At 43.4% G+C, this 121,863-nt stretch overlaps 7 protein-coding genes across 11 annotated transcripts; 3 read left to right on the top strand and 4 right to left on the bottom strand.

Moving 5' to 3' along the window:
* Positions 1 to 12,464: 12,464 nt before the first annotated feature.
* Positions 12,465 to 13,322, bottom strand: olig3 (oligodendrocyte transcription factor 3). The gene has a single exon (XM_053436798.1). It carries the CDS (start codon positions 13,320 to 13,322, stop codon positions 12,465 to 12,467), a length of 858 nt encoding a protein of 285 aa, XP_053292773.1.
* Positions 13,323 to 28,760: 15,438 nt separating this feature from the next.
* On the bottom strand, positions 28,761 to 36,137 carry si:ch73-52p7.1 (uncharacterized protein LOC100321084 homolog). Its single transcript, XM_053435782.1, has 3 exons — positions 34,813 to 36,137; positions 34,472 to 34,540; positions 28,761 to 31,237 (listed from the first exon to the last, which is right to left on the bottom strand). Exon 3 carries the CDS (start codon positions 31,166 to 31,168, stop codon positions 30,383 to 30,385), a length of 786 nt encoding a protein of 261 aa, XP_053291757.1. The 5' UTR covers positions 31,169 to 31,237; positions 34,472 to 34,540; positions 34,813 to 36,137; the 3' UTR covers positions 28,761 to 30,382.
* ifngr1l (interferon gamma receptor 1-like) lies at positions 35,749 to 47,076 on the top strand. 2 transcript variants are annotated; one of them, XM_053435781.1, is made up of 7 exons: positions 35,749 to 35,984; positions 41,742 to 41,859; positions 42,552 to 42,727; positions 43,110 to 43,294; positions 43,431 to 43,596; positions 44,040 to 44,152; positions 44,238 to 47,076. In XM_053435781.1, the coding sequence occupies exons 1-7, from the start codon at positions 35,915 to 35,917 to the stop codon at positions 44,589 to 44,591; spliced, it is 1,182 nt and encodes a 393-aa protein (XP_053291756.1). In that variant the 5' UTR covers positions 35,749 to 35,914; the 3' UTR covers positions 44,592 to 47,076. The 2 variants fall into 2 exon arrangements, with proteins under 2 accessions (XP_053291756.1, XP_053291755.1); XM_053435780.1 differs by having other exon boundaries at positions 43,431 to 43,605.
* A 1,962-nt stretch (positions 47,077 to 49,038) lies between these two features.
* Positions 49,039 to 54,247, top strand: il22ra2 (interleukin 22 receptor, alpha 2). The gene is made up of 6 exons (XM_053436530.1): positions 49,039 to 49,257; positions 49,941 to 50,055; positions 51,043 to 51,224; positions 51,882 to 52,024; positions 52,185 to 52,344; positions 53,410 to 54,247. Exons 1-5 carry the CDS (start codon positions 49,194 to 49,196, stop codon positions 52,332 to 52,334), a joined length of 654 nt encoding a protein of 217 aa, XP_053292505.1. The 5' UTR covers positions 49,039 to 49,193; the 3' UTR covers positions 52,335 to 52,344; positions 53,410 to 54,247.
* A 53-nt stretch (positions 54,248 to 54,300) lies between these two features.
* Positions 54,301 to 76,428, bottom strand: map3k21 (mitogen-activated protein kinase kinase kinase 21). Of its 3 annotated transcripts, none has more exons than XM_053436661.1 (11): positions 74,668 to 76,428; positions 64,427 to 64,607; positions 64,165 to 64,313; positions 63,644 to 63,819; positions 61,931 to 62,171; positions 61,685 to 61,807; positions 60,914 to 61,009; positions 59,517 to 59,667; positions 58,874 to 58,968; positions 57,785 to 58,609; positions 54,301 to 57,683 (listed from the first exon to the last, which is right to left on the bottom strand). In XM_053436661.1, exons 1-11 carry the CDS (start codon positions 75,461 to 75,463, stop codon positions 57,313 to 57,315), a joined length of 3,204 nt encoding a protein of 1,067 aa, XP_053292636.1. In that variant the 5' UTR covers positions 75,464 to 76,428; the 3' UTR covers positions 54,301 to 57,312. The 3 variants fall into 3 exon arrangements, with proteins under 3 accessions (XP_053292636.1, XP_053292637.1, XP_053292638.1); XM_053436662.1 differs by having other exon boundaries at positions 57,785 to 58,606; XM_053436663.1 differs by lacking the exon at positions 60,914 to 61,009.
* A 1,759-nt stretch (positions 76,429 to 78,187) lies between these two features.
* On the top strand, positions 78,188 to 101,345 carry pcnx2 (pecanex 2). Its single transcript, XM_053436532.1, has 40 exons — positions 78,188 to 78,353; positions 79,780 to 79,982; positions 80,687 to 80,804; positions 80,915 to 80,951; positions 82,232 to 82,767; positions 82,928 to 83,116; positions 83,634 to 84,116; positions 84,216 to 84,399; positions 84,880 to 85,009; positions 85,120 to 85,262; positions 85,689 to 85,767; positions 85,858 to 85,993; positions 86,960 to 87,102; positions 87,481 to 87,634; positions 87,811 to 87,843; positions 88,198 to 88,369; positions 88,505 to 88,615; positions 89,152 to 89,243; positions 89,558 to 89,667; positions 90,045 to 90,153; positions 90,568 to 90,660; positions 90,734 to 90,884; positions 91,055 to 91,196; positions 91,307 to 91,484; positions 92,093 to 92,201; positions 92,330 to 92,459; positions 93,471 to 93,529; positions 93,722 to 93,937; positions 94,044 to 94,297; positions 95,050 to 95,283; positions 95,463 to 95,566; positions 96,364 to 96,508; positions 96,616 to 96,846; positions 97,496 to 97,653; positions 97,742 to 97,858; positions 99,531 to 99,709; positions 99,932 to 100,098; positions 100,215 to 100,289; positions 100,482 to 100,658; positions 101,128 to 101,345. Exons 1-40 carry the CDS (start codon positions 78,201 to 78,203, stop codon positions 101,290 to 101,292), a joined length of 6,399 nt encoding a protein of 2,132 aa, XP_053292507.1. The 5' UTR covers positions 78,188 to 78,200; the 3' UTR covers positions 101,293 to 101,345.
* A 992-nt stretch (positions 101,346 to 102,337) lies between these two features.
* Positions 102,338 to 119,770, bottom strand: rgs17 (regulator of G protein signaling 17). Of its 2 annotated transcripts, XM_053436122.1 has the most exons (7): positions 119,622 to 119,770; positions 114,783 to 117,425; positions 114,585 to 114,704; positions 113,585 to 113,715; positions 110,514 to 110,588; positions 110,192 to 110,423; positions 102,338 to 110,074 (listed from the first exon to the last, which is right to left on the bottom strand). In XM_053436122.1, the coding sequence occupies exons 2-7, from the start codon at positions 114,792 to 114,794 to the stop codon at positions 109,886 to 109,888; spliced, it is 759 nt and encodes a 252-aa protein (XP_053292097.1). In that variant the 5' UTR covers positions 114,795 to 117,425; positions 119,622 to 119,770; the 3' UTR covers positions 102,338 to 109,885. The 2 variants fall into 2 exon arrangements, with proteins under 2 accessions (XP_053292097.1, XP_053292098.1); XM_053436123.1 differs by lacking the exon at positions 114,585 to 114,704 and having other exon boundaries at positions 117,024 to 117,425.
* Positions 119,771 to 121,863: the final 2,093 nt, after the last annotated feature.

Raw genomic sequence — 121,863 nt, 5'->3', positions numbered from 1 at the left:
TCTAAATCCACCAGATCCATGTGTTTAAGTGGATCCACACCAAATTCAAACTCATAAATCCCTAAACAGGCCTGTTTCTTCTTCAACACCAATGTATTACAAACTGGAAATGGGTAAAGAAAAATGTCAAAAACAATCTTGCAATGTCAAAGAAAGTGATCGGCTCAAAAAGGTTCTTTCTTGGCAGATGTCCCATCCTTCTCCAATTTTCCTGGAAATCTGAGATGTGGTTTCTCTTTAATCCTGTCCACAAACAAACAAACAAACAACAAACAAACTAACAGATGCACAAACAAACAAATAATGCCAGAAATGATAAGTTAAGTTAAAGGCATTTCAGTATTTTTTGTCATCTGTAGTATCAGTCATCTGTCATTTGTTGTTGCATGTGCCAGCTATAGCGGGAAACAACAAAGTGTAACGTTTATAACACGGTAAACAAAAGCAAAAGTAAATGGGTACAGATAGAGAGACAGAAGGTGGTTACAGTCTCAGTAACCCTGACATTAGCCCATTGAAAATTGTTTGTTTCCACATATGTCCCTTTCTCCTCTCCTCTGCAGCCCCCTCTCTCTCAGCTTGCTGTAAACTCTGCAGGCCAGATGTGATCCGAAGACACAGCTGATGGCATGAAGGACAGCAACAGGACGAGGAAGTGTGCCTTTTCAAGCCTTGCATTGTCTGCTCAGGTCCATCCGTGCAACAGGAGGACTGACAGGAGGTCCACACTCAAGTGCCACACTCGCACTGAAAGCCCATCCTCGCTGTGTCTCGACGGGAGGCCCATGCAGAGCTGACTGTGCCAGGCAGGCGGCCTGGCTGTGTCGAGCGGCGGGAGGCATGACAGTCAGGTATTGATATGGATTTCTCTCCAGTGGGCCCCAGCAGAGAGCCAGGGGACCGGTAATGGGCCTCTAACGGGATGACCAGCCCGCGGACGGCCCCCTCTCCGACCCCCCAGCACTCGTGGAGAAGGGGAGATGATAACAGATGGAGGGGAGAAAATGCGCTCTTCCTGTTTGACGGACAGACAGAGAGAGGTGGGGATGCTCCACAGAGGGTGGGTAGGGGTGAGTGACAGCTCTTGCTGGGGCATCAGAAAGTGACATTGCTCTTGGTCTATTTGCTCCATCTCTCTCTCTCTCTCTTATTCCTCTTTCACACAAACAAACTGGATTAAACCCACGGAAAAAGACAAACGACTCCTTTCCCATCGCCAGTAAAGAAGTTTGCCTCTGTTCTTGTTTGTTTCCATGTTGGACGTCATGAATACACTGAGATCTGAGGTGCGCTGACACCTCGCTGTCTCTATGAATTAGAGAGCGTTCACTCCGCAGTCTCTTTCCATCACTGACGATCGGAGACGGAGCCTAAAACCCACGTCAGCTACAGAGTCATTTTATCTGAGAATGAACGGCGATTGGATCCATTCCCAATGCAGACAGAGGCCAGATGTTAGCGAGTGGTTTGAAAAGTGGAGAATGGGTTTCAGCGGAACTCTAGATACTCTTTTGTGCACCTCCTGTTTAATAGACATTTTTCACAGGTTAGAGTTAATATTTCTCATACTGTATGTGTTTTTAGAATCTATTCGTTCACATATCAGAATCCAGATATCCAAAATGAAGCAAGCCTTCCAGACCTCTTCTCTGGAGGCTGGAAGCTGGAGGCTTCATTGGCTTAACACAACTGAATCTCAGTTTTGACAAGAACAAGAATGTGTTGACTAAGAAAATCATGAACTCTTTTAAACATTTAGAATCTGCCTATCCCCCCCTTGCAGACTCTCAGTAGAAATCGTGTCTCCAAGTCACTGGAGCTCTCGGACAAACTGTGATGGAGTGGGGTGTGCTATGTGCTCGACTGCAACAGGGTGGAGGATATTGGCATTTCTCCCCGGTGGAAGTTAGTGTCACGGTTTACCAGCTGCCGGGTTGCGGTGCAGCATCCAGTGGCTATTAGCACAACATCTGCTGCTGCTGACATTTTGAATACAGACAATCAGAGCGCTGCTGCTTTTATGACATCATGTAGCGCAGAGAAAGATGGCTGCACGTTGACACCTTCACTTTTTCTCTAACAGCGAGGAAATGTGTGTGTGTGTGTCTAAATGTGAAGGGGGTGTCAAGAGAGTTTGTGGTGATGAGAGCTGACGCCGGTGTTTGTGCGTTCATCTCCTCAGTGGAGTTATCACGTCACTTCCTGCCTCTGTCGGCTGTGTGGCCGATTCTCTGGGTTTTACCCACAGGTCATGTCTGAAAACGGCTATAGAGACAAACCTTCAATGGGATTCTTCATTACTCCTTTCTTTATTGTATTTTCTCTACCTTTTATTTTCTTAATTGGTTATTGCTTTATTGTTAATTCGTAGTTGCATTGCTGTCACTCTTCATCGGTCAACTCCATCTGAATGTGCTGCAACAACTGATTCTGAGTACACACATCGATATATTGAAGTTAGATCACTCTAGGGTACACTGGCCTATTTTGTCCTCTCACCAATAATGTAAAATATACAGATTTCTAGACGCCCTTTAAAAAGATTCAGACTGATACTTGATGTTGAAAGACTAGATTTGTAAATGTCTTCGTTTCCAGTCTTGTTTGAGTTGATGGTTTCATTGTGTGGAACTTTGCTGTGATAAAAATCGAGTCATCCTGTAGTCAAGCATGAAATGACTGTGGCAGAAGGGTTCCTCTCTCTCTCTCTCTCTCTCTCTCTCTCTCTCTCTCTCTCTCTCTCTCTCTCTCACACATTATTGACACAATTTTTAATAGCTTTAATTTGCATCGCTGAAAATTTAACTAATCTGAAACACAAATAAAGGTTTAGGAACATATATTATTTTCAGGACTGTTTCTACCTTATGCACACACACACACACACACACACACACACACACACACACACACACACACAGATACGCACACACATCCCCCCGGCATATCACTACGTCCTCTCTGATTGGGTGAGGTCTCGAGGGAGTCATTTAATACAAAGCGTTAACATCTGCCAGACATTACTGAGCCAGAGCAGTTGTGATTTGTCCATATGATGACTCTGGCCCATACAGACATTGTTTTTTGTGATGGTGTGTGTGTGTGCGCGTGTGTGTGTGTGTGTGTGTGTTTGTGTGTGTGAATGTGTGTGTGCCGGGCTGCCCACTGCTGCTGTCACTTCTGGTTTCACACCCATGATAATGCCTGTATATAATTAGAACTGTGTTTTCCTTGTGTAATTCCATCTCACGCCACCGAGACGTGCCAGGCGCTGGTGCGGGTGAGCACTGACCATCATGGGGAGATCAGATATTTGTTCGGATATAATTTCGTTAAACCTAAAGTCTTGTTTTGTGATTTTGGACACAAAATACGTTGAGCATCAATAAAAATTGAATAAACATAAGACCAGCGCTCTGTAGCAGCGGCGGCCGGGACTCATCAACATAATGGACGTTGTCAATCATGAGAAAAGCGCGTTTCACGACAACAGCAGCGAAAACGGATTCTCCAGTTCGGGTTCTGCGTACAGAGTCGAGCGTCTCTACATGTGAACAGCTCTTTGTGCAGCAGTGGGGATGCAGCTTCAGGGCTATGCAGCCGATCTTTACTTTCCCCTGTGGCTCAAATACTGCAGCTCAATTTTACAGTTTCAATAAGAAGACTAGTTCCTTTAAATCCACTTCATTAAACAGAATTTCTTGATTTACTTAAGTCAACGTATAGTTTAACTGATGAGCCTTGGGAAAATGTCTAAGTTGAATACTTTGTTTTTGACGGTATATCTTTTAACTTATTTATAAAAATCAACATGCTGGAGAGACGCTAAATGGTGAAATTTCAGAAACTGAGAACGAAAATGTGAAGATAAATGTTTATCATTAGGTTTTTCGTGTCGGGTCTGTGTTGTTTGTTGTTTGTGTGTGTTAGCTTATTTGTATTTTATGCATTCATGTATAATATTAAACGTCTCCCGGTGTGTTTTTAATGGACACTAAAATGTGAAGCTTCCCTCAGAGAGACAATAACATGAAGTGACATAAAGTAAAGTGAGACGGTTTTTATTAAGAGTATGGAGATACATGTAACACACACACACACACACACACACACACACACGCACACACTGTTCTCTGAGGTGATATAAATGCTTGTCTCTGTCTTTGCTCTCTCCACCATTAACCACCCCGTCCAGAGCGTCGGAACATGTTGACGCATTATTTCATGTTTGTTTGTTCTCCAACAAGCTGTCTGGGTGTTGTTAACGTTGATATTGATCAAAATCACCAACTGTGACGGAGTCCGCCTGGCAGCGCCATCAATGAGGTCCGGTCGTGCCAGCTGAATCCAGGCCAGAGGGAGGAGGCTAATGTCTGCTTTAACATCACCGCCAGCTCACGGAAGGGTTGGGTAGCGGACTAACGCCTGGTTTTCAGAGCGCTGCCAGATCACATGCTCAGAGACAAACCTGAGGAAATGCGATGAAAAGGTTTGAATCCCCCGAGGAAGCTTAAAGGTGGCCGAGTTTCTTTGTTTCAGAGATGTTTCCCTCAGATCAATGTGGCCGGTGGAAGTGAAGTGACATCTGGACAGAGCTAGGGAGAGCGGAGAGGTGTAATATATATACGTCACTTCTGCTGCCAACCGAGGGATGATAAAGGTTAGAGTAGCTGCAGGGTGTAGCCGTGGGCTCATGCCAAGCCACGTACCTCAAGTTGGAGGGGTGTAATGTCTGTTTTGTCACTGCTGCTAACAGATCTGTTCATGATTCTCCCCCAAGGCCCCGATTTTAAAAGCTCAGTGAAAATAATCACTTCAGAATTCTCCCTTTTGCTTAATATGTGAGACGATTTGGAATTCAAAGGAAAGATGAAGTTATAACTGTCACTGTCAACTGTTTCCAGTCACCAGTGGTGCAGCACAAACACCTGCATATTCAAACAAATATATACTTTAAATCCATCCATCTAATCCTTAATAACACAAATAAACACACGCATCTATCTTTCATGAGTTGTCAGTTGTAAAGTGTTTATAACATATTCAAATAGAAATACCACACAATTGTAAACCACCATTTAAAGTGCAGCTTCAGTCTTTATACATTTTTATTTATTTAAATGAGGCACTGTGACCTTCACCTTTGACCTCTGACCAACCAATTCTTACAAATGAATCCGTCAAATCCACCAAAATTTGATCAGTTTATCTTTGAGTGCAATTGAGTGTTAATACCGAGTTTCATGAAATTCCCTCAAAGCGTTCTAGAGATATCGTGTTCACAAGAATGTGACGTAGAGACGGACCAACATGAAAACATGATACATCCGGCCACTAGGTGGTGCCAGTGGGGAGTCACAACACAGTCATGACATTTATCAGCCTGTTTTCTCATTAAACAGAATTTAACTGTATGATACTACTACACTGCAGGATGACCTTATATAAGTAAATACACCTCTTTCCTTCTCTGTTATTTGAGGACACATCATCAGTTTATCATCAGTTTGAATGTAACCACAGTGAAAGTGAATTCACCGCAAACAACAGCAAAGTGAAGTCAGTCTGCTGTCATGGCAAACAACAACTTAAATCATTTAAAGGACGTCATGTTGCCTTCAAAGCAAAAAAAAAAAAACTTGGTTCTCATTCAAAACTTTTTTTTAATTTTGTTTCCACACAAGAAATAGAATCAAACGTGTTTCACTTTTGGATCGGGTGGTCTGATCTCTCTATTCAGTGTTGTCTGTTCTTGGCTTCAGTCGCGGCTCGCTCTCCTCGCGACCATGTTTCACTTTGTCGCCCGACTCCTCCTGCTGAGAGGGGACTGTGACCCAGCACTGTGCCAGGCCCGGGGCTGGCACGCTCACACACTCCGCTCGCCATCTCCAATATTTAAGAAACTTTATCGCCTCCCTGCTCTGTTTAGCCTGCGTCACCGAGCTGAGGGATCCGTTCCTCGTGGCAGATTTAAAGCATGTGGCGGCCAGAGAGTTAGGGAGATATATTTCTCCCTTTAACATCTGCTCCCCTGGCCTGCTCGACTCTCTCCAGAAGGCCACCGCACACAGCCAGCCACACACATATATACGTATATATAAATATATATATCAACAGGCACACACACACACACACACACACACACACACACACACACACACACACTCTGGTTCATCCACGGTTGACAATGAAGGACAGTTGGTTTTGAGCAGTGTCAGGACAGTTAGACTCTCACAGGGAGTCTCCAAACTGCAGGCGACTGGCACACAGACAAACACTCAGAGAGCACATTTACGGCCAAATACTGAACGCCATCTGTCAGTCACTGTAGGAGGATATAACTGCCGACACACACACAACGGACAAATACAGACACACACACACACACACACACACACACACTGGGGCACACTGTCTGGCAGAATCTGTCTTTATTGCACAAAATTCACACCAAAATTGGCTTGTGTACGGACAATTCAAAGCAAGAGTGTGTGTGTGTGTTTGTTCACATGTATGTTTTTTGTCGTGCATGTTTTGAACGTGTGTAAACACAGCATGTCCGTTTTGTCTTGTCCTTATCTTACAGGCTCATAATTAATAACACTGAAGAAAGATATTATTAAATATATTTTGACGGTATTATTACCATCAAAGTATCAAACGTGAGAGTACTACTCATGAATAATAATAATAATCATTTTAAAATGCACATAATTCATCTTAAATACTTTAAATCACCAGAGCCCACAGTGTGAGGTTTTCAAATGTCTTGTTTTGTTTGACCACAATAATATTAAAGTTATAACAATGAAAGATTTACAAACATTTTAAATTTTTGTAAAAATACTAATTTACTGATCATTTTACTGGATTAATAATTGATATGCTGCAATAACAAGTCTGTCTAATATTTACCTCTAGAATGCAGTGGAGTAGAAGTGAGTAATTCACAATAAATCTTCAAAGATAAGAAACTACAGTGGTTAGGAAAATATTGGGGGGGGCATAGTTATCTCCAAATTGTATAGTAGAGTCGAGGCAGAGAATTAAAAAACTCAAGTAAGGCAACTCGGACTTGAACTTACTTGAGGTAAGTGTACTTCATTATTCTCCACCACTTTTCTTATTTTTTACAAACTAGGATGTGTGACTTTATTTTGTTCTTGCAGATCTGAGCTTTATTTGAATCTTGCGTTGTGGGATAACTGTAGATTAAATTAACTTCATCCATTGCCACTGCCTCATAATAACAGATGATACAAGCAGCCTGAAACAATAACGCACATGGACGTCGATCTGCGGCCCCATCCTCTCACTTCCCGCGACCCGGCGTGGACAAAGGGAAGTGTCAACACCACCTCTCTAACTGCACAATTAACATGCAAATGAGCCCAGTGGCTAATGGCGATGGCAGAGCGCTCTTATGATGGAAATATGCTTTCTGTTTTGGCAGCATGGGTTAAACATTAGTCTGTGGAATCAGCTGAGGACGGGAGGGCAGAGGGCCCCGAGGCTTCCCTGAGGGCACACACAGAGAAAGAGAGAGAGCGATAAAGAGAGGTAGACTCCGAGAGGGAATGGCCCTTGCACCTGCTTCACTGACTATGACTACTACACACACACACACACACACACACACACACAGAGCATGACCAGGCGGTTATAATCAGCCTCGTTCAGGCTGTCAGCCCGCTCAATAACTTATCCCCTCAACTGCTTTTGTTCTAGCAGCAGCTCGACTGATGCGGCCGCTGCCCCTTATTCAACCAGCATTTATTTTCAATTGCTGCCCTCAGGCACCGGCCCTGCAGCAGATCACTGACCGAGCGAGTAAACAAACCAGCAGACCACTTCACACACACACAGACACACACACACACACACACAAGCACACGACATCTGCGATTGCCAAATGACATGTTTACGCAAACTCTGCAGTTATAAAAGGCTTCAATGCTGCGACTGTTTGTGCACATCAGACTAAAGAGCCTTGTATTTGCAGCTTTGTGAAGCTTCATGTCAGTGACGGAGCTGGCAGCCGTCTGTTACTGTGTTTTAATTAAAACAACTTTTTACAAATTGCAGATTACTGTGGTTGTACTTTTTGGAAAAAGGCCGCTCAGTCACAGGGGGCCACAGAATGAGGCTGACAGCTTGTTGAGAGTTAGAGTTAGAGTCAATGAGTGTGTGAGTGTGTGTGTGTGAGTGTGTGTGTGTGTGTGTGTGTGTGTGTGTGTGTGTGTGTGTGTGTGTGTGTGTGTGTGTGTGTGTGTGTGTGTGTGTGTGTGTGTGTGTGTGTGTGTGTGTGTGTGTGTCTGTCTGTGTGTGTGTGTTGAGGGGGTTGACAAAGTGGTGTCAAACTTCCACTGGCTCCCAGTAACAGGTGTTTGCTCTGTAAAGGAGCAGTCGTTCGTCAAGCTTCATGAAAAGAGGAGCCGATGGCCACGAGTCCATTCAGCCATCACCAAGAAGCCTGCAACACAAAATACACAGGACTTAAGGATTTACATATTTCTGTTGTTACTGTTTAGGTCTAGTTTGTTCTTTTAGTTTTGTTCTCTTTCACCTAGTTTGCACCGTCTAATTTTTCGGGCCCTAGATGATGATGTAATGTCAGAAGGAGATTAACTAGATCCACCACATGTCTGTGTTTTATACTGAGCCTCCTTTTCTCCATTGCAGTATTCACAGGATTCCAGGTTGAGTTAGGAAGATGCGTGACATCAACTCTGCGAGAGGGCGTTTGGACTTTCTTGGACACAGATAGAGAAGACACAATATTGTAGCTCCTCATTAAGACTAATGGTGTGTGGCCATTGTAACTAATTCTCCTTTCCATAAGGACAGCTAAGCTCTAGTGATGCTAATACAACAGCAAACCCGGTAGATTTGATAGAAGTGCTCACCTGCCTGGTCTCGATGATGCATTCGGTATTGAGGATAAATCCTTAAGACATCATCCGTCTTCAGAAAAAAAATTATTCCCTCAGAAGTTGAGAGATCATCTCATTTTCGAGGAGGTGCCACTCACTTAACTGTACAAGGGACGATAATATGAAAAACTTTAGTTCTAAAACAAACAAGAGAAGTAAGCATAAACAAACAGACAATAGTATAATATAAACAAGAGAAAAATAATATAATAAAATAAATAATTCAATAAATACATAAACAATGAAGGAAATACAAGAAGTTATGAAAATGTAGTTGTTTTAAAGATATTTAAAGGAAATCTTTTCCAATCAGAGTTTCTCACAATGACTGTTGTATGTAGCTCATTTATTCATCAGTCAATTCATGATTTATTTTACTTTGATTTTTGCTGATTGTTGCTGACGTTTAAGGAGCAAAATATGTCTGAGGATATGCTTGAAATAATGCAAAATCAAATATTTTTGCATTTTTAGGTGTTACTTCTTTCCCTGCCTTGATAAAAAGGAAGAATTTGTACCTCAGTCAGTGGGATTATCACGTATAGAGGCACTAATGAGGATAATTTTAAGCCATACTATTATGAAAATAAACTCAAAAACTCTTTAATGTTTGCATGTATAACTTTCTCATGTTTACTCTCCAGCTCCTGTGACCATAAGATCATCTCCAACACGTGAGAGCCAAATGCAAGATGCACACATCCAGCACTGGCCAGTGATTTACATTCATCTCTTTATCGTGCAACTTGCCATGATTTGCATTTGTCTTGTTTGTGCTATTTACATGTGCATGACTGTTTTTTTTTCCTTCTTTTTCTGTGTCCTACTCACAAATGATCTCCCTCCATGAATGTAGCAGAGCCCGATGCCAGCAGCAGCAGCAGCAGCAGTTGTCTCTGCTTCGCTCGGCTCCTAATTAGCCAGAATTAAGAAGTATTTCTCGGCCCATTGAAGAGTCCATTTCCTTTGAAACCAGAGCATAATAAACCTTAAGTAATTACCCCGACTCATGACTATTAACTCGCAAACCGCCAGCTTCCCTTGACAACATCCTCCTCAGTGTTGTGTGGTTAAAAGGCCATTGCGGCTACCCAGCTATTTACATCCCATCTGGCAGCCTGCGAGGGGACAGACAGGCTCGCGCTCATTCCTAAAGACAAAAAGAAGAAATGCGAAATGAACTCTTTTCACTCGTTTCTAAACTTTTACCACAGAACTTGTGTTTTTCCTCCCTCGGAATAAGTTACAAAAGAGGCTTCTCCTGCTTTTTTCTCTTTCTGTCTTTTCTCTATTTGATTTTAATCCGTGCACTCATTTGCATGTGGCGAGGGCCTGGGAGGGGTGCTGTTGGTGTGGGGGGGGGTCTGAATGTATAATCTTCTGCATTTAGGAGCCTGTAATCCCGACGCCTCTCTGTGATGTGATTTTCTCCTCTCGGTCCCCCATGAACAATTAACTTGTAATCTGCACAAACATACATTCTGTCGCTGCAGAGATGAGACGGGGAAACACCCGAGGGACGCGGCGGACAAACTGTTCTGCGCGCCCCCAAAGCGGATCACTTTCTCTTTCCGGGGAACAATTCAACCGGGCTCCATTAAATCTGCAGCAGCCCCTCATTTCATCCTCGTCTATGCCTGGTTTCTTAACATGACGCTCGGCCTGCTCGGAAATGTTGAATAAATGCTTTTCTGACCACGTCTGTAACTCGTCATCTGCTCGTGCAGCATCGAACCTGTTGGTGCAAATAAGGAGAAGAATGTAGAATCCAGCTCATATAATAACAAATATGTATAATATAATGTCCGTTTGAAATTGTCTTAAAGTGGTAAATAGGTTTGCAGCTGCAGAAAATCAACTTATGTGTGTATATATATATAGGACTGTAGCCTATCCTCAATTATTTTAATTTGTTATTTACATTATATTAATTTCAATCACTGAAGTGCTGCTATACACTTATATATCCCCATACAGTCTATAAACACACACATAATAATAATTTATCATATAGTATATATGTTATATATTATAGGAACTTGACCTATAGCTTCATGCTTTTCTCAATTATTTTTCTTTACGAAAATGATGCTTTATTCATATAAACCCATATAGTCTATAAACAAACATGATAAATAATATCTGTATGAGACTATATGAGTATATAAGTACATCAGCATGCTAGTTGCAGAAAATTGACCAATAGCTTCAGGCTTTTCTCAGTTATTTAAGATTTGGGTTTAAATTATATTAATTTCTTTAGAGTGCTGCTGTACTCTTATATTCTCATAATAGCCTATAACACAGAAGTAATAATAATGCCTTCAAGGAATTAGATAATTCAATTTACGGTAGAAAATGTTCTTCCCATCACATGTTTTTTTCTATGATCAATATATTCAACCTATTTCATATTTCATAATAAATTGCACTGTTGGTCTTTTTATGTTATTGTTTTCGTTTATTTCTAATAAGAAATAGGGCAAATAAGTGACAAGAGGAATTATGTGAAGTCTGCTAACACATCAAGGCCGTGCTTGAGTTTGAAGTATTACTCCAAAACGTATTTTAAAATATAGATTTAAATATATAGAATATATTTACGAGAGAGAAATATGTACGTACTAATAAAAGGAACCGATCTAGAGGGATGAATTTACTTTAATCTGAAAATATATTTAGTTTATATTGTGGGAATACAAACTATCAATGTACACCCATGTAAAAATTAGTAAATAAATGGTAGCCTGTAATAATTAATAGTCTAAGTGAGATTCCAAACTAGACTTGAAGAAGTGTAGAGCAGATTGAATACAGTTTTTAATGATCCAAGAGCAAAGAAGGGACAGTGGATATGATCGATAATTTCAGTTTTATTGAAACTTCATCCAGGGACGCTGGGCGATAATAAATATTTCATCAGTTCATCATCAACAATGTACAAAAATAAAGACACTGGGTCTCTGGGCATAACAAATTCAGTTCAGCAAAAAACAACCATGCTGGGACGAGCATGCAAAATGAAAAACAGATCGAATGGAAAAAACTGTAAATCACATGATGACAAAAAACAATAACAGATGAATCTAAAACTTAGATTTTTTTAAACAAATTGTGGCAGAATCACATAAGTGTCATTATTTTTTCATGGAGAACTCAAGTTTAAAATCCTTGGTACAAGGCACAGAGAGTTTTCTTCGTTTTCACAAAATGACGCCTGATACAAAGAAATATAAAACAAATCCACATGTTCATGCAGCCTCCGTCACTTTCACATTGTTCTGTGAGACACACACAGGAGGGTCGTGGCAGCTCGGTGCATGACACACAACTTTTTCTTTTTACCTCAAGCTGGCAAAACCATCAGTCTTTACATGGGTCCTTGTTACAAGGTAGAAAATAACATTCTTTCTCATACGCCAAACAAGAAAACAGACTTTACACAACAGCATGCAGCAGTGGGGCCAGACCCCATCATGCCCTGATTCTCTATTTACAAACACCGGCAGCCTGTGCGTCACACACCCCGCCTCATTTCATCCCGTCCTTTCCCTCCCCCGTGAGTCTCGTGAGGGCAGTGGAGGTGATGGGGATGTGTGTGGGAGGGGGCACCTGGCAGATGGTGCAGGGACACGGCAGCCCGGCCCAGTGCTGGAAGCCGGGGCCCAGCTGCAGGGCCGGGGGCGCAGCCGGGCCGCCCTTCATCAGGGCGTGTGGCGCACGGATGGACGTGAGCCCCGGGAGCCCGCCCGACAGAGAGGAGGACCCGGAGGAAGACAGCGCGCCCCCGAGGAGAGGGTGCACATGGTGCGCGGCGGCGGCGGCGGCAGCGGCGGCGGCTGCAGCGGCCGGGCCCCCGGAGTGTCCACCGGGCCCAGTGCCGCAGTGGAAGGCCGAGTGCTGCCCGCCGTAAATCTCCCCCACCAGCCGCTTCATCTCGTCCAGGGAGCTGTTGAGCATCAGGATGTAGTTCCTGGCGAGAAGCAGCGTGGCGATCTTGGACAACTTCCGCACCGAGGGCCCGTGCGCGTAGGGCATCACCTCCCGCAGGCCGTCCATGGCCAGGTTGAGGTCGTGCATGCGCTTGCGCTCCCGGCCGTTGATCTTGAGCCGCAGCTCGAACATCTCCTCCTCGCTGGCTGGCTTCTTCAACTTGTACTTGTTGCTGCTGCTGCTGCTGCTGCTGCTGCTGCTACTGCTGCTGCTCTCCACGGACACTGAGTTGGGGTCTACGGAGCGCAGGTGCTCGGAGATCTTCTGCGTGGAGGAGGACACTGAGGAGCCGACGTGGTGGTGGTGCAGGTGGTGGAGTGGGTGTAGTTCTCGCAGGAACATGCGGTCCATGTCCGGGGAAGAGGCTCTGCTGCTGGGACTGGAGTCCGAATGCATTTTATGGGTTATCTTCCTAGGTTGCTGGGTAGGAGGTCGCTGCAGGCTTCCTCCCTCTCTCTCCCTCGCTCTCCTTCTCTCGTCCTCTTTCACTCTCTCCTTAACTCTCTCTCTTTCTGGGGTCTTCTGGTCACCTGGTGTTGTCCGTATCCCGTCGGTGCCACGCTTCTGTCCGTGCTATCACAGGAGAGACAACTTCTCTGCGTCTCTCTCCCTCTGTGCGTCTGTATCTCTGCGGTGAGGAGGACACTGATAGAGGCTATTTATACGTGCGGCCACACAAAAGCGCCTTTCCTATTCATAACGCCTGGTTAGGAGGATGACGTGCCCGCTTGAAAGGGGGCGGTTTGCTTTGACTGTCCCGGTGACTGCGGTGCGCAACCATTCACTGCCATTGTCAGGACTCTGTCGGGGGGCACAGCTTCTCATCTTCTCATCTTCTCCTCTCTTCTCTCCTCCTCTCTTCTCTCCTCTCCTCTTCTCTCATCCTCTTTTCTCTCCTCGTCTTCCTCTTCTTTGGACAAACTTGTATTTTTCCCCCCAGATCCCTTCGTTCATCTCAATTTTCAAAAATTCCCACAGTTTGTACAAATATTTTCTAGTCTCCTACAGTTTTCTATTTAATTTCAAAATCAAGCGAAAAACTGTCTTGTCTGCTGAGAGGTTTTGTGACCTGCGTGCGCATTGCAACTTTTAGGCACAGAATCTATTATAATAACGTTTTATTTTTAATACCATGTTTTGATTTCACATGGATAAAGATTATCGAATGCACCACTATGCAACTTCAACAGCCTCTCTTCCCTTCTCTTCTCTTCTCTTCTCGTCTCTTCTATCCTCTCCTCTCCTCTCCTCTTCTCTTCCACTTGGTAGAAGAAGTTGTCTCGCACAATTTGCCGCCGTTTTTCATTTTGCAGAAGCAATCCCCAACACTCCACGTTGTGCGTTTCAGTGACCTGCATGCGCACTGCGAATTTTACGCACACAATCAATTATATAAACCATGATTTTAAATGTTGAACTTGTTCTGCTCGCACACGTAGAGAACATATTGATCTGCAGCTCTTTGTCTCGGACGGTCCAGCCTGTCACCAGCGGCGGTTCGGCCGGTGGTTGCCTGAGGGGATGAGGAGGAATGAAGGGAAATTACTTTCCCATTCAGCGGCTCCTGCTGCAGCGGGGGCTCGGGGCCTCCGCTGGGACAGAGGTACCATGCCCGCGCCGGCTCTCGGCACTCTGCTGGCCATATGGCAGCGTGTGGGAGTCGGAGTTTACCCAGATACCTCATGTCTCGACCCTTGTAAAACTTCACATCACTTGATAATGAGGGGATTATTATTGTTATCATGATTATTAAAAAAAATCGTACGTTTTAACACTATTTATATATTAGTATAAAATAAAATAGGAATACATTATTATTTTTATTGTTATAATTATTATAATTTGTATTATTATTATACCTTAATAATAAGATTCATAACATCAAAATTCTAATGACGATTTTATAAAAAATTGACAAACACACATGTATATACAATTCAAAATACCCTACTGTCAATAGGTCATTTCAAGATAATTGTAAAGTATAAAAATTAAAGTAGACCTATATTCTGTATTTTCAAAATGATAGAGTGGATAGATTTATAAATATTGAATTCGGAAACATTTATTCATAATTAAAACATATTTTATTGATGATTTGGTCAAACAGTCCGGCCTCTATAAGTTGAGACACTAAATTGAGTCAGTATTGTGTATATTGAGCTGCTGAGAGCGCTCTCTCCACTCTGAAGAGTCTCCTCCAGATCTGTTTTGTGGAGGTGGAGTGGAGGAACGGGCCTCCAACAATAACATGTGGAAGTAGCTGAAGCACTCTTCCTTTGACCGCCACCTCGGCATCCCTCCATCCATCCATCTGTCTGTCCGACGCTCCACCCGTCCGTCGGTACACCCACCCACCTACCCAGCTCTCCATCCAGCCCTCCGGCCAGCCAGCACTTCAAACCTGGATAATAAAGTCTGTCTCCGACTCTGCTCGGTGCTCCATCCTCCTCCAATGAGATCCCCCTGGTAGAACAGTAAAAATGTGTATTCACGGCCTCATTGTTGGCTCAGCAAAAGAGCCCTTCTCATAAAGGTGCTGCCAATGCAAAGGAAAGCGCTGGTCGGCTTTGCTCTCTCTTGGTGGCATTTGAAAGTGTAAAGCTTTGAATACCAATTGCTTGAACTGGACATATGTGAATCCGCTGTAAGCCTACTAATCCTGTCCCCAAGTGTTTCTTTGTGTGCGGGGCAGCCTCGCACACCCAAGAGAAAGTGTTCCTAATCCGGCCAATGTGGAGAAATGTGTGAATGAGAGGGACAGAGGAGAGCTCAGAGGAGGTGTGTGTGTGAGAGCATGAGTAAGTGTGTGTGTGTGTGTGTGTGTGTGTGTGAGAGAGCATGAGTGTGTGTCAGGCATCAAATTGTGCGTTTGTGTGTGTGTTCTTTTGCTTTATTTATGTATTTTGGTGTTTTTCAGCGTGTGTGTGTGTGTGTGTGTGTGTGTGTGTCCATCGGAGGCCCCTGGCTTCACACCACCAGGACACTGGTCTAAATGGAGGCAGTTATTCACCGTTCCTCACACTACTGTCGCAGCAGGTCGCCCCTAATGTGCTCTTTTCACTGCGTAAGCTCTCCGCTCTCCTTTCATTCCTCTGTTCGTATCTTTTTTTTATCTCTCACCCTCTCTCCTGCTCTCTCGCTCTCTCGCTCTCTCTAACCCTTCTTCTCTCCAGTTCCTGGCTCCGCTTGCTTCTTCTCTTGCCACCACCTCTTCTTTATCTTAAGTAGCCCTCTCGGATGCTTTTCTTTTTTCCTGGGCAGCAAAAGAACAGTTACACACTAAAAATGGGAAGGGAATTGATCCAGTGATTGATGTTCACATTTGTTTTGTACAACAAGGAATTTTAGACAGTGTTAAGTTGAAACTTGAGCTTGTTGTTTTGAACAAAGGGTCAAAATAAACATATTTTTGGTTTGCGTAAATGATCCAGCAGTCATATAAAGTATTGTAACATCAGGTCAGAACAACCCCCATGTGCGGAAATTATTGTTAGTAGATGATTTGGTCCTTAGTATTTTAAATAACTCTAAAACACCTACTTTTAGTCTTTAGAGACTCATATTTGAGCAAGATTTATTCTGACAAGGATGTTAATATTAATTGTTTAATGTTTCATTTGTTTGCAGGGTTACGCAAAAACTTGCTGGAAGAATGGTGTCTGCATTTTGATTTAATATTTTTCAGGAATCTTTTTTTTCTACTTCTTTAAAATGAATCATTTATCCGACCACTTCCTTCTTTCTTTTATTTTTCTGCCATAAGATCCACAGGTGATCTAGTGTAGGATTGGTGGAGGTATACGCTCTGAGGGCCGATTGGTCCAGGTAAACACTGTGAATTTGCTTTATGCTTGGTTATACAGGGAAATGGAGATTTTCTTGAGCGGTTGTTTGGGAAACAAGGTCTCTAAACCAAAACTACATTAGTTTATTATCACATCACAAAGTGAACTAGCCTACAACTTTGGAAACTTGTTGAGTAACAGATATTAAGACTTAATATTGATGCACGATTGGCCAATAAAATTCACTGTCCCAGACAGTAGCATCATAAAAAGTTCACCCAGGGGCCAATGAGGAACCGGACTAACGCCGAAAAGTCACACTCAACTTACACACACCCTGAATGTTAAGAGTCCAAACCAAACACTTTGTAATTCCAAACTGTTGTAAAGAATTTAAGTTACCTATACAATTCAAAGTGGTTGACCACAGTGGACAACAGGTAATCATGTACCTGTAGAAGTTACTCTGCTGTTTTACGATGCTGCTGAGCTCCTGAAACTTCAGCACTGAGGTTAACAACATGTTCTCTGACTTGTTTTCTTCTTTCATTTAACTATGTATTACTTCAAAATATGAATTCACTTGTGCTCTGGTATTCTAGGCTTTTGTTAATTGTTAATATTTTACTCTGGAAAGTTTCTAAGCAATCATATTTAAATTTTTTCCCTCAGTCAGGATTACCGAATAACAGGATCTAAAAGCGTCCATACTGAGATTTAAATCAGAGTCCCCTCTCTGGGTCTCTCTCCTGGGTGGGCCGGGTCACCAGATCCCCTCTAATGATCTCGGGGCAGTAAACGGTGAATGGAGGCGTCCCTGGAGCAGCATGTGATGACAGTAGTCGTCTGCAGGGTCTGTCTCACTATCACTGACACAGACAGTGTCGGCCGAACGACTCTGAGCTGAAAGGATCAGGATGCTTGACAGGAGACAATAAATAGACACTCAGAGGGAGACAGAAGGTCAAGGTCACAGCCGAAGCCATTAAAGTGTAAAAAACATTATCTGTTGCCTTCAGGCATACTGGTTGAAATGATTGGCGTGTGGAATCTGCAGAATATAAGGTTTGAGTCAGTCCATGTGTGAAGCAGACAGAGAAATGGTATGTTAAGGCCAAAACAGAATTTATATTATGAACTTTTCACATGACGGTCAGACTCAATCACAACCGGTTATTAGTGTGAACTCCTCTGAGGAAAAATGTGATGTTTAAGCAGCAGCACCTCAGCACCAGTGTCCGCCCATATCACCAAAACCTCTCAAAATCTCTTTATTTTTCCAAGTTGACATCTTCTTCAGAGTCTTCTTCATGTATGGTTCCTCTTTTACATCCTGTTGACTTTTTAGTTTTCCCACTTTTGCATTTGTCGCATAATAGAAGTGTCATCAATCCGCCAACTTGCTCATAGTGAATTCTGCGGACAACATCTTTTCTTCTTCTCACACAGGTTCATCTCCACATGAGTTTTTTTCTAGGGGCACTGGCAGGTAGAAGGTCAGATCATGTCCAAATCAACCAAAAATGAAAACTTTTCAATTTTAAATGATTTGGAAATGATTGAAAATGGGTTTTTAATGTGTCTACTTGATGTTAAAGTTGTATTACACTGAAAGAATAAATTCCAGAAAGTTTTGCCGGAGCACAAGGTGCTGTAAATTAAACCAAATGACAGCGTTACTGTTGATCTGTTTCCTTTTATCCAGCTTCAAATAAATCATCAAGCTGCAGATTGAAGTTTCACAAAAAAGAGGTTTTGAAAAGAGAAAGGCAGATGGAAGTCGAGTAAAAACCCTCCGGCTTCCATCAAAAGTATTTCCGAGATTAGTCTTTTTAATATAAGTGAAACATTTAAAAGAGTAAACGATTCGCTGCACCTCTTAGTAATTTTTTGTAACTTTTAAAAAGCCTGATTCTTTCCTTCTTATTTGACTTTTTGTGGATTCTATATCAATAAGGTTTCTGTCTCTCTCATTCTTGTTTGGAGAAAAGTAAACAAACCTTCAAATTACAGCAAGCCTTTAATTAAGGAGACGATCAAACGATTAAGAGCTCGTTAATTACAGACCCCACAGCCATCTCTGCCAACATGAATATTGAGGTCCTAATTAATATTTGTGGGGCTGTTTTATTCTTGTAAGACATTGGCGTTAATTAGCCCAAAACAAGTCAAATTAACATTTCAGTAATGAAGAAACATACCTTCATGTTCTCATTTCTCTCTGTCTGAACACAATCACATTAGATTTGGCAGCTCAAAGCTTTCTGGAGCATGTTGATGATGAGTTCCATCAAACAGAAGCAATGAAGTTTTTCTGTCGTGCATTTTTCATCCCGATGAACAAGGTGCAATTCTCCTGATTGTTTTTCTAAGAAGAGGGATATTTACTGATGTGGGAAAAAATCACAATTTATTTTGAATTCTTGTTTTATGATTGCAAGTGATCTCAAATCAAGTTTTAGGGTCAGATCTCACACCAAAACATCACTTTATCTCAAATCATTTGTCACTCTCCCTATTTCACACTCTGTCCCATCAATACATTACTTTGGTATAAAACAGTTTTAACAAACTATATGAGACTTGTTTTTTGAAGTTGAAAGATTTTGTTACTTTCAGACAAAGACATGTCAGTAATTTCCTTATTTCCTGTTTTTATGCTAAGCTAAGCTAAATGACTGCTGGGTGCCCTTTTACATTTAACAGACAGATCTTAGAGCCACATCAAACTTCTCATAACCATACTTTTGCTTTAACCTTTACTATCATCACATCCAGTATCATCTTCACCTCGGTCATCAGTCATCCTCCTCCTCCTCATTAGACTCACACAGACACAGGCACACAAAGACACACACACACACAGACACACACACACACAGTTACACATACCACCAGCACTTAACCAGCCTCCAGCCCGGCCCACCAGCTTTTGCAACAAGGTTCTCCTTTTAACTGTCCCTTTCAGCGCAGGACAATCGGACACCTCCCATCGCCTCCTTTCAGGCCGCAGCTCCAGACTCGCCTCCCCATTCTGCTCCCTGTGTCACTTTGTGTCCGCTTCTCCCCCTCGCAATGGGTGCACATGCCCAGAAAATGAAGCTGGGGTCTCTGCAAGCAGCGAATGAAAGCAAGTATGTTTGTGTGTTTGAGAGAAAGAGGGAGCGAGGGAGAGAGATTAACATGTCGGATTTAGGCTGCTGTAGAGTGGTGGGGTGAGGGTGTGTGAGGGGTAAGGTGTACGTTTGGATCAGGTCAGGCACATGCACGCTTGTGTGTGTGTGTCTGTGTGTGTATGGGTGGGTGTGTGACACTGACAAGTGACTATCCATCTAAATCTCAATGTAACACGATAATCACACACTCTGGGTTGTAACCATGCACATCCACAGCACCGTCATACAAACCAGTATCACTGTAAGATGGTGGAACTGCAGACACACACAGAAAAGTACACACACACTTCATTAGTGCATTTGAGGCTGCAGAGAATGAGGCCTGTTAGAGAGATTACCACATCATTAAGTGCTAATGAAAAACCAATTCAGACTGCTCTCCTCCTGAGAAGAGAAGTGAAGAGAAGTGAAGAGAAGAGAAGAGAAGAGAAGTGAAGAGAAGAGAAGAGAAGAGAAGATAAGAGAAGAGAAGAGAAGGGAGGGAAAAAAAGAACCAGGCATAGTAAAGTACATTACTATTCAAATATAGTGCAATTTTTTACAAACTTTAAGATCAACATAAGAAAACAATTCAATCTACTTAATCACACTAACATAAGGAAGATGATTCATTTAGATAAACATCTGGTGAAACCATCAATAACTCTGTCTTCATACAAATTATGGATTTCATAAAGCGGCTTTCAGACATGCACGGAAAAACAGACATTTTCCTGAAATTTGGTTTGTCCTTTTTCCTGAGCTTTTCCTGCCGGTCCCCTGGTAGCATATTCAGAAAATGTGTGAGAAAAAATGAGCCCACGTGTGAATACAACAGGAAAGGTTTGCATGTGGGTGAGTATTGACGGATCTAACATCCGGCGGACCAGAAACTGGAAGAATACAAATATCTCAGGATGAAGAAGAAGTGCCATACACGTAGAAGACAAAAAATGTGACAAGACGACAACATTTTAAACATTTTCCGATAAACTGCGATGCTGAGATTGAATGTTCGGGAAATGTTCCTGTTGTTGTGTACACGTCTGACCTGGACCACGTCCTGCTGTGTTCGTCATATGTGGAACACACAAGCTCCAGGGTTCATGTCTGAACACGTCTCATGGAACTCACTGATACCTGCCATACTTACCATTATTGTGTTGCTTGTACTGTTCATGTTTGTGTCTCTGTCATTGTTGCATCGATTCATTTCTTTGCTGCGCTCACGTACTCGCCTTTCAACAATGTGGTGGTCCAGGCCCTGTGGCCCAGAGACAGCAGCGCAGTCACTGTTAACTCACATTCTTCTTCTCAAAGCTGAGACCAGAGCTTTGTCTCTGCGGCTGGAAGGATTGATCGTCGCTGAAATGAATCATCTGCATATTCCACTGCTCTGAGAGAAAGTTTATGGGCGTGCGAGAGAGAGAGAGAGAGAGAGAGAGAGAGAGAGAGAGAGAAAGAGACGGAGTGAGTGAAGAAACAACTTCATCAAACACATCATCTGTCCTGTGACTCTGGGCCTTGTGACATCAGTTTGCCTCCGTGTGCAGAAGCCTCATATTTATGTGTCTGCTCGTGCACACCCTCTCCTGAACGTGTGTGAATGCACGTGTGGCGCGTGTATGTGTGTGTTTGTGCTCTGCATGCAGCAATATAAAACACCACACCAGCACAGGCCACATTTTTCAAGTTTGTTTGACGCATTTAAAATGCTAATAACCGCTTTATTATGTGCTACATCAAATGCAAATGCTTTGTTTTACTGCCGTGAAGTTGGGCCGACGTTAGCATTTGCATATCTTATGTCTGTCTCCTTAGCATGCATGGAGGAACTGGGTAGCGGGCAAACTCACAATAAATAACATTAACAGGCGCATTAGATAAACAAGCGCCAATGATGCAGCTATTAGGGAATGCAGAGCCGGAGCCTGCTTAAACGTAGGTGTTTGACACAGCAGCATATGGCGTGCAAATTCCCCCAAATCAGCCGAACGCCAACATTATCTGGAAGTGTCAGGGAGAGCAGACGGATTGAAAAAACATTGCTTTAACGGCAGACGCTTTACGATGTTCGAGAAAACGCTGCAGAGGAATTCGCCTCTTTAAGACCAACTGGCGGCCGGTGCTTCTTGTTTGTGTGTGTGTGTGTGTGTGTGTGTGCAAGAGAGAGACAGAGAGAGAAAATGAGAGCGGGGCCGAGAGAGAGAGGCAGCAGTTAAGACCATAGTTCAAACTCTAATTGTAAATGAGAAAGTTTGTCTCGTTTAATGTTTGGTTCACTTAAAGTCCTAATCACCTTCAGGCTCCATTCACAAAGCCACTGAACGCTGAAGTAAACGGTTCATAAAGAAAGTCGTATATTCTCGTTACACCGTCTCCGACCGCTGGAGCAGTAATACGTTATGAATACGAGAGGAAACACAATGACACTTTGAGACGCTTGCTTTTGTCACCTGTTTGTTTACAGTGTGTGATGTGGCAGGTTGACAGGTGTTTAACTTTACAGGAAGACACAACTTAAATGTCATCTATATAATGAACACAATGTACTCGTGCAACTACAACAACAAGTTACAAAGACAACGTACTCCACAATGAAGAAAACGATGTGACTATGAGTTAATTCACTGAAACTTCCACCCAGCTAAGGCAGTTCAGTGTGATACTGAGACATCATCAATTCTACAATTGCACAAAACAAAAGCCGACAATCAAACAATCAACCAACCAACCTACCAACCAATCAAACAATCAAACAACCAACCTACCAACCAATCAAACAATCAAACAACCAACCTACCAACCAATCAAACAATCAAACAATCAAACAACCAACCAATCAAACAATCGACCAATCAACAAACCAACCAACCTACCAACATACCAACAAAACAACTAATCAAACAGTCAGCCAACTAACAACCAACCAATCAACCAATCAAAGAATCAGCCATCTAACCATCCGACCAACCATAGAAATAACCAACCTACTAACCAGCAAACTAAACAACCAACCCACCAACCAATTAACCAATCAGCAAACAAACAAAATTTCAGCAATATGGATAATTAAGTTATCATCTCAGCAAATAATTCACCTGCAGCTTAATTTTGGTTGTTGAATTAAAAAGTCACCGATAATGTCAGAAAAAAGTTAAAAAAGGTGAAATTGGTATTATGATAAAAGTATGATAAAACGTATTGTTTTCCTTTAGTTTTGGACCTTGAGTCAAACTAAACATGGTCGATAGATGTTTTAAAAGAACATTATTCACAGGTTTCGGTCGAAATTGTGCGGAATTAACTAGAAGTTTAGAAAAGATTAGAAAACATTCGTATTCTCTATTGTGTTTCTTGTGTAATTATAGTTGTGTTGATGTTGTCTCCCTTTGACCCAACATCGTCCTCCCTGTCCCTTTAGACCTCTTCTCCTCAGGCCTCTGTTAACAGGCCACTCGTGAGATGCCCTCCTTCACTTGTTCCTTCACTTGTAGTCACTGTACACCCGCGCACTCCGGATGAGTGTCAGCTACACACCACCAACAAATGCTGGAGTGTAGATGCTAATTCTCTCTTTTTGTCATTCTCTCGCTCCCTCCTTCCTCCCTGCCCGGTAATCTCTCCTCCTCTCTCTCCTGCTCTCGCTCCGACTGTCTCCCTGCTAATCCGCTCCACAGCCGTGAAAACTCTCCATGAGGGAGAGATGACCCGTTGTAATGGGTGGAGGCAACCACCCACGCACACAGCGGCGGAGGGTCCAGGCACACACACACACACACACACACACACACACACACACACACACATACACATTAGATTGCCCGAATAGATTGTAAGTAGCTGGGAACATGAGCGTTACCCGCCTTATTACAATGAGACTCTACTCTGACGTCAACAATTAGCTGATTCATTTATTGGTAGAAAATGTATTGTTGATTAAATAGTCAAGTTGCTGGTACATGTTGATTTGTCGGCTCTTTTACATCGAGAGGAATTGAATGTGTTTGGATTTTACACATTCGGTCAAAGGAAACATTAATCACAGATAAATCAGTGATTAACATAATAACAACCATAATAACAACCATAATAACAACCAACACAAAGGAGGCCCCTGTCTGTTTGTTTGTTGGTTTGTTTGTTAGCAAGATTACACAAAAGCGTATATTTACACAAAACTTGGATGGATGGTTGAGACGTAGAAGTAGGAAGAATCCATTCACTCTCGGTTATGAATTCAGACAAATGGGCAGGTCCATGATCTTCTTTTATCACGTTCACTGACATTGCGAGACAGAACCTTTTCATTATGTTATCAGGGAATCATTTGTGGTGTTCTTGATCAATTTATCTTATTTCTAAATAAAGCAATTAACAATTCAAAGGTCTGGGAATTAACCGAATCTGATTAATGGCAAGATTAGCATGTTCCTGTATACTGTGGATAACTGAGGTCTCACTGAGCCGGTCTCTAAAATGCAGAACAGACATCCCAGTGAATCACAGCAGCTGTTCTGGTGAGCTGAGTGTGTGCAGGTGTCGAGCTCTCGCTGGGATCATTCTGCCATTTTTCCTCGAGGCCCTTGGACTCTGTTTTTATTAGACGACTAAAAGGACCTAACGATGTTCGCCAGACGATGAGTTCATATTCCACACGTTTTACATGACGTCATTGTCCACAGCAGTTCACCTCTTAATTCTGAATCCTATGAATTTAAATTTGATATCAGAGTGGACTATTGGACGTTGGGGGAGGTGTCTGCTCTCTGAGTCCCCCTCTAGTTGCTTGTACATTCAGCAATAAGTAGATAAAGGAAATAAGGAGCTGTTTTCATGGCAAAGACTTGTTTTTTAACAGCATCACGACCAAACTGAAATGTTGAAAATCCCCCGAAATACAAAGTTCAGCTTTGTTTAGAGGGATCTTCTGCCCAGGGACACACTCCGTGCAACCAACACAGCTCTGTCTCCCTCGCACACACACACACACACACAGACACACACACACACGCATACACGAACACACACCAGGCCAGCCACATAGCCATGCTGCAGTAGCATTGCCTCTACACCAGCTCCTCTGGTCCTGCTGCAACAGATGGCCCGACAGGTCCCTGGAAAGGCCTGCAAGGTGGAGGGAGGGAGGTTTTCGGGGGGGTTGGCATCCTCTTAGGAAGACTGACGTGGGGGGGGTATCGGGTGGTTGAGGGAGGGAGGAGACATATGTCCACAGCCCTGGCCCCTGCCGACGGACCGTCTCTGCCGGCTGCCTGGCTCTGTGTCACACATACACACACACACATGCTGATACTTCTAGCTTTGTGAGGACACCCTGTATCCTAAGTTCAACCATTAGAACAAAAAGCCAACTCTTCACTGAACCCGTCACCTGCTTCCAACCCGAAAAACATGACTTCAGAGGACATTACAGTGACTTGTATTGATTTCCTGGAGACCTACTCTAACCTTAACCAACTTGTCTGACCCTAACCCGTCCCTGTGTGCCCCGTGGCACTGGGTCCACCCTAACCCTGACCTGGATACATGCCTCCACTTAAAAATGTAATGATTTACGTTATGGGGACTTGGTTTTTGTCTCCACAAGGAAAACAAGTCACCATAATATGAGCTGGTAACAGATTTAGGTCCCCACACACACAGATTTTATCTGAGTGAGGACACTCATTGCCATAATGCAATTGCCAGCCCCTTCCTTACCCTAACCTTAACCATCACTACTAAATGCCTAACCCTAACCCTAACTCTAACCCTAACCTCAAACTAAATCTTCTGGAAAGTGAGGACCGGACAAAATGTCCTCACTTTCCAGAAACGTCCTCACTCCGTAAATTCTATGCTCAAAATGGTCCTCACACATTTATAAGTACAACTACACACACACATGCACAAACACACGATCACCGTATGAATCTAACTGATGACAGGACTGTTACCAAAAAACTAACGTTTGTCCCCAAATGGAAGCTGAGTCCTGATAATGTGAGTGTGTGACAAACATTTTGTCCCCACAATCTGAGGAAGATGAGTACACACACAGACACACACACACCACACACACATACACCCTAAACCTGGCAGATCACTGCAGCAGGCGACTGCTCCTCTCCCTCTCCATCTACACCTAAAAGACCCGTAGGCCCCGACAATGAGGTGACCATGTCACCGCCTGAGCCGAAGCAGAGGGATGGAGAGAGAGAGAGAGAGAGAGAGAGAGAGAGAGAAAAGATGCAAGGAGAGAGGGGGTGGGGGGAATGGAGGGAGGGGAGAGGGAGGACACATTAACAAGCTATAATCTCAACTGCCTTATCCATAATGCATTGTGTGGGCCAATTTACATGGTGCTGGTCCCTCTGGGAGAAAGGAGATCATCCATCACATTAGTTTATTAGCTCCCTCACACTCTCTCTCTCTCTCTCTCACAGATGCGCACACACACACACACACACACACACCATTATTTGTCTCTGCCTCCCCTTCTTTCTCTCCCTCTGTTTTGTGGGCCTGTTCTGTCATGGTTGTTGTTTCAAACTGCTGCTGCCTCTATAAAACATCTCCAACACCCGAGTCGTGTTGTGCAGCCTGAGAAGAGCGGGGGGGGGGGGGGGGGGGGGGGGTTTGGGGGGATTTGGGGGGAAAAAAGAAAAGGAAAGAACAATAGTTTACTTTGAAAAATGAGACTCTGGTTTCAGTGTGAGTCATGAAGGAGTTTAGAGCCGGAGGATTTAGGTAAATGTCAGGAATCTGATGCAGGGCTTGGATTTCTGAAGCTAAACGTTCTTATAAATAAATCCTGATCTGTAAATCCACACAATTATAATGAATCCCTGGAGAGTTTCTTTACATGAAACTCAGGAATGTCTTCATCCTTAAAGATAAATATTTAAATATGACTAATTCAGATCAGCAATATCGGAATGAAATACCTAATTCATATAGGGGGAAAAAACTCTGGATTTCATTTTTTTTATCCATATGTTCTCTACCTAATCACTACTTAAAACTTTTAGGATAAGGTACAAATTGAACTTTAAATACAAAAAGATCCAAACTAATTTCTTTACACATTTAAAACGTTTGTCACTTTAATTCACGAGAGTTGTTTTTACTGCAGGTTCCAGTTAAAATTAATTGAGCTGCACTTTGAAAAGACTTCATCTGAACATAAGTGTGTGAATAATTTAAATACAGACAGTGATTAGAAGTCATTAATGGACAGTTGTGCATAGAGTCGAGACGAACTTTAATTGGCTTCTTTAGTTTTACACACAATTATATATGAAAATATATAAAATGACTTTTAATTTTGTTTATCCAGCAGGATGGTTAGTGTTTCTTGTGGCAAAAGCTCAACAGCATTTCTATAATAAAGTCAATCTTTAGAATTAATAGTAGGAATAATAATCCTATTTTACAACGGACACCTTACAAATATATATCATAAAAACACATGCATAAGCAAAAGTTTTCAAATCAGATTAGGAGACACAAACACTTATAAGCAACAATACATCAAAAGTAAAACATCAATTAAAACCAGTATGCAGTATCTAAAAGTACAACATAGTAATAAAAGACTTAACTGTATTAAACCTGTGGAATTATAACACAGACACACACACATACACACACACACACACACACACACACACACAGATTATTCCCAGTAAATAGACAAAGTAAAACACACTAAATTGTTTATGTAAGCCTGGACTCAACACACACACACACAAACAGACACACACACACACTGCAGATCGATCACGCAGCCACCCTGTGAATAAAAAGTGCTGTAATTGCAATCATATATGTGGCGCTGCAGCAATGTGTGCCATACCGTACCATTAGTACCACAAATAAGTAATAATTTGCTAATGACAACATTATGTTGAGTCAGTTTAGGGGCAATTAAAGTGAGTGATATTTACATATGCCTAATGAATCACGAGCGTGGCAGTTCGGGCGGACTCTAATGAATATTCATCCAGGCAGTTCTCCCCCGCGCGCCGCAGTTTATAAACTGAATTATGGCTGATTTGCCCTTTTAAAAAATGAACACGGGCGCATCTCCCACAAGGAGGCGGCGAACAATAACGTCTGATTATAAAAATGCTTTAGTGCGTAACTGCCGGTGAGGAGACGGCGGCAGCGTGGTGACCGAGCAACATGGAGGAGAGAGACCACCTGAAATCAATCCACTTCAACCCTCCACCTCTTTACACCCAACAGATCTGCACTGGACAAGTCACTGATTTATTCTCACTGGGGGGGAGTTTGTCTTTAAATGAGCAGGTCACGGTTTTTCTCACCAAACCTTTACATGGGTCCAAACCCGCCCAGCCCGGCTGCACAACCCGGGGGATGTCTCCAGGTGTCGTCCCCGGTGAGTGGGCCCTGACCCTCTCAGGTGCGGGATCAACAGGCGGCATCAGTTTGTATTCACAGTGCGTGAAAACGACACGTTTATCATGCAAATAAGCGGCTCTTTGCAGCAGGTGTCTCGCACTCATCGTGCGTAAAACGTGCGTAAACGGGGCTGCTCGCATCCAGCGTCTTCATACTGGAGCCTAGGCATTGATGGATTACCATCTTAGATACATGTGGTTTTAACATGATTATTATCCTCCATCCTGATGATATATCCGTTGAAAAGACAATAAAGTAAAAATATAATTATTAAAATGACCAAATTAGCCTCCTCCATCCAGCTGACCTGGATTATGTATTAAAAAGTAATAAAAAATACTGTTTTAAGAAAATATGAAGGGTCTTTTTACCACAATTTGTTTTATTCTTTTTTCATTCATGTTGTTTGTGTCTGATCCATTTGACAAATCAAGTTCTGACAATAATTTTAAATCCAGGAGACATACAGGTCACTAAATCATTTATTTCTGTTTAAAACAAGTGCAGCCAATGACACTAATATATTTTCTTTTACACAAATAAATATCAGGTCACACTTAACAATGTACCTCTGTCATTAAAAAACATTCCTCACACGCTTTTAAAGTGCTGAGTGTCATGTATGTAGAAGTTTGTAGAATGTGGATCGCTTTAAAAACATGACAGAAAAATAGCTCAGTCTCCTTCGCCTCAGTTTGAGTCACTCGCTCTGATTTGCATGTATCTTCTGCCACCGTGTGGTTGAATGCTGAAACACAACTCCAGTGACAGGCTTCTTTAGAATAACATTTGGATAAAGAGGAAACCTTAATGACAGAGACCCAGAGGGCAAAGGTCAGAGGTCAGAGGTCAGGATCAGATGACCTCTATCCATCTTTGATCACACTGAGGATTATTATCAAGTTATTCCCTCTGTTTATCGCTGGTGATCAGTGTTCGAGTGAAAACTGAGCATCACTTTTCAAATGAATCTTTTACCCTCATGTTTGAAACTAATCATATTCTTGAGTTATTACTGTATGTCACAGTATATCATTCTGTCCATGGTAATAAATCCATCCATTATATATACCTCTTATCGTGTGAGGGTCATACCTACACATAACTGAGCCCAATACAAGATCAAGTTGAGATTCAGACTATTTTCTCATATTTCTTAAATTTAGCTCAAGAGAAATAGCCATCCTCTTAAATCATATCTAAAATCTTAAAATGCTCCTATTCCTGTGTCCGTCCACTAAACTTTATTCGTCTCAAGTAATGAGATTCTTGAGTAAGAATTAATATCCAAAGAAAACTTGAGGCACAATAACATGAACAATATATAACATTTGTTTCCGTGACCAAATTCCAACTGTAGAATAATTTCTCTTGGATTAATTCTCATTATTTCTCCTTCGGGAGGGTTGAGGATAAACAGTTCAGATTGTATTAATCTTCAAATGAGAAGATTTAATTCTTGCAGGCAGAAAAAAAAACCTCTGGCCTTATATTCAGTGTGAATTCTGCAACTGGATCAGATTCTGGTTTCGGGGACACGACGCTCAATTTAGAGACTGAAAAACAAGGGAATAAAAAGGACAAATGCTCGACTGTTGAACACTTGTTTTGGGGATTGTTCCATCAATTCAGTATAAACATCATTTGGAAACAAAGGACCCTCCAGCTGGAGGAGGCTGGCAGACTGTTCCCGTCCCTCAGAGGCTCTCTCATTAGTCGACATGGTTTGTTCTTACATGCTGATAAACAGCTGTGCACATTTCTCACTCTGGGAAAAAACTATGATTAAAGCTTTCGGAAGAAGAAAAACAAATCTCAATTTCTGTCCTGGGAATTTGACAAGGAAAGAACTTTTAAACTAAATAAAAGGATGATTTGAAAAACTTTCTGCTGGTTTCACTGTGTCACTCACTTTGTTTCCTCTTTCACAAAGTTTTATGGGGCAGATTTCTATATTTTCACAGCTGACGTGTGGACAGACTTTTAACATTTGATGTAAACGAGGACAGCTCCTGATTCCTGGTCTGTAACAGTCTCTTCTTCCTGCTGTGGTTCCCAGCAGCACCTCTCAGACAGAGGCCTGGGGTCAGTACACAAAGCTGACGTATATGACGGATGCCACTGGTAATTTGGGCAGGTGGAGGTCAGGGAATGGCAGCTCTCCGTCACTGTCTATGTGCGTCTGGACCGTGTAGGCTTTGACCACTGCCCCCCACCCCAGCACGGAGCTGTGGAGGATCCCCAGTCTGGCCTGTTCATGGTACGCTGCTCCCAGCTCCCTTCCCAGGAAGATGTCCTGGATCTGGGGTGTGGACGGATCCAGGGAATCTCTCCTCATGTCTGCTATCAGGTCCAGGAACGTGTCTCGGTCCAGGTTGTATCGATTTGAGTCCAGATGAGCACTGTTGTCTCCGTCTGTGTCACTGTTTGCTTCTGGAAGGTGGTGAAGCTTCTGCAGGTTCACCACCGTCAGCCTCTCCAGATGCTGCACAGCGAAATGTCCCTCCAGGGGAGCAGGGGACATCCCACCGGAACCCCCGGCACCACAGTGGATCAGAGTCAGGTGCCTCACCTCCGAGTTGTTGAGCAGACGCGCCGTGTTCGAGGGCGACGTGAACCAGACCGTCAGACTCTTCATCCGGAAAACAGGAGAGGAGTGGGACTGCGGGTGGTGCAGCGTGGACAGCTGGATGTCCTTGCATCTGCAGTCAGTCAGCGAGGAGACGCTGCAGGGCTGCGGGTCCTGGCTGCAGGAGTAGTAGAAGAAGCTGTTGTGGGTCACGTAAGCCAGACGCAGGTCCGAGCGCTGCAGGGCCAGAGACACACACAGCAGCACACAGAGGAGAGGAGCAGGAGGGCTGAGGGCGGCCATCACTGCTGCAGGAGGAGAGGCTCAGGCCGCATGTTGACTGGTCATGAAGGGTGCTGTGTAAACCTGAGCCTGTGGGAAATACATATTGGGCACAAAAGAAAGTAAAGAATCAAACACAGAGCTATCAAACCCCTAAACTTTCACCACACTGCATTTTGATGATTGGGTTTTGGAAACCTTGAAAGGTTGAATCTTTTATTTTGCACGTACACCTGCACTCTCACTGTCTGTTATTTCAAACTGAGTTTACACCCACATTTGAGATGTTGTCCCACTTTCACGAGCATGCCAATCCCATGATCTGGAAAACACTGATGGGATTTTGGAGGCAGGAGCATTTTCTCCAAACTTATTGTTTAATCTCTGCAGAAGTGAAATCTAATCACAAGTCGAGCTCGAATACTAAATGTTGTTTACAGGGAACAAGAGTCCGATGCAGGTCTGGTGTAGTTTTTACAGCTTCCTGCAGAGCCATGAATGGATTCATTGTTTTTTTGTTACATATAAATATACAGTGATTCTGCCCACAGCCTGTAAAAGACTTTAAGTGCACAATAAGTGATGTTTCCCCTTTTAAATAATGGATGTGAGTTTCTCCTCCGCCTCAGCTCACTGGATTCCTGGAGTGACTGTTGTAATTCTCTCTTTTGGACACACACCCTTCATCACCCCGTCTCGGCTTCATGTTATTCACCACATGATTTACAGCAGCAACCTTTCCCCGGGCCCCCGAGGGAGCGGGAGTGAATCTGTTCCATCTTTCCTGCGTGTCGTCGCCCAATCGCTCGCTTGAAATCAAATAATATCCTTGACATTTTTTGTGGTAGAAGTCCAGCCGCCGTTTTAAATCCAGCATGACGGGGGTGAAATAACTTTATGAAAACAAAACGGTCGGGGTCGTGCGAGTGAACAAGCAGCGCTCTCTGGGTCCAGGTCAGCTTTCACTCAGGAGACTGTTGCTGTTGGATGTTGGGGTGAAATGTGAGTGAGGGCGCTCTCACATATGAATTGCTTTCTAACCACGACGTGAAGGGATGTGATGGGTGTGTTCCCCATTGAATTATCCCCCCCCCCCCCCCTCCTACACACACACACACACACACACACACACACACACAGGCAGACACACACACACGCAGATACACACACATATTTCGAAATTTATAAGTGAGGAGATTCATTTGAGATTCCAAAGAAAAACATTGTTCTCCAGTCTTGGCTCTTAACAAAGGTCAAGGGTCAATTTTCTGGTTTGGCCGAAATATCACAGAGGAAACTCGACTCTGTGTCTGTTTCCTGAAGCCACCACATTCTCCCTTTGTTCCTAACTGACATGTAACAGACGTGAACAATCATCTACAGAATGGGTAGCGTCACTTTTTCCCTCTTGTTTTGGTTAAAAGTCCGAATTTCACACTCTGTTAACACCGGGTTAAATATTTGAATGAATGAAGTGGATTTCATTGCCCTTCATGAAATGGAAACGTTCGTCTTGTGCATGTTTACGCTCTGATTTATTTTTGTATCTTCGGAATCTGTGCTACAATCTTGTGGCTTTAAAACAATGTTTGGCCGAACATATGATTTGAAATTGTACTTTCTGACCTCTCAGTGACCCCAAGAGGTTCAAGGACCCTTCAGGGTTCTTCTCACTTCTGTGTGTCGCTTTCTTTCTTATCAAACAAGTTAGTGTTTGAAGAAATGCTAGATGAACTATTCATTAATTAAACTATTTATTAAAGAAGTGAATAAATTCTGAGAAAAAACGAAAAAATCAATGAATCACTGCCATCGATCCTCCAACACAAAACTGAACCACAGCAATATTCATTATTATCAATATTATCTTATATTATCTGTAAATAAGGGTCCAGAACAAATACAAAGTTTATTGCAGTTTGATTATTAAATCAACAGCTCATGTCGCAGCTTCGTCTTTACTGTTTGAGCATTTTAAAGAAATAAACTGTATCTTTGTGACCTGTTTCTAAAGATGTGTGTTTACAGTCAGAACGCTCAGTTACTGGGGAAGCCATATTGTAACACTCTGCTGGTTTGTTTTTTCTAATGGGCTACATGGACGACTTCCAGAGCTATTATTTGAATAGTTGAAATGTGTGTTCCAATATCTGCAGATAAGTGGATTGTGCTGCATGCAAAACAGTATGTTTCACTTCAGAAACACTCCTGCTCCCTGGAGCTTTATAATAGCAGAGCGATATGTGGTATAGTGGTGGTTTCCTCCCAGTCTCAGTTAAAAAAGTTTTTCCCACATTTTGAGCTATTTCCTTTTTACATGAAAATATAGTTTTCTCTCCATATTTAGTCACGCTACCCAGAGCTAATGGAGTTTCCTTTAAGGGTGAAGACATGAAGGAGATGTATTCGAGCAGCATACAGAGAAAAGGAGAAATAACAATTAATATTTTGGTTTTGTTTATAATACAAAGTACAATTTTGAGATATTTGTAAGCTTCGTCATTACTTGAGTCGACAGTTTACATTCTCTGAAGCAAACTTTACATTTAATATCCAGTTTTTTCTTTAATAACTTTAGTTATGAGTTTCAGATTATGATTAATAATACAAAATATCATCAAAAAACAAGACTTAATGGATCCAAGGGGATGATTATTGAAAAAATTGAATATAACATTACAAGTAAGAATACGCTAAACCTCCCACCAGCATTTAAAGTAGATAAAATTGAATATACCTTCATTTTATATCGTCCTTTCTGAATAATAAAGGTTCTAGTAATTTAATGCAGGACTTTTACTTGTACAGTATTTTTTACACTCTGGATTTGTTACTGTTATTTAAAGGATCTTGTTGTTATTGCATCTCTGTGCTGAACAGGTTCTTTTGACAGATCAAACTCTAGTATTACTGTCACGCATTCTTTCCACAGTCCAGCTTCAGGGAAATGTGTGGAGATGGACAGAGAGAGTGAGCGTCCGGATTCAGTGTTCCTCGGTTTCCTCGGTTTGTTTTTCCTCTCTGGCCTCGGACCGGCTCGCCCCACCTCAGCTTATGTCCAGAAATGTGAGTCGCAGTCCTTCGGCTCAGAAGCATCTCTCTCTCTCTCTCTCTCTCTGTGAAAACGTTCAGACTTTCCACTCCGCAACATAAAAATGAAGGAGTGTCTGACCACATAGCTGGACTTGCTGTGAATCACACACTTGGCCTTCAAGTGACTCAACCCTCAGCTATGGTTACAGAATGGTTTTTGTGGGTCATGGCTGTATTTTGCCTCGTTAAAACTCCAGAGTCTGAAATTCCAGTGACTTTAAAAGTACTCACCACTTCTCGTCTCATGTAGTTTCAGGACAAAACTCATCCAAGGCCAACGACAGCACAACACAGGACATCCTACAGTGAGACAAAGAATCCGTCAGGAGCACTTCAAGTTGTTGACTGTGACACATCGACCGGTTTTTCATCTGAACAGATTTGTGAGAACGTTTCTATTGCATAACACAGACTGAGGAACGCACCGGCTATGAAATGTAATATGAGCTCAAGCACCAGACCCGGCTTCCCGTCAATAAGAGTTAACATACAGGAAACAAACATCTTAGCTGTTACGGTAAAGCTAAGTGGTGCTATGGGTGTTAGTAAATTTCCCGGTTTGTGGAACTCACCTCAGGCCGCTGCTGAAGAGCTGATCTTCTGAATGCGTCCGGCTGAGACTGGGATGGGGAGGAAAAACAATCCCACATCCAGCTGACGTCAGGATGGAGGCAGTATCCCACAGAGGAAGCTGTAGAGTCACAGTCTGTCATACGGTCTGATTTAAAAACCTTGGATTATTTATACAAACAGGAAACATAGTTCTAAACAGAAAAGACCAGAACCAGTCAGGATGCCACAGATAATCTGTTTGATTTAAACTCTATTTGAAAATTATGACACCTATCGAAGACCACTTCCTATTATTGTGTAACGCAATGTGTGTTTCCTGTTCATGGCCACAACACAGCTATCAGATTATTTTGAGTTTGATAAAAAATATATGTAAACACATTCTGTAAATTGGAAGATAAATTTACCAGAATAACAGGATTAAAAAATGTGTTTATACTTGATCTACAAGTAAAGTTATCAATCAGTCTAATTCTAAACAATTTATGTCTTACCCAGATTTTGTTTTGTAATGTTAATGAAACGTTGTTTTCTCATTTTATGTTTAACAACAACAACAACAACAATAATAAGAATAATAATAACAATAATAATAATACGTATTGTTATTAGCAATATTACTATTATAATCCCACAAAAGTTATTATCTGAGTGGATAAGCTAGCACGACTACCCTGAATAATAACAATAATGATAATAATGATAATTTCTTCTTCTTTTTCTTCTTCTTCTTCTTCTTCTTCTTCTTCTTCTTCTTCTTCTTCTTCTTCTTCTTCTTCTTCTTCTTATTATTATTATTATTATAAAACTGCTACAGTAAATTCAAGCTTTGACACGAACGCACACCAATCTGACCATGTGACACCCAGGACAGTGCAGGCGTAAGGACCCTCCAGCAGGAGGCAGTAACGCAGCCCCTTGGATGCAAGCTGCCGTTGGGAGGAACCTCCAAAGAAGACTGACGGTCAGTGAAGCCAGCAGTCGTGTCCCTTCAGCTCCCGTCGTTTCTCCGTCTCCATGAACCCTTCGCCTCATTAGTCGTTTGCCAACGTTTCACGTGAACGCGACTGTAAAGCGCGAGCGGCGGGTTTCGAACTGAGAATGATTTTGGTCAAACTTCATCCCGTTTTCCTCCTTTTCCTCTGGATCGCTGCTGCGGCGCGGGGTCTCGGTAAGTTCTCGGTTTTTATATACGCACACGCACGTGTGAGTACTGATCTGGGAAATGACGGTTGTCTGAGGAGGAGAGATGAAGAGGAGCTGCGCCTCCTCCTCATCCTCATCTTCATCATGACAGGGAAACGCCACTGGATCCCTGTTAGCTAGCAGCTAGCGGCCTGCGGCTAACCGCTGGAAGGTGTTTTCCTTTTCTCTACATATGTAAGAACAACACTGTGACGCTGACTTCAGAGTACATTCATGTATTATTTATTATTTATTATTATTATTCATATTCTAAGTGTCTGATGTTAATAAGCTGCAGTCGCCAGGATTTGATGTTCCTGCTGTTAAAGGCTTCAGCTCCCAGTGTTAAAGGGATTGTTCACCCTAAAATGAAAATGTGATCATTATCTCCTCACCACTACGTCGATGGGGGGGGGGGGGGGGGGGGTCCACTAAACACTCAGGGGAGAACATCGTTGAAGCCAAATCCGATGTTATTGAAGTAAATGTCTTCTTTCACGTCTTCAAAAGTTAAAAAAACAACGGGATAAAACAACACACGCCTCCTGTGGTGTCGTCAGCCCCGACATTCAAATTGGACTCAATACAGCCTCATTTACACAAAGTCTTTTAGCCCAAATCTACGTCGAGACCCCCCCCCCCAACCTGGAGCCATGATTGCGCTCGGATACCGTGCAAGTGTTTTGTGGAATCGAACACTTGACCCACTCCTCCATCACAGTGGGGAGTAGATCCTGAGTGGAGTTCTTACTTTTTGGGTGAACTATCCCTTTAATAACTTTTCGTAAAGGAGACAGTCACTGAACTCCGGATAATCCTCCTGATATTCTCCGGAGACCCTGCATGTGAAAATTCAAATGTTGAGTTAGGAAATGAGCGTGGCCAGGCCCTTAGTTAAAACTCCTGAGAATGTCCGAATGAGCCCGTGTGAGGAAACGTCAGGAGATCCTCCAGAGCGAGCAGCCGTTTTCAGATTGTGCACAGAATTCAGATCGGAACTTTCTCCAGAGTTTGCCCTTTACACATGATCGCAGTCGGACGCGTTCACAACAACGCACAACGCAGAACGGTGAATACTACGGAATCTCCTGCTACTTATATCAGGGGCCCAGGTGGAGAAACTCAGCTGAAAGTCCAGAGCAACGCAACCCCTCTGGAGAATGTCCAGAGATCGTGGAGTTCAGTGAATGTCTGAAAGCGGCTGTGATGTCTTCCTATTGGGAAATCATTTAAATGACCATAAATTGACCCAGAACAGCCACAAGGATTATTATTTACATTATTCCTGGTTCTGTGCCAGCTTTCTTTTAGTTTGTCATTTAATTGTTGGTATTTGTGTTTGTTATTTGATTGTTATTTGCCCAGAGATGAACTACTGAGCCCACATGTGACTGATGGTTGGAAGACTTCAGCTTTTTCCTTTATTTCCTCTTTATAGTTTTCGTTATTACTCAAGACCTTTCAGTTGTGCAATCCACAGCACGTACTCTGTAGGTCAAACTTTGTAAACCACCCGGAATTACACAAAACCTTTCACAGCAGTAATTTGGAAATATACATTCTAGGATAGAAATACCACGTTTAGAAGAAACTGCTGAAACTTAGGAGCTTTTAGTCAAAGCCCTTTTACTTGAATTGACATACACAACCAGTAATAGTGACTCACAAACAGGATTTGCAGCTGGAGGGTGTTGCAGTGGGAGAGGTTGTGCAGCAGCCAACAGGATATCAAGACGACACTTTATCTCTGACCAAACTTTATAACCCCGTTCTCACATGTATTGTCTGGCACTTGATTTAAAATAATAAAAAAATATCATCATATCCGGAGAAATCGCACAATTTACCAGACTTAATGTTAATTATTAATCCTGGGGTTCTATTCATGAACTAGAAGTGACCTCAGTCCTCAGCTAAGACTGATTGGTCACTTTATCACTGTAACACATGTGTTGATACATGTATCAGATTTTTTTTAAGTAACGTGGTAAGAATACTTAATTTGATTCGCAAAATCCAGATCACTATACAAATCCACACACAATTTTACCTGTTTACAGATATTGGTTCTCAAATAAATAAACTAACTCCTTGATCTCCCCCCCTGATCCGGATCGGGTCTAAAATTGAATGAGTTCCTTCCAATATGTCACAGAGTTTTATGGTAATACATCCTGGTAACTTGCTGCGGTGAATATTGTCTGTTTACAGCTCATTGTGTTCTGTGTCTTCTTCTTCTTGATCCGACAGACGGAGCAAATAGTTTTGAAGGAGGGAGGATTGTAACTGGACCTCTGCCGTGTCTGAAAAGGTTTTCATGGGTGACGGGTGTGAGGGTAGCAGAATTGTGCTCATGGTCCCTTGGGGTGGGGAGGGGGTCGGAACCGGCTGTTTATGGGGAAGTGCAAAAACACAGAGGAAAAAAATGATCAGCACCGAGGAAAGCAGCATGAGACAATGAGTGTGAGACACTGGGTTTCCTGCAGGAAGTGTCTCAGCCTCTGCAGAGTGAGATTGCCGAGCGATTCCACCAAGGAATGTGGCATTTCCCTGTTCTCCCAGTCTCCACCTCCACCTCCCACTTTGTCTTAAATTTCAAAGACCAACTTGCATTGATTTGCAGGAACTCTGTACGTGTGTATCCCGTTGTTCAAATCTCCCAATTCTGCTGTTTATTTTATGTTGGTGCGGCCCTTACTAAATAAGTTGGGTGTGATTGAATGGTTCAGGAAATATGTTATTCAGTTTAAAACCACTGTTGTGACAAATTCAGTCCCCAGTCCGTGTATCTTCAGCCCAGCAGAGGTCATGTGCCGTTTCCTCAGCACATGAAGTGAAATTTGTGAGCAGAATTGAAAAAGGGCATTCGGAAGGCGCCCTTCCTTTCCTGCTGGGAGCTGCTGCTGATTTGGTCTGAGGTCGACAGAGTCTTGATCCCGAAGCTGATGCTGAAGGCCCGTGTGGATCTGTGCACATGTGAAATGTCAAAATCGGCTAATTAGAAATCCCCTTCTACCCTTTACTGAACCCTTCTGTCTTTTATCCTTCTCAGACGGCTTGTGTTGCAGTGTCTGACTTCCTCCAGTCAGACACGTTCAGCTGCTCCGTCTCACGTTTCCTGGCCAGATAAGAGATAAGAGATGTTGGTAATGGCCTCTATGAATCCACACAGACGGCAGCTCACAGAGCACGCGAGGAAATGATTGTGTGCATTGTTCTCAAGTTGTGTTACTTCTTATGCAGAAGTCTTGTGGGCACATTTGTGTTCCCCTTCTGCACTGAAAATCACGTGTGTGGGTTTGATATTTTCCTCTGTGGCTTTTCTCAAACTTTAGTGGTGTATTACTATTTTTACAGTTTCTTGTAATCTTGTGCACATTTTTTTTGTTGTGTTGTGGAGATTAGAGTACCGAGTTATTTTGAACCTTACTGTTGTGACAGTAATCCCCTGACACACTCTACATAATTGTGATGAGTCACTGTGTATTATATTCTAGCACAACTCGTGGGACTAGTGGGGCTTTCCTAAAACTATAAGACACTTTCATTTTCGTGTGAGTAGATTTGCTATCTAAGTGTTAATAACTAAACAACAAAAAAGATACTGAACATTTTTAAAAGAAATTAAGTGTGTAATAAAATAAATATAATCAGCGGTTGAATACATAAGATACAACAGTTGAATCCTGCTTTTACATTAATGCACGAGTATTACTAATCTAATGATGTAATATATGAAAATGTACAAAACTACATTTTTAAGTACTTTTTCTTGATCAAATGTCCTTTTACTTTGCTTATACACTTTTACTAGTAATTACTTATTATTGCTTCAGAGAGGAAGTCAATACTTACTTAAGTGTAACATAAGTAACATTTTCAATAAAATGATAATCATGATAATATCATTACTAATTCTTAAAATAATTTTGTGAGAACTGATTTTCTGGCAGATATTGCACTGGGAATCTATACAGCACATTGTGGGGATTCATTTTTAATGTTTGTGTTTAATGAGTGGGTTAAAACGAAAGTGTTTTGCAGCAGCACAAGTTTGAAAGTTTTACAGACATCACCAACGACCTTGTTTTGATGTCAGATAGCATCTGTCTCTCTTCCTGCTTCTGAACCACGACTCGTTTTAGAGGCACAAATCTCTCAACCGCGTTTTCTGTCCTCATTCGGTGTCGTTCACAACCTGAGTCTCTCCAACTCTTCAGGTCGCTCACTGTTTGCTTAATGTTCCGCAGCCGGGGGGGGGGGGCTTGACCTGAGACCGACTCGCTGACCTTTTCATATCCAGTTGATTGTGGTTATTTCCTCCTCCAATTGAGATAAAAACTCTAAACTGACCTTGAAATCTGTTATTGTTGAGGTGCTGGTGAAGTCGTGCATTATTTTGTCCAGACAACTATGACATCTGGACCATATACTTGTAAAATCTTATTTATAAAATCTTTCCCAGATTTAATGTAACAATGACAGGGGACATCTTTAAAAAATACATATATAATTACATCGGGCTTCCAAAATATCGAATCAACACGATAAAATGAATGTAGACATAGTCAAATTGTGTGTGTGTGTGTGTGTGTGTGTGTGTGTGTGTGTGTGTGTGTGTGTGTGTGTGTGTGTGTGTGTGTGTGTGTGTGTGTGTGTGTGTGTGTGTGTGTGTGTGTGTGTGTGTGTGTGTGTGTGTGTGTGTGTGTGTGTGTGTGTGTGTGTCGAGGCCCCGTGGTGTCACACCTCAGAAACCAGTTTCACTGTTGTGGTTATCACGTCTTTACAGTAAACGTGTGTACCCATCTGTTTCACAATTCTCACATCGCACTGTGTGAATGGGGATTATCACTTGCATGAAAGGAAGTGAAACTAAAATGCGTGGGATGCTTTTTTTGTTTCTGTTTTTATTTCATGTCATAAACGTGAAGGTGTGTTCAGTGAATAACTAGGAACGTGGAGCCGGAGCCGCTTTTTTTGGCTATTTATTGAAGTTTTAAAAATTACACACCGGGACAAAGTGCAGTTTTAAATCTTTAAAAAGCGTATTTTCTTTAAGTTGAATGTGTGAGGCCTGTCTTCCTCCATCAGCTTTGATGCTAAGCTCAAAATAAAATAAGAAGTTCAAACAAGTGCAGGAATCTCTGGGGTGTGGACACAATCACTGCAACATTCAGAAATGCAGCAGCTTCCTGTCAGCAAAGGGGAAACAATCGACTTGTGTAAACGTGTTCAGACTAGTGCGATATAATGACCCGTATCTTGTGTGTTAGGATCAGCTCAAGGGACAAACGCTGTCTGTTTGTGTTGCTCTGCTTTGACTTCTTTGGATTTGAGGATCTTGTGTTTAGATTGTCAGGAGGTTTGGAGTTCAGTGCCAGAAGAGACATGGTGTAAACAAGGTGCCCATTGAGCTTCTGCTTCTCTGTGTGAATATAAAACACACACACACACACACACATTACGATAGCGACTCGCACCAGTGTATTCCATATCGGTTTTCATGCAGTGCCCTCTAGTGGCTGGTTAGGGGAATTGAATAAGCCTTCCTGACTTCAATGCACAAACCCATAGACAAGAAGAGCTGAGACTGTAAAAGCTTTTCTGTACCGAGCGTGTGTCTCCTCATCTAAGGGCCTTCAGATTGTATTTCTGATTTTGGTGCTGCTCATAAAAAGGTTGAATGTCTCACAATGTGTGATGGCTGACGTCTCTGTCTCTGTCTCTGTCTCTGTCTCCACAGTGGAGCCGCCGACCAACGTGACCCTGCAATGCCGCAATCTGCAAAACACCCTGAGCTGGAGCTACGGACGGATCTTGCCAGAGCTCAAATTCAAAGTCCAGATCCTTAAAACTTTTGGGTCAGATGAAGTCAAGTTTTTCTCTTTTCTATTAATTACCTGTCAAATATCTGTGTTTGCCATTTTATAGTAGATCCTTTTGTGGATGATCTGTGCTTTTAAATGTGTGAACTGCATTAATAAACATGCCCTCATGAGAATTGATGCTTGAATTGAAAGTACAAACTTTGTTGTGCAAGTAAGTCAACTAGTGTACAACAGCATACTCCCGGAGAACAATTAAATGTATCGCTAAGGAGGAGGTGGATCAATCAGAGACGTGTGCTTGATTAGAGCTTGACACGTTATTATCTTCATCTTACAGTTAAAGAGGATTCTGAGAACAGAGAAGATCATTTTATATCCGCTCACTTATCTGCTAAAAACTATTCTGAAGTGATGTTTAAAATTGTTTCCGGGAACACAACAGTTCAAAGAACCAGATACTATTGCTTTATAAAGCCTTTATTAACACGCGTTGCAGGCCTTGAATTAGCTGTTTTTAAAACTACTGCAGACAAGTGATTATATTATTCTTTTTGGTCCTTAGTGTTGGTCAGCATGCTACATATCCCATAATGCATTAAGCAGTAGTAGTGTTTCATATAAGCCTTCCTGCCTGGTTAACAATCGTCATCTTACAAACTTTACACCTTCCACTTGTATCTGAGACTTTCTGTGACATCCTGAACGTTGTTCCTCTTTCTCTCCAGCTCGCGCTCTGTGCTGTGGGTGAACTCTTCTGCTCTCTCGGCCGATCTGTCAGAATTCTCTGATCCAAGCATCGGCTACCTCGTGCTCGTGACTGCCGTCATTGGTCAGAATGAGTCCGACTCTAGTAAAGACCTCACTTACAGCTACTTCATGAACTCTATTGAATCTCAGAAATGTGAGTAGTGATGTCGGCCTTCCAACATCTTCCCACTGATGAATTCACAGACAGCTCAGGTCGGGGGTGCTCTCTTGTTGTTGCTCTGCTGCAGACAAACAACACAAGATAATTGTGATGGTACTCCTTGAGATTTAGAAACCGGTATGATATGTGTGCGAGTTAAACATTTTCTGATGCAGATTTACCCGTCACTAAGTAATGTATATTAAAAAAAGTAATCAATGATTTCTAAGATGTCGTTATCAAACCCTAATGATAAAGAAATATCATTGAGGCTTGAAAACAAACAGAATCTAAACATCCCTGTGTCACATGTACTGACTCAACGATGGAACGTGTTCGCTGCTGTTATTCTAAAAGTGATGATGTTGGTTCCCAGGTTCCTTGGACCTCCCACCAGTTGACGTCAAGGCACATCTTAACCACACTGTCACGTTCCACTTCCCGAATCCCTGGCTGTCCTACTACCCGGTGAAGCCCAACAGCCAAGATTCCAAAAAGGGAAAGAAGAGAAGCAACAGCAGAGAACATGAGTTCACCTACAGCGTTGTGATCGTCGGCCAGGTCAGAATGAACACTCGCACATTTGAAAAGTGTTATTAGTGGAGGGTAAACAGCTGTAATATGTCATCACTCACCTGCTGTTCAACATGTGTAATGAGCAGAGTTGGTTTTCTTTGCGATCTGTTTGTGTGTGCAGAAGCTTCAGCAACATTTCCACTGTGTGGAGAGTGTGTGTAAGGGGGAGCTCCCGGTGGAGGAGGAGCACGAGGAGCACTGTCTGAACATCACGGGAGAGCTGGAGAAAATGGCCGTTAAATCCACGCAGCTGTACTGCGCCAGGCCGTTGGGAGAAGTGCAAACTGGTAACAACAGTTGAGTAATCTTTCATCAGGGGTCCAAACATGACTCCATGTGGATTTTTAATGTTATGAACGAATTTTATCACCAAGATTTTGACAGTTTTGTCTCAAAAATGATAAACTTACAGCTGTGTACAGAGTGCGGTGTTTGTCGGCCACTAGGTGGAACTTTTACAAAAAGTTGAAAAACATTATCTGGAATATTCCTCCAGACTGCGTACTGCTCTCAGCCTGAGACGTGTGTTCTCTCTGTGGACCTGCAGGTCAGACTTGCAAAAAATCATTAAAACATAAAGATATTTAAGGTCTCAATAAAGTAACAGTAATTCATTTAAATGACAAAGGCAGCTGAGACAAAAGAGTTATTGTAACTGTCGTCCTGACAGTAGTTGGTTGTCTGTTTTCAAATGTCTTCATTCTTCCTCTTCTTCATTTGTTTTTTCTAGTTAACATTATCTACGTCTTCGTCGGCGTGTCGGTCGTCTGTGTTCTGGCTTTTATCCTCTTCTTGGTTTACAAAAAGAAGACCAACCCAAAGACTACGCTCCCATCCTTATTGGTATGTTCTTTCTACCACATCAGGTTTTATATGATGAGCCTCATTTGAATTCAGCTGTTCAACTTTTCCTCTTTGTGTCGTGAAGTCAGTCGGTAGATACAAGCAGGACACGGTGCAGACAGTTCCTCCGGAGCCCGTCTCTGTGGTCAGAGTGGAGCCGTCCTCTCCCACACCTCTCCTGTCCAACGAGGAGCAGCCCCACTTCACCCACACTGCTCCCCCCACCGAGTCTCCTGTGCTCCGGCTGCGCACCGGCCTGACAAACGCTGATGAAGTGCCCGACGGGGGGGGGCTCCAGAGCGATGAAGGACTGGGGTACATGGGAGGCAGCTTTCTGGAAGAAGATGAGCCACAGAACGACAGCGAGTCCGGCTACGAGAAGCGTCCAGTGCTGGTGAAGATTGGGTCCGGCGAGGTGCTGCAGGCCTACCGGTCCTGAAGATGATGCCGGTAACCTACGTTATTTTAAATGGGAAGGTCGAATGTGGCGCTTGCCTGTAATCTGTTTATAATCTGACAGTTTAGTTCAGCTGAGGAAGCGACTCCCCGGGAGTTATGGTTACACATTTCAGGAGGTTCAGTCAATGTCCTCATCAAAGGTGAAAAGGAACCGTCCCTTTTTGAAAATCAGTAAAACGTTCCCTTTGTATTCAGCCTCAGTAATGACCGATACCAAATCTGTACGAAACGTTAATTTGATCCATCAGCAGTGTTTCAGCTTTGAGCCTGTGATTCACTTTTCTGCTCTTCAAAAACGTGTGCCTGTCCAATCGTACAAGGTCGTGAGGAGCCATCGTATTCATTATGGGATGTGGGAGGTAGATCAATGATGCATTAAAGCAAGGGTTGGTAATACTCGAACCCCTTAAAAAATCAACTAAATTGATTTTCATCAGACTCTATGGAGGGATGTTTAACTTTACTTCTCAAATCTTAATTTTCCAACGGAGACTGATGTTACAGATCTTTGTTACACACACTTTATTCTGCCCACGTGGTGGAATGAACAACCTGAGAAAACTTACTGAGCAGAAAGACAATAAGAGAGAAGTTATTGCACTATGTTAGAACGCATTCACGTTATGTGCCGTTTATTCATGTGACGCCCAAAAACCTAATCTATGACGCGTCTGTTCTCACCACAAGTGAACAGCGTTTACTTTATAACACTCGGAGGCTCTTTGACATTTAATCTATTCAATCAAAACACATTTTAAAGGTGAGACGTTGCCTCTGTTTCCTGTTGTGTTGACAGGGCGGAGAGAAAAAGTATTTTAATTCATGAAGGTCAGTATATCTCCTTTTAAGATAAAACGGCAAACAAAATCACCTTCATTAACCGTTTCATAACCATCATATCATACTGTATCTATTCACATCTGTTGCATGAACACAAGCATTAACATTTCCATCACTAGCAGAGTCTAACTCCTGTTTTCACTGAGGACTGATACATCCTCTAAATGTATTTGCTGATTTACACTTCATTGTTTTTTTCTATACGATTCAGATGCTTTTATTTTCCTATGATTATGATGCACCTTAAAGCTCCAGTATAATGTTATGTGCCTCTTTAAATTCTGTTGTGTGAAATGAAAATGAGATAAATGAGCAGGTCACAAAAGAAATATGACGAATTCTCCGAAAGCAGATTTGACTGATTTCTAATGTGGAGCTGTTTGAGGTGTGTTCGCTTCCATGTGTGTCGCCTGCTGCCCGATCAGGTGAAGAAGGGAAAAATGAATTTGTAAAAAATGCTTTTGAATTTTCATAGATCTTAGAAGATGTATGCATTTGTTTTTTTTCTCACATTTTGTAAGAACTAAGTGATGTTGTGCAACATTACTCAGCTGTTTGACTTCCTTCTTTTCTCAGTGATTTATACATTTTGTATTGTTTGTTTTGTATTGTTCGCACAACACGTTTGTGTTAATGGTCAGGTATGTGTAAACATCACACTTACAAATGAGGATGTTCTCGCTGCCACAAATAGTTTCTATTACTTCAGCGAAGGAAGTTTTCTTTTCTTTGTTCGTAAACGATAAAAAACACTTGGCCAAATTCCATGAGATCCAGTGAAAGGGTGGAACATGACCTGAGGAAGAAAAAGTCATATTTTGGTGTTGATCCTGATAAATAGATGGATTCATATTATTTTCTTTTCAACTTTCTTGAACCATTCAAATTCTTAAATAGAAAAATTCTACAACTTAAACCAAAAGCCAATAATGCACTATACATTGTGAAAGTCGTAAAGTTTTGTTTAAATAAAACAAATATAATTAGTTATATTAATTATAATGAAATGATCTGCATTATCTGTTCACCTCCATGTTTCAATGGGGTAGAACATCAATGAATCATGGGCCTAGACTTGCTCGAGACTAATGTGATTGGTTTAAAGCGATGCAAACACCCCCACGCTTTGTTTGTCCTGCATGATAACGGGTGGAGCCGGACACGGTGCTGTGGAGATGATGGAGGTCTGGTTGTAGTGAGACCCAGACTGATGGTGCAGAGATCCTCTGGCTCAGGAGTTCTTTATTCTTCTAGTTGCTGAAGATACAAGAAATTAGTTTCGGGACGATTTTAGCTGTCGAATCTTTAAACATTTCAAGTTCCCTCTCACTGTAACTGCAATGTGGCTCAACCTACAACGTATTTTATTTTCAATAATAATAATAATTTTTAGACGATTCTACTGAACGGTTTGAGTGATTGTCTGTTTGAAACATTGTTTGAGTTTACTTTGTTTGGATTTTAAAAAGAAGCAGGCATTCCATTACAGTCAAACGCCTTTTTCTCCTGGATTCTGTGAACTAATTGTTTTATTTTAAGTATCTCAAGCTTCCATCCTACTGTGATTTTAATTTTTTTGCAGTACATTACTTCAATAAAAGCACATCCTGTGTATTTGCTACCTTCTCCTCTTTGTGTCCAGTTCTGTTGAAGCGTGTCAGCTGAAGTTCATCCTGCTGCTGGAATTCTAAATGGTCTGTTCAGGGAGTTACTCTCTGTAATGAGACGGAAGGGAAGTTGGTATTTCAGTGTTGATAGCAGCCAATTTAGAACTGGGTTATTACTGAAGGACTGACGGGCTATTTAAATCACTGCATCACGTTCTCTAACACATTGTTACTATTTAAGGGAAGAAGCACACGTTTGACATTTTAGCAATTTCCTCTGAAACCAGTAATCTGAGCGACGAGGGAGACCGTGTGTGTGTGTGTGTGTGTGTGTGTTTGTGTGTGTGTGTGTGTGTGTGACCTTATTGGTACCAGTAACAGTTGATAACACACTTCACTATTATGTGTTTCTCCTTCGCTGATGCTCTGTGTCCGAGAAACGGCATAAAAAATAAGTCACATTCTTGCTGAAGTGCATTTCAACTGTAACGATGTAACAGGAATTTCAATTTGCAAAGGCAGGATTAAGGTTAATATTCTGAATCAAAATTAATATAAAGTCGCTTGCGCCTGGAAATATTAACCCATTAACAAGATGATTAGAATAAAGATGATAAAATCAAGCAGAAACGGGGACAATGGGTGGATAAGATGATAAATAATGTGTGTAAACAGTTCATATAGAGATTTTCTTCATGAACACTCAAGGTACTGTACTGGACAGTTTTTACATTCACACACATACAGTGCATCTATGGGCTGCCCTTTTTCTATGAGGGGTAATTCAGGGTCATGCCCAAGGACACCTTGGCATGCAGATGGGGAAGTCTGGGATCGAACCGCCGACCTTCTGGTTAGAGGCCTCCTCTCTCTCTCTCTCTCTCTCTCTCTCTCTCTCTCTCTCTCTAACAGCTGGATGTTGGTTACTGGTCATTATGAAACACATTTCCTGTAACCACTGACGTTTCCAGTGAAGAGGTTGAACCGCAGATAGTTATGTCTGGTTACGGTAACAAATTAATATAACCAGACATAACCTGAAGCCGCACAGCGAACCTGAAGAGGAACAAGAAGCGAAACAAATTGAAGCTCAATGAGGAAACACATCAATCAAATTCAAATTAGATCGAAAAGCATTCGCAATTCCTTTTGGGTTCAGGTTTGCTTTAAACATTTTTTTGCTTTGGTTGTTTATAAAAACTAATTACACTCTATTTTGGTCAGAAACCAAGAAACTGGTTCATGTTGTGACGGATGTCTCTGGACGAAAGCTTGCAATTTAAAAAATATATACTTTTCTATCCTCTTTTATCTTGTGTATAAAATTGGCCAGTTTAGCCAGTTAGATTTAAGCTTTTTCTTCCAATCACAGACCCTTTTAGAAACATGCATTAAACGGGGAAATGTTCACACTCTAGTTAATGTTGCATTAGTGGAATACGACCTAAAGAAACATGTTGAGGAAGGAATAGTCAAATTAGATGATTAGATTAGATTCAACTTTATTGTCATTGCACAGTACAAGTACTTATACAACGAAATGCAGTTTAGCATCTAACCAGAAGTGCAAAAAAAAGGCAGTAAAGTGCAGAGTATGCGTATTTAAAGTGGAATGTAAATAAATAGATATGTACAGTAAGAAATATATATGTAATAGTACAGTATTAACAGGTATTGTATGATACAAGAACTATGAGACATCGGTTGTTTTATTGTTTGTGACTCTGTGACGTGTCTGAAATTCCACCTGTCGGTATCAGGAACCTAAGACGCCAGGAAATAAAATCCAGGAAGGACTCGTCTTTATTGTAACTGTCGAGTCAGTGAACGCATCACGAGGCGTTGGAGTCTCTACGTAGACATGCACACTATCGCAACACAGACTGGAACATGTGTAAAGTGACCCAGCTGTGACGAAAGCTGTCGTGGGTACACGGCACTTCTGTAAAAAGGAAAATGTATAATGAGCGTTGGTGGATGTGACGCGGCCTCAGTGTGTAGGTTGTGTTTGCAATAAACACAAAAGGGGGAAGTTGGAACCTGGTTAAAGGCCGAGGTTGCCCGGGGCAGAATCAGTCCAGTTTGGCTCAAGTTGTGTGTGTTTGTGTGTGAGTGTATTTCCCATCATCGACATCATGACTCGTCTGCTGCTCGGAGCCGTGATGCTGGGGAACCTGGGAGTCTGCGTCGCTGCACAAGGTGAAAACTTCAGATCTGTTCCAGTATCACAGGAGATTTACCACAGGGAGATTTTAAACTTGTGTTAGAGTGAAGAAGAGGAGGAGAAACTTAACTTACTTTAGGCCTTGACGTGATGAGAGTAATGTGTGTAACAGGCTGGAGCATTTAAAGGAAATAACTTGTGTGTTTTCAGGAACAATAGTTCAAAATCTTTCTAAGAATTAAAAGCCCTTGTTCCGACCAGAACGATTAAAAGAAGATTATTATTTTTCTTAATGAAACATCACTCATCCTTATAAACTGTGTGTATCCAAATGAGGATGGAACAGTTTCATTTAACATGTTAGTACCGTTTATGTACTTTCACAAATACAGATAATACAAATCTAGATAAATGAATGGATGAATAAATGCTGAAATATATAAGTAACTGTATTTATAGTTATTATGTATTTCTGCATTTTTGTACATTTTAACCCAAAGTTTGTCAGTTTTGGTCCTTTCACATTTATTCAGTGTAAAACTACAGCTTTAAACTACATCTTCCCTTATCTGTACTTGACCAGCTCTGCTCGGCTGTATAATGAAAACTATATTTATTACTTCAAAAGCTCTTTTAAATTTTCCTCGTGTCCGTGATTGACGATTGGATCTGCTCATAAACCACCACAGCCAATAATCGATCACTTCCTGTTTGGCAGTGACGCTCGCTCCACCTGCTCAGGTGAGGTTCGACTCTGTGGACTATCAGAACGTTCTGCTCTGGACTCCGCCCACAAACAAGACCTCGCTGAAATACTACATCCAGTGGAAGATGTGAGACGACACACAAACACACACTCACACACACACACACACACACACACACACACACACACACACACACACACACACACACACACACACACACACTCACACACACACACACTCACACACACACACACAGACACACACACACACACACACTCAAACACTTACCCTCTCAGACACACACACGCTTAAACACTGTCCCTCTCAGACACACACACCCAACCACACACTCTCTCTCTCAGACACACACACACACACACTAACACACAAACACAATAACACAATCCAACACTGTCTCTCTGAAACACACACATACACAACCACACACTCTCTCTCTCTCTCAGACACACACACACAAACACTGTCTCTCGCAAACACACACACACACAACCACACACTCTCTCTCTCTCTCTCAGACACACACACACACACACACACAAACACACTCCAACACTGTCTCTCTCAAACACACACCTACACAACCACACACTCTCTCTCTCTCAGACACAGGCACACACAGACACACACAAACACTAACAAACAAACACACTCCAACACTGTCTCTCTCAAACACACACATACACAACCACACACTCTCTCTCTCTCAGACACACACACACACACAGACACACACACACACACACACACACACACACACACACACACACACACACAAACACTGTCTCTCGCAAACACACACACACAACCACACACTCTCTCTCTATCAGACACACACACACACACACAAACACACTCAAACACTATCTCTCTCAAACACATACACACAACCACACACTCTCTCACTCTCAGACACACACACACAGCCACACACACACACACACACAAAACATATATATTTCACCTTTAATCTGAAGCCTTTGACACGTTGTTATGGTTCCACATTCAGCTGCTCCAGTGCGACACCTATCTGGTGTCATTGCCACCTCTGACCTTTGACCCCCCTCTCCCTGTGTTTGCCCCTCCTCCCCTCAGTTACGGGGAGCCTGAGTGGTTGGATGTGGACGGTTGTCAGGGGATCCAGAAGCCTGAGTGTGACCTCAGTAACGTGACCTCTGACCCCAGGGAGTGGTACTACGCCAGAGTTCACGCCTCCTCTCTGCCCTCAAACAAGTCAGCCTGGGCCCTCTCCCCCAGATTCAGCCCCCGCTGGGACAGTGAGTGGTGACACCTCCTCCTCCCTCTTCTTCTCCTCCTCTTGCTGCTGCTGCTCCTCTTCCTTCTCCTCCTCATTCAGTTCTTCTTCCTCCTCCTCTTCTTCTCCTCCTCTTGCTGCTGCTGCTCCTCTTCCTTCTCCTCCTCATTCAGTTCATCTTCGACCTCCTCTTCTTCTCCTCCTCTTGCTGCTGCTGCTCCTCTTCCTTCTCCTCCTCATTCAGTTCATCTTCGACCTCCTCTTCTTCTCCTCCTCTTGCTGCTGCTGCTCCTCTTACTTCTCCTCCTCATTCAGTTCTTCTTCGTCCTCCTCTTCTTCACCTCCTCTTGCTGCTGCTGCTCCTCTTCTTCTCCTCCTCCTCATTCACTTCTTCTTCCTCCTCCTCTTCTTCTTCGTGTTCCTCCTCTTCCTCCATGACACCTTTCCTATGATTTAAGGCTTCATTTTTTAAGTAAATCTACTTTTAAAGTATAATTTACTAGATTATTTGTACAGTAAAGTTGATTTAAATGAAAAATCATTTAAAGAAAATGTTTTCCGAGGTAAAAACAAAAGCACAGATAAAGTAATGTCTGCTTCCTCCTTCTGTTCGTCACTCTTCCATCTCCTTGCTTTTGTGTGTCATTTAAATTCTTAATCCTGATCCGTCTGTCTGCAGCTACAATCAGCCGACCCTTCCTGCGGCTGCATGTCACAGAGCAAGGGATTGTGGTCCGGGTGAAGCCCCCCCGACCGCTGGTGCAGAAGATGCACAGCAGTCTGTTCTACAACATCTACCTCATACACCCCAGTGGAGAGGAGGTACACACACACACACACACACACACACACAAACACACAATGTGTTCTTGATAGAAAACAAGCAATCAATCAACTGTACATCATCACTTAATGTTTAATGTGGACATTCTCTCTCTCTCTCTCTCTCTCTCTCTCTCTCTCTCGCTCTCTCTCTCTGCAGGAGGTGTCTGAGATGAAGTGCTGTTCCAAAAAACTGACCCTGAAGGAGCTGAAGCCCAAAACAAAGTACTGCGTCCAGGCCGAGGTCGAGATCCCCTTCCAGGACATGAACAGCGAAAGGAGCCTTGTGAAGTGTGCCACTACGCTCTGAGTGCACACAGGTAGGAAGAGACACACACACACACACACACACACACACACACAGAAAGGACACAGAAAGAAAATTTTAGAATATAATAGGAAATAATTTGTTGATATTTTGGAGAAAATGGGTTTTGTTGCTGCGACCAAATATAAACTCACCAAAAGCTTGGGTAAATACTTGGGTCAAACAAATATAAAAAGTTAATAAAAATAAAAATAGTATGTAAGAATATTAGTATTAAAGACTCTCAGATAAAAGTCTGAGAAAATGGTTTAGACAGCCGACGACCTGAGTCCCTCAGGCAGACTGTTGCAGAGCCTCGGGGTCCTGACTCCATCGCTCTGACTCCTCTGGCTTCCAGCTTCTGAGGGACAGATCACAGCCTCTGCCCCAGAATCTCTGTGTACAAGTCAATAGGGAACTGAAAGGTCAGAGATGAAGAGAGGCTTGAAGAGAACGTCTGTCAGTAGAATGCACCTCCACCAAGGCCCCTTCAGTTCTGAACTCAGTCAAATCAGTCCTCTACTTATGACTGAATTAATTGAATGAATGAATTATTGTCTGGGAAATTGGTGAAAATGCCCAAATGTCCGATCTCACAAAGCTGAAGAAAGTGAATCCAGGATGAGTCTCTTTGGATCTGTGCTTTTCCGGGCCCAGGTCCCATCCTTCCACCAAGTTTCATGTCTGTGTGTGTTTGTGTGTCTGTGTGTGTGTGTGTGTGTGTGTGTGTGTGTGTGTGTGTGTCTCAGATGAGTTGGACAGTATCGTTAGAAAGTGAAAGGTGACCTGTCTCAGGTGTAACAAAAGACCAACCAGTGAGAAGTCAAGTATCAGCTGTCGTGTAACAAAGGCCGGCGGCGGTTTGGACAGAGGGAGGGAGGGAGAATGAAACTCCTGCAGGAGAAATCTTTTCTCCACAATGACTATAATTACCTCACCCCACCCTCTGCACTATTTTTAGATCTGCGCACACGGACGTGTAGAACAGTGTAACACTTTTTTTCCTTTTGTGCTTCTCATCAATCTTGTCCCACCTCTGTCTCCTTCTCCCTCTCTCTCGTCTTCTCACTTCCTGCAGACGAGCGACACGGTGGACGAGCGGACCTGTCATCCTTCAGTTTCAACCATCAGGCGCTACCTCGACGGCTGCCACAAAAATCTGTGCAAATGAAAGTGCTGCACTTTATCACTCAAAGCATTAAAGGTCCGAGCTGTGGAGGTTAAAGGTCAAGATCCTATCACCAGCCTTTTCCTCACCAGTGAGTGGACGTCCAGTTAAATGTCAACTAATGTTTAGCCTATTTATTATTTTTGTCATCATTATAGTTTTTACATTTTCATTTGTTTCCTGTGAACGGATCGGGTCGGGACCTGGGAAGAACAATTACATTTCGGTGCAGATTCTAATTAAAGAAGAAGATTCAGGGATGGTTTTTTGTCCACTTTCCCTAAAGTGTGTAAATTTGTGAAGAAATGAAATGACAGAAACCTTCATTAAGAAAACAATATTTGACTTAAATTAGATTTTTGTTTGGACCAAGTCCTGTTCCTGACCTTCACTGAAATCGAGACTCTTTGGCTTCCCTTTTGGGAGCTGTAATGTCGTCCATCTTTATTTATAGTCAATGTTTGAACTTGAACAATGTTATTGACTTATCGCAGATCCAACGTGTGCAAGACTTCACGACCCAGTTTCTTTTAATGTAATTTTTCTGTCATACCCACAAGGTCCAATATAGTTACTCCAACACTGTGATCATGATTTGTAAAGTGCAGCCATGTGAGACCTTGTTCGTTCACTTCACTGTGAAGAAGTGAGTCTATTTCTCAGTTGCAAAAGTCTGTGGATGTGACCTTTATGCCGATGGTACTTGTTGCATGATCTGCTTGACGAATAAAACCCCAGAGCTCCTCTTCACGCTGACTCGTCTCTTCTCAGCAGCAAAATAAAAAACACCGGGCTCCAGAATAGCATTGATTTAGACTTTATTCAAAATGTTGACAAACTTGATACTCTTGATCAATCAGGCATGAAACCGCCAATACTGTAGTGATAAGAATGGTTCACCGAAAACACGCATTCAGCGAATTGACAGGAAGTGTTGCATTTAAACAGGAAGTCACATGATTTGATCAGACGGTGATGATGGGTCTCTGTAACTGCACCTCTGAGGTCGGGCGTGACGTTTTTCATGCGGACAACTCTTCATTGCAAGAGCTCCGCACTAGCAGCTAGTTCATTTAGTGGTTTTGGTCCTGAAGACCCAGAGGCCTCAGCGCTGGAACAGTGGAATTTGGTCCCGTAGCCAGAAACCCTGAATGCACCGTATGGATTTCGGCTTTCACAGATAATATCGCTGCAGTTTGTCAACAGCAGTGGAATGTTTTCTTGTTTGGGTTCGTCAAGTTGATTTTTGACTGTAACAGACAAAAACCCTGTTTGTTCGCCGCCAGCCGAGCAAAGTCTCCGACTGGACGACAAACCGCAGACTTCAGCTCCAGAGTCAAACACAGTATTTCAAAAGGGGAATGTACAGTACCAGTGCATTATGGTTTTTAACAGATACCCTTCGTTCTTTAAAAAGATAAGCGGGTAGAATCCAGATATCAAGACTTGTAAACTGCACCTGATTATTCGTAAAGGCCTTTACAGTGATGGACCTGGTTTTTAAAGTCTGTCGTCACAAAGTACAGAAACTTCACATTCTACATCATAAGATGCCACAGTGATATACACACACACACATCAGGAATCACATTATTATTTACACCATTCAGGAATTCATGTTTTCATGTTAATGAGCCCTTGTTTTGTTCCTTCAAAGGTAGAACACGTTTTCTTAACAGACGAGGGAGGCAGAGATAAAAAAGCTGAGGGGGTGGGGGGGGTAGAATCGTCACCCATGTAAGGATGGGTTCGTTTGTTCGAACTTATTAAAAGAGAGAGAGAGAGCCCGGGAGTGACCATTGAAGAAGGTACAGTAAATATTCTGCATAGTAAGAACGTCATATCATCAAATTCACAGAGGTCTGGAAAAACAGCTTCTGATGAGCCAAACAAACAGGCTCTAAGTTTACAGTACGATAATAAGAAAAGTTAAAATGTCCTCAACTGAATTCTGAAATCTCATCCTCATAATCCATCTCCAGACTTTCCTGAGCTTCACTAAAATAATACATGTTCTCACACTGGGACACCGTTCATCTAATGTTATATAAAACAAGTAGAAACAGAAATAAAAGGTAAAAACCTGACTCAGCTTAATGTCAAACCAGGTGAACGTTCACGGTGTCGTTAAAGGTTTTACACGAATAACGGCCATGGGGGGCGTCAACTTAAAAGCTGAGTGATGAAGTTAAATTTAACGACTTGTTTGCATAAATTACAAAATTGTGTTCACATGATCATAAAGGAGAGGACGTGGATTTTAGATTGAGACATTCTTCAGTACTTGAAGGCCCATTGGACTCTGTTTACAGTACAAGTTCTGCTGAGTTGTGCATCAGAGTCAACGTGGTCTTCAGTGAGACGGCTCCCGGGCTCTGTTCTGATCCATCCACAGCTTAAAGAGGATGTCATGCTGTGTCACTGCAGCTCCAGCCAATCAGCTGTCATTGCAGGGATCACATTATCAATTCTGTAATTCTGTGTCATCAGAGCCTCTGCCAGCCGCCTTGATGCAGTGTGTATATGAAATATGAACCAAAGAAACCTTTCTATAAATACTCTTACAAAAGTCAATATTAGCTACACATGCCCACGACGTGTCATTTAAAAATTGAATCCAACTTTTTACGTGGAAAAATTCCAAATCGGCTTTGAAGGACTTCCAGTGTTTTTCCTCCCAGCTTCTCTAAAACCTTCGAGGAGGAAACGTCCCAGCACGTTACTCACACAACAGCAGATATGCAATACAAAACAACTGTCAGCATTAGGCTGATAATGGATAAAAAGAAATATTTACAAACAAGGCAGAATGATTTTTTTTGTTCAACATTTTAAGGGTAAACACGCATGCAATATTCTCAAGTCCCAAAGAAAAAACCTGTATCTAAAAAGCGTGATCGCACAACTTTGAAACTGACATGGAATGTACATCCTGCTGGCTGCTAAGGTAAGGTCAAGTCTTTTCATATTAAATTACCTATAAAAATATATATATAAATAAAAAGGTGAGGGTACTGTGTTGCAAAAAAAGCTGCAGCGGCGGTCAACGTTTAGCTGCACCGACAGAACGAGAGAGGAAGAGGAAGACGAAGGTGGAGAGAGGAGCTGATGAAGGTGGCAGTTCGAGCTGCTGGTCCAGCTCTGGAACGTACCGCTCAGGCTTCAGCACTAAATGTGTGTGTTTGTGTGTGTGATGTTGACTGAGACACAGCGGTTTGTAAAGCCTTTCTCCCATTGAGATAAGACGTGCACCGTCTAGAGCTCCTGGGACACAGATGTCCTCTACGTGTCTCAAGCTGTGTCTTAATTCAGGGGCCCCGTCCTTCAGAAGCTGCATTAGAAGATCTTTCGAATCACAGCGGAGGTTTTCTCCCATTTCGACAGACGCGTCCTTCAACTCCTGAGCAACGAAGGAGCAAACAGGTGGATCCCCCTCGGGCCAGCTGAGCTAGTGAAGCTCACAAGCTGGTGGCTGAGCTGCAGCAGCTCCAAGTAGCTAACGATGCAGCGCTAAGAGCGAGTGGAGCTGAGGACGCAGAGAAGGAATCCTCCAGAGATCAGACATTTCCTTTCAGCCTTGCCTTGGCATGGTCTGTGCAGACTGAATCCTGCAAAGGTTGCGACCCCCCTAAATTGAGACACAGCCTAAGACTTGGTTGTGCTCTGGAACACTATGTTCTAGACCTAAGACAAAGCTTGGTTCTAAGTTATAGAAGTTTTTTTTTTTAAAGGCAGCCTGGTTCTTAACCCTCCAGGAGTTCAAGGCCAAAAATCTGCATGTTCTGGAACTAGGACCACGGCAGATCACTTCTTCTACGAGAGGAACTCCTTCTCCAGCTCGAAGACGGAGGGCCGAGCCGGGGAACTCTGAATGCGGCAGAGCGGCACGGTGCAGTCTCGTTTCTGGCCCTCTGTGTCCATGTCCAGCAGGGAGCAGCCCACCCCCACCTCCGACGTCAGCACCATGTTTAGGTTCTTTACCGCCTTCTCTCCGGAGTAGTGGCCCAGGGAGTAGCTCTTGTTGCGTCCTCGCAGCAGGGCCCAGGCGTGGGGTTTGGCCCGGAAAGAGACGGGCCGCTGCCTGGAGAACACCTCCCCACCGGAGGGCTTCTCTGGAGCTCCCTCCTTCTCTTTCTCCTGCTTCTTCTGTGGGGTGGGGGGAGGCAGAGAGGCTGGACCATTGGCTGGAAACAGACAGAGGAGATATATGTTTAACATGTACAGCAAGTATTTTTAAACAGTTTTCACTTGTTTACTCTTCACCCCCCTGTTGTGTATTACTCACTGTGGTTGTTGTTGTATTTCTTTCTGCGTAGCCGTGTCCCTGTGTTATGGTTGTTCGGTTCTGGCGGTGGACTTTGGGTTTTCACTGGCGTCTGTGTTTTAGCTGGAGTTCTGTCAGTCTGTCCGTCTGTAGCTGCTGGGCTGGTTGTTAATTGCTCTGTGTGATTATTAGCGGTCACCAGCTCAACTTTCCCAGGGCTCGACTCCGACACATCCACCTCAGACTGCAGGAGACACTTGGTGGAGGTGCATTCCATGATGGCCGACATGGAGATGAGATTAACAGGCTGGGTGCAGGTGTGGTTCGGCGTCACCTCGTCTTTGCGGACGCGACCGCTCGGCGGCGAGGTGCTGCGTCGGAACCGGGTCGCCCGCTGGAACAGGCCCTCCTTCTTCTTCTTCTCTTTCTCCTCGCGTTGGGGCTCGCAGTCCTCGCAAGGGGCCGAGTTTTTGAGAGCCTCCCTGATGTCGTAGCCGAGCACGACGGACGCCAGCAGCGAGCCGCAGCCGTACAACACGGAGTCGGTCTTGCGGCGAGTTGACGTCCGCTTCAGACTGTTGGTCGGGGTGAGCTGCGGGGTGGTGGAAGTAGACGAGGTGGATGTGGTGGTATAGGGGTCGTCTGGGGTTTCTGCAGGGCCACTCTGACCGGCTGCCCCGACCCCGGAGTCTCCAGGCCCACAGTGGCCCCCGGGGCTCTGAGGCTGCTGCTCGTCCCTCCACAGAGGTAGATCGATGTACACCTGGTTGGGGAACTTGAGCTGCTTTGGTTTGGAGCTGCTGTCGGAACTATCCTGGGTGAAGGCCTCATCTTTACCGGCTCCTGCTGATAACGCAGAAGAAGAAATTATAGACAATGACAAACTCTCAGGTAAAATGTCGACTGTGAATATCAGCAAATTTTAATCGGCTATCTGCCTTTTTACAACAAATAACTTCATAGTGTTTGAGTGACAAACCTGAACGGAAACTTAAATCATAGAAGTTACAAGTACTCAAAAAAACCTATTGAACAAAACATTATAAAAAGTTGTCATCACTGGCCTTACGACACAAACGTTACTCAAATATCAAACAAACACACTCTCACCTTGTTCTGCAAACAGGGCAGCGAGAGGGACAGACTTCTGGGACTTCACCAGGCTGGTGGACCAGGGGTTACTGCCGTCTGACAGGGGACGCACTCTGAAAACCACGAGCAGGTTCAGAGGAGGCCGACAGGACAAACATGACATTGATCATCTCTGTGTGTAGCTATCTCTGTGAGGACCACTTTCAATTCAAAACAAATGCAGTGTGTATATTTTGGACATTGCTCATGGTTAAGACTTGGTTTGGGGATAAAGGCTAACGAAGGTCAGGGTTAGGCAGCAAATTGTGTTGGTAAAGATTTGAGATGTTGTGAAGTTGGTTTGTTGGTTTAAGCAGCAACATCATCTCGTGGTTGTTGTAATAAAGTAAAATAAAAGAGCTAATGTTTTATTTTCTGCTCTGATCATTCAGAGGGACTCAGTAGCCAACTATACTAGAAATGAACTAAATGCAATGAATCGGAATTTAAATTATTTTCAACTGTAGAATAAAATACAACATATATTTGTGGTATATTTACATATGCTGCTTATTACTGTATAAAACAGCTAGACGTGGGGAAGTGGATTTGTTGTTTTGGGACATAAAACAAATTGTGGCCAACATGTTTGTGTGTGTGTGTGTGTGTGTATAAAGTCCACCTCTCAGCAGCAGCAGGCCTTTCTTTGCTCTGTATTGAACTGGGGCCCCAGGTTCTTCCTTTCTTCTTGATTCCCTTCTTCACGTCATCAAACTCCTCCGGCCTGAAGAGGGTGCTGCGGCCCCATGTACGGTTACTCTCATCCTGAGTGACTGGGACACAGAGAGTAGAAGTGTCACCACAGACTCAAACAACTACAGCAGGCTGGCAGGACATCTAAAGGTTACTATCTCATCTGAAAAATCTCGGTAGCAATCTTGGTATGAATGGTTGGTTATAATTTCTATGTAGTTTGTCCAAGTATGCAGTCAAACCTCTAAATAATCACCTGACTTATGAGGGTTATCTATGAAAAGGTGACGATTTATATCCATTAAGCCTTTAATTATAATAGCTAAGTTTTATTCAGACGGGTTTAGGGAGACCTGTTCAGACCTGGCATCATCAACATGCTGCCTGGGTGATCTGATCACAGAGAGACAGCTCCAAGCACCTCAGTTCACACATGACATTAGAATGAGTCTCCACACGTGTCTCAAGTGACCACATGTGATTGGATCTCAGTCCCCCGCTCTATTTGCAAATAAACATGTGAATCATGTCTGTTTGTAAAGACAAAACGTGCGGTGGTCCGTAGCCAGGAAGTCAAATGTTACCCGCTTGAAACAGTTGAATCGAGTGGATCTCAAATGCGTCTCCAAAGCCGTTTTCAGACATGAAGTATTCCCAACTTGGCTCATTTTCCAGACCTTTTATAATGGAGTCTGAGAAAGTTCCAGAAAATTACCTGAGCAACTGATTTGGTTATTAGCTTCTTTCTAGGCTTATTCACACATGTCTATAGAGCTGCCAGCTTGTGACCGGATCACCCGAGACAGATGGTAATACCCGATCTGAACATCGTCTATTTGACCTTTTCAAACCATAAAATATCACAGTATGTATATTAATGTCTGCACATAACAAAACCCAAACAGCCATTGTTAGAAAAAGCTTCTGACACATGTAGATGAGTTTTGATAAAGTTGTTATGAAGATGAAAAAAGAGGGAAGGTAGAATCCACCAAACATGTTGGAGCAACAAACCAGGACTACAACTGCCATAACTAGGAACACTTATATTTTTCAAAAGGCCAATTATGGAATTAAAGCCAAAAGTTATTAGACGATTGAAATATGAATGGCAGCCTGGCCCATGTCTGTGGCATAAACCTCATCAGAAACCTGTAAGACAATTTGAATCAGCAGAAAACAACAGAGTCATGTTATATTTCACCACCCGGATGGAAACCTGTTAGGCAACAAACCCCTCCAGTTGTCACAGTTAGCCAAACACCACGATCTGTTAGCCACAGAAAGTCCACGCCCCCACCCTGCATGTGGGTAACAGTCGCTTGCCTTTGCTCCCGAGCTCAGAGAACACTGGGAGCTCGCTGGTCAGATCAACATCCTGTTGGTAAACATACAAACTGTCCCTCCGCATGTGAGACGTCACTGAGAAAGGAAACATACAAGTTACCTCTGACCAACATGAGCATTATTCTGTCTCCTTCCGCGAAAACTAAACATTTAGTTTGTTTCTTGAAATGGAAGACTGGTGTTTCTCCTGCTACAGCAGCTGTAAATAAAACACGTTGTCGGCTGACGGAGGAGAAGCATGGTTCTGGAAGCATCTGTCATTTTTAGGGCTCAACCAATGTGTGCATTGTATCTGTGTGTTTAGGATAGAAAGTGTTTACATTAGCTTTTCTCTGCATGGCCCTGATCCATATCTCCATTCCGGCCTGCATGACAAATCCAGTAACACCAAGCAACAGCCCGTGCCCCCTGTCTGAAAGTCACAATCTACACATGCCCAGGAGGAATTTGTTCCAGTTATTGCAGGGGCGTTGGTGCGTGACTAACAATATTATCAAACTGTTCAAACAACTGGCTGACTTGCATGTGCCTCCGGAGCTTTTGTTCTCCCAGCTCTTGTCTTTGTGAACGACGCTGTGCCTACAGCTCCCAGGGTGTTTCTCTGTGATTTGATTTGCTCTCTTCAGAATCATTTTCATTTTTCTACACAGATTTGAAAATACAGGCTAAGACAAGAATACCGATGCAGAGGCCGAGGAGACGATCAGACGTCAGGCTAAAGAAAACCTGGGAAAGAAACAGTAAACTTACGCTGAATGGCTCGTAGCCGGGGGATGAGCGTGGGACTGCTGGGAGGGGAGGAGCTGGTGCTATGAAGGCTCCGCCTCTTGTCCATAGAAGGTGACGCCTGCACTGTGATCTTATGCTGGAAGTCTGCAAAATGTAACATGGACATAAAGACAGGGCAACACAGTTTATATTAAAATGCTATTTGCTGTCATCTGTCTGTAATGTCTGTAATTTCCAACAAGCCATGGATTCAGTGTGTTCCCCGACCTGAGGGCAGGCTGATGCGGTTCCCATCCTTCAGTTTGAGGCGGGAGCGTTTGAATTTGCCCTTCCTCTTCTTCACGTTGGGCTTGTCTTTGTTGAGCTGGAATATGAGGATGTTGAGCTCCCTCTCCAGCACGTTGATCTCCCTCTCGGCCAGCTGCTGCTCCCGACGCTTCAGCAGCTCCTCCTGAGACTTCTGCTGGAGGGCAGCTCGCGTCAGCTCCTCTTCCCGGGAACGGAGCTCCTGGAGGATGAAGACACATATTCAGCATGAATAGGCAGACACACCTCTGTTGTACACTGAAACACCGACAGGCCTAGAGAAAGAACTGATCTTATTTTCTTGAGCGTTTTGGGCATCACTTTGAAAACAGATACATTAGCCAAGCAGAGAAATATTTGGTAAATACCTTGTTAGATAATATGGCCAATTTCTGCTCCGATGACGTATCAATGTTAAAACACAGGAAGCAGCTATATGGAAGGCGTTTCTTTTTTTTATAGATGATTTGGGGGATTAAGTCTTTAAAATCCAGACAGAATTTAAACATGTAGGAGCGAGACAGAGCGGTAAGGCAGATACTAACATTACAAACCCAAATCTTTGACAAAACTGTTGCTAGTTGGGTTTGTCCTTTTCACGAAGAGCATTCCTCCAAATGTCTGACGTGGTCATGTTAAACACCATTTGATTTTAAAACAGTGGTAGAAACACATCTTATAAACTCCTGTACGACACGAGAAAAGCTCTGTGTGAGTTAGCTGCACCTTACATATTATAACTGTACAACTCTGTGGAAGGTTGTGTTTTTTCAGGCTGTGTTACACAATAAAACCGGCTTGTCTCCTCCCATAGCTTATTCTTTCTTCATTCCCTCTGTTTTCACTTTAATTGCTCTTAGTTGAGCAATAATAATCCTTACTGGATGACTTCCATAAAGCAGCTTTACCGTCAAGCCCCTTCAGCCACCCACCTAGACACAGATTACTATGGGATGTTAACAGGAAACCTGCTGAGTCGCTGGCTAATTCTACAATTTGCTGTGGGAGTTTTTGCTGAGCAAACCTTGAGATTATGATTTATTGAGGGGATGTAGATTAGGTCATTTTAATGTGTTTAAGCGATTTATCTGAATGATTGTCAACTAGAAAAAAGCAGAATACATAAATCCATAATACGAAAAATACAAATAACAAACATAAGGAAAAAATATAATCAGTTAAAACATCACCAGCACCTGAAGGGATTTCAGATTCCATGTCACTCAGTCCAACATTCGTTGACCCAGGTCTGTGTGCTGCTGATCCCGCTGTTTCTCAAAGCGCTAATTAACCCTCCTTTGTAAGTCAGGGACAGGAGACTTGTACAGGAAGCCGATTAAGGTCTTAACAAGGGGAAGTACACTAAAGCACGTCGTCTTGTTAAACACGCGATTAGCTTGTCCACTGAAAGTAACCAATTAAACTTGTAAGTCTGAAAAAGCCGCCCCAGGTGATCCAGGAGAGTTTGACTGAGCAGCAGGTGAGTTCACATGTGTTCACACAAGGAAGACAAGAGGTCAGAAACACACACACTGTTTCCAACTTCTCTTATTGCGAAACAGAGAAGAGGAAGGCGGATATAACGCACACATTTTATACATTCAGCCACCTGCCAGCTCCTCTACTGTGTGTATATGGTGTAATGTACGTGTGAATTGTGTATCACTCCCAAACCTTTTCTTTGGTCCTGAGCTCATCGAACATCTCCTGGATCTCCACACGCCAGTCGTCCTGCATGCTGTGAAACGAGTCCTGGGGCATGGTGGCCATCACCGCCTCCTCGATGGCCGACAGCTGCTCCAGGATGCAGGAGAAGGAGGGACGCACATGGGGGTCCTGGTCCCAACACTCTGGACACAGATATTGCAATGCATTGATGGATATGGTGACAAACAGAGTCAAAAGGGTTCATATGTAAGAAAACTCCTAGTACTTGCCTAAAATGAACTACTTTGCATTGCAGGACCTACTGTATATCAATTGTTACTACTGTGATATTACAGTAAAATTGAGATTTGTAAGCTATAATATTATCCACATATAATCGATATGAACAAGAAATCAAGAAATAAATGATTGTGCACATACAAAAACATCATAACATAAAATAGCTACCACGAACAAACATCAAAAATATTTTCGAATTAATCTACATTTACAAACTTTTTTAATTTGACACTGTATTTCTATTTTACCTTCCATGAGCTTGGCGAAGGGTTCGGGGCAGGTGGAGGGGATTGGTAGAGTTAACTTGTTCACTGCCACGCCGTAAGCTACAGCCAGGCCATCGATCCCTCGGTACGGTACCTCCCCCGTTAACAGCTCCCACAGCAAGACTCCATAGCTGTTGGATGACATACACACAAAGGAATATTAAACGATGCAATGAGGAAAAATACCCCCAAAAATAAGAGAAGTAGATGTTTCTTGGGCACGTGTGTGAGTTTGATGCTGTACCCCCAGACGTCACTGCCTTTGGAGAACAGAGAAGACTTGATGACCTCGGGGGCCATCCAGGAGTAGGTGCCTGCAGCTGACATTTTTGTGGTGTTGTGCCACTCCCTGGCCAAACCAAAATCTGTGATCTTCAAGGTCTTCCTCCCGATATCATCATTCTCGATCGTTTCAAGTAATAAAACTGAAAAGAGAGAAAACAGGGAAGGGAAACATTAGAGTTGGATTATAAATGCCTGGGATTTGAACCAAGGCAAGATGAATAAACATATGTGAGGGGACGGACATTATGTGTGATGAGGGATTGAGAGAAAAGGACGAGTGGAAAGACAGGATTGGGATGAAAGAGACAGACGAGAGGGGGGAGGAAGAGAAAGGAGAAAGACGACTGAAAGAGAAAGGGAAACACAAAGAGTGGGGGACAGAGAAAAAGACAACCGTGCAGGTGGGGAGATGATAGTTGATATTCAACAGGGCCAACAGCAGTATGCAGGTAATTTATTACTGAAGAAACAGAAGGCTGACAGGGCCACAAAGCCCCTGTCCTCAGGTCCTAAAACTGTTAAACACATTAAAGACGGCCGGGAACCTCCAAACCTCTCAGTAACACTACACCTGTCCTGAGAGTCTCCACAGTGAAGACACTACCACGTGAAGTGTAAAGTCTTATATAACCTAAATATCTCACATGCACATACAGTTTTACCTGGGAAGCTGGAACTAGGGAGCGTTCGTTATTTACTGTTATAGTAGTTGCTGATAAATGTTCTAATTTGACCACTCGGCAGGACTAAAATGTACGAAACCAAAATGAAAAATAAAGAAATCTTATCAATAAAAAATTAAAGAAAGTCAAAGCCAACAAAATATACATTAAAATCCTCTGCCAAGGCCCAGCCATCTCCTTATTAAACCACTGGACTTTTATCTGAAACCACAAATAAATTGCACACCATCACAGATATCAGTCCCCTGAAGAAGCCTGGTTTTTATTTCTCGAGATTCTCAAATGTTTCCCTTAGAAATTGGTGAAAATGTCAAATTGAAACATCCCTATCAAACAAATGGACAGGAGAGAAAACCTCCCAGGCAGACATAACGCACAAAAAAACTCAACTAAAGAAAGTAAACACATTATTTCTGCTTATCTTTATACAGTATGATGACATAGGGGTCTACATCAGGACATGGGAACATTTAGCTTTCAGAAGCGGTTTGCAAAGTAGTAATAGTAGTAACTCTTCATGCTAATCTCTATGAGCCGGCTCACAAGCTCCAAAATACTCTTGTTTACTGTCTACGACACGAAGCTGCCTTTTCCGGTGCATCAAACGGCAAAACAGACGCTTTGATCCTTTCATCCTCCTGGTATTATTTTCGACGTGCTTTCACCTCTGCCAACATCTCCTCACATTACAAACTGTCCCATTTCATTATTTACATGCAGTCCTTGCACTGCGGGGTCAGTTTGAACATGTTCTCCCATCAGCTGTGTTGTTCCTACAGGAGTCATGCAGAGAAAACACAGCCTGAGAAGCTGCGCAGGTTAATTGACAGCGACGCTGAGCTGTAACAGTTCGGATTAAAAAAGAAAAAGGCTGAGTGCATTGTTGACATGTACACTCTGACAAGATTCCCATGGGAAAAAGGATCTAATGTAAAAGACACAGTTTCTTCACCTGCTGTTTCACTTATGATTATTTTATTACAGCTCTCAATGGAGGCTCTGTTATGTGTGTGCAAGTGATACTTGAAAAAAGGAGCTGAACTGTGTGTGTGTGTGTGTGTGTGTGTGTGTGTGTGTGTTGTCATTATCACACACTGTCCTTGGACTTCCACTTCCACAGCTGTACCAAAATAAATCCTGACAAAACACACACACAAGCACACAAATCTTTTTTACGCAGCAACATGCACATGAGTTATACCATTTTAATAACCATCTGAGAAACGTGGAAGTGTTTACTTGCATGATGCATACTGGTCTTGAATCCCAGTCAAAAATGCACTGTGATCAATTACACAACAAATGTGTCACGGCTGAATCAGATGCACAGAAAGATGAAGGACGGTTGGAGACAGGTTGTGAGGTAAGAAATAGGTTTAGAAACCATCAGAGGTGTACTTTTCTTTTTTTAATCCCATCAAATGATCTCAAGCTGTATTTTAATCATAGTGTGACTCCTATGGGCCTCCACTAATAACAAGGGTATTGGTGCCATTACTAGCCTCGGGCACAGAGGGGATCCTCTACCCATGCTGCAACAATAGGAATTCCATTACAAACAGGTTTCACTAGACCAATGATATACTCCTACTTCCTGTTGTCAAGTCCTCTCTCAGTGATTCCATAGATTCCTCCCAGCAGGCTCTGTAGCTTTATAATGACTTATGATGGCTCTGTTACACAACCGAGGAGAACACTGGTTATGGGATAAACCCGTCTGTGTTGATTGGCCTATAGAATATCATGCCAAATATTTTCTTTGTAGCTCCATGGTACTTCAGTGTCAGCCCTCTAGAAATGTCCTGATAAAAGACCTAGCTCCCGTCTACATGACTTCATGCTGACGTTATGCGACAAAAAAAAACACTTGTACATCCCAGTCAGCCATTTTGTCTGGAAACTCTCGCAGCCACGGTAGTAACACAAACATATGACTTAGCCACTGCTGATTCACATGTGATTCTGTTAGTCTAACTTTTCCATTCATTGGCATAACTCTTTCTAAGCACACACAACGCAGGCCTCACAAAAAGGCTGGGAGATAAAACAATATCGATAATTAGCGCAAAATAAATGAAATCAATAGTTACATAACAAAAGTAAAATATATATATCCATATATTTCTTGTGCATTGAACAATCACTGGTGTAACACTGAACTTTTGCTTTGAGGTGTGCAGATTGTTTCCTTTTTCAAAATTGTATGTCACATTTTCTTAATCTGGCACAGATCAAATCAGTTTATTTTGTGAAGACTTTGTAATATTAGCCTGACCTAGAGAGAAAAGCTGCATGTTGAAGTTAAATGTAAACTAAAAACATTGCAACTGTGCCTATATGTGCTTAAATCCATATTTATTAAGTCAAGTTCACTATATCAGATTTAAGGAAAATACAGCAAAGTATTCTTATAACAAAATGTTGAATTGAATTAAATGAGCAGAGAAAGATGCTCTGGCTCTGCACTTTATAGTCGTCCTAAAATTCAAGCCCCAGGCCAGACCCCACCCTGTACTGGGAAGATAAATCCAGAGCTTGTGTTGGGGTGAAAGATAAAGTTAGTAAAGCTGAGCTGATGTACAAAATCAGGCAGTGACTAGTCAATCTACTAGTGTTTTTCTCCTTGAGTTGATCTTAAGTCCTGTTAGGATAGGATGCGACAAAAGATGGTTGAGTAACAATAACCTAATTATTACTTATGTATCCGGTGATTTTAATCTAGCATAAACAGGCCACGTTAGTAAATTTTAAGAACCACACATGCAAAAAATACTCTAATAAACTGACATCCTTGAATTTGATTACATATTTGGGTCATTTTTATGTGCGAGCCTCCAAACTTCTCTACCCCTCTGTTTCTTCATTCTTACACCCAAAGGTCGGTAAATATATAGATAGTAGCACCATGTTCTCTAATGTTTAGGAAGTGAGCCAATGCTTGTGTCAGCTATAAAGACCCTGTTTACAGTAAACTATAGTTAACAAAATGCAATAAACACAGCTGTGTGTGTGGCCTATCTTTATATTATCATCACTGTTGGATTACTGTATTTGTCAGCTGCAGAAGCAACAAGTGGTGTTATGGAACCTGCTTGGTTCAGGTACTCTCATTAACAATCCATTGCTCCGCTCTAAAAAGGTTATAACTCGGACTTTAAGTTGTTTCTCATGCTTCTGCTGCTTTTTCTCACCATATGTCTTCCTCTTTGGAAAAAAAAAAGCAGGACAACAGTGCGATGCAACTGGAGATGGACCTGCCTCCAGGGCAGACCCCACCCTCCGTCCAACCCCTGTTTAATTCCCCTTTCCAACAGTGGATCTTCAGGCGACCCATCTTTCATGGTGGAACAGTGGGGAGATCAGAAGCAGAGCTGCTGCCTTCAAAGCAGGTCCCACGCTTCTTCCCATCGCTCTCTCCCCCTCCAGGTATAAAGAAAAAAACAACACTTTTGGGGTAACGTTAGAGACACATTACTCCCTATTCTGTCAACCTGAAATTTCACAAAAAGATGGGATAATATGATAATGTTGATACGTTTTGGAAGATACAGAATATTGAAATAGTCCTAAACTCGGGTTTTACACAGAACTTATCATTGTTGTTGAAACTTGCAAGCACAGTTTGCAAACCACAATGTTAATTTTTTTACAAGTTGTCTCTGGAGCAACAGTTCTCCTGAAAGAGTGCTCTTGTGCGGCCAAATATCGAATAAAACTTTTTAAAAAACTAAATCTAATAGGGTGTACTGATCTAATAGAGGGATTTTCAGCATTATCTTCTTCAATCTAGGCTGTGACAAAGCGCTGACGCAACACGGTTACTATAAAAATTCAGAGCGGAGCCTCCTAACTTGACCTGGCAGTATTTTCATAATTGTGCCAACAGAAGAATGAGGGCTTCCTGTAGTAAGCAGAAACCAGGCTGCTAAACATTCCCCGACTATAGTCTGTCTCTCCCGGTTGAAATGAGGGTGGCCCCAGGCATACTGGTTGATGGGAAAAGGATCAGGGCTAATGGCAGGCTAAATCCATCTATCATGGCCATGTCTCTCCGGGCTTCTTTCTCCTGGTCTATCCTCTTCTTCCTCTGGTTTGTGTCTGTTAAAACTCAGATTAAACCATAACTAGGTTAGATCACATGATAAATAGAGTTTGAGGTGTAGAGCTAGTACCTTCTGCTGCACTAGTAGCTATCAATGTGCTCGGGAACTTCGGGGGGATTGGTCGATTCGGAAGGCAGCGCTTCTCAGCTGTGGGCCCTTTTCCTTTTCACCCTGCCCCGCAACAATAGGTGCAGTCAGGGAGAGGTCATAAAAAACACAGTGAAAGCATCTCCACTCCTCCTCTCTCCCCTCTGCCCATTCTCTCCTCAGAGAAAAGACAGGCAGTAACTGTCTGTGTGTCACCAGGGGTATTTGTGGGAAGCCGGGGGAAAGAGTTGCCCTGCAACACCTAGTAAAGCTTTGGTAACTTTTCCTCTTCAGAGTCTACTTATTCCAGAAGTGGAGCAAGACAACTTGCTCCACTTCTGGAATATTAAACGTAGGGGGAAAGAGGGATCCTCTTGAGAGACACTTGTTCTGAGTTGCATCGAGCTACACTGCTTTCTCTCCTGGGGCGAACTCGTTATGACCTAGTAATGAAAAATGGGCTTTAAGAGGAGTTCCCACTGAAGTAGAGTGGTTCACAGGGAAACCACACACCACAAAACAACATAAACAGACTAGAGAACTAAGACTGTTTAGTATTTTCATACCTGGAGGAAGCTAATTTAAAAGGAAGATTGCTGCAAATTTGTAGTAGTATCAGTCAGTATCTGAATATTCTATTCACTAGGGTATCAGGACCCTCAAATCCATTTTGAAAGTGCAATAAGAGCAAAGTACTGACTGACACATTTAACCACAGTGAACTTACACAGAATTGTTCTAGGAATATATTATATTAAACACAGTTTGCAGATTTAAGCAACTTAAAGAAAGTGTGTTTGTAACTGACCAAAAACAATGTTGTAGTTTCATGAGCCTGTTTCATCAGTTGATTATGACTAAGACAGGGTTAACACCAGCTAATTATTTGCCGATTACTTTCTTCATCGTTTAAATGCATAAATGTCTGTAAAAATATCCAGGGTCTTCAAATGTCTTATTCTATCTTTTCAACAATGAAAACTCTAATTATATAAATCAGATGAAAAGCAGGAAATATTTGTATTTGAGAGGTTGAAAATTGTTGGTTTTACGGCATTTTACTTGCAAAATTGCTTTAATTGTTATTTGCTAATGAAAAAAATCTTTAAGAATACTAATGTGACGGCTTGACAAGACAGTGATTTATCACACAACCCTCTCATTTGAATATTCATTATATAGCTGAACTAAAAGTTCACTTGTTATCTGCACTTTTCCTCAGTTGGAATAACTGCTGGGTTATAACAGTGTCATTCATTTGGGGGTCATCCTCTTTCTAAACTGTGAATTCAACACATGTTGCCCCCTCTTATTCTTCTTGCTCATTTGTATTTATATTGGTTCAGTGGCATAAAAAGGTTGATGGGTGTGTGGAAGAACAGACAGGAAGAGGGAGGGCTCCACGGGGACAGTATGATGAAGTCTAACAATAGCCTAAGATTGATGGGAGAATGCTGTTGCACACGCTCCAAACAGAGCTCCATCAGTTTCAGTTGCGTTCAAGCGCACATTCCTGGCATACTATCTCTAGCACGAAGATGTGAAACTCCGTGAAGTTAATGTGGGTTATGCGCCGCGCTGGCTCGGGGCCAGGTTTCAGTGTGATTTCTAGCTCTTATCTCCTGCTTTATGAATACTACCGCTCCTGGGGAGAAGGTTTAAATCAAAGCTGTGGAATAAGAATGAGTGAAGGGTCAAAGAGGGGGTTGAATGAATATGACTGCAACAGAGGAGAAAACAAATCTCCTCGAGCGCCATTATCCACAGAAAACTCCACGAACTATAAATTTATCAAACAGGTATTGTCTATCGAGCAGGATATAACTTGGGGATTCTTGCCTAGGAAAATAGAAGTCATTCAAAAACACTTTGTCATGCTGATGTGATGCAAATAACATCTTTCATCATTATGAACAGGGGGAACTATGGTTTATTCCTAGCTTGTTGTAAAAGTGAACCATGGTCATGGATCTACAATGCATGTAAAACATTAATATATGTATGTATATTGCCTATGTTTATCTTAAACTAATGCATATGCGCAGAGAAACTTATTTTAGCATTACTAGTCATTTTTACTCTCTGTCCATCTTTCAAACACACCATCAGGCTGCAGCTACACTGAACGTAATTTATGAGCAGCATAAGTACTTTGTAGGATTTGTTCTGCTCTGGGAGTTTTTTAGATTATTATTAAAACAAGAAAAAGTAACTCCAACATTACCCTTTAAAGTCTGAAAACGGAGCCGGCCAAAAAGTAGACATGAAAAATAATAAGGAGCAAAGGGGGGGGGGGGGGGAGCAGAAAGGAACAAGTGAAGCAAGGTAAGTAAGGAGAAAAATAACGAAGCAGGAAGAAAACCCCCTCAGTTTGCGGCAATAAAAGAGTACTGCTGCTCTCTGGGAGATTAAATATGAACGGAACAAAACAAAACGAGGGCTTTGAGACCCTCCGAGTCCTAGCCATTCTTCTGGCCACAGTAGCCTAGCAACCGCTGCTTGACCAGTCCATTGTGCAAACGTATGTTAAGCTTTTATCCCTCATTAGCAACATTCCTCCCTGCAGGCTGGGATTTTACAGATTAGGTTGAAAAACACAAAAGAGAGAGGACAAATCTTGCTGACTTCCAACATATTACTTTACAGGCTAATCATTGATCAAATAGCTGTATGTTTGTCTGCGTGGAGCATGTGTACACTGAAAGTTGATAAATGACAGGCGGAGGAGTTGAGGGAAGCTGGCGGAGGTTTGGGTGTTTTTCGGCCTCTCTACTTAATATGTACCTGTCTATTTCCTGGTTCATCCTAAAAGTGAAAACACAACCTGACAATATAAACTAGAAGAAAAGAAAAAACAGAAGCGATACAACCCCTGACACTGTGCTCAGTAAATATTTGAAAAAGCGACAGATTGCTGATTAACAACCACAATATATCAATTTTCTTTTTTACCCCGTGTGGATGATTCTCTCTCCCTTTATCATTTCAAACTGACCGTCGCACACACACGCCAAGACAAACAGACAACAGGCCAGAACTAGCAGATGCAACAACTTCTGTACGCGGCATTATTCTAGGTTTTCACTGGGAGAACAACCCAACACACCACAGGGTGCCGTTTGTGTGTAGGAGAGAGTCTTTTGTGAACTCACTGCCCTGGCTCAAAGCAAACACATGCAGCTTCTTTCATACTCTCTTCATTTAGATAAGACCATTTATTGACCACAGATGGTCAGACTTCTGACCCTCACACTATGAGCTACTTCCAACAACTAACAGTAATGTTGGAGTGTTGTTGTGGTTTTTTGCCCATGTTTTCTGCTTAGCGGTTGCAGTGGAAGAGACCATTTATCAAATTTGCACACAAGACTTGCCTGTTTTGCAAATTGTGAAGGGTCTCTCCCAGGTTTGAATACCCCCTCTTTGTTTAAAGCTTATTCTGTCTCTTGGTCGCAGTGAAGTGGCAGGACAAACACATCCACTTGTTTTAGCAGCACCGCGTCTGTTCGGGGGAGTTTGTTTGTGTATGTTCCCCAAACATCCGATTAGCTCAAACAGTCTAAACAGCAGTTAAATCCCTTCTCTCCATCTGCCCTTTAATTAACACAAATCTTCCTCTTAAATCAGACCCTACTTTCAGGGTTGGGCTCCTCGAAGCTGTTCAGGACACGTTGTGACCATTGGGCATCGTACACAAAGTGTGATACATCTTTAAAGTTTTGTTTGAAAAAAAAATGTAGCCAGACACAAAGACTGATTGTCTGCATTCAAAGTTACGTGGTAATGTTAATTTTTTTTACTTTAGGAAAAACAAAGCAAATATATTTAATCCAGTATTGTAAATAATGTATTTTCTTGTGAATATAAGTGGAGAGTGAAATTAGTTGTGAGGATTAACAGGATGATGATTTTTGGTCATACTTAGACCATCCCTAATGTTTATACCTGCAACTAAAATCAAATATACAAGGTGATGTTTGCAGTATATAAATGTAATTGTACATAAACGTGTAAATGAATGGACTTTTGATGGTGAATCCACAGTGGACCCCCTAAATCTTTTTCAAATCCAATAAAATGTCTTCATTGGGTGACAGAGGGTCGGGTCTGTGTACATTTCACATGTTTTGTCTCCACATTCAAACATTGACTCTCACAGCTGGACATAAACAGACATCGGTGTGCGAGAGCTGCTCCCCACATGGCCCCAGGTTGATAAGACCGCTCACAAAGAGAGAAATGGTGTTCGGAGTCATATTACACACATAAACACACCTAAGTGGAAAGGGGGTAGCCTGGGTTAGGTACATGACTCAAGACTTTCTCTCTCAACGATGCCGGTCCATTCATTATTTGCTGGCCTGTGGTGCGTTACCAGTCGGCAGAGGAACTAATGCAAACGTTGGCCTTCACTACTGAACCAAGTTCAACTACACAACCCTGTTACCGAGACACACAAAAGTTAGACTTGCACATTTCCAAAAGTCTAATTTGCTTTGCTAAACCCAAACAACTGTAGCAGTTGTGAAACTATGCATAAATATACATTCCCTGCTGACTAAAGCATTATACCACAGTCATTAATAATAGAAAACCCTCAAGTGCATTTCTTTCTCAATCATCTTTCACAGATTTTGAGGTTTTCTGTCTGACTTCTTTTCCTCCCTATGACCTCTGGTGTTGGCTCTGGTTGGCCTGACAGTGTGGGCAGAGTGTGTTTGATTATGTGTTTGGTAAATCACTGACTTTATTTGAACAACATTTCAGCTTGGGGCGAAGAAAGGGCTGGGAAGGTGTGTGTGTGTTAAAGGACTTGTGGGTGAGAGGGGGGAGGCAGCCCAGCTGAGCAAACTCAGACTTTATTTCACATCCTCTTGATGGCATCCCCCACCACTTCATGCAACTGCAAACTACACCGTCTAAATCCAACCTGAGAAGGGGGAACTGCTCTGCCTGCGATGTTCGGAAATATATGTGAATTATGATCTTTGTGCAGTTTCTGTATAGGCTGTAATAAAAAACTGTTTTTACTAATAACCTAAAACAATAAAGCGGACATTTTCCAATCCATAATACTGCAATAAACAATCACTATATGTGAGTCGGGTTGACAAGTGGAGTTGCTAGCTTGAATTGAGGGATTGTGGTGCATGAGACTTAATTAAAAGAGGCTATGAAGTTAATAAAAGAGTAACAGAGCAGAACTGAACACAAACTACAGGAGGATCATGTGCAACAGGTGCAACCCCGTCAGGACTTTCTCCACAAGCTGTTCATCTGCATTTCTCCAGCTCGTAAACACACACTACATTTGAGGCATTCCTTACTGTTGCTAGACTTCAGGTCACGGTGGATTATGGGTACCACGGCCTCCTCGTGGAGATAGTGCATCCCGCGTGCGATCTGCACGGCCCAGTTGACCAGGATGTGTGGAGGGATGCGCCTTCCGGTCAGCGCCCGGTTCAGTGTCCCGCCACGGGCGTACTCCATGACCAGGCACAGGTTCGGCTCCTCCAGACACACTCCCTCCAGTTTGATAATGTTGGGATGCTGCAGCATGGAGAAAAGCTTGGCCTCTTGTTTAACACTGCAGGAGGTGGCGGTTATGTCCTCGTCCGGGTCTTGCCGAGCCGCCTTCACGGCCACCTCCTGATCGTTCCATGTGCCCCGGTAAACTTTGCCAAATCCACCCACGCCAATGATCTCCTCTAGTACCAGTTCACTGAATGGAATCTGGAAGGGAGGGCTCGGCACCTGCTCCTCTGTCCCCTCCGACCCACTCGTACCAGGGAGACGGTAAATAGCGGGTTGATACGTGACATAGTTCGAGGGGAAGATCCCGACCCGGTGGTTGATTTTACCCGTCCACCAGCCCTCGTCCCCGGAGATCGCTGCATCCTTGGACAGCACCTCCACCACGTCCCCTCGCTGGAGGCTGAGCTCGTCCTCGCCGCTTCCCTCGTAGTCGTACGCGGCCGTCCACAGGGACCGGGTCGGGCAGAGCGGGGCAGAGTGAGCCCACGCCCGGACTGTGGGGGAATCTGTCCAGGCATGCTCCCCGGTCTCCTCGCCGCCGCACGGCCGCCCTTCACCGTTTGGGAAAGCGGCCTGCGAGACATCCATTTCTCGGTGGCCGTAGCGGCACCATAGGGTGCAGAGCTTTTAGAACAAAACAAAAAATGAAACTGAAAACTTTAACAGGTTGAGAGGTAACTTCTTGAAATCCGCATGCTGTCACATGTACGAGGCGGAGAGGAGGGGGGGAAGTCCCGGCGCAGCGTCACACCGTGTCCAAAGTCCTGTGGGAGACCGCGTCTACCAGCCTGCATCCACGTCGCCACTCCGGTGGAAGTGTGAGGGTCAAGCCCTAGCTAGCCGGGCTGCTGGCTGCGGTTAGCCGGGAGAGTTTTCAGCTAATGTCACCGCTGGCGGCTGAACGGTCACAAAACACTGGAACTCGCCACACGACGTCTTCAAACTCAAAATATGTCCGCGACGAGAGAAACAGGGTTTAACAACAAAGTGTTCATGTGCGTCAGGCTAGCGCGCAACAGGCTAGGGTTAGCTCTGTAAGTTACTGTTATCGCAGGTGCCGCAGGAGGTGCACCTGCACCGCACTGCCCCAGGAAAAGAGAGCCTCCGAGGGGGCAGCTCACTCTGTCCAAGCTCCCCGGAAACCTCGTCTGATAAGCGAATCCCGAAGTGGGAAATTACCCTTAATCGTTTTTCTCAACTTTTAACAGAAGACAAACCCAGACTTGTGGCTACTGGGTTAGCTTAGCATCGGACAGCCCGTTGACTACTGCGGCGGCTGAGAAAGTTGCTCCTCAGCTTGGCTACAACAAGTTTGTGTCTCCGCCGCTGACGCGTGGAACCTCCGGGGGGGTGAGTGCTCACAGAGCCAAGCGAACATGCCGGAGCTCAACGCGACGAAACGGGGATAAAAAAATAAACCGCGAGTGGAGAAAAAATTTAATTCCGTCAACCTGAATCAAAACAACCCCCCAGTCCCTCGGAAGATCGGACCGAGCAGAGGATGATCTGCTGCGGGACCAGTCCGCTGCGCTCCGGGCTGCCGCTGCTGCTGCCGGATTGGACGGCTCGGCGACACGTGACCGGCGCTGTCAGAGGGGTCGGGTGTTTGTGGGGGTGGGGGCGGTGCTGGGAGGAGCCACTGGAGGAATGTCAGTGTGAGTGTGTGTTTGTTTGAGTGTGTGACGTGTCCACACACAGACACACACACCTACACACACACACACACACGCACTATATTACTTCTTTCAAAACAAAAGCCATGTGTAGGAGACATTTTATTGAAAGTATTTCTAACTCACTAACATATACATACTACTACAACTATGTAGTATAACACTACTCAAGCAAATATTACTAGAGTAAGATATTTGACTGAACGCTTTTACAGCCAACAAATATATACTACTACAACTATATTGGTATAATATCACTGCAGCAAATATTACTAGAGTAACATATTTTATTGCAAGTATTTATAGCCAACAAACATAATACTACTAGAACTACTAGAGCAAGAATCAGTTAATTCATAACTGTGTGAATATGTAATTGAATAAGATATGTGAGTGAGTAGCTTCCATTTGTGATTAATAAGAGCTGTTCACCTATAGATATATACATATGAGGATACAACTGATGTGTTAGCTGCACTAGTATGCTAGTATTGTATATATAGAGAGTATTGCCATAGTAGTGTTATTATCATAATAATAATAATAATAACTTAATTTGTATAGCACTTATGAATACAAGTAACAATATGCTTTTCAACAAAGAGCATGAAACTCACAAACAATCAATGAAATAATACTAATAACAAAGATGTACATACACTATAATATACAATACTAATAAACAAAGACCTCAGCTACACTTCGGTGTGACAGTTTCAGCACAAACTGAAACTCAATGAAAATTAGATTTGTGCAAAAGAATTGCTATTTTATTCAAGCCCTATTTACACCGGGAGAGGGTCCTATCTACGGGGGCGGCCATGTTTTTTTTTACAGTAGTAATATATGCATCGTTTGACATCTGAAGGTTTCCTCGGGTTCTCTGTCATTTTGGGAGGTGAGCGGGAGGTGAGGGGTATTCAGCTGTAACGTGCAACTTCACCTCTAGATGTCACTAAATTCTACACACGGAACCTTTAATTCACTGCTTTTATTTAATGAACTGAAAAATAAATAAAAAAATAAAAACGACTACCTTGGCAGTGTTTTGCAGTAAATTCGCAAAAAAATACAGTAAAACATTCAAACACAAAGGACAAAGGCCTTTGTGCACAATACTTAATAGAATAGAAAGGCATCTGCCATATTCAACACTTTCACAGGTATTATGTGCACAATGTCTTGATTCTGCTGCCAAACGCGTGTGCGCAGAGAAACGCTGAAGGTGGGAGTCACATAAAAGAAGAGAATGGATGGATGGGGGTTGAGGTGGAGGTGGGGGAAGACAGGGGGGGAGGATTGCGAGGGGGAGGCGTTCAGAGCTGCGTATCTGTGCAGGGAGCCAGGGAGGAGGAGAGGGAGAGAGACGAGCAGGACAAGATGAGGACCGCGGCGGCAGCAGCAGCAGCAGCGATGGACGGATCGACTTTGGGCTGGAGGAAGGCAGACAGCACCGGGGGAGACCGATGAGGCGAGAGAGAGAGGGCTCGGGAGTCGCGCTACATCAGCCCAACATGGAGGCGTAGCGACTGTGGCATGCGTTAGAGGAGACCATCTCATTGTAGCCGAGCAGCAGCATCAGCACCAGCATCATCATCCGTCCCTCCAGCCTGAGCCTGAGCGGAGAGGAGGAGGAGAGGGGAGCAGCCGAGATGGGCTCCCAGGTCGTGCAGACCCTGCGCCAGGGAGTCTGGGCATCTCTGACCGGGGGCTGGTACCACGAGCCGGACCAGAACAAATTCAACAACTCGTGCCACCTCTATCTGTGGATCTTCCTCCTGATGCTGCCCCTGTCTCTGCATCTGGTGAGTCTTCAAATCAGGGGGGACATGACGTCCGAGGCCGCGGAGGGGGTGTGAGGTGCGCACGGTGCGCGTAGGTGATGTTGTTTTCTCATGCGACGGTGTTTCTTCCTTCGGACGGACACGCAGCTCGCTGCTCCTCTCTCTGTGCCATCCCCCATTGTCTGCTTGCATCCTGAGGAGAAGACGGCGCTGTCGCAGTGTTTCTCTCTTCATGCAGTGTCGGAACGCATGGCTGCCCTTGGATGAGGCGGAGGAAACTGTGGCTCACTAACGTGTTCGTGTCATGGCCTTTGAAATGGGTGCAACACCGGCCACCACACTCCATGACACGATGGTCTGATCGTGGAGCTTCTGCATGGGATTTGTTAATACACACACGGGGATATGGAGGAAAAACAAATCCGTGCTTCAAAATAATATAACCACTCCTGGATTTGTATCTTCCTGCACCCATCTGAATAATCATTTTTTTGAGGGACATCTTCATTGACCTATGTGCACCCTGTGCTCACTGTGTCATGAAGTGACAGGAATAAAGGGAGGAGTTGCAGGTCAAACACATTCCTCTTAAATGTGAAAATAATAAGGTCTCATCTAACTCTTGACAACATGGCAACAACAGCCGTGTACGTCCCTGAAGTGGATGGACTTAATGTACGTGAGCTGATAACAGAGCCTTTGGAATGGGTGCTAAATTGGCTGCCAGCAGTGATGATACACACTGCGATATATTATGATGGAAGCTCATAATTAGGAGCTTCTATCTGAGATTTGTCAGTTATTTTCCTTTGTAGATTACAGACATGGGGATACAACGGGATAGAAAAAGCCCTCCCGGCAACTTGAAACACGTCAGAGAGGCTGTCAATACATTCCTGCAAATTGTAAAACCACAACAAATTTATAAATTCATTCACCCAGTGACAGTTAGAAAGATTCATGTTCATCTATACCTGCATCCTACCTCCACAGCCTCTTGCCTTCCAGCCTTGTCTGTTGCGTTCGTTGACAAGAACCTTGTAGTTGTCCTTCTTCCATTCAAAAGCCTTGTGATTCTCTTCATGGTTAAATAATATAAATACTGTGTAAATAGTGCATGTACCAGCATGATGCAGATGCTCTGTCTTACATCCTCCTGTTCCTTGCTATGGGCCATCCCTCTCCTGGGGATCAATAAACTTCATTAATCCGCTAAGTAATCAAATTATGTCTTGTGGCTCACAGAGCCTGTAATATACTCGAAGACACAGCATGGCTGTGTGAGTGAGAAAGCTTTGCCTTTTCTCAGAATGTCACTTACATACAATTACTGAAGAGACAGTTCCATCAGGAGCAGAGTGATGCAGCTCGAAGCAGTGAATCAAACAGACGTTGATTGGAATATAATAAAAGTCTTCTCCTCTCCTCTCCTCTCTCCTTGCTGCAGGCCCTGCCTCCCACCACCATGGCGCTGAGCATCTACTGCACCTCCATCACCGTCTTCTTCGTCCTCATCAAGTTGGCCAACTACCGGCTGCACCTGATGTTCGACGAGGGCGAGGCGGTGGTCCGCAGCAGCCTCTCCGACCTCAGCAAGGCCCAGGAGAAGAAGAGCAACGCCTCGGACTCCTGCTTGCCCGCCAGCATCAGGTGAACCCCCACACATGTAATCCTGAAACTCATGGAACAGTCTCAGGAAGCTCAATCTGTCGTCCTTGTCAAGACTAGAGAAGACGTTTCATGTTTTTAAAAGTATTACAGAGAAATTCAGGATATTTACTACAAATTAGGATCTTGCTCATTGATTCTTAAGTGCCTCCCCTTCCAGTACAAAATCTAGGCCAGAGGGCTGAATATATCTCAATTATTTGCATGAAATGGTACATTTAAGCCTGAGACCTCCTTTCAGAATAATGCCTAAAATACTAACTACAGTATAACCTGTACTTGACATCCTCTTATTATCATGTTAATGCCACGCTCTCCCTTTGTATGTGCTCTCTGTCTTTGAGATCTGATTGCAAACTTAAACAACTGTGTCTAAGGAAACTGTCTCCTGCCACTTCATTTCAAAGTCAATGAGGAGGCTAATGAGGGGAGGTCAGTGTCGGCCACTCCGCTCTGACACACTAGAGCTGCACGGAGACAAAAAAAACACAAACTCCATCGCTGAAAAAGAAACTGTTTCTATTTATTCCTTTATATTATTTGAAGTGCTTGTGCAGAGATGAAACAGTGAGTCTAGACTGTTGTTTATTCATCCAAACATGAGCGACTCGAGAATGTGATGTGTGCTCTTCTGTGGACTACCCGTCATTCTGTCTCTCTCTCTCTCTCTCTCTCTCGCCCAACAGGAAGAGCAGCACTGTTCCCGACAGTGTTGCCATGACAATGTTGGCTCGTAAGCGTACCAGTCCGGTGATCCAGGTGACGGTGAAACAGACAGAAACCGACCCAGGACTGATCGGTGTGGTGAGTGACACACGCCCTAACCCTACCCCTAACCCCTTTGAGAACATACAGTACAGAAAACCCTACTGATCTCATTCTAACCACGTGTTTGTGAATTCTCCTCCACGCAGGACTGTTCAAAGTCAGACGAGGTGAAGACCGTGGAAGGTGACAATGATCTTCTCTCTGTTTGAATAAGATTCAGATGAGTAACCTGAATAAATGAGTAGATTGACATAACAAATGCAAATGATTTCATAGAGGGATAAAAGTGTCATGGATGCTTGATAAGTATTGTCACAAACTTTGGCCTTCTCTGTCACGAGGGGCTGGTTTCACAAAAAATACACTGACTGTGATTTTAGCTTATATTTAACCAATAGTCAGCTTTCAGAGAGACCGCTACATTCACTCTTTGCACAAATTAAATTCTTGTAATCAGACTTTTTATCATAGCTGAACCCAAGAGGGAAACTCTCTGCAAGAAGCATCTACTGTACATAAGAATTTCACTGGAAAAACTCAGCAGAATGTGCAATATGCAAACTCACTGTGGCATAAAACCAGACCACAGTGCAGATCTGCAGCGGAGTTAAGATGCAGTGGCTTCTTAATGTGGCTGGCTCAGTATTTCTGCTAATTGACCACTCAGGCTCAGGTCAGTTTCCTCCGATAAATGAATCAGCGTATTTCCATCAGATTATTAACACTGTCGTTAACATCTGAAGCATAAAACAAGTCTGTTGTTATTTTTTGTTTCACTTGCACTTGGCCAGTCTACGACTACAAACACGCTCTTTACCACCATCATAAGAGCGATAACACTGGGACTATATTTTTAAAGACTAGTGTTCAGCAAAAAGAGTTTCAGAATCACACACTCTTACATTTGCTGTTGATGTTATGAAATCAGTTTGACAGTTTGGAGGATTTATGACCTGCAGAAATATGATGAAAATGAATAATGCATGAGGTAATTCTTTTTTATCACTGTCTAAAAATATCCATGTACTGCTTAAAATGACACTGACACTCAGCATCAGTGAGAAGTAAATACAGGGTATCATCCCAGTTCCTCTTCTCCTAATGCACTGTTGTTGATATACAACTTCCTTTTCTGTAAACACACCATCACTATATATATAAATGCAAGGAACAACAATAGCCAGTTCGTTGGACATAGCCAAAAAGACCCTGACTACTTCCAGTAAATCTATGACGTAAATGCACGGGTGAATATTCAGAGCTAAATCAGTTGATCAGAAAAGGGGATATGATCACCGTGGTGCATTTTGGTATCGTTTTTTATCTGCTACCGAAAAATACTGCAGTACAAAATATAGTGGGTTGTGTTGTCACTTCAGCCAAATACAAACTTCAAAGAAAAGACCTCTAGGATTTGAGACATTTCATCAATAATCTTACACGTCTAAATCTGTTCATTTCAGAACAGGGTGAGAGTACGGCAGAGGGGAAGCCAGTGGAGGCCGGACTGCATCCAAGCCCAGAGCCTTCTCCAGACGACCTCTCCAGCCCCAACCCCGACCAGGCCGCCCCACTGCTGCAGGCCCAGCAGAGGCCCTCTTCCCGGGCGGAGAGAGAAGACATGAAGCCTATATCTGCCAGCGGGACAATGGGGAAAATGGATGAGGAGTTGACTGAAAACGCAGCTGTGGAAGAAGGAGAGGACGTTCAGAGCACTTTGATGGAGAGCGACAGGGAGCGATCAGAGCAGGAGCGAACAGCAGAAAAGGAGCCGGAGCAGGAGAGAATAGAGGAGAAAGATGGTGAAGATAAAGAGACCGCTGAGAGGGAAACAGCTGATGAAGGTCTGCCTCCCTCGAAGGGAAGTGAAGAAGAGAGCGAGGAGGAGAGCGATGGACAAAAAGAGCCCTCGGATAACAACAATAACTCACTGGACACTCCCAAGGACAGTCAGGAGGATTTCCTCGACGTCCCAGAAACTCCTGCACAGGTAGATCTTGCAGATGTAGAAGCTGATGTGTTGGTTAGATTTTAATCTGACGTTCACATGTGACTCCCACGCTTCCAAAAAATGGTGACTGTATCTGACGTAATGTGATTACTCTCCTAATCCGTGGTAAAACTCTCTGTCCCTCTCCCTCGTTGTCCGTCAGGATGAGCTACCGGAGGAGACGTACTGTTCTGATGAGATCGAGGTGGTGCTCGTGGACACCTCCGGCCCCGGGCCTACGTCCACCCGCCTGGACGACAGCGACACAGTCAAGATCATCATCACCATGAGCTGTGACGCTCAGACGGCTGCTCAGCTGGAGGAGAGAGTCAAGCAGAGCATTCTGGAGAACGCACAGGTAAGAGGGAGTTTGGGCTTTTTTGCTTTAAAGTTCTAAATGAATCACCTTTCACCAAGATCCCATAAATGTCTTCTTATTCAGGTTGTTCATATACTGTCAATCAACCAATAGTGTAGTACTGGGCCGCATGTTGTTGCGTTTACTGGTTCTAAACCCGATTTGGCCGGAGTCGTAATTGTCTGTGTGGATGTGAGTGTGAATGGTTGTCTGGCTCTATATGTCAGTCCCTGGGTATTTTCTATAAGTGGTATGGATAATATATGGATGGATTGTGAAATATTGAGAGTTGTATCATTCCATCAAATTGAAATCTTTAAAAGTCTTGTGCATAATTTTTTTCTTCTCCTAAATTCTATCAGATATTTTTTCGGTATCCTCAGAAGCTTTGTGATCTCTGTCGGATTGATTGATATCTGCTCAGCATGAGTTAGACAAGACTGATCCAGTGGCCCCTCACTGAGGAGTTGGGACACTAAGGGACAGTGTTTGTCACATGTCTCTGTTTGTCCTCCAGGCTCAGAAGGATGCAGGAGAATGTCACATCAAGATCCCTGTCATCACCTTCGACTCCCCCGAGGAAGAGAAGCAGGAGGGGGACGAGGGAGAGGAAGCGACGGGCTCAGAGGACGACCCCACTCCGACACAGCAGCAGACGACGAGTCAAAGTGAAGAGTTCCACCTTTGCAAGGAGACAACCAGCTCTGAGTCGACCACGCTGGAATGTCCAGACCCAGAGCAGGAGCACCTCAGCCTGCAGGTGATGACGGACAGCTTTCCAAGCCCGCAGCTGACAAACGATAACAGCTCGTCGGGTATCGATGTCCACTCCCACCGGGATGACACGGACCCTCTGGATGCTAACGTGGATTCACAAGGGTTCTTGCGTCTGCCGCCGGCTGTGGGCCGCTACGGGCCCGGTGGCAGGACTCACATTCGAGGGCTGAGCATGGACAGTGGGAAAGACGCCGTGCTGCTTTCAGACCGCTCACACAACACAGTATGTTGGCAGTTTACCTTCTTCTATTTCTGCACCTTTCTTCTAGTTATCTCTGTCCATCTGTCCTTGCATACATAAAAACGTTTGTGTCTCTATCAGACCACCATGACCAGTTCCAAGTCAGATCTGGAAGCTAAGGAGGGCCAGATTCCCAATGAGTCCAACTTCTTGGAGTTTGTTTCCCTGTTGGGGTCCCTCAGCACCCGGGGGTGTGGGGCCAGCTCACAGGAGGAGCAGGACAAGGCGCTGGAACACAAGCAGGAGGTGGAGGCTGCGAAGGAAGGTGAATCACAGTGAGATGGTTTGTTCCTTTACCTCCAGCTCTACATGTGTGAAAGGTGAACCCGCACACAGGCGACAGGGAGCTGTCAGTCAAAGACAGTCTGTACACAACCACCCAGTCATGACAAGAGGTCACATCAGGCCTCAGCGGTGGAAACAACTGGGTGGAAAATGGGTATGTCGGGTTTGTTAAAGGTTAATGCAGATATTAAGACGAGTCCAAGGACAAGTGCAACTTCGCCAGTGGTGTGTGAACTGCAGCTGGGGGGAGGGGGGGCAAGGAAGAACCTATTCAATTTTTATGTGGATCCGGATCAGTGGGCGGGTCCAGGAATCTTTTTTTTACCTTTCTTCAACATTGTGATCAGAGCAGCACAGCTTGTAATGGCAGCTAGGTGGCTTGTAGACTTTCAATTGAAGATTGAATGAATAATCTCTGTTTATATCCTAAAATAAACATTTCCACTTGGTCCGCTTGCAGAGAATCTGAGTTCGAGCTCCAGACAAGATGATACGATAGCGGAGACCAGCACGGAGAACAAATCGGAGCGGCCCAAACCCCCCACCAGCCTGGCTACTGACAAACACATCCCAATAGTGTCTCCTGACAGGTACCTGCAGAATTATACCAGTGAAAACAGCAGAATTATAGGACTTTTAAAAACCTTGCATGGAACATGCAGCATCACGGTTCTCATCTGATTATGTTTTCTGTGTCCAGTCCACAGACAGACAGAGAGAAGGATCCGGACTATGACTCCCTGCCCTCACAAACGTCTCAGTCAGAGAGCTCCATGCTGCAGGTCATCTGCAGACCAGAGGCCACCAACAAAGAGGACGCCTACACCTTCCACACGGTCCACAGTAAGCAGCAAAAGTAACAACATTACAACTTCCCCTTCGGTTCCCTGGAAATGTGATGTGATTTATTTCTGCAGGAGACAAACAAACTGAGATGAGTCACATGTCGTGAGAAAGAACAATGAGGTGCTGTAAATGAACCCAGTCATTGTGCTCGGCTCGTCTGATCATATTTTGATCTTTTGCACAAATACACAGTTTGTGTGGGAGGCAGTGCCAGCAGCTGATGCCGTCCCTTTTGAAACGGCTCAGAATGCCCGCAGATTAAAATACATTTTTCTGGAACGGCTCCAAGATGTTCAGCTGCTCAGCTGTTCAGTCATTGTTCCGTCTCTGCTGTTTGTCTGTCATGTTATATAAACCCCAACATACAAGTGATGGTGCATAACTTATACAAATAGGCGTTTTGTGTGTATGTGCTTGTTTCAGGAGACAGGCCCCGCAAGCTGTACGCAGAGAGAGCCCTCAACCTGCCGCTGGGAGCCGAGCTCATCACCGGCAACATGTGGTACAGATCTTTATTTCCCTTTCCTTTCCTCCCTGTCTCCATCTTCTCGACTCACTTCATCCTGTTTCCTCTGTGTCTGTGTGTCTTCAGTGACCTGCTGTCCACGTCCTCCAACTCGGAGGGTCATGACGGCCTGGCGGGAGCTCACACCGACTGCCCCTTCCAGAGACGCATCATCCCTGCACACAGGCTGCGGCCACGGAGGACGCACCCTGAGATCTTCCAGGTGTTTGTCTGCTTTCTCGTTTTCTTCTCTTTCATTCTGCAGACCAACAACATCCATTATTTACTGAGCGTGGTTTCTAAGACAGCTGTACAGTATGTATATGCATGGTGTCCAAGGTTGTCCAACAAGCTGTTATTTAAAGGAGGCCTGTGGGATTCTGACAACCTGTAGTTCTGCGGAGCGATGCTTTCTCTATGGCGTTGCTCTTCTCCCATGCATTCACACAAGACCTCACATGATATCCACCTATCCAGATGAATCTGTGCTATTGTACTAACTGTGCAGCAGCGGGAATGAACGAGAACATTCAGAGATAATCCACATGACACCCGTAACCAAATAAATTAATAAGAGACTTACAACTAAATCAATTGGTAAAATAAAAAAGTATGAATACATGACAAGAAGAAGTGTCAGTTAACAGTCAGTAAATAGATCAAATAGATCAGACAGAAAGTCCCCAGAAGGTCATATAGATGATCAACTAAGTGGTAAAGTGAATGAGTGTGTGTGTCCAGTTGTGATTCTGTGAATATGAATATGAGTGTTTGCTGCTGTTTGAAACTGTGTCTGTAAGATAAGAGCTGGATGCAGACCAGCAGTGTTGGTATAATGTGGCTGGATCCGTTGTTAAAGCTGAACCAACAAAGAGTCGTGCTGAATCATTAATGCACCACTTCATACTGTTTGTGTGTGTGTGTGTGTGTGTGTTTGCACTAGTAATGATTTAGACTGTGTTTTATTCCACTATTGCACATTAGAAATATAGATATGAAAATATACAGTAAAACATCAGACTCTTTTTTTTCTTTCCTGTATTAGTGGAGCTGAATTCATGCGGGTATGTGTTTGTATAACATATTTGTGCCTCTTTGTGTGTGTCTGTTTGTGTGTGTGTGTGTGTGTGTGTGTGTGTGTGTGTGTGTGTGTGTGTGTGTGTGTGTGTGTGTGTGTGTGTGTGTGCAGGAAGAGGACTCTTTGGATGAGTCATCAGAGACTTCCACTCAGGAGAAACCGACCAGGAAGATTTATTACAAACTGGAGCTGTTTCCTGGGAAGTGGATGAACATTTTATACGACAGACTCACACTGGTCGCTCTCTTGGACAGGTAACACACAAAACACCCGAATCTCACCTGCGTCACCGCTTGTCAGGAAGTAGTTGAGGAAAACTTTTCTTTGTGAATTAATTAAAAATAACCTCCTCATTATTTCACATTTTAAACCAGGCCAGGTCCTTGTTGTTAATGGATTGCATTCTCTTGTATCCAAAACAAGCTTTTATGACCCAGACTCACTAAGTCTCTATTTTCTATTTCAATTTAAAACAGTTGAAAAAGCCTTCTGAACATTTTATTGCACCATCCACTCCATTGGTAGCACCTCAATTTGGGTGTGTGTTATTTCCCCATTGATCAATCTGTCTTTTTTCTTTTCAATTTAATCACCTGCAGAACAATAACTTCAATATCTTTATTGTTGTGTAGAAACCAGGATGTTCTGGAGAATCTTGTCGCCATCTTCATGGCCTTCCTGGTTTCCTTCCTCGGTTTCGTGCTTCTCAACGACGGCTGCTTCAAAGACTTCTGGGTCTTCCAGTTTTGCCTGGTCATCGCCAGCTGCCAGTATTCCTTACTGAAGGTAAATAGAAATAATACAAAAGTCTCTACCAACAGGTACAGACAACAGTGAACTGAAACACAACTGAAAGATATGTGAGCTCGACTGTGACTGTGCCACTGTGACCTAATGAAGAGGACAAGAAAAACTGACCTCAGACCTGCCAGGTCCTTAACTTTGGCTCTTTTGTTTTGCAGAGTGTTCAACCAGACGCAGCTTCACCAACACATGTGAGTTTGTTATTTAATCTTAGAAGAAATATCAATATTTCCATTCTGTCCTGTTTGGTGAGTTTCAAGTTGTGACTCCTGCTACTCCTTACTGATTCATGTTGTCATGTCAGAGTTCACTTGACCATGTGAATTAGGTGTTTTGATTGATGAACCATCAGCAGATCTGAGGTCTTTTCTTACTGTGAAAACACATTCGATTTCAAGATGCATTCAACCTAATATTTCCCAAATTTGTCTTAAATATCTGAGCTCGCAATCAGACTGACTGTCCTATCATCCTAATTTGTGTGTGTCCATGTGTGTGTGTGTGTGTGTGTGTGTGTGTGTGTGTGTGTGTGTGTGTCTCTCCAGGGCCACAACCAGCTGGTGGCCTACAGCCGAGCGGCCTACTTCTGTATTTTCTGTGCTCTGATCTGGCTGCTGGAGCAGCTGCTGAGGAGGAAGGACCTGCCCGTGTCCAGCCTGTACGGGGTCACCATCGTGTGCCATGACGCACTGCGCTTCTTACGGGACCTGCTAGTGGGTAGGGAGGAAGACACCAGGCAACCCTGCAGCTGCTGCTGCACAGCACCGCTCTTATTTGTTGCTGTATATCATTCATTGTATTTATTACTAAGAGTCCTTTATGGAAATGTCTTTTGTTTTATGCACTGAACAGGTTTCACCTACTGCTTCCCAATCACCTTCCTGGTCGGCCTCTTCCCTCAGATCAACACCTTCACCATCTACCTGCTGGAGCAGATCGACATGCATTTCTTTGGAGGGACAGGTTCGTAAAACTCTTTCGAATCTCCGTCCTGAATCCACGTCCTGATTTCACTGTGTGCATCTGTGGCTCTGGTTTGATGTGTGTGTGAAATCTGCGTCAGATGATCCTGATTGTTTGGAGAAATATGTGACTCCATCTTTCTTCAACGGAGCATTGCACACCTTCACGCCACAAAATATTCTAATGGACAAATCCGAAAATAATTTCTTTGATTCAAGTCATAACCCTGGCTTCATTTAAAAGGTAACTCAAGGGAGAAATATTACCCCAAACTTTTTTATAAGTAATAATTTTACAACTAAAAAGCCACCTAAAAATAATGATATCATGAAGAAATCATGAAGAAAAATAAAAAAATTGCTTTTTGTATGATCACATTACTAGATGCAAAAATAACCTTCCTGAGAAGTTATCAGGTCCTTTATAGTGACTCTTCTCAGTCAGTGTCATCAACACAGCACTTGTCTCCGCTGTGTTTCTCATTGTGTAACACGGCTGCAGGTATTTTCATCCTCACTCTGATTTGTGTGTCTCAGCTGCCACGAGTCTCATCTCTGCGATCTACAGCATCCTGCGCAGCCTGGTCGCTCTGTCTCTGCTCTACGGCTTCTGCTTCGGAGCGCTAAAGGTAGAGATGAACAAAAGCTACAGAAGAAGAAAGGAAACAAGAAAAGGCCCTTTTCCTCTTTTATTTGTTTTCAGCGCTCTGCAGTGAATCTGTGTTCATGTCCCTCGTCCTCCTGGTGACAGGAATAAAAGAGGACTCACAGTTATAAATGGCGTGCAGTCAGGGATGTGTTATTGTTCATCCAACAAAAGAAGATTGTGGGCGAAGAAGCTTAGAAGATAGGGTCGTCTAAAAGAAGTAGTATTACAATGTTGGCGTGTCTGTGTGTGTGTGTGTGTGTGTGTGTGTGTGTGTGCTTGTGTGTGTGGTTACAGGAGCCTTGGGATGAGCAGCACACTCCAGCTCTGTTCTCTGCTTTCTGTGGCCTTTTGGTCGTCTTCTCCTATCACCTCAGCCGCCAGAGCAGCGACCCCTCCGTTCTAATGTAAGTGTGTGTGTTTGTTTGTGTGCTTGTTTGTTTCTGTGTTTGCATGACCTTTCACTTCATACTAGTCCTGCGCAGAAGATTAGAGATGAATTCATCCTCAGAAGGAAATGAAGGCAGATTGTGATATTGTTTGATTATTAAAATATAATGAGATTTTCAAAAGTTTACATTTTAAATAGAGTGAAAATAACTTTCCTTATTCATTTCACGTGATTAGAAAATGAAAAGCAATAATTGTATACATATAAGACAAGAAGTCAAACCACTTGTTTCTTAAATCATGTGAAATGTCATTATTTTACTCATAAATGCTAAATTCAACATATTTTTAGTAATTTGTTTCCATAGATAAGACTCTTATTTTTTAATTGCAGATCTCTGATCAAGTCGAAGGTGATGCCCTCTCTGGTGGAGGTTGAGGAAGAGGAGGAGGAATCTACCGAGATCAAAGACCCGCTGCCGGAGAAGCTGCAGAACTCTATGGTAACTACGGGTCAATATAAGGGGATCAAACCAGTATGTGTTTCAACAGGGGGTGTGTGTGGGGTATAACCATATCTGCTCATGTTGCTTCACAGTAATTATCCCTGTAAAATCTGAGCCTACACTCACACTGTGCACCTGAGCTGTTCAGACCTAAGCTGGTGTTTGCTGTCGATCAATGTGAACGATCACAGGGAATTATGCTTCGGAGCAAACCGGCCTCCCGCCGCCTCTTACAGTATTAATGTGTAATCTGAAACTGCTAACTCCTCTCGAGCTGCTGCGTCTTTCAAGGCTCAGGTGGATTAAACAAAAAATAATCACACACCTTAATGAGTCAGACAAACAAAATGAGTTTTCATTGAGGTTGGATTGTTAATGATCGCGGCTCTTCCTCCCTCGTGTGCCCCGCAGAAGGAGATCCTGCTGTCGGACGTGGTCGTGTGCTCCGTTGCCTACATCCTCACCTTCGCCATAACTGCCAGTACCGTGTTTCTGTCTCTCAAGGTGAGAGTATCTTCCGTCCTCTCTCTCTTTACGCTGCCTTTGATGTGTTACTCACACGCCTTCTTGTGTCCAGCCCTTCGTGACCATCGTGCTTTACGCTCTGGCGGGGACGGTGGGCTTCGTCACCCACTACCTCATCCCCCAGCTGAGGAAGCATCATCCTTGGCTGTGGATCTCCCACCCGGTCCTCAAGACGAAGGAGTACCACCAGTTTGAACCCAGAGGTCAGTCGAGCCGAGATGATCTCCTCCACATGTCATTCTGGATCTGAGCTACATTTCCCTGGGCTCTTCTCAGACCCAGGCCCTGACCCTCCACCCCGTTTGCTGGAAATCTGTTTTGCTTAAATCATATACTAACCTCTGTAATGTCTTTCTTCTCTCTTGTGTTGCAGAGGATGCCGTGCTGATGTGGTTCGAGCGCCTGTACGTGGGGCTCCTGTGCTTTGAGAAGTACGTGGTGTACCCGGCCATCGTGCTGAGCGCCCTCACCAACGACTGCTTCGCCCTCAGTCACCGCAAGAAGCTGGGAATCCAGTGAGTGGACGCGTGCAGACACAAACACGCAGCATCATCTGTGTGTGTGTGTGTGTGTGTGTGTGTGGTGAGTCAGCATCTGAACCTGTCCTCTGATCTCTCACCTCCAGCTGTGACGTTCTCCTGACCACGGTGGCCGGACTCAAACTCCTGCGCTCGTCCTTCTGCGACCCCAGCTTCCAGTTCCTCACGCTGCTCTTCACGCTCGTCTTTTTCCACTTCGACTGTCCGCGCGCCTCCGAGAGCTTCCTGCTGGACTTCTTCTTCATGTCCATCGTTTTCCACAAGGTGAGAGAGAGAGAGGCTGTGGACACGTGCAGAAACTGGAGATGAAGATTTGTCAGATCTGAGAAAATAACCCCAGGGATGCACCGAGGTTTGAGCTCCAGCATTAGATTTAACATTTGTAGCAAAAACCCGGGTTACAGCAGATATGTGATGTTTTGATGTATGTGTTGATACTGCAGGAAAATATTTTAACCGAATTCACTTTTTTGTTTTGTTTGTATTTGCTACTCACATATTTTGCCATTTTGCTAAATGTCTGTGCAATTGGCTCCAGAGATTCTTCGCACTTTGCCTTTTCCCAGATGAAGAAGGCAGCAGGAGAAAGTCTCCTTCCATCTCGTTGTCCTTCCACGTTGACGTCTTCGTCTTCAGCTTCTCTTCTTCATCATTTCATCAACTAGCCCATTTGATGTTCCTGCTCTATTAACTCTGACATTATCCAGACTTGTCACTCAGGGGCTGGCAGGAGAAACTCCATAGATCGCTTCCAGATAATTTCAGGAGGATTTCTTGCATCCAGTGCACGTCTGAAAGCAGCTTACCAGAGGCAGACATCACATGTTTCAGTCTTCCTGTAACACTGACTGAGTATTTGTGTTTGTCTCCAGATGCGTGAGCTGCTGCTGAAGCTCCACTTCATCCTGGTTTACATCGCTCCCTGGCAGATCGCCTGGGGCAGCGCTTTCCATGCCTTCGCTCAGCCGTTTGCAGTGCCTCGTATCCTGATCTAATATGTGGGAGTGTGTGTTAGTGTGTGTGTGTGTGTGTGTGTGTGTGTGTGTGTGTGTGTGTGTGATTGTGTCAGTACCTGCTTTTCTCTCCTTGACTGGCGTGTGTGTGTTCAGACTCCGCCATGCTGCTGCTCCAGACGCTGCTCACCACCATCTTCTACACCCCCCTGGCTCCCTTCCTGGGCAGCGCCATCTTCATTTCCTCATATCCTCGGCCAATCAAGTTCTGGGAGCGAAACTACAAGTAAGACGTATTCAGAGAAGTTTGTCCAGACTGAAGAAAAACCTGCAGAACGATCTGTCAACAAATCCTGTCAAAAAACAAAAACCAAGTTAACAATAGTAACAAACGTAGTTTTTAGGCCGGTTAGATCTTCTATGTGATGCGAATATCACAGGTCAAAGTTCACCGAAGTCGAACTTCACGTGAATCCATGCTGCAAAGATGAATTTAGTTATTACCTCCTCACATACAGATGGATTTAGAAATAGACTTGTTGGTTGACGTTTGTCATCAGAATCAATATTTAACACCTTGTGACTTGTGAATTCAGGACTCTCTTAAAATGTATACATTTTATAATCAACGTTTGTATGTAGATTTGTCGTTTATTGACTGTTTGAGCTGAAATACACAATTCCCTCTCTTTCTCTCTGTCTCTCTCTCTCTCTCTCTAACCCCTCTATTCCCTCTGTTCCCTCTTACTTATTGATGTGAGACACTGTGTGCACTTCAGTCCAAAAATACTTCAGTCTGCAGCTGCATCGTGCATACTCCAGTGGTTATATTTAGACCATGTTGCTATTTAAACGAATCTAATGAAATTATTAGATTGAAAGCACTGTGGTGCAGGAAAGCAGATGTTTTATTCAGGTTCTTCATCTTAAAATATTTCCTGATCCCTGTGTGGCCGTTCATTTACGACCAGTGTGATCTGTTAAAACCATCTGAGGGCTCTGAACAAGATGCACCATGACATTTTGAAAAGGACTTGTTCTTTATCAGTGATTTCTTGCAGATGTAGGAGAGTTTCATTGGACTTTTGGGGCCAAATGGCAAAAGGGACCTGGGGACATTGCAATGAAGCCAGTTTGGGCGGTTGTCATTTGAAAGTAGCTTTTGATTTGACTCAAAGCTGATTTTGCAGCATTTCTTTTGAACCTTTTTCAAATGAGAAAGACTCATACATGGTAGCTTTTGACTTCTTCACAGGTTCAACTGTTTGAATGTTTCTTTGTTTCCCATTTCCTGCAGCACAAAGCGAATCGACAACTCCAACAGCAGACTGGTGTCCCAAGTGGATAAAGAGACAGGTTTGTTCCTTCTTGAAATCACAGGCTGCATTTTTTATGTCAGTATTGTGAATTAAGCCACGTTTTATAGCCTTAAAATGAACTTTTAGTAGTTTATTTAGCTAATTTGTCCACATCCTCGTCACCTGTCCATCTGTCTGACCGTTCACTCCCCCCCCCCCCCCCCCCCCCCCCCCCGTCCCTCTCCTGCAGGCTGCGATGACAACAACCTAAACTCCATATTTTATGAGTATCTGACTCGCTCGCTGCAGGAGTCACTCTGCGGTGACCTCACGTTGGGCCGATGGGGCAACTACAGCGCCGGAGACTGTTTCATCCTGGCGTCGGACTACCTCAACGCCCTGGTCCACCTGATCGAGATCGGCAACGGCTTGGTCACTTTCCAGCTGAGGGGTCTGGAGTTCAGAGGTACAGTTTGACTCCACCACACTTCCTAAATCTTCCATTTCCCCCCGCCCTCTATAAATTGATGATTGATGATAGACTTGACTACCTACTTCTCTCGCCATCCCAGGTACCTACTGCCAGCAGCGGGAGGTGGAGGCCATCACGGAGGGCGTGGAGGAGGACGACGCGTGCTGCTGCTGCGAGCCGGGCCACCTGCCTCACATGCTGTCGTGTAACGCTGCCTTCAACCTGCGCTGGCTGGCCTGGGAGGTGATGGCCACCAAGTACCTGCTGGAGGGTTACAGCATCAGCGAGAACAACGCCGCCACCATGCTGCAGGTGTACGACCTCCGAAAGCTCCTCATCACCTACTACCTGAAGGTACCTCCAACAGAAACACCACACAGGAGAGCACGGGAACAAAATTACATGTACTTCTTTACAAACAGTCTATGATTCCAAGTTGGACACAGCTCCTAGATTTGATTCGAGAAATTCTGTACAAGAGCTTTAAATTACTTTTTTTTTAAGGTGTCGCTCAGTTCTTCAGTTTCATCTGAGATATAAAATGAAAATACTGCAGACTCATCATCAAATTTCAGACATTCATGGTCCCCAGATGATGAAAAACAAATGACGAGTGACAAAAAGTGATACCCAGATGACTCTAGCGCCACCAGCTGGTTCAAATGTTCAGCTTCTGGTGTTATGTCCTGAAAATACCAATCGACATATGCCCCTCACTGAGCTGCTACCTTCTTGTTTTCAAACCGCACCGTCCTTGTTTTGATCGGCTGTGTTTAGTGTTAAAGCTCAGATTTTATCACTGGCGTCGGGAGAACCTTGTGCAGCTTTAATTATGCATCAGCTTCAGACGTATCCACTTTCCCTCTCTCCAGTGCCACTTGTCTGAACACACTCTTAAATACTCGCCTCCCAAAAGGTTAAAGAGCTTCATTGGCAGATAAACAAATACCTTTTGCATTAAACATAATTAGAAATGGCAGCTTTCCACTAGTGAATCCAGATGCAGATGGATAAACTGCGGCTTCATTTTATGTTTATCTGATGTTACCTCCTCCTCCTCCTCCTCCTCCTCCTCCTCCTCCTCCTCCTCCTCCTCCTCCTCTCAGAGTATCATCTACTACCTGGTCCAATCTCCCAAACTCTCCACGTGGCTGAAGGACGCCAGCATCCAGGAGGCGCTGCAGTCCTACACCAAGTGGCACCACATAGAACGGGACCCTCAGGTCTTCAGCGTGAAGATCGATGAAGACTACGTGCACTGCCTGCAGGGGGTGACGCGAGCCAGCTTCTGCAACGTCTACCTGGAGTGGATCCAGTACTGTGCCGGGAAGATGGAGACGGTACGGGACTTCATCATGAGATTTTAATGGCTGCAATTGTGAAATATTATCTTTTTCGATTAACTTTAATAGTTTAGTCCTAAAAATATATCCGAAAATCGTGAAAAACGCTCATCAAAATGACCCAATGAGCAGAATCTCCTCTTATATCCACGTTTCTCTTGTGTGTCTGTGTCCAGCCGGTGGACTGCGATGAAGACTCTTCTCTGGTGACGCTGTCCTACGCTCTCTCCGTCCTGGGGAGGAGATCCCTCGGCACCGCATCACACAACATGTCCAACAGGTAGAGCCACACACATCATGGATCAATAGATCACTAGTGATCCTCTTCTGAACTGAGCTGTGAAGGAAGATCACACAACAACACTCCGAAGACATTTTGAACTAGAGTGTCACTCAGTAGAGAACCAACTTTCAACAGTCCCCTTAAATTACAACAAGCCTTATAGCCAAGGTCACGTTACTCACTATGGATTAATGAATAAGAGCAAAGAGACACTGGGATAGTTTCAGGTAAATGGTAAATTGCAAGTTTTGGATTTCTTGTATTTCCAGCTATATTTCTTGTATGTTCTGTTTTTTTAATGTATATATATATTCAGTGTATTTTGAGACAATCATGTTTTTTAATGATTCTTTCAATCGGAGACTTTTATTGAAAAAAATTCCCTAAGACAAATTTGAGATTTTCGTGCTTAAGGGATTAATTAAACATGAAAAATATAACACCGAGCTTTTGCAGTTAATTCACTCCTTAAAAAATATATCTAAATGTAAAAGAAACAGGAGTGAGTTCAGCCGAAACACAGTAGATACTTTAGTGCAGTTAGATATATGCACCAGAAGGGGGCGTCGACATCTCAATCTTTAAACACCCATATCATAAAGTCAGATACCCTTACTACACTGAAATCACTTCCTGCCTTTGTGGTTAATGTTACAAAAAAGAAAACGGTATAGTTTCATAACATCTCTCTCTCTCTCTCTCTCTCTCTCTCTCTCTCTCTCTCTCTCTCTCTCTCTCTCTCTCTCTCTCTCTCTCTCTCTCTCTCTCTCTCTCTCTCTCCTTTAATCTCAAAGTCTGGAGTCTTTCCTGTACGGGTTCAACACTCTGTTTAAAGGCGACTTCCGCATCGCCACGAAGGACGAGTGGGTCTTCGCCGACCTTGACCTCTTGCAGAAGGTGGTGGCTCCCGCCGTCAGAATGAGCCTCAAACTGCATCAGGTAGAGTTCACTGTGGTTTCTTGAATGGCTCCTAATTCGACTCTATAGTCTTGTAATATTTAAAGTTGTTATTATATCTTTTTCTAATGCCCTGCTTCCCCCTCCAGGATCACTTCACCTGCCTGGAGGAGACCGAGGAGGTGTCCATCTTGTACGAAGCCATCACGAACTACCGCAGCAGCCTGGTGATCTGCCACGAGAGCGACCCGGCCTGGCGCAAGGCGGTGCTGTCGAGCCGCGACACGCTGCTCACGCTGAGGCACATGATCGATGACGGCACGGACGAGTACAAGATCATCATGTTGTACAAACGCCACCTCAGCTTCAAGGTCATCAAGGTAAAAGGGCAAAGGTCGGATGGGAGGAAGCGGAGAGGTTTCGGGCTGTTAGGTCTGTTTCGTCAGATTTGTAGGGTTCTCACAAGGAGGGAAGACCAGACATGAGGTTTAAATACAAATACGTTAGTTTTTAACTCAATACTTTAAAGTATAGACATCAAGCTACAACCAGAGGCCTCCTCAGACAGAGTCATCACAGGGTGCACATAGAACCTGAACCTCCTGTCTATAAATACCTGGACAACTTGGTTTTGATGTTCATCACAATCACTCTTCTTCTTCCTGTATGGCTGAGTTCTAATTTGCACTTTTGGCACCGTTCAGCAACTGAACTAACGCTTGTGTTTAGAAGTGGGCACAGTTTTTATCATTAATAAATCAAACCCGAATAATCGATCAAACCTGAACACACTCCTGAAGTCAAGTTCAGATGCTTTTTGAAGCCCAGCACATGATGAAGTACTGTTCAGCTCCAGGGTATTCATCACCTCCTATCATTTGCAATTCAGTGGCTTTCACAGAGTTGTGATTTTCATGCAGAGACCAGGCGAGGATGATAAAAACAAAAATGTCCTTAAAAAGAGTGAGTCTCTGAGCGTTTCCTCTTCTACGAGCGTCTGATTGATCTCATCTCTTCTTCTCTCTGCAGATCAACAAGGAGTGTGTGCGAGGGCTGTGGGCGGGTCAGCAGCAGGAGCTGGTGTTTCTGCGGAACCGGAACCCGGAACGCGGCAGCATCCAGAACTCGAAGCAGGCGCTGAGGAACATGGTCAACTCGTCCTGCGACCAGCCGCTGGGATATCCCATGTAGGCGCCAGTCACAGATCTGGGAAGAGCGGGGTTCCCCCTGTCGTCCCTCTCCTTGTGTCTGACATATATATTCATATTTCTTCAGGTATGTGTCACCACTGACGACATCATACGCAGGAACCCACCGCACGCTGAGCAGCATCGGAGGAGGGGCGTTGAGTCTGGATGCCATTCGCTCCTGGCTCTGCTCTAAATGGTTACGGTCAGTTTTTACTTCCTGCTAAAAAACCTGTCTTTTTATAAACTAGACTAAACATTCGTCATATGATAAATATAGAAAATCTAAAACCAACAATCTCTCATGTTTAAAAAAACCCCAATCTGGTTCAGTCTGCTGGGTAAAAAGACAGAGAGTAACCGAAAGGTCATGAGTTCAGTTCCCAGAATGCTCAGGTAAGAGTTTGATTTATTAAGAGCGCACTCTTAAAGTAAAACACTCACATGCTCCTCAGAATCACCCGAGCCTCAGCTTCAGCTCAGGGTTGTTCCGCGGTGTCAGTGTTTTTCTTGTGTCTCTCAAATGAAGCCGTGAACAGACAGAAATGAGAAATGATTTCAGGGACTGAGTGAAAGTGTTAACGTGGCTTCATAAGAAATTTAGGGATTAAATAAAACATGATTACTGGAATGGTGAGAATCTATTTAATCCATATGTTTCTAAAGCTTTGGTCTAAACCAGAATAATCAATTTGTATTATCTCTGTGAGGGAGTTTACTGTATGTTTCATTGCATTTAATCTGTCAGTTAGCAGCATTATGCAGAAACTACTGGATGGATTCCAGTGAAACTTGGTGGAAGGATGTGTTATGGGTGAGGGGAGAAGACATTTAATTTTGGTACGGCTCCAGGAATTCTTTCATTGCGAGATGTGGTTATTTTTCCATATTTTTGTCAATATCCAAAGACAGATACCGAGATCTTCAGGGAAAAGCATGTAAGATTTACTGGGACTGTTGGGCCTTGGTGGAGTTATGTTCTCCTCTGAGTGCTCCTCTAGTTCTGTATCAGATAACTGCTCAATAGGAAAGGAAAAGTCAAGCTGATGAAGCGACCTTTCTGTTTTCTGAGCCGTCTTTCCTGGTATTCTGTGTAAATCACCCTGGACGCGGTTCAACCCGCAGTGCAGAGCTCCGGCTGCCTCTTGAGTGAGTGCTTCTCTGTGGACTCACACACACATGGACCTGGGGGAAGTTGGTGCTGCTGAGAGACGTCTCGGCCTAGTTAATGTAGTTTTAAACACATATACAAGGGCGGCAGGAGTGGGGCGTGGGAACGCGGCCAGATCCTTCCACTTTCCACCGCTGCAGACTTCCTCCCTTTTGTTTTTCACTCCCTCCGTTACACATTACACCATTGCTTATTGTATAGGCTCTGCATTAACCTCTGCAGGTGAGCTAATGTGTATTTGTGATGGTGTGGCTCCCACTTAAGCTTCTTAGCTGCTGAGTTTTTCTTGCAGATTAGATTAGATTGTTAATCCTGTTTCGTCGGCCTTGAGTTAAAGGTGTCGTCTTAATTTCACTAAGTAGCCAAGGAGTCAAGGAGCCAAGGAGCCAAGGAGCCAAGGAGACGAGCGCTCCCCCCTCAACCGGGGCACATTTAACTAATTTAGGAGGAAGAGTGCTCAAGTGTGTGTCACATATGCTCCTGAAGTTACGTAACACCTCTCTCCCTCTATGTGTGTGTGTGTGTGTGTGTGTGTGTGTGTGTGTGTGTGTGTATGTGTGGTTAACCAGCTGGAATTCTCAAAGCCTGCTCTATTTTTCATGGCCCTTTGCCAGTTTGTGTCCCTAGCACTGATGTGGATATGAATAAATAAATCAGAGCTCTGTGTGTGTCTGTGTGTGTGTTTGTGTGTGTGTGTGTTCTGCAGGGTGCGTAAGGACAACCTGACCAGCTGCAACAGCGGCGTGAACATGGAGGATGTGGACTGCGGCGCCGGCGGCTCTTCCTCGCTGAGCCAAAACCGCCCCTCCTCCGTCACATCCAACAGCCTGAGCCTCTACCAGCACCGAGCCAGGACGACACACAGCCACAGACACCACAACACAGGTACACGTGTGTGCAACCCTTTGATAGACATAGACAACTTTTATATTCAGTTAAAGAGCGAGTCAGATAATGTTCTTTCTATTTTTTTATTTACAATAATCGATGATCAAAACAATTTCTAATTATTTTTGATCAACTCGTCTCAGCTCTGCTTTGATGTGTATTTGACTGTGTTTTTTTGTGTTTGCTTTTGTGTGTGTGTGGGTGTGTGTGTGTCTGCAGCCAGGAGGGAGTACCGCAGTCGGTCAGTTCAGCCTCAGAGTCAACGTCCCCCTGTCACTAGCCAATCAGGGCCCATCCTGGACTCAGGCTCCACCCACGGGCTCGTCCAACGTCTGTCCAACAGTCAGCTGTCCTTCAACACGTCCATAGCCTCTATATTCTCCCAGGTAGACACACACCCACACACACATACACACACACACACACACACAAGCGATGTTAAGTTTAATGTGTCTGTACTGGGAGAATAAATCAATGCGATGACCCCTCCCTCTCCGATCAGGTCCCTCGTCTCTCGGGAGCGGGGGGGATCAGCTCGCAGCTCCAGGCGGCGCAGCATCAGCAGCGCTCCAGCCAGGTATGAACCTCTCACTCTGATGGCAGACACACAGCAACACATGGGACTCAGACTTCAACACTGACAACTAAGAGCGAAGAGAACCGCTGTGTCTGTCAGGATTTTACAAAACAATCATCCAGGAAACATGTCCATAGCTGATAGCAAACACAAACCATCATCTGACAGAATCATTGTCTACTCTTCCCCCAGGTGTCCTCGTCTTCGTCCACCCTCAGCCTGCTGTTCGGGAAGCAGAGTTTCTCCAGCGGCCTGGTGATCTCCGGACTTTCTGCTGCTGAAGGCGGCAACACCACTGACACGCAGTCCTCGTCCAGCGTCAACATCGCCCTCGGGCCCTCGCACAGGTCCAGCAGCCGGGCCACACAGGTAGGAAAACAGCCTCTTCACACCACGTCCCTCCTCACAGAGAGTGGTCCTCTCATTTAAAAACTGAACAGAACGTCGTACACTGTCTTTTCCTGGTCCCTCGCTGCAGCTTATTGGTTCAGTGGGTGTTTATATGGAGCATCTTTTCTCGTACCTGGTTTTGTTGACTCCCTGACCTTTCCGCGTCCCAACGGTTAACATGGATGATGCTGGGTTTATGACCAACATTGCAGCCAGCCACCAGGGGGCGTTCCTAATGTTTTTGGCGTCACTTTTGGAAGATGTCATGTCGTCCCGTTTTATATACAGTCATTGGTTTCGTTGCTTTCATCCATTTTGCATCACAAGTCTTATTATGTGTTTTGGGAATGCAAAAAGCTACAACAACAGTTTAGGATATAGACAGATTCTCGATCTAATGCGTCTCTGTTATCTCTCCTCTCTTTCTTTCTCTCTCCGTCTTTCTCAGTGGACGTCAGAACAATACGAGAGTATAGACTTGAGCTTTTCCAACGCCGCCGTCCCAGTGAAAGAGGGCACGCAGTCAGGTGACCGAGGCTGCGGCCAGGGATTGGACGAGACCCAGGAAGATTCTGCATCTGCCTCGACAGCTCCGGAGGCAACGGATCAATAGACTGTCTGACGGAGAGAGAAAGAGAACACACACACATACACACACACACACGAGTGCCCAAACTTGTGCTCATATGCAGAGAGGACTGTATTAAAAGTTACACACACACACACACACACACACTCACACATACAGAGGATTGTATTAGAGAGCACCCATGCACACAAACCTGCCTCCTCTCCTGTCCTCAGCATGTGGTTCTCACCCTGTTGTCTGAATGTAAACAAGTCTGAAAACATGATCTTGGCTCCTGTTGCTGAATTAAAGACGTTTTTAAATGATGCTGCCTCTTTCTACCTCTGCTCAGCTCACCTGTGCACCTTTCTGTCACCTGTTTTTACTGGAAAAAAGGCAAATTCATGCTCATTTTACATATGAACATAGATTTGTCCATTTTTAAAGAAGCGGTGAGGTTTGTACTAAATATTACACCAATAGATCAAGTAAATATCTCAATATTTACTTGATATAGAGAAAAGTAAGGTGATCATCAAAATAATAATCTGGGAATCATGAATGTCTATTAATTACCTGGTGATCAAGCTCATTAGTAAATTGTTCGTTGATAAAAAAACACTGAGGAAACGTGGAAACCTTCAATAATCTCCCGACCCTCCAGTCAAAAGAAAGACACAATCAACATTTGGCAAAAAATCTATTAATTATTTATTGTAAGTTGTTACATTTAGATTTCTTTCTCTAGCAGCACTATTTAAATTACAGTTATTCAAGGGCAGTTACCGTAGAGTTTGGAGTTTTCTGGTAATGCAGGATGTCATCGTGTAAACAACAGACAGAGACTGAGCCGGAGAACAAGATGGAGAACAATTGAATTTGCTGTTGACGTTTTTGTCATTTGTTTCTTTTGAGATGAAATCGAAGTAAAAAAAAAGAAATGAAACCTTATGTTGAAATAACTTAAAACAGTATAAAAAACAGTGAACAGCTTATTTTGTTACACAGTTGGATCTGAGTCCACATCAGGGACAATGCAAAATGTTCAATGTGAGTTTACAGAGGTCCGTGAAGTCGATTCTTTTTTAACGTGGTCGATTCAGAGAAATCACATAAACGTCAACAGCAACAACGTGACATGAAAAATAAAAAAATGTGTTTCATGAGGAACATTTTCAGAACATGTGATCTTATATTCCAACAATTCCTCTGACCCCCCCCCTTTCACATTGATTATCATTTTTGGCACATTAGATCCACCGACAGTTGCATTGATCACTGTGTCAGGTAAACACAAGCCTCTTTCTTTGTGTTGTTAAAATTGTATTCAGCTCAATTATTATTTTTAAATGTTTTTGAAGGAATAGACATTTTGCAAATACGTTCATTCACTTAGAATCAACACCACCTCTATGATTCATGAAGCTGGAGCTAAAGCAGACGGTTAGAAAGTCTGATCCCACATCAAAAACACAAATTTGTTGCTTTTACATTGTTTTTGAACACGTTTTTATTTGTATATGCATTTAACAGGATTAAATAAATTGGCTTTAAAGGTGGACTATGACAGGATAGCTAGTCTGAGTTCGCTGGTCCTAGCGTCATATAATACAGATATGAGAGCAGCATCGAACAAAAGTGAAAGTGTTTTCCAAAAAAACGTCAAACTCTTCTCCTCCTCAACCAAACCACAGTATCACACAGCTTGTGTAACTTTATCCACGGAAACGAGTTTACTTTTTCTAAAACTACACAATCACTTCTGTGATCTTGAATTCTACTGTCCTCGGGGAAAACGATAAGTCACATCTGTTTCGTGGTCTCATGCAGAGAATTGCCAATACAACTAAATGTTTCTCACAAAACGCACAAATTCCCATTGGCTCAGTTGTGTTAACTTGGTATCGGCTCTGTCTTGAAGTACAGAATTCACAGCCCTGTAAGACGAGGCCAGATGAGCCCCCCCCCACCATGCTACGCTACAACACGGGATGGCGCTTCATCAAGGTTGGACTGATGAGATAATAAAAAGTCTTTCAATGCTACAATTAAGAGAATTCCTGCGTCCTTGGGAGGTTTGGACACAAGGACCGACAATCCGTTTTCTTTGATAAAATTCAAAGTCAGGATAAAGGGTGCTCAGATCCTAGCGGATAGCTCGGCCCTGAGGAAGTCGCACAGGAGTTTTAATCTTCCAATCTCAGCGTCTTAAACCTGAACACTTAGAAGTCACATCTGCCTTATATTTCAACATAAGGTTCTGCGAGAGGAGTCAATGTCCCCCAACGACGCCTTTGGACCATTAGTGTCCACTAGGGGGAAATTAAACCTGCCATGATGGAAATAAAAGTCGGTTTCTCAGCCCTCGTCCAACAAGTTTGTTTAGCAGCTAGTGAGAAATAGTAAAAAGCTGAACTAGACAAAATCCTTGAAGAAAAAGCTCACCGCACTAGAACTGTCCTGATAAAAGTTGCTCTGCAATTCATGCATGTGGAAATTACCAACCATCTACATTTGTAAATACAAAGAGGGTCCTTCAGTCCTTCTGATAAAACATGAGACACTCAAAACAAGAAGTACCCAGAACCTTCAATATTAGTGAAACGTACTAGAAGAAAAATATGAACCTCTCAAAAGAGTTTCTGATATTTTTAATAGTCTGCATACTGCAGTACTTGAATACATACTCATACAGTATCGTTTATAGCAAATAACTGAATTATTTCATTTATTTAGCAAAAAGCATGCTGAATAGAAAAGAATGTCACCTTTTTTTTTGTGTTGCCTAAAGTGACAGTAAAATTTATTTTTATTTTCACCTGCGGTTCATCTCTCAATGACTCTGTGATCTATCTACAAAGGCGTGACACAACCGAAGAGGCTTAGGCATCGAAATCAATAAAGAGAAAGTTGATTGCCTAAAAGAACTGTTGAAAGCCGACTTCAACCAGTACCTGCTCAAACATGACCTCTTTCCCAAAGTAGCACAAACACCTCCAGTGGAGAGGTAGAAAAAGAGAGACGGTACGAGGGCGTCGGTTCGAGCATCAGTGCGATTTTTGCTGTAAAGTGGGGGCGTCCCTGCTCCAACTTAAATTAACACTGTCGCGAGTGTGATGTTCCAGACGGAGGAAGTGAGAGCCCGAGAGAGAGAGAGAGAGAGAGAGAGAGAGAGAGAGAGAGAGAGAGAGAGAGAGAGAGAAAGTGAGACAGAAAAAGAGAAATTGAGGTCTGATGTGAAGCTTAAAGAGGCATCGACCCAACACACAAACTCAGGTCGAGCTTCAAACCAACGTCAGTGGATCAACCCGTCTGCCCTTGTCCACGTTATATATATATATATACGCTGTGAAGGATTGTGGGAAAAATATGTAAGACGTCAACTCTCGTGCTCTTGCTTCTTCAGTTCAGGAGCTAAGTTTTCTGTAAAAATAATGAATATAAAAAAATAGCTGAATGACCGGTCCTCTAGCAACTGTTTGACTCTTCTTACATTTGGCATTTATGGAATATTTAATACAAAATAAAACATGAAACCCCCACTTCTGCTGATGTGTTGGGCCTCAACGCTACTGTATTCACACAGTGATAGTCTGGACGTGGCTACAAACACCAGAAGAAGAAGAACAGGGAACAAAGCTGCTGCTGTTTGCTGATGACATGCTTCCGTCCGTTTCTTATTTTAAAGTTCACGACAGCTGTGCAGTGTCCGGTGACAAAAACATAACCATGGAAAAAAAATAAACAAAAAAGTTAATTATTTCATGGTAAGTGGAATTTCTTTATTAATGAATAACTTGTTATAAAAAGATAACTATGGACAGTGCACATCTCAAAGGCAGATACCAAATAATATCTCTGCTTGTTTCCAGGTTTGCTCGACTCAGCCCTTCAAAGTAAGACCATGTAACTTTTGCATAAGGAAACAACAGAGTCCAGAACTCTTACAGAGGAAAATCACGAGCGGTAAAATAGTCGTTACACTCGGTGGTTGTTGCGTTGCAGCCGGTCCGGTTCGGTCTCGGTCACCAGCTTCCTTTAGCAGGAGTTACATCGTCTTGCTTTTTAAATGACCACGATGTTAAAGTGAGAAATGACATGGACAAAGTACTGGGTGACCCGGAAACACCTTATTGAGACCACAGGCTGTGGGGCTGGATAACAACGTTTGTCACAGACAGTCATGAAGTGTTTTGCTCCTTGAATAAATAAAGTCTTTCACCGCTCAGCGAGGAGACACCGCACAGGATCAGCTACTCGGCTCCTCGACCTTTCACTCATCTACATCATCTCACCAAGACTCCAGCACACAGCCACATTATGTCAGACAACAACACATTTATTTGTATTCAGCAAGGTTTCTTTTTTTTTTTTATCATCACGAAGGCATATACTATTTTCTCTGTATATTACTTGTTTTATATATATATATTTATATAATATTTATATAGAAACAAAAATAAGCGTACATTTTTGCTGAGTAAGATTGAAGAATATCAGCAAAGGGCAATGTAAACCATGGTCCATCTAAAACAGGTGATGGTGCGGTAGCTCGCCCTTTTCCCAGCCCACCCACAGTAACAGATTTGCATAGGCAAAAATGGGATTAGCCCTTAGACAGTGGATTCCTGAATACTTTATAGAGATGCAAAATCTATTTCAGCTCAACACAATTGAAAACAAACATACATACAAAACCAAAAAACAATAACGTTGACTAGGCCACGCTCTCTTTAACCCCCCCGGTCATATACATAGTCATTTTTCTGTGCACATTTTTGTTTACAGTGTTAGGCTTCAAGTAGATGTAAAAACAACTTGTACATTGACAACTAGATGTGAAATAAATTAACCAACATGAGAGGTAGTGAAAAGCCTACAGAGACGTTTGTTGTTTTTTTTGTTTTTTTTATACAAAGGAAAAAAATAAAAACGTGTCAGTAAGGCCAAAGCTTCGCCAACCTCTTCAATCCCATCCGGACACTTCAGCTCTCAAACTTATTATTTTGTTTTTGTTTTTTTAAGTCAACAAAACCCACGTTTCCAAAAATCCCCACTCGATTGGAACCCGTGGAAAAGACAAAACTCTGAAACCCAGCGATGACACATCACTTCACATCATCATCATTGCTTGTAAAATCCACATTTGAAATTCAGTTATTAAAAATAAACAACCGTGGACTTCTCCCTCCCCCCGCCCCCCCGACCGTGTAAAAGTCACAATAAATTAAGAGGGACGGACGTGAGCAGGGACGCTGGGTGTCCTGCTGCCTCCGTCCTCCCTCTAAAAACTCTCAAGGTTCTCGTGGACATGTCCGTTCGCACTGGGCAGGGACGGTGTCCGCCTGAGACCTGCTGACCGCCCTGCTGGACACTTAGCTCCCACCGCTGTTATGAGTATTTTATTAAGGTACACACATCTCACAATTTATAAATGTAAACTTGGTTTAATTGCACCATGAGTTCATTATCTGGTTCTTGGTGGAACATTCTCATGTGAATCACTGTGTAGACTCAGCGACAAGAAAACATGGCTGAACTGTGCAGAGGAGAAATCTGTCTGCGCTTTCTACCGACTCAGAAATCCAAATTACAAACCATCTAATATGATCTCAATGTTTCCTGGAGATTAAAACTTGCTCCAGGGACTAAATGTAGAATTTAAACCTTTTCGATTCAGATCCGGTTATCGAGTCTTTCTTCCTCTGCTTCCGATCAACTGGGCGCATGCATGCACGGCTCATCAGTAAAGCAGCTAAGCAGTTTCAATCGAGCCCTTGTGGATATTAATGTAGAGTGAAATGTGAGTATTGCCAAAGGTTAAATATTTTATATTTTCAATAAAGAACATCACAAAAACTGTTAAGTTGGTTTAGACTTCTTGACTTTACAGTGTCAATTTGACACTTTTTTTTTATTTTGTAAATATGTTAGCTTGGTTTTGAACTGGCAGTTTCATCAATAACATGAGTATGAGAATAAATAGAGGAAAACTCAAATTCCCATAAATCCATTGACTCTAAACTTTTAAAGTGAGTTATATGTTTCTGCTAACTAAAGGCAGAAACATTTTGGATTACTCGGTCGGTGGAATTAAAGCTTTTCCCACTATCAGGATACAGAAAAAGCTGTTAACGGTAGAAATTTATTAGATGATTCAAAACCAATCTAACATAGAAGGACACAGCTTCAAATAGACAATGATCTATTATCGTTAAACTACTAAACATCCAATTGCACTTCAACCGTCTTCAATCGACATCCTGTTGTCTACTGTTGAATTGAATTTAGATCAAACTTGGCACGTGAACTTCAGGTAGTTACAGGTGGTGGCAACATGGATGCCTACATTTATCAGTGAGGAGTGGCACTGTTCAATTGACACTTTATTAAGACTGCACTAACCACTGAACCGAGACGGTTATCCATCGCGTGGCGTGAAGAGAACACTTGGAGGCCCCGGTTAATTTTCAAAAAAATAGCACACACTGCACTCATGCACTTTCTACTGCACGTCCACAAGCCAGAAACAAAGTTCATGTTCAAATGTTCACATCGTCAAAAAACGAAATGTCCTTTTGTAGAATTAAAATGTTAATGGGGCATTTGGCAAGACCCGCTTAAAGTTTTTTTTTCTATTTTATTTTTCCTGTTAAGTGTGTAACTTTTCCATACACACACACACACACACACACACATTAGCTGTTATCATCGCATGCTGTCAAAGTCGGATTAGAAGTGACAAACCGGAGTGTGTGTGTGAGGGCTGGCAGTGAGATGGACGATTAGCATGGCTAGCACAAGCATGCTAACTGCTTGCCTACAGCATGCTGACACCTAGTTAGCCTTCTGAAGACTAAAAGGCTAGCATGTTAGCATTGTTACGCCGACCTTTTTCATTAGCTCTGGTAAAAAACAAACTAATCAGAAGTGTTCTACATGGGCAGCAGCTAACTGAAGGAGAACCATTCACTCCATGTGCTGGACAATCAGACCCGAACAGCCTGTCACACCTGATGTCTCCTCACAGCATCTCTGACATCTTGTTTGGCACCTGGTTCTCGAATCTGCTCTGAGATATTGGACGTTCAACTTTGACGACTGTCATATTACCGCAGGCTTCTGAAGCTAGAGCCTTACAGACAAAGGTCGGGGCTCGAGGACCCTTTTTTTTAAATCACATCGGTGCCTGCTGCAAATACTCAAATCCAGGTCAAACACTAAAGAGTAAAACCCTTCTCTTCTGCTCGTGAATTTCAAAATGCAAATGACTTTTTGGAGTCAATGTTGGGGTCTTTTTATGTTATCCAGTGGTGGGGGGGGGGTTCCCACCCCCCCCACAGTGGGCACCTGTGCTTGTCAGGCTGTGATGGTCTGAGTTGGAGGGAGGGAAGGGGGGAGTGAAAAACCGGATGGGAGGTAGGGATCGTTGGACAAACTGTGGTTGCTTCCCAGCAAAACTCCAGCAGCGCCTGTGCTGCCTTTTTCCTCACATGTAAAAGGCATTGTGATTTTCTCAGTGAAGAGATTATTTTTTTTGTCTAAAGTTCATGAGTAGTAACAACACATGTAGCTGCCCAACCACAATTCTAGCCCTTACTTCTCCCAGTTAAAGAATCCTAAAGAAGGAAAGTGCCTGGACGGACGGCTAAATGGATGTATGGGTGGATGGATGGATGGGTGGATGGATAGATGGATGGGTGGATGGGTGGATGGGTGGGTAGGTGCTTTTGCCACTGCCTCTGCCGCAGAAGCCATTAAATCTCCTCATCAATGAAACGGCAGTAAGCTCAACATGGGCAGAAGTGTACTTCCCTTCACTGAACAAAAACAACCAGACAGAGACAGGTCCCCGTCTTAATACATCTCAATATTCAAAAACAGTTGCAGTCCGCGGCTTACATCGTCAAGCTACTGTCGAGAGAGAGAGAGTCACATGCAGAGCCAGTGCTTCTACTGGTTAAATGGGCAGAAAACTCAGACTCTCCAGCTCCCACCAACAACTAGGTGTCGTGTTTGGATATCACAGAAGAAAAAAAAAATCAAAAACAAGACAAAATCAAACAATTACTGAGGAATGGGACAGAGTTAGAAAGAACACAATAAAAACATGAAAGAGAATGAGGAAAGAGAGAGAACTTTAGAAGTGAGGGTAGAAAGCATGAGGTCTAAATATTACAGTACAGGAACAGTTGGCTTGTCCTTTTTTTCATCTCTCTCTCTCTCTCTCTCTTTTTCTGTCCCCGCCGCCTGAGGAGTCCTCGTCCACAGGTGAGCGACGGCTGGCCAACGGGTCGGCCGGTTCGACCCACGTGGGTCGGCCACCGTCAACCGAAACCAACAGCACAAACTGCGAGCGAAACAATCACTGGCCAGATTTAAAGGTCTTGAATTCGACCAATAACCAACCAGCAAAGGCCGACCTGGCTCCAGTGAGGAACTGGATTTAAATTGCTTAAAAAATATAAATAAAAAAAAAAAAACACACAACCAGCTATCTTGGACGTCATTCAGTCTTTTCAATCAAAAAAGGGAGAGATTTTTTTCCAAACCCGACTTCTGGCACCATAGTAGTATTTGAAGTTTAAGTAGTAGTCTCGTTGGTGTACGATGGCAATGAGGGAGGAGTGAAGGGGGTCTAGGGGTCGAGGCAGGTGCGCCTCCTGTTGGCCAGGAGGTCTCTGTAAACGGAGGAGTTGAGGAAACGGGGAAAGGAGTCGCGGTGCATCAGGGTGTAGATCTGGAGCTGGGCCTCCTCGTAGATCAGGTTGCTGGGCTCAGCCAGACTCTGGTTTATTCCTTCTCTGACCCGGGAGTCCAGACTCACCTGAGAGGAAGAAAAACAAAGTGAGTTCATCAATAACTTATCAATATAATGTCACTATATTCACATAACACGGACAAAGTTTCACTTCTGTAGAGTTAACTCATATTCAGTCGCTACCTCTTTGGGCGATAATATGGACACGTAGTCTTCGTAGATAATCCTGGCCTTCTCATCCACCACGGTGGGATTGGTCTCCTTCTTCAGCTCCTCACAGGCCAACCAGAAGAGCAGGTTGTCCTCGCTGTACTCCGAGCGCAGGAACTCCTGGAAGACCTCCCGGCCCTCCAACGAGCGCAGCATCATCTCGAAGCTCCGGGCCCACGACAGCAGCTCCTCGAGACTGGGGCATCTGAAGACGAAGACACGCATGTGTTTGTGAGACCGACAAAAGGAACAACAAACACAATAATACTCGCAAAACACACGAGACTGGACTTACTGATCATCTTCAGCTTCAATACTGTCCATCTTGGTGCAGGTCTGTCGCTCACTCCTCTCCAGCCTGTCGTCATTCCTGGATTAAAGACAAGACATGAGTTCAATTAAATAAAAGACTGGATAGTTGTTCATTGTCTGCACGCACATATCTGTCATCTTCATCCTTTGTTACCATTTAAGTTAATGTATAACAGGCACATTAATCAACGATGGAAGCCTCTGTAAAGTTCTGCACACGGAAGCTCCAGTGTGATCTTTGAACCGACAAAAATAATCTACAGTAAACGTTGCCGCATATTCAAAGTCAGCGAAACAATAAAGCTTCAGTGAAGGTCTTTATGTAAACTCTGGAAACACACACGGTAGCCTCTCTGTCTATCGCAGCTCCGTCACACTTGCTGAGTCCACAATGCAACACACACTGAGCTGTCTATTTTCGTCCCACCGTGGAGGATCTTTCCTTCCTCTTGCTGTCTCTTGTCAAAGTCCCCATTGTGCAGCAGTAATGGGCTAAGCTAGCCACAGCCTCCCGGCGCCCTCACAATACAGCTAAATATACAGGCTGTTCTTCACAGCTGTTTTGCATGTGATCGGTGGATGGAAATAGAAGGCACCCCAACCAGATAAGGGCCCTGTGTGAGGGTGGCTGAGGAGGAGCTGGAGTGTGTAACACTCTCACACACACTCAGCCTCAGTCTCTACAACTTCACCACAGAGGCAGACGAGATCTCCTGCGATTCACACACTCTCACAGATCTCTACCACTGCACTGGGCATGATGGTTAAAAAAAGGAAAGTGACACAGAGCGCAATGCAGTGATTTGTATGCAACTCGTACAAAGGTTCCAGCTGTGCAACATGTCCCCCCCCCCCCCAGCCGTCACTCCAAAATAAATAAACATACAGGGGACCCAAGACGATTTTCCAGGCGCGTTCCGGAGGCACCGACACCGGCAATTGATTGAAAAACACACAGCGGAGTCACAGAGCACTCACCACGGGCCCCGCTCCGCAAGCTGCCACCACTTCAGATGAAGTGGTGTGAAAGAAGCAGCACATTCACCATTCACTGCCTGAACACAATGTTTCATTCACTCCTCTCTCCGGGCGAGGTTGCGGCCACAGTGAGGCAGCTGTAGCAGCCGTTGCTGGTTTCAGTGCCTTGCTCAGGGACAACATGGCGCAGCGGGTCTTTGTGCGAGTATCTGACCTACTGTGCGATCTCCAAGTATTCAACCACTGACACAATTTGTGAGTGTGCTGGTTGAGCACTCGAGTTTGAGATTGTAGTGAAAGGTCAGAATTAAAGCTCTGAATTACCTCCATCAAAGAGGTTATGTTTTCATCTGAATTTACTCATTACACTGGTTGGATTTCCATCAAACAGTGGAAGAGTGCAGAAAGGGTCAGATTGGAATCGATTAACTTTCTTTAACTTGTAAATTTCCTAAATAATACAGATATCTTGATGAATGAAGCCACTGAGCAATGCATGACGTCACCCCATTCAAAGTGAATGAGCCGTGCATCGATTGAAGCCACCAATGCTTACGTGTGAGTCCATCGTAATTGAACTAGAGACTCTGAGTTGAGTCCTGTGCGCCTTCCACACAGAAATCTTTGTTTACAAGAAACTGAGCCAATGCATTATACCTCATCAAATGCAACTTTAGATGGATATCACAGGGCTCGTGTCCCTTAGAGTTGATGACGTACAGTAAAGGAGGACCCTTTAACTACAGAACGTGGGCTCCACATTACAGTGGAAACCGGATATAGAGATCAATCCTTGTTATGGATAAAAGTCAATCCTTGTTATGGATTGTTTTTGGGTCACAAACAGGTCTTTTCATACACGTTTGGATTGTTCTAAAGGTTTTTTGTGTCATTTTCTGTATAAAACACAGTTTTTAAACTTTGACAACTGTAAATATGTGGGTTGGTTTGTCGAAAGGTCGGATGAGGCCCAAGCTCTGTGTCACTTTAAAGCCCGAGTTGATTTTCTAGGACATCAGTGTAATATCACAGGATTAGAGACGGGAGCAACTGTTTGTCGTTTCAGGCACTGGTTTTATTCCTGTGTTGCTTGGTGACAAACCTAACGCTGTTTTCAGTTTCCATTGGCTTTTTCTTGTTTTAGCACAATAACTGTACAGAAAAACTATAAAATAATAAAAAATGTAAAAACAAATAACCCATAAAGTCAACTGACTTTCTAATAATCTAATCTAATAAATATAATACTTTAGGAGTGTCTCTGTAAATCAGACATTGCTTTCGAACTAAAGTCCCTGTCTCTTAAAAAAACACCACACAGTTGGCTCTTGGTTTTGTCGATCTTTTCATTGAGTAGTTATACAGTTATAATACAGTTATTAACAATTACCACTTGAACTTAAAACTAAACAAAATTAGCAACAGACAGCAGTTACAAACTCTGACTGGGGACCAAATAATATGATACGATTTTTCTTTAAAAAATATTAGTTTGAGCTATTTTAAGTAGATTACTCTAATTCTCTAAAGCGGTTTACCTGCAATGGATCTGGACACAGCCTGAAACGCACTTGCACCGTACAGTTACACTGTACACATAGAGCCCATGGAGTGTATAGTAGTGTATAGTATAGTATAGTATAGAATAGCATAGCACAGTATAGTATTGCTGAGTAATATAGTATAAACTTGTGAATTATAGTATATCATATATTTAGTCTGGTATATTTAGTAAGTATAGCGCAGCATAGTATATAGTATAGTATGGTAAAGTATATAGTATAGGAGAGTACAGTGCATTGTAGAATAGTGTGGTGTAGTATCTTAGGATATGATATAGTATAACACAGTATATAGTTGTATAGCAAAGTGTAGTGCATTATAATGTTGTACAGTACGGTGTAGTATTGTATGGAGTAGTTCAGTATAGTATGCTATAGTCTGGTATAGTACAGTAGGTTATAGTACATACTAGTATAATACAGTATATTTTGGCTTAGTATTGTACCCTTTAGTATAGCACACATTAGTATGGTATAGTACCGTATGGTATAGTACAGTATGATGTTTTCTTACCAGAGACACTTGCAGCAGCCGCACCAGCAGAGGCAGCAGGTGTTGGGTCGGGGCTGTCCAGGGGCCTGTGGGGGGGCCTCGATGTGAGCCGCCTGCCTTTTTCTCATCTCCACTCCGCTCACACTTCGGGGCTTCACAGCAGATACAGGTGGAGAATTAACACAGTTAAATATGATCCACATCAACAATAATACAACAGAGAGCGTTGCTGCAAATGTAGTTCCAAGTATTACAGCCTATATATCTTATTAGAGAGTGAAAATACAAGAAACTGTGTGAGTGTGTGTGTGTGTGTGTGAGTGAAAAGAGAGCTAGAGCACTCGAGCAGAAGAGAGGATTCCCTCCCTTGTACGCTTGCTGGCATTGAGCCAAGTGTTTCACTCGGCTTTGACTGACACTACACATACATTTCAGTGGTAACACAGCAACGGACTCTACACATCACGTTTAGGATAGACGCGTGTGCAATAAATACGCAAATTCACACACACACTAACACAATAGTTAAATGAAAACAGTTGCTGGTAAAAATTTAAGTTAGTTGACCGAGCGATTTACAGCGAAAAATCCATTTCTGTTTAGTTGATAGCTAAGAAAGAATTCCGATAAAATGTTCACTTGTGTCTCGGAGTGTGAGTCTCGGCTCTGGCTCCGATCGGCAGTGATGGAGACATGACCCCCGAGTGACTGTTCTAATGTCTTCATCGTTTTGACAGCATTGATGCCGACGCTGCAACTTTTCCTGTGTGCTCTCTGAACGTCAACACGACTTTCTGTGAAATAGCCAAAAACTCACCAGGGAGAAACCATAAAGATAAAAGTCATTTTACCAGGTTTACCACATTTAGAAACAATCCATTGACCTGTTTATGTAATGTAAAAAAAAACTGAAATAAAAATAGTCAAATTATTCCAAGGGACATACATGAGGGGATCCCTGTAACATTTTGAGAACTAGACTAGCAGCTTTCTCCCAGTGAGTCCGAAAGCCAATAGTTACATTCTTGGACACGACAAAGATTGGCGGAGAAGAGGATGTCATGTCACAACCAGTTGGTCTGCTCAATGAGCTCCTCCAATCAACACTGGGCAGATAATCTCTCTTTCGCTGAGGGATTCTCTGTGAAAAAAAGGAACTGATTAACTCCAGTCTTGTAGTCTAGGAATCAAAAGGCAGCTAATGAAGCACTTTACTTACCTGCAACATCATGGTTCAAATTAAACTCCTCATTAAACACTCAAAAGAAATCCGAACAACCGCGCTGCACAGCCAACAGATGAGCCGGCTCTCGTCTCTCTGGCTGCTTCCTGCTCTGCATGCAGACAGTTTTACTGCTATGATGATACATTGCAGGTGAGGCTGACAGACGGCCTGCGTAATATGCAAATGTTTTTGCCGGACCGGTGGAGTGGCCATCAGTTATTCAGCGCCAGTGGAAAGAGCAGGCAGCGAGATGCAAACGACGGCAAGGGTCCGGCTTTGTTTCCGAACCCAGAGAGGGACGCCGCATTGACCACATCATGCAAATACCGAGTGGAAATACAAATGCAATGAGAGGAGTGGGAAGGAACAATAGAGAGAGATAGGATCTGTAATATGAGCAGCGAGTTTTCCCGTAACCATTTTCTACTTTTATTAGTTTAGATATAATGTAAATTTCGTTATGAGGCAAAAATGTTAACTTCCAAAACGCAGCACACCGTATCATTCAGTGGGGAACAGGTTATTCCCCGACGAATGGGCCGTATGAGTCTGTTAAAGTAAATGTCCTTTCCACAAAGCAATCCCCGAGGAATGATGACACCATCTGCATTTAGACTGGTTCCCTATAAACTCACTTTAGCTGATTTCAGACATGCACTGAACTCTGCATAATCTCCTGACATTCTGCAAAGGGGCTGTACGGGAGAAAGCAAATGGCCGAATCGGACGCTCCGGACTTTCTACAGAGTTTCTCCTGCTAACCTTCTAGTGCAAACTCCGGATAATGTGCGAATGAGCCCATGTGAGAATACAGCATGGGCTTCTCCGGAGGATTCACCACAAACGTGGAAAGACGAGAATCGAGAGCTTTTGACGATAAGGGCCGACGTCTATGTGATGTAAACAAGAACACATGATCTCCGCAATGGAAATAAATACGTCACATTCTGCCGCCTCATGCCGTGCCACCCCTCTTCTAAAGGCTCTGGAGGATTTGCATTGCTGTGAATGCGTCTCACGGTAGAATCTCCTGCTGAATTGTGCAGCAGTGAAAGGCAAACTCTAAATCTGGAGCCCAGTGTGCCGACATTCTCCGGAGTTCATGTCTGAAAACAGCCTTTCAAATATGCAACTTTCACAGCACAAAGGAAACGTGTGTCTGCTGCTGCACAACTAAAATCAGAGAGAGGACAGTGCTTCTGGCAATCTGTAATTTTCCCAAGGTAGTGAAAATGGTGGAAGAACTGGAGGAACTTGAGCAATATACTACTTAAAGTGTCCTTAAAATGTTATATAGATATTACAGAGCCATAATGTATTAATTTTTCTTTATTGTGGACGGAGTGTGAATAATTCATAAGATGTCCACTGTGAGAACACACCATGGCTCTCTAGTGTTAAACCCTTCAACACATAAAGCTCTGGTGTCTTTACTGCGAGGCTTCACATACTGCGGGTTTGCAGCTGTGAGCCGGACTTATCACTTCTGATCAACGGCATTCGATGAAGATCAACCGAGCGCCAGGATGATCCCAGCAAATAGGACGCACCTAAATAGAAGATGGACCCACTGTGGTACAAATATCCTCCGCTGTGGTGTGATTCTATTTTTTAAACTTAGAAAGTCAAAGTGGAAAAGCAACAGAAAACTATGTAAACCCTTCTCCAGCAGCTCTTCCTGGAATTACCACTGTAAATTTGTAACTTATTCATACTTTTTTATCATATTTTTGTAATTTTTAAGGTGAAAAACAATCTTTTCAAAAGTTTTTGGAACTTTAGATGTTACAACTGAGTGTTAGCACCACATACTAAAGCGTAAATTAATGAGACGCTCGCAGACGACAGCTTATCTTCTGATATTCCACCTTTAAAATGACACTAAGCCCAAAAAATTATGTTATTTATCATAATATTACAACTATGTTCTTCAATACTGAAACCTTATTATTTATAATATTACGAGTTGGTTCGCGAAGTCGATGACTTCTTTTCACTTTCATAGAATCTGACAACCATCAGTAGAGTGCAATGTAGCAGTGGCTTTACTACAAGTATACAGGAACTGATAAATAAGTATATTAACACTTCATTGAGGAAAACATATACCATCTCTTTATAGAACTTTCTTTTACTTCTACTTGGGTCAGTTACCACGAACTTGGAGATATTATATCTCCTTCCCTTCGGACACTGTTATCAGTTAGAATGAAACCAGACAGAGGTCCAACTTACCATGAATTACTGAGTTTCTAAAAACAGGTCAGACAGAGCAATCATGGCGTGAGGTAATAGGTTGCTGGACGATGGCAGGCCGGTTGACGGAGCCACTGGGCGGTGGACTGTCTGGGCGTCGGTTCGGCCGACACACTGGCCGTTTGGCTCGCTGCAGGTTCGGGGCAAAGCAGGGAGGTTCTTTTCACCACAGAGAAGAGAAGTTAGTGGCCTCACCATCCCTGACCGACGGCCACGGACACGAAAGCTGAGGCCAGGCGTGAGAACTTCCTCTCCTTGTTTCCTTATTTCACCCGCCTACGTTAGTTTTGTCGCTCGACGTCGCCTCCTAGGCGTCCTCGGGTGTCGGTGAACGGGTCATTTATGGACTTGGGAGTAGAGGGAGCAATTAAAGTACAGCATCTGAAAAAGACACAAAGCAAAAACACAAAGGTGTTACTGTGAAAGTGAAAAAATATAAAAGTGCCATATAAAGTCTTAATAGAGTGGAAACATAGCCAACGCTTACATAATGCCAAACGTACACACACTGGGAGAGTAGAACCTTGTTTTCAACTCCATCATGTCATGCTATATATTACATATAATCCATAATCCATTGTTTTTGGAGCGGATATCAGTTTTCAGACTGTATCTGTCTGCATTTGTTTTATGTTCTTGTGTTGTACTGGGGAAATGCTCAACTGCCTTAACCCAGGAGGATGACAGCAGCAAAGTAACTTTGGTAACAGGCCTCCTAAAAGGAGAAGTGAATTGTGAAAGTGTTTGGTTGGGGGGGGGGGGGGGGGGGGTCATTGCCTTTTCTGAAGCTGAAATTAATACTTCACTAATAAAAAAGGCAAATGGGAAATCAGGTAATCCTTAAAGAAACGGTTCCCCCACCCAAACTATTCTGTTTTCTATCAGTCTAAACTGAACTGTTGGTAACTCATTAAACAAATAAAAGGCAACAATCGACTGATTTATCAACAATGAAAGCAAATCGTTATCTGTAGAGGAAAACACTTTGGACGGGTCTCCATCAAGAGACAATCATATCATCATAAAGATGCTACGTGTTATTATAATGGAGGACAATGCAGCTGAGTCGACGCTCTACCAAAGAAGCTCTTGCAGTTACAATCAGAACGAATGGGATATATCTTTTTGTGTCTTATGGGATCATTTAAATCTCGAAAATACTTCAACTAGATTTTCAACATTTTCAGAACAGTGGTGTGAACAGTGATCGATTTATCTGTCGGCCTCAGCGCTAGTGTTTGCTGGTACCAAAACTTTTATTTCAAAGAATAAACACAGAAAATATGTTTTTGTGAACCTTTTCACGCAAGAAAAAACTTTCTGTTGTACTTTGGTTGTATTTCCTTGTAGTTAAACTGTAAAATATCGACCCTCAATTGCATTTCTTGGTCATAAGGGTCCAATAATGAAATCTTAGGAATCACTGACATTCTTAATCCACATATATCAGCTGATATTCTGATATTTTTAATGCTTCTGCTCCCTAATATTGGCATCGGCCTCCAAAAAAATCCTTATCAGTCGCTCTGTCCTGTACAACACTGTGTAAAACGATCTCAGACTCATTCTGCAGCATGAGAACAATCCTATACATACAGTCAAAGCCATGAACAACAGGGAGAACGAGGGTCTGACCCACACAGATCCCAGAAGCATGGAGTCAGTGGTGGATTCCATGAGGAAGCACAAGACACTGGAACACAGAGGAGCTGCTGCAAGCTGCTAGGAACAACTGTCTGAGAAAACACATGGAATTTATTACTGTTATATGAAGAGTATAAACAACCTGTGTCGCTGCTGCATGACTTTTACAGCCTGACACATTTGCTGGATGACAAATTAACCTGAGGTGTGCGAACCAGACAGCTGCTTTTCTACTGAGCTTCTCTGAACGCAGCCGAATCAGGAAGTCACCCCGGATGTCAGTGCCCACATAACCTGGACTCCTCTGACCCAACCCGCCCGTGGGGGACGTTAGTGCGGGTGACACAAGAGGAAAGAGGGGCTGGAAACGGGTCACGGTGAAGTGCAAAGAGAGGAAGTTGGAGGAAGCTGTCGCAGCGCGAGGATCCGCTGCAGCTGCCCGAAGGCCCCTGGGTGTCTCCGGGGAAGAAGTAATCAGGCTCACCGGACCCTGCTCCCTGTGCAACTAGCTCTGCTGGCTAGCTGCTGCTGCTGCTGCTGGGTGCACGGTTCCTCCTGCAGCTGTCCGAACCACCAGCGAGCCCAGCGGCTGCAGGTCCGAGGTCCGAGCCCCGGCCGGGGAGGGGAGGGGAGATCCCCCCCCCCTCCAGGTGACACCACCGGAGTGGAGGGGCGGGGGGGAGGCGAGCACGGGGCAGCACGGTGCTGACTGTCGCACCGAATTTTATTTTTGTATTATGTCTTCCTCAAGGAGTCAAACACCACCCACTTTCTTCGTGCTAGCGTTAGCCGACAGATCCGCTATCTCTCGCAGCGAGAGGAGGAGGAGGAGGAGGAGGCGGCTGAGCAGCAGCAGCAGCAGCAGCTAGCGTCGTGCTAACGTCAGCTAGCAATTCCGTGTGGAGCATTAGCGCAGAAGAACCAGCATCTTACCGCTTCGCGCCGGGCTGTCAGTGTCCGAGGGCGACGGGAGCGATAACGCGACGTCCCGGTGTCCGTTCAGCGACATCGCAAACGGGAATCCCGCGGAGTAAAGTCCATCGCCGTTTTTCCTGCCATCCGCCCCACTTCAGCACCGAACGCCGCCGAGCCCCTGGATGCACTGCGCAGGCGCGCTGCCGCCGCTGCTCTGTGGCTGCAGCCCGGCGAGATGCACCGCGGAGGGCACACACACAAACTAACACACACACACACACACACACTAATGCACACTAACACATACGCACACTAATGCACACACATACTAACACACACACTAATACACACACATGCAAACACACTCTCCAAAAAATATTCATACAATAACTCGAATAACAGTCATTCTACAAACTCACACAAACTCCTCGAGACTCACAAAAGTGCAGGCAATCGTATTACTTTTGTTTGATCGTTATTATAATGAAACTATTGAATATGTTGCATTGCTCTGAACATATGCTCTAAGCTGCAATTCTGCTAAATCTGATATTTTGAATATGGAAATGCAACATCTGTATATTTCATGATGACAAATTAAATTACAAATAAATTCCAGCCTCTTTCTACATGAATGTTGCACAATAAGTAGTTGATGATGAGCATGTTTATTAGAGTCCCGTTTGTTTTTACAGTGGATGAAGCAATCATATGTGTTCTCAGTATTAACACAGGGGGGCACCAAAACTCTGCTCTCTCTCTCTCTCTCTCTCTCTCTCTCTCTCTCTCTCTCTCTCTCTCTCTCTCTCTCTCTCTCTCTCTCTCTCTCTCTCTCTCTCTCTCTCCCACCCACACATATACAAACACACACACACAGTTGCGTCTGCATGACATCAGAGGAAATTGCATTGACTCACATTGATTTCCCGGAGACTTTTTCTAACCTTACCAAAGTTACTACTAATTTCACCCTAAACTTGAGCTTAACCTAAACCCAACCTTAAAACAAGTCTTCACCTTAAAATTAAAACTCAATGACCTAATGTTTGTGCCCATGAGCAACACAAGTCCCTAAGACGTGACTTTAGGTCCCCATATCATTTCCAATACCTGGACCACATACACACATACAAACTCACACAGCCGTTTTGTTGCAATAGTCTTTATGTGTGTAAATGTACTACTAAACTTAAAGTGAAATAAACATAAATATATCATTGTCACAGCTACAGGGGCGAGTTGTGGCGTATAGTTATATATACATGTCTTCCCATCAGCAGCAGGTCAGGGGGTGTGAAGATGCTCTTTGATGCTTTACAAATAATTTCAGATGGCAACTGCCTATGAAAACTAAAAGGACAGAAGTAGAAATTGCACTGGAATGGGGATATTTAATGTATTGATTTACTGTCAGGTCCTACCCCATCTTTGCATCTGAAACATTCAATATTTAGACGTGAGTCTCTGGGACTCTTCAAAGCGAGGATGATGAGAAGGTCATGAGAGAAAATCCTCCATGTGTATGTTCATGCTCTTTGACACTGTTGGCACATTAATGGGGTTCTGAAGAGGCTTGGATCGGCCGTGGTTTTCTTTGTGGGGAGGATTGCGCTCATTTGCATGTGAAAAGGTCGAGAGCAATACAAAAAGGAATACTCTGCTCCATCGTGGCTCTCAAACACGAAGCAGGGAGTCCTTGATAGGACAATACAAGTGTGTGTGTGTGTGTGTGTGTGTGTGTGTGTGTGTGTTTGTGTGTGTGAGGAATAAACACGGAGCGTAAGTAAACATTTCTGTGCGTCTGAGTCTATATATTCTGCACCTGCAATGGGTTAGGATTGAAGACAGTAAATTAGGTAAATGTGTAAGGATTTAACAGCATGCAAATAATACTAATACAGTATCTACCCTGGTTTGTCCAGTCCCGCAATACCACTATGTGCCTCAAGGGGCCGATAGTAGGTCTTAGTAGCAATAAGCCCCTTAGACTGCATATAAAGATGGACAACGTTACGGCTTCCCAAAAGTGTAGCCAAAGCTTCTTGATTTCCCCCTGGTGGCTGGTTGCACAATGGATCATGAACCCCACCACCTCCATGTTAGCAGATGGGACAGGGTCCAAACCAAAGAGTCCATATACACGGCAAAAATGTTTTACTCAAACATGCAATATATCCATTAGTTGTCAAGACATTTCATTCAAAACCACAGACGTCAACATCGCTGGAAGAAAAGTGTGGGGATCACCAAAGTCATGAGG

This window comes from Pleuronectes platessa, chromosome 12 (assembly GCF_947347685.1).
Source record: "Pleuronectes platessa chromosome 12, fPlePla1.1, whole genome shotgun sequence".
Classification (NCBI taxonomy): Eukaryota; Metazoa; Chordata; class Actinopteri; order Pleuronectiformes; family Pleuronectidae; genus Pleuronectes; species Pleuronectes platessa.
This window is presented reverse-complemented; position numbering and strand designations above follow the sequence as displayed.

Excerpts from the sequence above, each read along its gene's own strand:
- olig3 (XM_053436798.1), bottom strand. The coding sequence starts at position 13,322 with ATGCATTCGGACTCCAGTCCCAGCAGCAGAGCCTCTTCCCCGGACATG.
- si:ch73-52p7.1 (XM_053435782.1), bottom strand. The coding sequence starts at position 31,168 with ATGGCCGCCCTCAGCCCTCCTGCTCCTCTCCTCTGTGTGCTGCTGTGT.
- ifngr1l (XM_053435780.1), top strand. The coding sequence starts at position 35,915 with ATGATTTTGGTCAAACTTCATCCCGTTTTCCTCCTTTTCCTCTGGATC. Across the intron at positions 43,606-44,039 it reads AGTGCAAACTGGTAACAACA|TTAACATTATCTACGTCTTC; the intron begins GTTGAGTAATCT and ends TGTTTTTTCTAG. Across the intron at positions 44,153-44,237 it reads CTACGCTCCCATCCTTATTG|TCAGTCGGTAGATACAAGCA; the intron begins GTATGTTCTTTC and ends TGTGTCGTGAAG.
- il22ra2 (XM_053436530.1), top strand. The coding sequence starts at position 49,194 with ATGACTCGTCTGCTGCTCGGAGCCGTGATGCTGGGGAACCTGGGAGTC. Across the intron at positions 49,258-49,940 it reads AGTCTGCGTCGCTGCACAAG|TGACGCTCGCTCCACCTGCT; the intron begins GTGAAAACTTCA and ends CCTGTTTGGCAG. Across the intron at positions 52,025-52,184 it reads TACACCCCAGTGGAGAGGAG|GAGGTGTCTGAGATGAAGTG; the intron begins GTACACACACAC and ends CTCTCTCTGCAG.
- map3k21 (XM_053436661.1), bottom strand. The coding sequence starts at position 75,463 with ATGGATGTCTCGCAGGCCGCTTTCCCAAACGGTGAAGGGCGGCCGTGC. Across the intron at positions 59,668-60,913 it reads CTCTGAGCTCGGGAGCAAAG|TCACTCAGGATGAGAGTAAC; the intron begins GCAAGCGACTGT and ends TCTGTGTCCCAG. Across the intron at positions 58,969-59,516 it reads AGGCCTGCTGCTGCTGAGAG|AGTGCGTCCCCTGTCAGACG; the intron begins GTGGACTTTATA and ends CGTGGTTTTCAG.
- pcnx2 (XM_053436532.1), top strand. The coding sequence starts at position 78,201 with ATGGGCTCCCAGGTCGTGCAGACCCTGCGCCAGGGAGTCTGGGCATCT. Across the intron at positions 80,952-82,231 it reads CGAGGTGAAGACCGTGGAAG|AACAGGGTGAGAGTACGGCA; the intron begins GTGACAATGATC and ends TGTTCATTTCAG. Across the intron at positions 87,635-87,810 it reads GCCAGTATTCCTTACTGAAG|AGTGTTCAACCAGACGCAGC; the intron begins GTAAATAGAAAT and ends TTTGTTTTGCAG.
- rgs17 (XM_053436122.1), bottom strand. Across the intron at positions 110,589-113,584 it reads GGCTGCTGCAAGTGTCTCTG|GAATGACGACAGGCTGGAGA; the intron begins GTAAGAAAACAT and ends TCTTTAATCCAG. Across the intron at positions 110,424-110,513 it reads ATTGAAGCTGAAGATGATCA|ATGCCCCAGTCTCGAGGAGC; the intron begins GTAAGTCCAGTC and ends CTTCGTCTTCAG.